Source organism: Pleurodeles waltl, chromosome 1_1, assembly GCF_031143425.1.
Source record: "Pleurodeles waltl isolate 20211129_DDA chromosome 1_1, aPleWal1.hap1.20221129, whole genome shotgun sequence".
Taxonomy (NCBI): Eukaryota; Metazoa; Chordata; class Amphibia; order Caudata; family Salamandridae; genus Pleurodeles; species Pleurodeles waltl.
The window spans coordinates 293,548,937-293,693,115 of NC_090436.1; the positions used below are offsets into that span (position 1 = coordinate 293,548,937).

Genomic DNA, 144,179 nt, shown 5'->3' on the forward strand with positions numbered 1-144,179 from the left:
ACAGGGCACTCCGGGGTACAGCACCTGAACCAATCATATAAGCGCCCCTTCCTAGTATGTGTGGGAAGGGCACGGGCACTTTCCCACTGCAGTACAAAGGCCACACAAAAAGACTCAGCAAAAGAATGGGAGGAAAAAGCAAAACATTTCAGGGAAATCCCCTAAGAAGGGCTATCTCCATGACCCACGCTCCATCACAGTCAATATTGAATTGCATCTAGATCCCAGTCTACCACAACTATTGACTATCATTGACACTTTCTGCTTCTTGACTCTGTCCCTACATGAAACTTTAAAATTCATATCTCCAGTTGCCCGTGTTGAATTTTCTTTTTCATTTTGGCGACATGGCTTTCATTAAGTTTTACGATATTTTTCTAATTCAGTTTGTGGTATTTTTTTTGCATGTCTGGATAAAAGGAACACATTTGTTTTGGTACTGTATAAATACTTTACACATCTCCCTAAGTTAATACTACCTGTTCTGTGCCATAGCTACCAGGGGGTTGCAAACCAGTTAATTTAGTTAATTTGAAGGGGCACCCTGACAAGGGTTGTGATTATTCCTTGAGGTAGGTAGTCACCCACCCCACATAATAATCACATTTCTTGCAGGGTGAACTACCAGAATCCAGAGCTAACGGATCTGAGAAAATGGGCACAACAACCAGAAGAAGCCCATTACAAGGCATTTCATGCCGTAAGCTTGAAGACTTAACAGGCAGCCAGGACCCTAGACCCCCAGAGTAGGACTCATCAGAATGAATATGTAGGAGAAGCTACAGAAGACACTATTGCCGCACAGACCAGGCAAGAACCACAGACCTGGAAGGCCATGATCATCAAAAAAAGGCACCAGCAACACAAACCCTGGAAATAGCATGCCCAACAGGTCCAAACAAGGCACGAGCCTCAGACAAGGGACAAGCCAGAGTTGCACATGCCTTTCGAAAGACTACCAGTACACAATGGGCAGGGATGTTAAAGGAGCAAGAAGACAAGATAAGAAGGTCAAGGCAAAGGGGCCACATCATTCCATTTATAAAGAGGAAAGCAGCAATTGAAAAATGAGGACAACAAGAAATTAGAACTATCCACTGAATGCATTAGCCCCAAGACCCAACCTGCAAAACCAGCGGATATGGGCACAACACACAAGAAGAGGGAGCACCCAACAAATGAAAGATACAAGTGCCCAGCCCAAGTGCCACTCAGGCCCTCAGAAGAGAGGGGTGAGAGACCCCATAACTGAGAACCAGAGAGAGCTCTCTAAGACAAGTTTACAGAATAAGATCACAACTCCCCAAGCATGGCCATGAGGGCACAAAACCTATGAACGGGTGAACGCAAAGCGAGCCCAACTGATCAACTCCCACTGGACACAAATGTCCCACCAACCATGAGGCCAAGTCCTAAAAAGAAGTACTTGGGACAGTCCACCACCAAACCACACCCTAAGTGAGCAAGATGGGGAAACATCCACTAAGAAATAACACTACTGGATGAACCAAAGACAAACTGGGCTGGCTACAGTTCTCCATCTCCTCCACCATCAAGAAAGCTATCACAACCTAGGAAGTGAGGCACGAAGTGGCACTGAAGAACACGTGTCCAGTAACCACAATCTCCAACTTCATACGAGTGCACGAGGAACTCACCCATAGGAGCCCAAGTAGCACAAGGAACCAAAACAAACAAACATTTACGTGAAGTAAATATGCAAACCCCCACACAAGTTGTGTGGGAGGGAGGAGCAAGGGAGACCACACCCAAAACACTAAGACCAAAATACAGGGTAGGGGTGGACCAAAAACCAAGCAAGGTGGCAGAACAATTTCTCCAGCAGTGAATAAAGATACAGCCCCAAGTAGAACCAGCAGAGCAAACCAGAAAGTAAACCATAACTAGCAAACCCAACAGGAAGTGAGTCAAGACCTCAACAGAAAGCCAGTCACTGCATGAAGCCTCACCAAAGCACTCACTTAGCTCCTTAGCCTGGCCCTGCCACAGTAAAAAGCATAAGGAACAGCCCAATGCCAAACACTACTCAGAGGAAAAAACATGAGGACAGAAGAGACAACTTGAAAGGAGTGACCCCATACAGAGAAGAATACCCTACTCACTTTAGTAGCATGTTTACTGCATTTTGGTTCATCTGTCTAAGTACTGGATGAGCTAATTTATAGTGCATATAAGTACTTAATTCATCTTCATCATAGCCTACCAACTAGACATAAAGGCCCTCATTTTGACCCTAGAGGTCTTTTGACCTCCAGGGTTAATGTGGCGGTATCACCGCCAACAGGCTGGCGGGGTATACTGCCACATTATGAGTGTGGCGGGTTGGCCGCAGCCAACCCGCCACATCACCACTCATACCGCCATGGCGGTATGCACTGCCGGGCAAGAGATGTGCATCTCTGACCCGGCGGTCCACACATGACTGCCAGCGGTATAATGAGCCAGCCCAACGCCATGGTTTTTGCTGCGGTACCACCGCCACGAAAACCATGGCAGTAGGGCTACCAGTGACAGGGAATTCCTTCCCTGTCACTGGTAGAAGGCTCCCCCACCCCCAGCACTCTCTAGCCCCCCGCCCCCCTGCCCCATTAGAATGACAGCGTCCCCTCAACCCCAACCCCGCCCCTAGAATGACAACACCCCCTATCACACCCCCGCCCCTAGAATGACAGCACCCCCAACATCACCCCACCCCTACCTGCAGTCATCCACACACCCACACGCACCACGCATACACCCATGCACCACCACATACTCACACACATTCACTCACATACACATTGACATACAGGCACGCACTCACTGTAACATACATACACGCATTCACTCACATGCATACAACCACGCATACACCACAACACTGACATACGCATACACACATGCACACACACATTCATACACACACGCAGACACCACACACTCACACACAACACCGCCTACCCTCCCATCACGCCCTCCCCTGTCGGATGCCCGACTCACCTTGTCTGGCAAGGAGGTCGTCCGGCAGGAAACGGGAAGGGGCGCTGCTACTGCCAGCAGCACCCCACCAGCAGGACGCCGCCAGTCCATCTGAATGGTCAAAATACATCTGGCAGCGTCCTACTGGCGGGGCGGTGCAGGTGGTAGCACCGCCCCGCAGCTCGTCCGCCAGCATGGCTACTGCAGGATTTCCAACCTAAATGTGGCAGAAATCCGGCAGTAACCATATTATGGCGGGTGGAAGACCACCAGCACTGGTGGTCTTTTGGTGCCCATGGCTTTGGAGGTCTCGGTTTGAGACCGCCAAAGTCATAATGAGGGCCAAAGTTGCTTACTAGGGTTAACTGACACATTAATTTTCATACACACAAAGGAAGAACATCTTGGATACCTTCCCTGGCTTGGTCACTCAAGCTCTGAGAGAGTTTTCCAAAGAGGGGTGCCCACCTAATGACCAGACGGTAAAGAAGTAAAAAGCAATTAGGCACTGGGAAAAGGGATGCAGACCAAAACTTCCTGAGGAAAAGAAGAGACTGTGAATAGGTAAATGGAAGAGTCATCACTTGGTGCAGAAGTAGATGAGAAGAGGGCTGTACTAGAGGAAAACACACAGACAACCTATTACAGCTCTTCAGAGGATCGCCACCTTGAAAGGGTCCAGGGATTAGGGTGTCTCAATGACTTTGACAGCCCTACTGGTGGGAGCTTAGTTGCCTGTCAGGTCATCCAAGCCAGACAGATCAAAGGGTAGAGGTGAGACAAAGCTTATACCCAACACCCACCCTGGTCTTCCAGGGTGCGGGTTAGGTACAAGGCTAACTTTTTCCCATAAAAAGCATTTATTACGGAAACAGCATCAAAAAACACTTAGGGCCTCATTTCAACCTCGGCGGTCTTTCTTCAAGACCGCCGCGGTACCGCTGTGCTGAAGACCGTCAGTGCACGTGGTTTTCCACGCAGCGCATCATGACTGCTGGCAGACCTCTGTCCTTTTTTGGACGGAGAGTCACCAGCAGCCATACTGGCGGTTGGCGGGGAAGTGGAGGCTACTCCAACTCCACCGCCCGTCATCAGAACACCGCCCACCGAATCCCAACCCAGGATTCGGTGTGGCGGTGTTATGGTGACGGGGAGCTGGTGGCGGAGCAGCCCCCATGGATCCCGTTCCCTCCCAGAGGATCACCGTACAAGGTAAGGTGATTGTCCGTTAGGAGAGGGGGTGGGGTGGTGTTGTGTGCGTGAATGGGGGTGTGCGTGTGAGTATGTAGAGGGGTGTGTGACTGCGTGTATGCATGCGGGGGGTGTGTTGTGTGTCTGGAAAATGTGTGCGGGTCGGTCTGTTTGCATGTCTGTTTTTATGTGTGCGGGTATGTGTTGTTGTAGTGTATGTGTGCGTGTAGGGGTGTGTGTGTGTTAATGTTAGGGGTGGGGAGGGGGGTCCTGCCACCTTTGGGGTGATAGGGGGTCGGGGTGTGGGAGACCCCTATCAGTGCCAGGGAAGGAATTTCCTGGTACTGATAGTGCCTACCACCATGGATTTTGTGGCGGTACCAAACCACACTAAATCCATGGCGGTATGCAGGGTCCTGATACCGCTGGCGGTCTGGGACGGCCGCCAGGCTGGAGACCAAAGTGTCCAGCCCAGCGTTCGTCACCGCCCTGGCGGTCAGAGTGGAGAGGTGGCGGATGACCATGGCGGTAACCGCCATGGTCATAATTCCATTTTTTTTCCGCCGGCCTGTTGGCTGTATTACCACCACTTCTCCCCCGCCCGCCAGGGTCGTAATGAGGGCCTAAATCATGTGGGCATGAGGGACTTCCAGAGTCACTGTATGAGACATGCATGATTGCTAGTAGTCAAAGCAACAGTGAAACTACTAACAGAATGACAGATGTTCAGAGTGCCAACTGAAATACCAGAATCGGAATCTGGAATGTATGGACTATAGATGATACAGAAAAGCTTGCTAAAGCAACGTCTTAGATGAGGCACTACAACTTACAACCTGGGAGCCAGCAAACGTAGTTTGGCCGGATCTAGCACAATGAAAATCACCACAGGAGAGATGGTACTGTACTTAGAAAGTGATGATGACCAACATCATGAAGGAGTAGCCATAATACTGAGCAAGGGAACAGAGAAATGCCTAATTGAGTGGAAGTCAGTCAAGAGTAGGCTCATGAGTGCTGTGATAAAAGGCAGACACATCAACACCACCATTATCCAGTGCAATGCCTCAACAAATGACTCAGAGAAAACAGTTAAGGACAGATGGAAGTTTAGCTTGAAGTCTTGTTGATCCACGACCTGACGATTATGAGCTAGATTCACAAATGTGAACTTACACTTGTATGCCAGTATTTTTGTGGTATTCACAAACTATGAAAGACTCCACACTCACGGTGGAGACTCCGCAGATAAAAAAATAGCACTGTTCTATCTTTTTATGTGCTCCGACTTCTGAGCCTCCACAGTCATAAGATTACTGTTACTAAAATTGAATTGGTAGTTTGTGAATACCAAAAAATGTAAAACTTAGAAAAAAGTGTATGTTTATCTCTGTGAATCAGGCTCAGGAATGGGAGACTTGAATGCTAAAGTGAGAAATAATAACACAAACCATGGGAAAGGAAGGTTATGGAACAATCAGCAACAGTGGAGAAAGACTGTTGGAATTTTGCACCACCAATGATCTGGTCATAGGAAGGACTCTCTTCCCCCACTACAATATTCACAAACTAACTTGCTGCTCACCTAGCAGCAGAGGCAGAAACCGGATTGACCATCTGATGTCAAGTGGCACCTGGAGATGCTCACTGCAAGATGTCAGAGTGAGGAGAGGAGTAGTGGTCACCATCTAGTGACTGCTCTTCTGAAGCTGAAGCTCAGAAAACAGAATGAAAAATATCAGGACAACAGCACTATGATGTGGCAAAATTACAGGACCCCAAGACAGAGAAGGCATTTGTCTCCCAAATCAAAACGTGGTTCAACTTCTGGCAGACACAGATCAGTCTGAGCCTAATGCAGATGTCGTCAACAAGAAATGAGAACAGGTCTCTTCAGTATATGTGAAGAGCAGTGAAACATGCCTGGGGACCAATACAAGGTATAGGTAGGAATACATATGACAAGACACATGGCAAGCTATTGAAGGCAGAAAAGCAGCAGAAAAGAAACTCATGGAGGCCAAATCTAAGAGGCTGCATGAGACGTACAAGCAACAGTACATAGAAGCAAACAGAGTAGTCAAAAGAATGCCAAGAGCAGACAAGCAGTCATACATGGATAACCTTGCCACTGACATGGATGTGACCACCACCCCAACACAGAATGAGGAAATCACCACTGCCCTCTGATTTCTGAAGCAAGGAAAAGCTTCTGGCCAAGACAACCTGAATGCAGAAAAGTTCAAGGCAGACCCTGAAACATCAGCCAAGATCCTCCAACCACTGTTTATATCGGATTGGAAGGGACAGAAAGTACCAGATGACTGGAACCAAAGAATCATTGTCAAGATTTTAAAGAAAGGAGCATTAACCAACTGTAACAATTAGCTTGGAATCACACTTCTGTCAATCCTGAGTAAAATCCTAGTAAAAATCATTATTCAGTGCATTTCTGATGCTTTGGGCAAACAGTAAAGAAAAGAACAGGCTTGTGTTAGAAACCGGGTTTCTGGTTGACAGAGGTATGCACCCTGACCAAGGAGGAACCACAAGCATAGGCAGGGTAAGTCATAAACACATCCTAAATTAACCTGTGCTCACCTCCTCATAGCTTGGCACACAGCAGTCTGGCTCAACTTAAGAGGCAATGTGTAAAATATTTGTGCAACACTTGAAAACACCACACAAAAGATACCACACCTGGTTAGAAAAATAGAACTTAATTTAATAAATAAAACAAGACCAAAATGACAAATGTCCAATAACTAGTTTTTGAGTTTTTAATTTTTAAAGAATAAACTATGAGCTTAAAAGCAAAAAGCACCAACCAGGGTTATCAGGGCACGCCGGACTGGGACATGGTCAAAAGTTCAGGCTGGCTGGGATGGAGCGCGGGACGGCTACAGGCACCTTGTTTGGCCTGCTGAATCAAAGTACCTTAAATCCTTGTCTCGGAGCATTGCATTGATTCTGAACCATGCTGCCGGGGAGATACATAGAAGTTCCCCATGCAGTAGTGATGACGCCTAGGCGCCAAGGTGCGATGGAATTCAGGTGAGTTGACGTTGAGGCAAGACACTGATTCTGATGAGCATAGTGGCTGTGATGCTGAGTTTGGCATTGTCATTGAACCTGTCACATATAGGGATGCAGGAACCTTCAGTCAAAGAATACACCACAGTGCTGGTTCCAAAAGCAATGCACAGTTTTATCCACGCAGTGGCAGGAAGGCGCTGCTTCCATCCATGCAACGGCGGAGATGCAGTGGTTCTGCTGGAGCAGCACCTGATGATCTACTCCCAAGGGCCCAGGACTGGGGTGGCACCACTTCGCAGGTCAGGCTCACAGCTGGCAGAGTCTAGTTGTAGTGTTGGGTTGATTGGAAGTCTTCCTTGGTTGGAAATCTTTTATGTGCCAGAGACATAAGATCAGGACAAGACCAAAGAGGGTCCCTGATACCTTAAAGTAGCTCAACAAGGGAAATAATGACTAAAGCTGCAAAAGAATACTTAGAGCTACTATCGAATACCACTATACAGATATAGAGCAAAACATCAAAATATAAATAAATTCACATTATTATGTATGTCAACAATTATCTTTTAGCTGTATGTCCCATTCAGGGCTAAATAGATAATGTAATTTTCACTTCAACAAACCATATTTCATGACATCATTAACTTATTTCATCAATATTTTATTATATAATGTAAAAATACAATACAGAAAAAAAAAACATTAAACCAGTCACACCTCAATCATACAAAAGTCATATATACATCAGCATACTTTAATACAATCAAGAAATGTATAATACAATTACATGATATTAATACATATATATATATATATATATATATATACACACACGCACAAAGAGCTATAAAGCCCACCACCTAATGTCACAATGTTAATATAAACAAGTGCAGAAAACTGTAGGAACCCAGAACCTACGCGCGTTTCGGTAATCCTCTCATTGGGAGGCCACCTTCATCAGGGCGGTTCCAAACCATACGATCATATGTAGATACAAAAGCCATAGAGAGGACAAACGTAAAGAACAATACACCAATTTCCTGATATATCCCCACCTCAATAGAAGATATCTTCAGGTATATATAGATAGATTCTTTAAAGGAGAAGAAACAACCTTCAAATGAGGTAGAACCACTTTCCACACAAAGTGTAGACCACGCCACTGATTGCAATATTTGGTTATCTCCAGAGGTGGAGGCTAATTAGAGGATATAACTTCTTTGAGGAGATAGTGCTATTATTTTGTAGTTCATAGCCGTCAAGACGATAAGCACGTCCGCTGGGATGGAGTATGAGTTGTCTTCAAATATATTCCTAGGCATCGTCATTGAGGCTGTCACATATGGGGATGCAGGGACCTTCAGTCGAAGAATACACCACAGTGCTGGTTCCAAAAGCAATGCACAGTTTTATCCACGCAGTGGCAGGAAGGCGCTGGTTCCATCCATGCAACGGCAGAGATGCAGTGGTTCTGCTGGAGGAGCACCTGATGATCTACTCCCAAGGGCCCAGGACTGGGGTGGCACCACTTCGCAGGTCAGGGTCACAGCTGGCAGAGTCTAGTTGTACTGTTGGGTTGGTTGGAAGTCTTCCTTGGTTGGAAGTCTTTTATGCACCCGAGACATAAGATCAGGAGACTAGTCACCTGGCCCTTGGAGTCACTCTGGGTCCTGGGTTGGAGATGTTCAGGTCCAGTCCTTATCACCAAGGTAAGGAGGGCAGCAGGCAGCTGGTCAACATAGTCAGGCAGCAGTTCTTCCAGGGCATCAGTCCAGCAGAGTGGCAGCCCTTTAGCAGAGTAGCAGTTCTTCCTGGCCTGCTATCTTCATGTCTAGAAGTGCACTAAGGTGGTAGGGTCTGAGGTCCAGTTTTTATACCCAGTGGTGTCTTTGATGTTAGGGAGACTTCAAAGAAGTCGTTAAAGTGCACAGAGGTCCTCCCCTCCTGCCTTGGCTTCAGACTTACTACAGGGAAGTATGCAGCCCTTTATGTGGGGTCAGGACACAGCCTATTCAAGTGTGTGAGGCTGTGCTTAGCTCCTCCCTCCTATCCTGTCAGGATGACCCATCAGGGCCCATCAATTCACACCTAAGTCCCAATTGTGTGTGGCTGGGTAGAGGTAGTACACAAAGACCAGCTGTCACCCACCGCAGGCCACCAGAGAGATGGCTATTTCTAACAGCTGGGTTGTGCAAGGGCAGTAAGTATGTTAATTAGATCCTTACTCTATGCAACCTCACAGAACAGAGTTTGGAGTGGCAGAGAGAACTGTACATCAACTTCATTGACGTAAGGAAAGCTTTTGGCAGTATGCACCCTGACAGCCTCTGGTGTATATTGAGAGCCCACAGCATACCACAGCAGATAGTTCTCCTCATCAAGAGCTTCTATGATAATTGCACCTGCATGGTGGGAGATAGTGAGTATAGCTTTGAAGTAAAGACTGGTGTGAGACAGGGACACGTGATGTCAGTGTTGCTCTTCAACCTAGTCAACCACTGGGTGAAGTAACACACAACTGAAGACCTAACCAGAGGCATCAGTTGGACCTAATTCTCTACACTGGAGGACCTTGACTGTATTGGAGATGCTCTCTCACACACACCAGCATATGCAAGAAAAGCTTTCTCACTGCAACAATTAAACATAGCAAGTGCGCCAGAAGATCTACACAAAGAAATCAGAAGTCATGCCAGTCAACATTCCCAACCCTTCACCAATCAAGGTGGATGGAGAGAACCTAGCCATGGCTGAGGAGTTCACCTACTTGGCTGTATTATCGGATATGATGGAGGGGCAGGCAGACACATCAAGAGCAGACTGAACAAGGCCAAGAATGCCTTTCCAGATGCTGAACAATGATTGAAGGTCATCTCAGTACAGCGCCAACACCAAGCTGAGGCTTTACCAGAGCAGCGTTATGTCCACACTCCTGTATGGATCAGAATGCTGGTAAATGACGAAAAGCAACATCCCCAAACTGTTAGCATTCCACACCACTAACCTGAGAACACTCTTGTGCATTTTCTGCCACAAGCCATCTTCAACCAGGAACTGCTCACCTATTGCAAGCAAGAGAGCTTGGACAACATCATTGTAAGAAAAAGATAGAGATGGATGGACACACCATTGGAAGAGAACAAAACTCAGTCACAAGAACAGCTCTCCACTGGACCTGAGAAGGCAAATGGAAAAAAGGCAAGCCCAGGCACACCTCAGGGGAAATTGTGTAAACAGAAAGGAAGACCATGAACCACGGCTAGGGCACCGTAGAGAAACCTTCCCAAGACACAAGTGGAGGTCCTTTGTTGCTTCTCTACATGCCAGTTGACATAACTGGCAGTAAGTAAGTAAATAAGCTACTACAAGACTCCTCACCCACAGACTTAATTTTTTCTTACTTTCTTATTTAAAAACATATTGTATAAATCTAACATTAGTTTACTTTCATTGTGTGTACTCCGTGTGGGTATTCCTATTGAGGGAGGTGTGCTTATTGACCTGTGTGAACTTAAAAAATTAGCCACATTGGTCCACACATTAGATTAACTTTGTAATATGCTACCATCTTTAGATGCAGGTGTACATGAGGTAAGACACAGCAAAAGGTTGTATAAGGTGTTAATTTTTCAAGTGATTACAGAGAATGTATAAAAAAATATTTACAGTGATGGGGTGGGTTGGCACGCATATATGGGGTGATGTGCGGAGATTGGGGAGTGAATGGTGATTGTAGTCTTTATAGGGGTTGGTGGTTGCTATTCACATCCACAGGAGGGCTGTCCATGCCCAAAAAATAGGCCCAAATTGGGTTCAGCATCAGGTTGAACACTAGAAGCAAGAAAGTTGATGGGGGGGTTGAACCCTGTAAGTGATTGTTGACCACCAGTTGTCAGAGGGACCTGACGGGCCCTGTCAACAACGGCCTGTATGAGCTCTTTGACCTCAGCATGGTGCCTTGCATCCTCTTCAGATGACACTTGGAGATAATGCTGGTGCCATTTAATTAAGTCCTAGAACTCTGTGTAGGTTTTCTAAAACCCAGGTCTGTCTCTCCAACATTGAAAGGCCTTGATATTGGGTGGCAATGTTCCCCAGGTTGGTGGAAAGATGCTTCCCCATATTTTACAGAAGGAAAAAAAGTTTACAAAACTCACACTGCACAAAGAACTGTTGCTCAAAGAGCTCATCTTCGCAGGTGGCATCTCTTACCTATGTCAACTCTTTCAACCCCACCAGCAAGTGCAGTCAATGGACACAGCCAACTTGTTTCCCTCTAACTTGAAGGTTGACTCCGAAGAGGACATGGGCTTAGATTGCCTTACCTGGGTTTTCCTCTCCATAAGAAGGAATTCCATCTGGGTGGAAAGGTAGAACAGGGAGGGCAAATGAGTACCTTCGGTGGGTAGAATTGCCCTGGGTAACTGAAATACGTATTTGAAGCCTTTTCACTAGTGCCTGCGGCCTTGCAATCCCAAAGAATGCACAAAAAGGAAAAATGCTGGCCAACAGTGGGGTAGTCTCCGGTGGGTCATCCTGCATGGGCAACAATCTCCTCTTCTGCTGTAGTAGTGAAGGTCAGTGAGATGCAGCTTGCAGGATTAGGGGGTTTTCTCCTGGTATTGCAGATGGAATTACATCATTGTCAGGCTGATTATCCTCAGGGTCTGCAATGTAAGAGAGATGGAAGTTGATATGCTGACATTCAAAATGCAGAAAGCCATACTATCTCAAACAGCAAGACGTGCTGTGTTGTAACTTAAAGGCACAGATTACAATTCAACATAGACTGATAGGACATTATTTGGCATTTATGAATTTATTGTGCTTTTTATGGGCCCAACACATGAGCTACGACTGTCTTTCCTCTATTTTCACAGAAGTTTTCTGTCTGGAAAGGATTTGTGACATCTTCTACTGACCAGCATTGCCCGAAGGCGGCGGTAGACTTGTAACAGTTGATGCCACAAGTGCAGAAAAGTATGAGAACATTTACCGTTATGACAGTGACTGGGGGACATTTATTTTAGCTGTGACAACTTGTGTTGGTGTTGATAAATGTCATTGGATGATAAATCATATTCCTTTCACCTGGACAAACTGATAGGCATTTGGTTGAGGCCAGAAGGGGGCCAATGAGATGCAAATGGATGTAGTAGTATATAGAGTAGGCTCACAGATTTGTGGCAAAGGGACCAGTTATTTGCAGAAAGTCCCTGGTGTGGAGCGATGTGGGTGCAGTACTGTAGACACAAGAAGACATTGTCATTGCAGTTGTGGATAGAGAATGCAGATGCAGAGTTAATTACGTGTGTGTGAGAACATATCAGTATAACAGAGTGATTGAACATCCAAAGAGGCATGCCCTGTGTGACAGCTACTGGGTGAGTGCAGTCGGTGTGAAGTAGACATTCATGTTGTGTAAGTGATGGGTACTGTGACAAAGGCTGAGACTCCATCGCTGCCAAAAGTGGGGACATGGGTGGATTGAGTTGGTAACAGAAGCCATATACGAATTCAGTAGCAAACTCCTAAGGTGTACATTTGCGCAGACATCTAGCATGTTGCTTTTCCCATACCTGTTGGTGAAACATACAGAACATTATATCCTTAGTGTGTCATTGATTCAATTGACTGTTGACATACCAGGATCTGTCATTTGTCTGGTATGAGATGCATGACTACATGACAGTGCAGGTTGCTGAGGGGCTGGCAATACAGAACCTGCAAAGGAGACAATGACATGATAGGGGTGCCCAAACTTGAGGCCTATTAAATGACATGTTTCCTATGAGGCGAGGACATTGTCTAGGCATATGCAGACAAGTTATATTTATAGCACTGTTGAAGTATGGCAATCTAAACTAGCCACTTACCATGTGCACAGCTGCGAAGCATATTTGGCTGAGTGATAACAATGTCAATACTGTTAGAGGCCCCTCCATCGGAGGATGGTACAGGGGAAGGTACTGTGTGAGTGATATTTGGGTTGTGTGCCAATGTGTGAAAGGAAGATGCTTGCTGATTGCGTACAATGTGACTTACGTTTGGCGTAAGGAGCTTTGATTTTACCTGCCCTGTAGTTGGTATTCCCTGGAACAAGGAAGACATATAACAGTCATGGTGTAGAGGGAAGGGGAATATGCTCATCAAGAAAGAAAAGGCAGAGGCAGGATCTGGGTCTGCCTCCGGGACAAGCCTTTGCTACCTCTGTGCTGGCAAACTTGTCTTTGGTCGTCTCTGTTCATCCAGTGGTTGTTTCTTGATCTCCTTTGCAGTGCTTAACTCCCACATCCCAATGAATTCATGCAATTAGTGAAATTATGGCCCACAGTTGCCTTCCCCACTTCACTGAAGTTGCATGGAGGTAGGCCATGCAGTTCTCTGTAGTGATCCACTACAAAATTAATTATAAGTTCTTTCTTCTAAAAAAGTTGCTTTTCCTCTCAAGTGTATGAAATAAACTGCTGTAAGTCCGTAGTTATTTGTAGTTGTGTTTTATTCTTCACACTTCTTGCATCACAGGTCACAATCCTATATGAATGAACATGAACACATGTTTCGTCGCAATGACTTTTTCAAGGCTGCAAATGATATACAACTGATATACGACCAAATGGATGACACTAGGGATTGATAATGTGACTTCCCAAATAATCATCACCAAACACCCTTGGTGAGATGATTGGAGTAGTTCTATGTAGGGTAGGCTTAGACCTCCATCTATGCTACATAGAACGACATTTACATGATAAGTTAAAGCTACTAGTTCAACATTAGGGTCATGTTTGGAGTTGGATGTGGCCCCACTCCCTCGTATAAGGGAGGTGTAGACACATAGTCCTATTAAATCTACTTGTGCAGAAACATCGACCCTTAATTTTCACTTTGTGCATCAGGTACTAAAAATGTGAAGTGCTCAGCAGCAAACCAAGAATTTGAAGTGCTATAGAAAGACATTCACTCCTATATTCATTTTTTACTGTCCTCTGAAATACTGTCAGAATGTAAATGTAAATCGCCTGAAAGCACCCTCTGCTCAGCACACATTTTTGCTTCTAGTATCAACGATCAATATTTTATTAGTGTAGTAGTTTATGCTTTTATTGTATTTAAATAAACCAATTGCAATATATTAAAATAGTGAATAAAAATGAAGATCTCAAACAACAACCATTAAATCATAATACACAATATAGTTTTACGCATATCTTAACACGTCAGTAAATAATTCTAGGACTGTCATAGAAACGTAATTTGTTCATTTTCGCCAATCGTTAATAGTTAAATACACCACCTTATAAATTAATTTAAGAAATTTCATAAATCTACTGATGAAAGAGTCAATTACTTTCGAAGGCTAGAGATAGTCGTATGAGGCTAGCACTGGTTTGATAATAAAAAATAATGTAGATTGCGATTCTCGGTCTCGCCAGTAGGAGGAGCACAATATTACTCTACGTTTTACATTTGTATTTTGCTTTTGCAATTTCTATTTACCCTCAGAGTTGGGCATGTAAGCCTTGTTGGGTTGACAGACTATTAGTATTACTCGTGAGTTCACCCAAGACTTTAGAATGTAGTTCTGTAAATATGGGAATGATTAGTTTATATATGTCCTAAGAACAAAGCTATATACATGTACTATCAGGTCGTGATGCGTATTGCCTAGAGATTCCAGAAGAGATTGCTGCTGTATATTGTTTGGGAACAAAAACACGAAGCAGCTGCTGTGTCTTCGTAAACTGCGCTTTCGCCCTGACTTTCTGTGCCCAATACACCCCACCAAGCAAGGTCGTGGAGACGCTCTGGTGTAGCTCTTCGTGAAACTTTGAGTATTCTTTCTTTTTTTTGTTACTACTTGTCTCGTGCAGTACAATACATTTTAACGAAATAAGTAGTTTCAAGTTTAGAATGTTATTTTAGTATTTCATCATACGTCATAGCCTGCCTTAAAACAACAGATCAGAGTTAACTCAAACTTAACGCTTGTCGTGCTCTTCATAAAAAGTTATGCTGTCAATTACTAAGCATACATAAGGGTAAAGTTTTGGCAAACAATAACATTTTGGGACGTTTATGTATTTAGCGGTTTTTGTAGAGGGCTGCGCATCATCTACATCTCTTCAGAGCATTGTACATTATGGCAGGACAAAAAGATCACATCAGTATTATTTCTGACCAAGAAACGAAATCCATAAAGTAACTCCAGCAGAAGGAAGCGACTGGGGTAGTCTAAGGATAGACGGCAGCTGAGGACGGATGCAGGGGACGGGAGTCTGACACCGGCACGGGCTGCCGAGAGAGATCTGAGACACCGGGGAGGGGCGGCATGAGACAAAGGCAAGAAGTATGGGAGCAGCAACTATGATGTAGCATAAGGTAGGATGAGGCCAAGCTGAGGCGGGTGGGCAGTAGGTAGAGTTGACAGCAATGGTGGGGGAGCATGTGTAGGCTGCCCCCCTACATCCGCGCAGAGAGGGTATCGAATACACGCCACCCTGCAGTTAAAGCAAGGTAGGTAGGAGGAAAGCCAGAAGGAGGAAGCGGTAGAGTCATGTGAGAGAGAGAGAGGCAGCCAGCAGGACGGTAGGAGGGATAGCAGCAGCAGCGCAGGACCGGAGGAGGGTGTGTGCACTGTGCAGAAGAGGCGTGTATCCGCCGCCGGGCAGGAGGCAGGGGGAGGGGAAGCAGAGCAGGAGAAAGGCTCAGGTTTGGTACCCTCTTGCTTTCCGGGAAGCCCAGCTTCCTCCTCCCCCTGCGGGGCGCTGCTGTTGCCCATCTTGGTTTGGGTGACCCATCTCTTCGCGTTTGCCGTAGCACGCCCGAAGCTGAAGGCGAGGGAACCGTCCCTAGCGGAGGCGAAGCGACATCAACCCGCGCACGAGCGCCAGGCTGCCGGGGAAAGTGTGGGACAAGCGGGCTGCAGCGTTTGCATCGCCCCTTCTAGCGCCTGGAATCCAAGCCTGGACTGAGCAGCGCGTTCCCCTTCCGTATATCAGGGGTACCCCCCGGTGCCCCCAACTACCTCGAGCCCTTCCCCGGCGCCCGGGCGCCCCTCCATCCCAGTGCCCGGGCTCTCCTCTCCCGGGCTCTCCTCTCCCGGGCTCTCCCCTCGCCGGACCATGGCGCTCCGGGCCCGCGCCCTCTACGACTTCACGTCGGAGAACCCGGGCGAGATCTCGCTGCGGGAGACGGAGCTGCTGACCCTGTGCAGCGCGCAGGACATCGAGGGCTGGCTGGAGGGGGTCAACAGCCGCGGCGACCGCGGCCTCTTCCCGGCCTCGTACGTGGAGGTGCTGCGGGCGGCCGAGCCCGTCCCGCCGCCGCCCCCGGAGCCGCACTACCCGGCCCGCTACGCCAACCTGCCGGCGGGCGGCTTCTCCCCGGAGCCGCCGCTGCAGCCCTCGTTCCGGGCCCCGCAGGACTCGTCGCTCCCGGGCGCCCTGGCGCTGATGCAGCAGCGGCTCTCGCAGTCCTACCCGCCCGGCCCGCAGCCCGCGGCGCCCGGCTACCAGCCCAGCCAGGGCAGCGACGACGACTGGGACGACGAGTGGGACGACAGCTGCTCCACCGTGACCGACGACGCCGGCACCCCCGGCTACCCGGACTACGAGGGCGGCGGGCCGGCCCGCTACCGCCTGTCCACCCGCTCGGAGCCGTCCTCCCGCTCCGGCCCCCCGCAGGCGGCGGGCAGCGCCAAGGGCTCGGCCACGGTCAGCCGCAACCTCAACCGCTTCTCCACCTTCGTCAAGTCCGGGGGCGAGGCCTTCGTGCTGGGCGAGGCGGCGGGCTTCGTGAAGGACGGGGACAAGCTGTGCGTGGTCCTGGGGGGCCACGGCCCCGAGTGGCAGGAGAACCCCTACCCCTTTTCCTGCTCCATTGACGACCCCACCAAGCAGACCAAGTTCAAGGGCATGAAGAGCTACATCTCCTACAAGCTGGTGCCCACGCACACCGGGCGCCAGGTGCACCGCCGCTACAAGCACTTCGACTGGCTCTACGCCCGCCTGGTCGAGAAGTTCCCGGTGATCTCGGTGCCCCACATCCCCGAGAAGCAGGCCACGGGGCGCTTCGAGGAGGACTTCATCTCCAAGCGCCGGCGTGGGCTCTGCTGGTGGATGGACCACATGACTAGCCACCCGGTGTTGGCCCAGTGCGACGCCTTCCAGCACTTTTTGACCTGCACTGATGAGAAGGCCTGGAAGCAAGGCAAACGCAAGTCGGAGAAGGATGAGATGGTGGGAGCCAACTTCTTCCTAACCATCAGTAACCCACCTGTCGCCCTTGACCTCCCCGATGTTGAGACTAAGATTGATGCCTTTAAGACCTTCACCAAGAGGATGGACGATGGCGTGCTGCAGCTCAACCAGACAGTGGGAGAGTTCGCCCGCAAGCAGGTGACTGGCTTCAAGAAGGAGTACCAGCGGGTAGGCCTCTCCATCAAGGGGCTTAGTCAGGCCTTTGACATGGACAATCAGGACAATTCCGCGGGACTGAACCAGGCCATCTCCTTCACCGGTGAGGCCTACGATGCCATTGGAGAACTTTTCGCCGAACAGCCCCGACAGGACCTCTACCCAATCTTGGATTTATTGGCGCTTTATCAGGGACATCTGGCAAACTTTCCAGACATCATCCATGTCCAGAAAGGTAATGTAGTGTTTTTTTTTTTTAAGCAAATGGGCTTATTAATCTTGTGTTTTATACTGCTTAGAAGTAGCTGGAGATGTTCACTTTTCAACAACCCAAATGTGCATGTCACAAGAATCTAGGATGATGCCCTAACACAACCCATAGGATACGTCTTTCAGCAGATCCAATATACCACTCCGCCATACCTACACTTAGTATTTTGCTTTAAAATTCCGTTAATTCTTTATTAAACATTTTAGTAAGAGGTCAAGCTTGCGTGCAGGTTGCCCATTCCTGCAGGTTTTTAATAACTTGGATAAGAGCGCTACAGGTTGGACTGTGTCCCACCTTTAGCTCTTCAGAACACCCCATAATTATTAAAATGATCTGAGGTGTTGACCCCCAAAGAGTGTACCGGTGTGTCAAGACCAGCCTTGAACCAGCGCAGTACAACCACCTTTGATGCTATCCACTGGAACTCCTTGTACCACCACAAGAAGGGCTAAGCCGTGTGGTTTTAGGTGGATTCACATGTATTGTTTAGGAAAGTGGCGTTTAAATATGTACGAGTAATGCGGTTTTTGTCAGGGTTAGTGCATGTTGCACAAGAAAGCTGCACTGTGAGAGATTCCTAAGAAACCCAGTTAATGCATTCTACTCTAACTTAGACCCCGTTCCTAGTTCTTGTTACTTAAGTTAATTATATATATGTATATTTATATAGACATGCATCAAAAGTAACTATCCTAGCTCTCTTACTATTATTCAGTAGCTCGAGCACTGATAAGCCAATCACTTGTCCCTCCTGCCACAAGTCTGACTCCAGCCTTGCTCTGCCACCCCCTAGCCGCTGTCTTTGACTCTGGCCTTGCACTCTTCCCCTCCTCCCCCCACACGCCTCCAAGCATACCAGCCCTGCTCTGGCTTCCCTCTGCCTCTGATTCTGGCCTTGCTGTGCCTCCCGAGATGCCAGTCTTGCTCTGTCTCCCATCTGCCTCCTGTGATTCAGGCCTTGGTCTGTAACCCGTGATGCCAGCCTTGCTCTCTTCTCTCTGCCCCTTAGGATGCCAGCCTTACTCCACTCCCTCCTGCTATGCCTCTTGCTGCTGTGGTACCAGCCTTGATCTCTTCCCCCTCGACTGCTGTGGCGCTGTGCCGCCTGGGATGCTGACTTTGCTCTGCTTGTCTCCTCACCTGTGGCGCCAGACTTGCTCTGCTCGCACAGTCTAGTGGCCTCTCACAGCAGGCAGGGCTCGTCTCTTTCCAAGGCAGACCAGCAGGTCTTCCAGCGCGAATTATAACCCCGGGTTTGGCCCAGAATATGTGGAGACGAACAATCGGGCAGACTCCTTTCCCAGAGCATAGCTTGGTCAGTAAGACTTTGAGCTTCAGATTTCCTTACAATCAAGCTGGGCTATGTTGCTAAAACACATTTATTTTCTGAGAATCCGTGGGTGGTGGGTTAAGGGGACAGTGTAAACGGGGAGGACGGTGAATTGTTAGGGGCACTTAAACCACATTTAAAAAAAAGTAATCAACATTATTAAGGACTTCAGAACAGAGGCGAGAGAGACTGTGTGTGTGTTTTGTCGGTGTGGGCATCTGATATCACAGGTGAAATCCGGCAAACACGTCATCATACCTGACTGAAAGGAATTGTACTCGGCTATTTACTACAGTTATTTTTTTAGGGGGTGTAGCAGCCCTCTGAAGCTACGCTCCTGTGCATTCCTGGAATGCAGTTATCAGTTGTATTGGTGCACAGGACCTTCCTTGGTCAAGAGGAATTCTTTAACAGCGTGCTGGCCAGGTTGGCCAGAATTTATTTTCAGAGCTGGCCAATTGGCACTGTTCCAGATCTTGGATGCTACTCCGAATAACATTGCATCACTACTGCATGGTCAGCTTATGCCTGAGCTACGGACAGCAGGATCCTTTTTATAGGCTGGGTCCATCTTGCTCAGGTACAGGTATTGATCAATCCATGCAGCAGGCCACATCCATTCAGGCTGTAGATTCAGCAGGATGAAGGAGCAGGGCTGTGAGCTTTCAGTAGCAGCACTTCAGCGATCTTCAGTAAGGGCGTTAAGATCCTTCTCTCATTATTACCTTGACTCCTACCACACTACAAAGTTACTGAATGGAAAATGCTGGGTTGTCTTGCACAAAACTATTCACCATTCCAAGTTGCCACACACAAGTCAAAATCGGTTGCCGTATGCACTTTGTCGAATGTACACACAGGTGTTGCGCTCATCCTGCAATATGTACAAGGCATAAATTTATCCAGGAATATCTTACTTGTATGAAACTGAAAATTCTGATTTATGGAGATTGGTGGAATATTTTACATGGGGGAGCAGGTAGATACCCTCTCATAAAGGACACACAAAAAATAGTCCCCCTTCACAGGAGATCATGCTCTGTGCAGAGGAACATACACTTAAAGAAATTGTTTGTGAAAGGCTCACCTAAGTTGAGCCAACTCAAAGGTAGCAACTCCATCTCAGCAACAGAGTCTCCTTCTTATGATGGTTTGGGTATGTCATGCTGTGTGGACACTTGATCATCGCCAAGTGTTTTTTAAAATCAAATATATTGAGTTTTGTAAGCAATACAATAACATAAATCTTATTAGAGGCATTTGACAGCATTTCACATGAACACCATACACATTTTAAGTGTAGATGCAATAATGTTGATAACTTACATTGACTGTACAACTCCCTGGTATATATCTGGAATACACAAAATTGTAGTTAGTATGCCCCCTTGCTTAGTCCCCAGAAGTTACATGACAGTGAAAGGCATGCATCATTCTTCTTCATCATCTGTTTCTCCCAGCTCCCACAGATTTCAGAATGTTGTTGGGGGTATCCCCTGGCTTCATAGACAGGGAGCTTGAATACTCTACATGGGTCCATACTGCGGCCGCAGCAGGTCACGATAGGGGCATTGTTTTCCTCTAATTGTGTGCTGTATACCCTTTCCCCATTTTTTAACCCCAGTCTCAACAGTGTTTTCTTCTCATCTTTTAAGATGTTTAGTTGGGTGAGATTTGAGTTGAGCTCTATTGGTTTCTTCAGTACCTTCTACAACAGTGGTTCCCAACCTTTTGACTTCTGTGGACCCCTACTTTATCATTACTGGAAGCCGGGGACCCCAAGGAATCATTATTGAAATCCGGGACACCCCCAACCCCGCTATTGAGTCATTACTAGAAGCTGTGGACCTAATCCGTTAATATTATTTACTTTTCAAAGCAGTCTCAGACCACAGGTTGGGAACCACTGCTCTACAATGTCACATAGTCTCTCCCTAAAAGAGTCCGAGGATCATGCAACCCTAGACCGTATGATGCAAGTCTCCTGATTCCTTCTAACATTATAGGCACTTCAGTCCAGGACCACGTCTGAAGTGCCACAGTTGTTTTTTTATTTTTTTTTGGGGGGGGGGGAGGGGGGGTCAGGTATACCCCATGGAGGTATTTAACATTGTAATTGGATGAGACCGAATCTATTTGAGATTGCAGCCTTACGAGGGTGCACATGACCATTCCTCATCTTCCATTGGGTCAACATCTCTCTCTCAAGCCTCTATAAGTCAAGTGAAGGTATCAGGGTACTTAATCACCAGGGTCCTTTTAGATGCGAATAATCTTCCCATGACAGGAAGCCGAGACATTGTCAGCTTAGCCTTCTGAGGGCTGAAGTTGGGTATTTAGTCTGCATCTTTTAAGTAGGGTGTAAGGGTATGCCTCAGTTAGAGGTAGCAGTAGAATTGTGTGTTTATCAGTCTATATTTTACTCTGAGATCTGAAAAGTACTTTAGTGTTCCCATTTTCACAATGACTCCCAGAGCCTATACCCCATGATGGCCCCAATCCTGAATCGGATAGAACAGCGCCCATCCATAAGGGATTCTGTCCGGTTACTTTTCCAGACCAGCCCATCCGTCTGTTTGTAGCAGCCCCCCGACCCCTCCCCCCCCCCCCCCCCCCCACTCCCCCCGGGGCCATGACCACTCTTGCGCATCAGTCTGTAGCACAAAACCCCCCAGCCACCCGGGGCTATCCGCACTCTTGGCTGGGGTGTTCTCCGCGGAAGCTTCTGCCTTTATAGATACAAGATGCTTGTGACGTGTCAGAGCAATGTTGTAGTTGATTTCGCGTTGGCTGAGATGCGGAGTGGACTGGTCTTCTTAACATCGCTTTACTAAGTCGTGTTAAAGCTCTCAGGAGACCGCTTTATGTGCTCCCAGGCCTCCGAAAACACGATGCACGGAATTACCGATCATTTTGTGCACGGTCTTCGTTAAATGTAAAAATCTCATTGTACCTTATTAGCACTTAACCCTGCTTGGTGATTGCAGATTTTGCAGTCCTGAGTTCTGCATCCTGAAAGTCTGCTCGGATTTTTGTGCCCCGGACACTGTATGCTCACTCCACAGAGCCTTCGTGATATTTCATAACAAAGGCGTCAAGTGAACATTCTGTTCGACTCTAATGTGAAACGGCTGCTTCAGTGCAGAGCTTTAAACACGTGAGTTCAGATCTGGGGTTAATTAAACCGAGCTTGTGACTTGCCTCTCTTGCTAAAAGTTTCGTTTATTTTCCCTCGTCAGCAAATGCTTGGTTTCGTTCTTTAGCTGTCATTGAAAAGAGACACCGTTTCACTCGGTGCCGGTCTCTTTTACCGTAGTCAGCACGTCGCACCGAGTGGACACTGCCCGGCTATACAGTGGAGGGCGCGAGGGGAGGTGAGGAATGAAATCGGCTATTTAACCACTTCGCTGCCAGGCCTTTTCCCCCTCCTGTGCCAGGCCTTTTTTTGCCTATTTGGGGCAGTTCGCGCTTAGGCCCTCATAACTTTTTGTCCACATAAGCTAACCAAGCCAAATTTGCGTCCTTTTTTTCCAACATCCTAGGGATTCTAAAGGTACCCAGACTTTGTGGGTTCCCCTGAAGGAGGCCAAGAAATTGGCCAAAATACAGTGAAAATTTCGTTTTTTTCAAAAAAATTGGAAAAAGGGGCTGCAGAAGAAGGCTTGTGGTTTTTCCCCTGAAAATGGCATCAACAAAGGGTTTGTGGTGCTAAACTCAGCAGCTTTCAGGAACAGGCAGACTTGAATCCGAAAACCCAATTTTTCAACACAATTTTGGCATTTTACTGGGGCATACCCCATTTGTGCAATTTTTTGTGCTTTCAGCCTCCTTCCAGTCAGTGACCGGAATGGTCATGAAACCAATGCTGGATCCCAGAAACCTAAACATTTCTGAAAAGTAGACAAAATTCTGAATTCAGCAAGGGGTCATTTGTGTAGATCCTACAAGGGTTTCCTACAGAAAATAACAGCTGAAAAAGAAAAATATTGAAATTGAGGTGAAAAAAACATCAATTTTTCTCTACTTTTTACTCTGTAACTTTTCCCTGCAATGTCAGATTATCGAAAGCAATATACCGTTACGTCTGCTGGACTCCTCTGGTTGCGGGGATATATAGGGTTTGTAGGTTCATCAAGAACCCGAGGAACCCAGAGCCAATAAATGAGCTGCACCCTGCAGTGCGTTTTCATTCTATACCGGGTATACAGTAATTCATTTGCTGAAATATAAGGAGTAAAAAATAGCTATCAAGAAAACCTTTGCATTTCCAAAAAGGGCACAAGATAAGGTGTTGAGGAGCAGTGGTTATTTGCACATCTCTGAATTCCGGGGTGACCATAGTAGCACGTGAATTACATGGAATTTCTCAAATAGATGTCTTTTTTACACACACCCCTATATTTGGAAGGAATAAATGTAGAGAAAGACAAGGGGCAATATAACTTGTTTTGCTATTCTATGTTCCCCCAAGTCTCCCGATAAAAATGATACCTCACTTGTTTGGGTAGGCCTAGCGCCCGCGACAGGATATGCCCCAAAACACAACGTGGACACATCACAGAAAACAGAGCTGTTTTTAGCAAAGTGACTACCTGTAGATTTTGGCCTCTAGCTCAGCCGCCACCTAGGGAAACCTACCAAACCTGTGCATTTCTGAAAACTAGAGACCTAGGGGAATCCAAGGAGGGGTGACTTGTGTGGCTCGGACCAGGTTCTGTTACCCAGAATCCTTTGCAAACCTCAAAATTTGGCTAAAAAAACACATGTTCCTCACATTTCTGTGGCAGAAAGTTCTGGAATCTGAGAGGAGCGACAAATTTCCTTCCACCCAGCATTCCCCCACGTCTCCCGATAAAAATGATACCTCACTTGTGTGGGTAGGCCTAGCGCCCGCGACAGGATATGCCCCAAAACACAACCTGGACACATCACAGAAAACAGAGCTGTTTTTAGCAAAGTGACTACCTGTAGATTTTGGCGTCTAGCTCAGCCGCCACCTAGGGAAACCTACCAAACCTGTGCATTTCTGAAAACTAGAGACCTAGGGGAATCCAAGGAGGGGTGACTTGTGTGGCTCGGACCAGGTTCGGTTACCCAGAATCCTTTGCAAACCTCAAAATTTGGCTAAAAAAACACATGTTCCTCACATTTCTGTGGCAGAAAGTTCTGGAATCTGAGAGGAGCCACAAATTTCCTTCCACCTAGCGTTCCCCCACGTCTCCCAATAAAAATGATACCTCACTTGTGTGGGTAGGCCTAGCGCCCGCGACAGGATATGCCCCAAAACACAACGTGGACATATCACAGAAAACAGAGCTGTTTTTAGCAAAGTGACTACCTGTAGATTTTGGCCTCTAGCTCAGCCGCCACCTAGGGAAACCTACCAAACCTATGCATTTCTGAAAACTAGAGACCTAGGGGAATCCAAGGAGGGGTGACTTGTGTGGCTCGGACCAGGTTCTGTTACCCAGAATCCTTTGCAAACCTCAAAATTTGGCTAAAAAAACACATGTCCCTCACATTTCTGTGGCAGAAAGTTCTGGAATCTGAGAGGAGCTACAAATTTCCTTCCACCCAGCGTTCCCCCAAGTCTCCCGATAAAAATGATACCTCACTTGCGTGGGTAGGCCTAGCGCCGGCGACAGGAAACACCCCAAAGCGCAACGTGGACACATCCTAAATTTTGGAAAAAAACAGAGGTGTTTTTTGCGAAGTGCCTACCTGTAGATTTTGGCCTCTAGCTCAGCCGGCACCTAGGGAAACCTACCAAACCTGTGCATTTCTGAAGACTAGAGACCTAGGGGAATCCAAGGAGGGGTGACTTGCGGGGCTCGGACCAGGTTCTGTTACCCAGAATCCTTTGCAAACCTCAAAATTTGGCTAAAAAAACACATGTTCCTCACATTTCTGTGGCAGAAAGTTCTGGAATCTGAGAGGAGCTACAAATTTCCTTCCACCCAGCGTTCCCCCAAGTCTCCCGATAAAAATGATACCTCACTTGCGTGGGTAGGCCTAGCGCCGGCGACAGGAAACACCCCAAAGCGCAACGTGGACACATCCTAAATTTTGGAAAAAAACAGAGGTGTTTTTTGCGAAGTGCCTACCTGTAGATTTTGGCCTCTAGCTCAGCCGGCACCTAGGGAAACCTACCAAACCTGTGCATTTCTGAAAACTAGAGACCTAGGGGAATCCAAGGAGGGGTGACTTGCGGGGCTCGGACCAGGTTCTGTTACCCAGAATCCTTTGCAAACCTCAAAATTTGGCTAAAAAAACACATGTTCCTCACATTTCTGTGGCAGAAAGTTCTGGAATCTGATAGGAGCCACAAATTTCCTTCCACCCAGCGTTCCCCCAAGTCTCCCGATAAAAATTATACCTCACTTGTGTGGGTGGCCCAGGTGTCTGCAACATAATAAGGCTTAAAACCTGAAGGGATAGAAGGGATAGCACAGCAAGTTTATAAGGGCATATTCTTTTATACATCTTTAGACGGACTCTGCTTTGGGGACCCACATAAGTGAGGTGTCATTTTACTTGGGAGACTGAGGGGAAAACTGGGGAGTAGGAATTTTGTGCTGGAGCGGTGATCCTACTAAGAAAAATCAGGAAAATATGCTTTTTTTATGCAAATTGTGAGGTTTACAGAGGAGTCTGGGTAAGAAAATGTTGGGGGAGCCACACAAGCCACACCTCCCTAGACTCCTTGGGGTGCCTAGTTTTAAAAAGTTTCTGGGTTTTGTAGGTTTCCCTACATGACGGCCGCACCCAGGACCAAAAACATAGGTGGGCCCTCCCCCCCCAAACACAGGTATTTTTGGAATATATCACTTTGATGTGTGCACATACGTCCGTGATGTGCCAAACACTAAAATTGTGAAAAGAAACACACTTAGGTTATGTGAAGAAGACCCCTCACCCACCAACCAAGTTGGTGGCATGCTTCATCATCGGGGTCCCACCTGAGGCACCTAGCGTGTCTCAAGTGTGCTGCGACGCCTGATTACAGCGGAGCAGGTTTTGTCATTTGTACCACACATACTGGTTGGATTTGGCACGAGGGTGAGTGATGGTTCAGTAGATCAAATTTTATTAAGAAGAGATTTCACAAAAGTGAAATGCACTGGTAATAACTGAAAGGCCAAAAAACTGAACCAATGACTCACAGCTCGTGAGCTGTAAAGCCACGACAAGGCACCAACCGCTTTACAGTCGATTCACACACCTTTCATACATGACATGCACTAGACCATTCACGCCGCCAGCCAAGGGCCCATCACATTACAAGACTCGCATCCAAAGACAGCGCCAGTCAAGGGCCCATCACTTTCATACGCCCACATGCCTGATACAGCAATCACACCAGCTGATGAGTGTGTGGACTGGCGTTTGGCCGGCACTGCCAGCCAAGCGCCACACCACCAGCCAAGCGCCACCCCACACACACCGCCAGCCCAGCGCCACCCCACACACACCGCCAGCCCAGCGCCACCCCACCCACGCCGCCAGCCAAGCGCCACCCCACCCACGCCGCCAGCCAAGCGCCACTCTACACATGCCATCCCCTTTTTTTTGTTTTTAAACAACAAAGAAACCACTAATCATAAATTAATACAAAACTACAAACACAAAAGCTCTAACTGAATACATGACTAATGCCAACCGTGAAACCGAACATATATAAATATAAAACACCAGTTTACGGTCACGGAATTTCCCAATAATTCTTCTGTGTGTGGTAGCTCCTGAAACAGCCACCCACACACAGCCCAGGCTTTGAAGGACAATCAGGGCAGTACATCCTAGTCTCCTTCCTGATACCTCTTCGAGCACAGACTCTACATCTCTTAGCAGGAAAGTTTTTTTTGGCCGTGGGAGGAATGTGCTCAGCAAAGTGACGATCTTTCAATCTAGCCACATCCTCCACCACTGCTTCTCTAGGAACTCTTGCCTGTTCCAGCACAACAAGGCTAGCTATGATAGACTCCTGAAATTTCACAAATGTCATCCTTGACTCTGGAGAACTATCCTTAAACACAACAAAAGCATTAAAAGTTGCCAAGTGGAACAAGTGAAGCGCTAATTTCTTATACCACACATAAGACTTACGAGCAGCAGTGTAAGGTTCTAACCTCTGATTTACTCTATCAACACCACCCATGTGCTTATTATAGTCTAAGATGCACACAGGTTTGCGCACTTCGGCAACCTGACCCCAAACAGCCACAGGTGAAGTACTCTCATCATGGATGGTGCTTAGCATGTATACATCCCTCTTGTCTACAAATTTCAGAGCTAGCAGCTCATCATTCCGCAAGGCACTGCACTGTCCCTTCTCAAGTTTTTTACAGACAAGCTCTTTTGGATAGCCTTTCCGATTAGAGCAGATTGTGCCACAAGCAACAGTGTCCACTCTGAACAACTCCTTGAACAACCGAACTCCAGTGTAGAAGTTATCTACATATAAATGGTGACCTTTGTTAAACAGTCGTCTACCAAGTTCCCACACAATTTTCTCACTAACTCCAAAAGTGGGAGGACAACCAGGGGGGTCAATATTGGAATCCCTACCAGTGTAGACCCGGAAATTATAAACATATCCTGTACTACTTTCTGACAGCATATACAATTTAATTCCATACCGTGCCCTCTTGCTAGGAATGTACTGCCTAAAAACCAAACGACCCTTGAACAGGACCAAAGACTCATCTACAGATATTTCTTTCCCTGGAACATAGATCTCTGAAAAACGATCTACCAAATGATCAAGGACAGGTCTAATCTTAAAAAGACGGTCAGAACCAGGATGATCTCGTGGCAAGGCTAAAGCATTATCTACAAAATGCAACATCCGAAGAAGAAGCTCATACCGGTTACGACTCATGATGGCAGGAAATATAGCAGTTGCCATCAAGGGACTAGTAGACCAATATGAAGACAGCGACGGCTTCCTTATCAGCCCCATCAAAAAAGTTAAACCCAAGAACTTTTTCAACTCTTCCAGATTTGTGGGAATCCACCGGCTAGCTCTAGAGTGTGGCCTAAGTCTGGCAGCGTTGTCCCTCAAAAACTGCTCTGCATACAAATTAGTCTGCTCAACAATCTCTTCCAAAAATATATCGTCCATAAACAACTCAAAAAAGTTGACGGGCAAAAAGTTTTCCGTATTAACTCGACACCCTGGAAAACCAGTAAACGCAGGCAACTGTGGCTGCTCCATGTTTGGTGCAACCCATGCGTCAGGTCTTCCAATGGGAAGCCTTTCAGCCGCTGGCTCCTGCACCATTGGCACATCACTGTCCTCCTCTAAAACAGGCCCTTCATCAGCACTGAGAGTGGCTTCATCATCAGATGATTCATCTCTGACAGAAAATTCACTTCCAGAATCCTGCACTTCCTCCTCTGCCTCAGATGCAGAGTCAGTCTCATATTCATGGTCAGAAGATGACTCAAAAAGCACACTAACAACCTGCTGAGCGGTCATCCTACGGCTGGCCATGATCCTTCCTACTAAAATTAACTGGACAAATACACCACCAACAACCAGCACTGTGTAAGATAAGTAACAAAGTATAGGTTTATCACTAAGAATTATAAACTCAAAAACTATACTGCTCACTTGCCTGAAAAAGCTTGACTCACCAGCAACTACTCTGCACAGCCACAGCAATCACCAACGATATCCCACTAAAAAGAGACAAAAAAAAGCAAATTAGACATAAGACAACACAATAATCATTGTGCATAACTCTAAGGACAATTTCACACACAATCCTGCATTCAGTACACCACCTACAAACATGTCATTCATGCATTGCAACAATACTCACTTGGAGTCAATTTATTTACTTACCTAAAACATGCAACTACGCAAACCGCAGGACAACTACTGCCAAAACTGCAACAAGCCACAGCAAAGTCAGCAAAAGCTTTGAACTAAAACAAAAAGGAGAAAAACTGTTATTATCATAAAAGCAAATACTTCGCCAGTTGACAAACACTCCGCCACTAACCATTTTTTCATTTTCCCCCGTGTCTAGTCTTCTCTGCTTGGGGGAAGATGGGCCTAAAAAAAAATAGGCCAATCTACCCCCAAGGGGAGGGGGCAGAAATCGCCCAGATTACATTGCACCCTTTGGGGGGGGGCGACCCTTGCCCAAGGGGCCACACCCCCACACAAAGCACACACACACACATAGTATCCCTGGCGCTATGGGGATTCTGCCCCCCTTGGGGACAGAAAGGCCTAAAAAATAGGCATATCTGCCCCCTAGGGGGGCAGAACTGCCCAAAAATACATGTGGGCCCCTGGGGGCGACCCTTGCCCAAGGGGCCGCCCCCCAACACAAAAAATAAAAACCAACAATAAAATCCCTGGTGTCTAGTGGCTTTCTGCCCCCCTTGGGGGCAGATCGGCGTAAAAATAGGGCCAATCTGCCCCCAAGGGGGGCAGAAACGACGATAAATACATTGCGCCCCCGGGGGAGCGACCCTTGCCCAAGGGGCCACCCCCCAACACAAAGCACACATACAAACATATCTTTCTGGCGCTATTGGGATTCTGCCCCCCTTGGGGGCAGAAAGGCCTAAAAAAAATAGGCCTCTCTGCCCCCAAGGGGGGCAGAACTGCCCAAAAATACATGTGGGCCCATGGGGGCGACCCTTGCCCAAGGGGCCACCCCCCAACACAAAAAATAAAAATCAACCATAAAATCCCTGGTGTCTAGTGGCTTTCTGCCCCCCTTGGGGGCAGATCGGCCTAAAAATAGGGCCAATCTGCCCCCAAGGGGGGCAGAAACGACAATAAATACATTGCGCCCCTGGGGGGAGCGACCCTTGCCCAAGGGGCCACCCCCCAACACAAAGCACACATACATACATACTATTTCTGGCGCTATTGGGATTCTGCCCCCCTTGGGGGCAGAAAGGCCTAAAAAAAAATAGGCCTCTCTGCCCCCAAGGGGGGCAGAACTGCCCAAAAATACATGAGGCCCCCTGGGGGCGACCCTTGCCCAAGGGGCCGCCCCCCAACACAAAAAATACACATCAACAATAAAATCCCTGGTGTCTAGTGGCTTTCTGCCCCCCTTGGGGGCAGATCGGCCTAAAAATAGGGCCAATCTGCCCCCAGGGGGGGCAGAAACGACGTAAAATACATTTGCCCCCAAAGGGGAGCGACCCTTGCCCAAGGGGCCGCCCCCCAACACAAAAAATACAAATCAACAATAAAATCCCTGGTGTCTAGTGGCTTTCTGCCCCCCTTGGGGGCAGATCGGCCTAAAAATAGGGCCAATCTGCCCCCAGGGGGGGCAGAAACGACGTAAAATACATGTGCCCCCAAAGGGGAGCGACCCTTGCCCAAGGGGCCGCCCCCCAACACAAAAAATACAAAGCAACAATAAAATCCCTGGTGTCTAGTGGCTTTCTGCCCCCCTTGGGGGCAGATCGGCCTAAAAATAGGGCCAATCTGCCCCCAGGGGGGGCAGAAACGACGTAAAATACATGTGCCCCCAAAGGGGAGCGACCCTTGCCCAAGGGGTCGCTCCCCTACACTAATAAGCACACACACATACTGAAATCCCTGGTGTCTAGTGGGCATTCCTGCTGCCCGATCGCATCGCGATCGGGCAGCAGGAATGCTCAAAGAGACATCGAGGGAAAGGAAAACCCTTTCCTTTCCCTCGATGCCTCTCTGAGAGCACCCCCACCCCACACGAAGGTGAAAAACTCACCTTCTCCCTTAGACGCGCTGGAAGCAAATGGCTTCCAGCGCGTCTTTCCCCCTTTCCCTGAAATCAGCGCGCGATCGCGCGCTGACGTCATGGGGGGGGGGGGCGTGAAAGGGGAAGGGATTCCGATTTCAGCCCTGGCCTGGGGGTGTTGGGGGGCGGCCCTCGGGGGAAGCGCTAGCGCTTCCCCCGACTGCCAGTCCCAGGACGTAATGGTTACGTCCATGGCGCCACACGGGCGCTGCCATGGACGTAACCATTACGTCCGTGGCGGGGAAGGGGTTAAAAGGGTGTGTTTTGTTTTTTTCCCCCAGGAAGACCAGTATTAACCACCAAGTTCTCCTTTCGGTGTAGTGTTTTTTTTTTTTTTTTTGCACAGCAGTACCAGAGAAGTGCACCGTTCTTGGATGTGTGACATTTCGGAAATCCTTTGGTACGATATAGAAGAACTGAGTGTTTTGTATTATCCCCAAATCGGATTCTCCCCTAAATCTTGTTCATCACTAGTTGTACCCCACTCACAAAGATATGTTAGCTTCTACGCGAACTCCCTGTAGCAGTGGTTCTTAACCCTTTGACTTCTGCAGGCCACACTTCATCATTAATGGAACCCTCGGACCCCCACTGAATCATTACTGGAATCCAGGGGGACCCCCCTTCCCACCGAGTCATTACTGGAACCTGGGGATTCTGACCTAAGAATGTTCCATGATTTGAACCACAAGCTAGTACATCAAAAATACAGAAACAAGCAATCATCAAACAAATAACCCATTAACTATTTTATATAATTCATAAATAAATAATTTTAATCGGAAGGTTGGAGCTTGTCTAAATTCAGTTGAGGCCACTCATGCTTATACTATCATCTGTTTGAGAATACTAACTTAATTCTTTAGCCACCAGTTAACAATGGAGAAAGTTAGACTTTGTGATGCCAAATTGCAGTTCTTACCAATTTGCAGTTAGGAAATAAACATTCTTAATGTACTGAAGTGTATATTTAAAAATAGAGATTCCTACTTGGTTGCAAATTGACCATCTCACGAATATTAATGAGGTAGGTCGCTATTTGTGACTCACTACGAATCACTGCCATCACAGCAGACCACCATGTCTGTGATTGCTTTTATATAAAACAATCTTTTCCTTTAAAATGCAGCCCATTTTCCTCAAAGGAAAACAAGATGTTTCTTAAAGAAAGAAAATGAAACGTTTAAGTTTCGTTTTTTAAGAGTTAGCAATGGTCTGTGAGATCACCGCCTGCTCTTAAAAAATATATATATTTAATATATATATATATACCGTATTTATCGGCGTATAACACGCACCGGCGTATAACACGAACCTCATTTTAAGAGGACATTTCAGAAAAAAAAACCTTAACATTATATCGGCGTATAACACGCACACATCATTTGCCCCCTATTTTCAGGGAGAAAAAGTGCGTGTTATACGCCGATAAATACGGTATATATATATATATATATATATATATATATATATATATAACATTTGTGAATGGGTTACCACCTCTTTCAAAATGTTGGTAAAAATTTTAATGTTTTGTGACTGGAGTTGAGCTTCAAAACATTAATATCACCGCAGACCTTCATTTGGAAGGGATGCCCTAAACACACCCCTTCCAAATATCGATTAGCAAAGCCAAATTGCGATTTGGTAACAAATTACTTGGCTTTTGTTCATTCCAAAATGCTTTTGTGAATCAGCAGTTGTGACCTCCCAAAAAGTTTTGTACATATGGCTCATGGATCGAAAAGTGTGCTTGTTCACTAGAATTAGAGCCACAACAGGCTATATCCAACTGCATAGGTTCCTTTTAGAAAGCTGTTTGCCTCAAAGGCAGGAGCTGCTTGATTAGTGGTCTACCCTTCACAAGAGTACTACTCTTCTAACACATCAGAAACTCAGTGTGGTTTGTACTGTTTGCCCAGCCTGACTGTGGTGCTATGCACAATTTCTGCTTTTGCGAAAAAACAAAACAAAAAAAACAACCTAAAAATAAAAAGAAGATAATGTTGAAATGTACAGGCATGCATGGTGGCATGTGGAATTTGCACAAAATTCAGATCAGGCTCAATGTACAAGTGGCTGTTGCTTTTTATCAGGGTGGGACTGTGAGTACAGCAGCTGTGCGACCCCACCCTTTGATACTTGAAGGGACACACGTGCTGATATCAGAAGGACTATCTGCCTCCAGACGTGTTTGCAGGCCTTGCATGTCAGAACATATGTTACAGAGCGTTGGGCCTCCGATAGATATATCTTTCTTTTCCAACCCTAGTTTAATGGTGGCAAAGGAAAAAGTTGCAGGCATCCCTGTGTCACACAGCAGTCGAAGGCTGGACTTGCTCTCAGCTTCGTGGGGCATTATTATGCACCTTTTCAGATTGATAGAAAAATGACCCGGATGGAAAGGGGATTTGCATTTGTGAGTGCACTCCGATCAATTTGGAATGGGGTCACATCAGTTCTGGCCAACTATTGACCTGCCTTCTTCAGCCCTAATTTGCTAATTGTAAAAATAAAAAAAGGTGCTCTTTGTGAGCTCTGCAAACCTGCAAGTGCCCTTTAAAAAACATCTTATGCATTTTGGGCCCATTCATTAAAGTTGTGTGTGCAGGCATCACAAAGCATTAAATGCTTTGTAAATCACCCCAGCTGTTAGCTATATTTGAGGAAAGTGAAAGAAAGTCACAAGCATGAGTACGACACACAACTGTCACTAGTGTGTCATTGTAACACTCATAATGTCAGGAGAATTTATGGGCGGACCTACATCTTTGTCTAGGTGTGTATGGCTCTAGTAGGGTCTTATACGGCAGGACTGAGTGTGGTTTGACATTCCTAATGCATAGTCTGAATGTGCTCTGGCTTTCCTGTCTCTGCATCCAGGGCGGTTAGTGTTCACATTTTATGGAAGGAATCTTGGTTTGATTTCATGAGGTACTTGATGAGTTATGCACATTGCCTTAAAGGTGATCCAAAATGAAATAAAAAGCTAGAGGACTTACGACTGATTCCAATGCTTTAGATGTAGGAGTATGCTGTCAGTTGCATTTTGAACTCATTGCAGTTTGCCTAGGAAGACTTTTCAGTGTTCCTAGGTAGATCACCATCACATAATGTGGATTATAGAGTACAAGGGTGGTTGTAGATTGTTCTCTCCGGGATAAACCCAAGTTTCTGATGTTACTTATAGAATTCATTACAGAAGTTTTTGGGGGTTACAAGTTTAGGTTTGCATCTAAAAGTATTCCTAGTGTTTTTTTTTTTTTTTTTTACTGTGCCAGCTTTGAAGGGTGCTGCTTCTAGATTGCATGCTAGGATGGAATCTCTAGTAAAGACTGGCAGGTACCATATCTGAGGATTGCTGATTGTCTGGATGGGGTTTAAGGTGATTGGCTGCCATCCAGTATTTGACATGAATTAGCAGCGTGCAAGTCTTGAAGATATCTATCATTTAGGTCCTGGAACCTGATTATGATCTGCATGTACCCTGGCTAATTAAAATTGGTGAGGTCGTACATTGTCAGTCTAGTTAGAGGACTACGGTAGATATAAAAAAGGATGGGGTAGATAGTTGAGTCCCGAGGAACACTAGTACGAAGGTATCAAAGGACAGACTTGAGATGGGCAGGGAGCTCGTGGTTACCACCTTACTATTAAGGGTGGACAGCCAATCAAATGTTCTGCCCTAAATGCCCTCTCTTATTTCTTTTGCATTGGTATTGGACAATGTTGAATGGAACAAAGTGGTCTAGCAGAATCTTTGAAGCTACCCTGCTATCAGCCTGTGTTCTGAGCTCGTCTTTAGTTGTAATTAGAAGAGATTCTCTCTGTAAGGGTGGAAGCCAGTCTGCATTTCACAAAGGGTGTTCCTTCCTTCACTGAATTCCAGGGCTTGAATTGGCCATTGATATTGGTCAGTAATTGGCCATTTCTATCACTTTAGCCATTTGATATTGGTCAGTAATTAGTAGGCTTTTTAAAAGTCCAGACCTGGGTTCTTAAGAGGCGGTTTAATGCAAGCTCATTTAAATGAGTTTTGCTTGATACTCTTCATGAATGAAAGAAGCGCTGGTGAAAATCGCGGGGATGGTGAGGTTCTAGAGAGGTTGTGAATTAATATTGTATACTATGATCAGTTCTTTAAACTGTTGTACCAGGGTGGAGGGCAGAACTTCTAGGGCGGTCACTTCAGCTGCCGGAGATTGCAGAGTTGGTTACAAATGATGGTTGTTAGGTGTCTTTGAACTCAGTAAATTGTTCTCTTCCTTGGCCTTTAGCAGGAAGCAAGAGGCCAGGGATTTACAAAATATTCACAAATGGGCCTGTTGCTCTTTGCATGCTGCTAGGTTATTGAGTCCTGAAAACCTCTAGACCTCCTGTGCAAAATGAATGGAGGGGAGGATTGAAAGTAATACTGGCTGTCATAAAGATTGCTCTGTAGTCGTGTATGTTTCAAGGCCGCACTTTATCCCATGTGCTCAAGTACTGTGTTAATGGCTGACAAATGATAGGTCCTTGGTGAACCGCTCGACTGACCAAGTGAATGTAAGGTTTTTGGCAGTTTTTCCATGTTATGTGTCAAAGTCTTGATAACGAATCCTTACATTTCGGAATGCCTCAGGCTAGGCAGCTGTACGTGTCAGGTGACTGACTTGAGCTGGTCAGGATTGTTTCTAGCATGACCGGAGTTAAATCCTTCAAAACACAATATTGTGTTCGTGGGGGTTGGGAGGGAAGAGGTTTTTGGGTTTGCAGCATTTTGGTACTGTGATGTTGAAACACATGACCAACTGGTCACTCTGTGTCGGGTAAAGGTTTGAAAGTAATTACGTGGCAGATATTGTCAATCAAGAACTGTGCCTAGTATGTGTCCTGCGAATTGTTTCCCTTGGGATGATCGTGGTCCATAGTATAGCCCGTGTGGTGTTGCTAGCTCTGCTTTTTCGAGTGCGTGTACCGACCCTTACGATGACCGGGTTAGGATGACGCAGACAGGCGACAGTTGCAGAAGGTCCTCGGAGCGGGGTTAATGATGCATTAGGAAGCAGACTGCGACCTTGGAGGATGGGCCGTGTTTGGCAGGGAGACGGGGATTCACAGTGCGATGCCCAAGCCATTTACAGACACAAGGTACCTTTACATTTAAGATAACCCTCTTCTTAGGATGCTGATTTTATATCCTAGTGATATTGTCTCGAGTGGGATTTGGTCTCTGACATTGGTTAAGCAAGTTTCACACTGAAAATGTGAAGTGAAGCAATTGTATTATTATTAATGTTATCTGTTTATTTGGTCTCGAGGCTTCTGCTTCATAAATCTAAAAAAGTAGTACTTGAAAGATTGTTCTAATAGAAGCCATTAATTACATGATTATTTGTTCTTTGAAAATTGTAGGTGAGGGGGTGTTCGTCATAAATATTTTAGTTGGAAAACCGTTTGGGATTCTTGTAAACACTCGCCCACATCATGGGCAATGGATCGACCATTGGAGAAATGGAGGCTGTAGAAATAGACTTTAGAAACAGCTAAATGGAAATCTTAGTACATGTTCAGAAATATATTAAAACATTCCTCCTCACATTTTTTCTTTACTTTTTCGATACATAAAATTGATAGGTCAATGAGTATAGGGTACTGACAGCTGCATGACAAAAACGTGTTTTTTTGCTAAACACCCATTCTAAAATGGGGGAAACTGTGAAATGTGGTCATTTGATTACAATGAAGATCTGGGGTGTGGTACAGACTTAAAACGTTCCCACAGTCTAACACTAAACAGTGGCGCTATGATACGATTTGACCCATATTCAAGTATTGTTTCTACCCTTTCTTGCAAAGGTCACTGAGCTGTGCAGACTTTCAGCTCACAACAGTGAGACAGAGATGAACTTCAGTTAGGTTTCCAGGCAGCAGCCTCTTCTGAAACCTCCCTGGCATTGGTAGAGTTAGTGTCAGACCTTTGGCATCAAAAAATAAACTCCTACTCAAGGTAATTGGGGACATGTCTATACACTGACTGGGGTGCATTGATTCAGCACAGGGAGTGACTTGAATGAGCTTAATTGAGTATTTTTGGCTCCTTGTAGTGAATTATTATCTTGGAAAGTCCTTCATAAATTCCTCTATGTAACCATTACCAGTAACCGGCTATTATGTGGACCTAAAGCAGTGGACTGATGACCCACCACAGACTCAACTATTTGTTTTACTACTCTGTGTTGGGTTTGAGAAGCGATTTACATCAAACGTCTTTTTGTTTGTGATGTCTCTATTGGTATCCTTTGGGAGGAGCTGTATTAGGCCAATTGAAGATTATTATTATTATTATTATTATTTTTTTTTTTAAGGGATCTCCCAGAGCCAGTAGCAGGGGTCCCCATTTTGAAGCACCGTGAAGGATTCAGGTGTAATTCACACAGATTTTAGTGCAGTCTGAATCTACCTCGAGTTCATTTGTCTATTGAGGTAAACTGTGTGCCCCTGGATGATATCAGCATGTAGCTGGTAATTAAGGTTGTCATAACCAGTGGTGGTTGGTATCTGGGCTGATCAGTCTGTTGGTGGATTAAGAGCAGCTTGATTGATGATAGTTTTACTTGGTAATCAATCTGAATAATCAAGGAGGACAACAGCTCGTCCTGGCATGACCCAGTGATAACGAGCACTATGTTTTAGTAGATGGAAAAATATTATGTTAATAATAGTCATCAGTACAAAGGACATACTTTGTCCACAAAGGTGATCTGCTCCTTCATTGAATTAAGGATGGTGTTTTCATTTGTGCGGTGAGTGCCCCTGGATTGGTTCCTTCCCTTCAGGGAAGGATTAGAGACGGAATGCGGCTCCAGACAGCTACTACTGGGAATCGAGTTGGCACTAAGCAAGAATTGGAAATCTATCTGCTCACGATGTTCTGTTGTGCCTTGATGTGTCTGCCCCAAACAGCCCAAATCAAAGGGCAAGATGCACGAAATTGCGTGACTCCTAGTGGAGAATTTTAGCGATCTGCTATTAGGAAATGACAAACTGTGATGTACAGCAGTGTATTTGACACGGTTCAAGATTCATAGTGGGTCGCAAATAGATCTGCCTCATCTATATTTATAAGTTGTAATTTGCGACCCATTGTGCATGGCTACAATCACAGGGATGGTGGCCCTGCTGGGGTCAGCAGACCACCATCGTAATTCAGCCTGTTTTCATGAAATGAAATGCATTGCAAAAAGGAACATGAAAAGTTTTATTTTCATTTTTTGAAAAGTAGGCAGTGGCCCATGAGACCACTGCCTGCTCAAAAATAAAAAAAATAACATTTTCATTCGCAAAGGGGAAAGGGTCCCATGGGGACTCCTTCCCGTCTGCGAATGGCTAATTACCAACTTGAAGTTGGTGGTAACTGGTGGTAACTGCAAATATTTTGCGACTGCGTTCCTGATCGCAGAACATTCCTACATACCAGTGGGACTCACTATACACCCTTGGCATGCCCCTTAATTTCTACCAATTTTACGATTCGGTAATAGATTACTGTATCAGAATAAAGGGTTTTATACATCATAAAATGTATTTTTTCTGGTCGCAAACGGACCCGATATGCGAACAGAAAAAATTTGTACTTCAGGCATAAAATCTCTGGAATCGGAACCATTTATTTCATACAATGTTGAGATCAGCTTTTGGAAACGGCAGTTGGATTCCGGTACTGTTGGTAGCTGACATCCTCACCGACCGCTCACCAGTGGGTTGGAATAAAAAGGTAACATTCATGATTAAGAAGAGTCTTCACTTAACATGTTCACCACTGCTTAAAAACGTCAGAAATAATTAAAATGAAACTATAGCTAAATTTGACCCATCGTATGTTCATTTGACGGCCTAAAATATAGACTGCTGCCAAAGGCATTCCACTTATGACAATTGTGGTTATGTTTCTCAGAATTGTTAGCTTGTGACCAGGTTACCAATGGACTCCTAACGGTATTTCAAGCTATTATGTGACTATGTGAGAGGAGTTACTCTGTTTCCTTAGCAGGTTGCTTCAGAAAGTATGTGGTTTCCAGTAACAGTACAAGAGTGATTTGTGCTGTTGCACATTTTCAAGGATTGCTTTTCTGGCGCACACTGGTTTGAGTGCCTTTGAAATGATTTGTACTTGGTTTACATTTCTGGAAGAGAAAGTTGTTAGACACACCTGGTACAATTGTCAAATGGGTTAGTGGGAAGTATCGGCCTTCTACCAGCACCCATCTCAAATTCTTGTTTCCTTTGTGTCGTCTAACAAGTGAAAATTCTTCCTCTATGGACCTTCTATGCAACGCCCCCCTGTGACGCCCGCTTGTTTTCTTTATTTCGCGGAACTTAATTCTGTGACCACCGTAGGTTCAGAGTTCCTTCCATTGACATCCTGCTGCTGAAGTCCCATAGTGTTGCATAAGGACACATGAGTGCCCACAGATTTCTGAGCACCACGCCCTGCGCGCAGCCGCTTCCTGTATGTGGGATCTGGCTTTTTTTATTTACCAGTGCGTACATATAATTATCACACTAATGAGGAGAGTGTTGGATGTGACTCGCTGTAGTCCAAATAAAAACAAGCATTTGCAATTCAACGGTATTTGCATTTGCTCGAGTTAGTTATTAGCGTTGTAAACTCCTAACCGGACTTTTCCTGCCACATAAACTGAAAGAAAAAAAACAAGCGCAATCGCGATATGTAAAACCCAGCGCAATCGCGCTGCGTGGAAAATAAAAAGATAAAGTAGTGCAGAAACCAGGCTTAAAACATGGAGCCTCATATGTTTTCAGTAGTTGGCCAGTGCCCTCCAGGGGGGCTAAACACCAGAAAAGGCATGACGGATGCATGCCTTTCACTAATGAAAACAAGCGGATTTTAAAAGGCAAGCCCACGAACCAATGAAAGTGACATGAGTGACATAGGCGTGGTTAAAAGCCCAAAGAGAGATTACAACACGGATGGAGCGCTTGTGCGCTCAACCCTAAAAAAGGTGTCACCTCAACAGTTTTCACCTTTAAAATCAGAAAGGGAGGGGTGTCACAATTGTTGCATATATTTAAGTGAATAAATGGGTGCATGTTGGTGAGGTGGAAGGTGCATTGGCGGTATTTTCATGTGAGGAACAAGCAACGTATTGAAGCCATAAGATTGTAGACAAGCCCCGTGCTTGAGGCGACTGTGGTGAGTAAATCCATTTGGAGGGGAAAGGGCTGGGTGTTGCATTTTATTCACATTATTTGTTGGTGTAGATTTTGTAGCATGTTTACTGTGTGCTTTTGAACAATTTCGTATTATCAGCGTATATAAATGCACACACATTGTGAAGGGATCATCCCTCTGCAAACCTTTTAAAATAAGCAGACTCGTGGCAGATGAGGTTGAACTTGGACAAGTGCATCTAGATGAGCCTTGGCCACACTAATGCTTAGTCTGAAAACAAAATAGTCTGTTGATGTTAGAACCGTGAGCCAAGAAAAAGTTCAGTTGGAGCACAAAATAGCAAGCTGAATATGGATTGTTAACGAGGTTCTTCAAGCCTTTTCTTTTTTTAAACCCGATCTTAGAAGTCTTCAATTGTAATTTTAAGTGATTATCTTCTTTCAGTCTTTGTACACGGCATGCATAGTAAAAGGAAACCTTTCTGAAAATATTTGTATCCATACATAGCCGTCGGAAAGAATATGGTTAAAATTCAGACTTGAATCTTTAGTTTATAGGAAAGACGTAGCAATGGAAAGTCATTTAACATCAGACAGTGTGTTTGGTGGATACATACTGTTCCAACAGATTCCTCAACTTATGAATATCCTCCCAGGCGTCAGACTTGTCTGGAAATATTTTTTCCTAGCCATAGTTCCTCCGTGCGGCCAGATGGCGCCATGTGACTTCAACTACAACTCCACCAATTGGACATGAAGACATCGGAGTATATTAGGCACCAATCTGCATGCTGGCATCAGTTACCAATGCTTTTCTGTACCCTTTTGCTGTGCACGGAGTGACACCGAGAGAGCATCATTGACAGTGACAAATACAGCATATAACATGTTTGCATTCTTTGGGATCTTATTATTAACAAAAACTCATCAGGAGAAGAGGGAGGACATTGAGCAGAAAGATACTGTATGCATTGAGAATTTCGCTAAATGTCAGTAACTTATTCTGAGGAATGCATCTACCTTGAGATTTTTCACTTTCTAAATGAGTCCCAAAATCATAAATCAAAACGGTGGGATTGAATGGCGCTGAGTACCCAAGGAAGACATACAACAATGCCCTGCAGAGAAACTCTCTCTGTGTCCCAGAGCTGTGAGGCAGTAATATGTGGCAAGAGTATGCAGGGATTACCACATGACTGGTGGCAGATATTAGCCACCAGAACTGCTCCAGTAGGTGTTGGGGAAGGTAGAATCGCTTTTGGCTAATGCGTAGCAAGATCCTGTGCCTCTTACCTCCAGAGGCAGCACCTCTGCTGCCCCTTTGCCTAGCTGGAGAAGAACTTTTGCTTACAAAGTTCAGGCATTAGCCACAAAGCATGCCTTGGTGGAAGGAGGTCCATCCTGAGGGAGGGATTGGAAGAGTAGCTGGGTGACCCAGCAACCCATTGAGATTATTTTGTAATTGGTGCAAAAGAGTCACCTGCTCCATCCCCTCATCAGAAGTCAGTGATCTAAGCGGGGAGACTCTGAGAGGTTTTGACGCAGCAGAGGAGGTGGAGCCTGAATCTACTGGTGCTAGTGATGGCATCCCCTTGATCTTTCTCTGCCCTAAAAGGAGCGATGCATTTGTTGGAACATCTAGATTGGCTGACATGGTTGCATCTGTCAGAATTGCACTATAAAGGATTAACCTCAGTTTCTTGTGCTGTTTATGGGATAATCTCCTTAACTCTCGCTAAACCCAGTGAGTGAAATGAGCTCTGCTGTTCTTCAAGCATTCCAGAGAGGAGTCCACCTTCTCTCAGAACAGCTGCTCGCTATCAAGAGGCATGTCTTTGAAAGTTGCCTAGGCATCCCCTGAGAAGTCTGAGGATCTCATTCAAGCATGGTAGTGCAGTGTGGCAGACATGTTTATGGATTATGGTACTGTATTTCTAGCACTCAGGCTGCACTTCAGAATCTGGAGACATCCTAGTTGTTGATGACAAAATCGGTAAATGGCTGCTCGAGGTGAAGACTTTAAGGTCCCTAGAGTCTAGTTTTTTTTTATTTATTTTTTATAAACCTTCTATCTGGATTTACCATGGGAAAAGCATTTGGGTTCAGTTAAATGGAACAGCATGACAGCTACCAGACTTTCTAATGGACGCTGAGAGGGCAGAAATTGTGGGCTACTCGTCGAAGGTCTGTGATATGTAGTTGTTTGTCTGTGGACCTTTTGGTTTCAAAAATAGTTTTTCCCATGCAGTCATGATAGTTTCTCAAAGCAGCGCTTTGAGGGGAAACAAGGACACAGCCACTGACAACGAAGGGTTGCAAATCTCCATCAAAATCTTTAACTTTGCCTCGTCAGATGTACTGTCAATTCTAAAGCTTCTGCCACTTTTCGTACCATAGTGGTGAATGGAGAGACTTCCACTGAAGGAGGGCCAGAGAATAAGGGGTGTCCCTTTCTGTAGAAGTGTTCCTGGCACTGCATTTTGCAAGTCAAGATACAAGCCAATATCAATGTTATAGTGGGGAAACATCAAAGTCATCATCTTCCGTGCAGCCACAGTCCTTTTCTGGTATGGTCAGCTCTTTGGAATTGGAATCAAACTATTCCTCTGTCTAGGTGAATGTCTGAGCCCTAGGAACGTGTCTACCAAAGGTTTGTCAGTTAAAAAAAAATAACTTTCACCTTCGCCACCTGGATCGCCTTGGATGACTTTAAGCGCCCAAAGGGAAGCATGGGAGTCTGCTTCAAGGATGACTCTGTGGGTCTCCTAAGGAGAACAACAAAACTGGAGACTGGCACTGACAGACTTGAACTTCTTCTTATGTGTCAGAGTTGGAGTCTCTTTAGGGACAGCGTTAGCAGGTGTCTGGGTCAGAGCCCCTGGAGTCTCCAAGCTCATAGGATTGTACTTACTATCAGGAAATAGATAAAGATGTAATCCTGAACAACTCCAGTATTGCCAGCCAGAAGGCCTCGACTTATGCAGGATCTGCCACAGGAGCTGGGCGTTCCAGGGTCATCCTCCTCAACAGTGGGATCCTATCTGTTCTGTTTTTTAGGTGCACTAATGTGCAGATGTCCCATGCCGCAGTGTTGTGTTCAGAGTCAAAACTCTGCATGCAGATGTTGTGGGCTTGACAAGGACATTTTCTTGTGACATTTATGAGTGTTTAAACCATGAGAATTTCGGGGAGGATAGCTGACGAGTTGCTGCAAAATGCAGAGTCATTTTTTGGGGGAAGCATCAAGAGCACTATGGACACGCGTCAGTGAGACTTAGAAAACGGGAACTGATACAAATGTGACGGTTGACACCTCATATATTCTGATACTGTCATGTCGAGTTTGGGGAGTTGTCTGATGCCACCTTGTTGCACTAGAGATTGCTGGGCAAAAGTTCCTGGAAGCATAATTCATAAGGTGAGGAATCTGCGGGAAGATATAAATGTCATAAATTCTGCAAAAGACTGGCAAGATTGCCCTGACACCGAACACATTGATTTTCAATGATATTCGACATATAACGCTATGGTAGCGTCCTTTGGCTAGGTGAGCACTATAGAAATACCATATGCATGCATTTGCCCTCTTTTTCCAAGCCAACAGTAGATTGTTGGGAAAGGCAGATTGCTAGAATGATTACCTGGAGTGCTTCAATGGCCATATAGTGTTATGGAGTCACAATATTGATGACCGTTTTCTGGTTGTGAATGGGACAGCTCAAGTGTCCGGCAGTTTCATTCATTGCAGAATTCAGCTGTAAACCCGCTTCAACCAATAACTTTACTAACAAGCTTCAATGTGGCAAATGTGGAAGGAAGTGAGCTGTTTTAGAGGACAGCACATGGAGGAACTATTTCAATGGTGAGAATATTCAAATGCAGCGATCTAGCCCATTAAACACAGCCAGCCTTGAGGAAAGCGACCAATTGTTACTGAACAGGGTCACGCCTGGTACTAAACATTATCCTGCCAAAGTAAGCGTTGTGGTAACACATAATCCGCAAAATTTGTAGTATACGTTGGCATCTCTTGTTTGGGACAAGGGTGTGAAGCAAATGATAGCTTGTAAGGCATCAATTATAACCAATCCATTCCCGCCACTAGAGTCTGAATAACATCTAGTTTGCTTCCAAAAAGGAAAGTGGAGGTGGTGGCTACCTAGTGAACTGCTGGTTTCTATAAACATGTCAATTGTTATTTGTATCACCTGCGATTAAATAGTTACAGACAGATTTAGGATGGGGGATGAAGGGACTTTCATAATAAGAGAAGTGTAACTGTGTATCAGATATATCCTTTTCTGTTTGAACTCTATATTAAAAAAAAATACCATTCATAAATTGGTGATTTTGTCCCATTTCTACATAATTTGAGATTAGTATAGCAATCAGAAATGTTATGTGATTGAGATGAAAATAACTGAGTTGATCAAAGTCTATTGGACGCTGTGATGCTCATCCTTTTTTAATAAACAGTTTGGGGCTCTTCCACATTAGATCGAGTTGTAGGTGAGGTCCCAATTCACAAAATTGTTTCAGTGAGTAGGACTGATTTACTACTGACTTCGCCATTAAGCCACATTTAATTGAGTTAAAGGTTTTTGTGAGTCTTGTCCAAATTTTTTCATTAGCCAGATAACAGCGAAAATCAATAACATATCTCTGCAGGGGGCATTAACGTATAAAATTACTTTTATTGTTGTGAGTACATAGGACAGTTGCATCCTATAGAATGGTGTAGCTGTTATTATAAAATTGTGATGCTTCTGTTTCATTGGGTGTTTTATTTCATTTATGACAAAGTCTTCAGTGTCTGATTAAACACACATTGGGCATTCATTTGTCTGTCCGGTGTGCATTTGTGGTTTTATTATAGCCTTAGAACCCGCCGTAGTGGGCTCTACCGGCTATTAAAGGCCCGCTCCCGCGTTAAATGCCCGAGCCGAAAGCGAGGGCATTTAACAAGGGAAAGGGCCTTTAATAGCCGGTAGAGCCCGCTACGGCGGGTCCTAAGGCTATTAGAACATTCTGCCACTCAGGGCAGAATGTTCTATTAAATAAAACAAATTGCTCACGGAGCCCGAGGGCCGTGAGGCTTTGTTCACAGCTATTGCTGTGAACAAAGTGAACATTGGAATGTTGGCGCTGCGGGCTTTTACCGGCCAGTAAAAGCCTGCAGCACTCCATTGTTTTCAATGGAGCTGCCAACGTTCGAATGTTCTAATATTTGTTAGTTTCAAGTAGATTTTTTTTTTTTGTTGACTTACTTTTTAGGGTCGAGCGTGCAAGTGCTCTGGCTTGTTGTAATCTCTCTGTGGGGTTTTACCACACCCACTTTTGCTATTCTTTCTTTGTTGTGCTTGTCTTAAATGCTTAATTTATATTGGTGCATTTTGTGAAATGTCCCTCCTTTGTGTGCTGAGTTTCGTCCCAGGCGGTTTCACTAAGTGAACATTTTTGTTGGCCATCACACTACATCACGCTTCCTTCTGTTGCATCCTGTGATGGCCCCTCCACCGGTGTCTGTTTGCCTTTCATCCCAGCTGCGATCCTTTCTAGACATTCACACAGGGAGCCAATAACTCTCCCTCTCATGGCGGCCGTGGCACTTTTGATTGACTTGCTTATGTCAACTGTTTTACTTTTCATTTTCAGTTTATGTTGCAAGAAAAGTCCAGTTAGGAATTTACAACGCTTATAGCTCTAACTCGAGCAAACGTGAGACCCACTGCGTTGCAAATGCTTGTTATGGTTAGGATCGGTCGCCCTTTCATGGTGCTGTAATTTAGTGCTCCTATTTTAGGTGAATTTGCGGACTTGAACTTTTGTTTTATGAATGCCTTGACGCTGGATTTGAAATAGTTGAACTACCTGCTCCACGTTACTGTGACTTGTCTATGTTGATTGAATATTTTTTATCCCCATATAGCTTTAATACACATAGTCCCAAGACAATGAGACCCTTTCACAGTGCCAGTACCTTGGTTTTACCATGGCACCCACACTGCAGAAAGTACACCTCAGTAACAACCTTGCCTCTATGGACCACACTGCTCTGTAGAGACGTTACCATTGTGCAAATAGCTCAATTCTCTGTGTCTAACCAACCCTTTAAATGAGAACAGGGACCTAAAACGTTGCACAATACTGTTCTTCCATCATGAGACGTAAATTCTCAGATGTGCAGCACTTGTGGAGAGTAAAGACTTGGGCAAACTATTTTAAATACATTATTTTTTTTTATACGTGCCATGAATATACAACTGTGTGTATGTACACATATGGTGTATATGTGTGTGTATATTTATTTATTTATATATAAAATATCAGTGGAGGTTGCCACTGTGTAGTTACAGTTAACACTGGGTTTCCATAGGAAATACTTTTTTGGGCACCACCTGATTCTTCACAAAACTTTCCTAAAAAAAAAAAAAACTAGGCCAAATCGGCTCCTTCCTGGAAATTTTCGGGTGTTCTGCCAAGTAGGGGCTAAGAAGAAAGGAGGGGAAATCCCTAAACAAGTTTCCCCCAGGAAAATTGAACAGCCATACAAAGAAAAAAAAGGCTGCAACAAATTAAATTAAATGTGTCGGAAAGCTAGACCTTGGTGATTGCTTTTTGTGCTCTGGTGTAAATCTGTTAAGTAGTTTTTGAATAATTATGGTTCAAAATGTATGTGTGTGTAATAAATATATATGGAGATCAAATGATTAGATTTGATTAGCTGCCTCACACCAAGAAAGGAGATTGGCAGCCATTTTAGGCCTTGGGGACTCCGTCCCCCATGTGCTGAATTTGTTTGTTTTTTTAAACGTATAGGAGGGCAGGGTAGAGATATTCTGACCCCTAGGCCTAGTGTAAAATCACCGATGACATCAGAAATAGCATTATTGATGACAACACTGTGCATAACAGGAGTTATATCTGCCTTAGTTCATTTTGATGTCTTCTTTAAAAATTAAAATATACGTTTTTACCAACATTTTCATTCAGTATCACTTTAAACTTTGTATTTTTTCAGTGAATTTCGGAGGTTTGTTTAAAGTTACTTAAGATGATATTTCCATACCAAACTGTAACATCACTTTAACATTTGTTTTTTTTAATTAAATTGTTTTTTTATAGTACCAAATATGTATGAGTCAGATTGAAGCATTTTGAGTTTTTGCCTCAAAAAATCAATGCTTTCTAGTAAAAGGTAGTTGTCAAATTTGTTCATTTCAGTGTCTGTATTTTTTTTTTTTTTTTTTTGTCACCTTCTAGAAAAGTCAACAGCTGTGTGGGGGCGGGGACAAGGATGGCTGGGTAAATGATGCCAGGGCAGGACTCGGTCTGGCTCCCTTCTACAGATGCCTCTGCCAAGTGGCCTACAGTAATCTCGATCAGTGGGTTGAGTGCCTGCAAGATAAAATTAGTACTCTCCAGTTGGGCAAGAGCACCTACTAAATCAGTAGTGTGTGCTATCTAAATGATCAGAATAGATATTTTTCTTAAACTATAATTTAAATATATTTCTTTGGCTTGCATGTATGGCACTAGAATTAAAAAAAAAAAAGGCAACTTTGTATTCCTGGGGACATGGGTAATCAATAGTCTAAATGAACAATAGTTCTCTTGTAGGAAGCCATGAGCCTGAGCTCCAGTGGCATAAACAATCAACATGAACACACAATACAATAGCACCAGAATTTACTAATACTTGGGGGAAAAAAAGTCAGATCAAAGAGCATACAGTTCAGTAAATATATAATGGGCGTTCCAGTGAAAGGCGCAGTGAATATGACATTTGTGAAAAACTTGTAGATGTGATTGTAAAAAGAACAAGAGCAAAAGCCTGTAGATGTAACTGCAAAATTACTCGAAGTATAGACTCATATTAAAAGTTCAGTTTGGGCGAATATCAGTCTACATGTCACTGGTGTTACCGTTTCGACCCCTATTGCTTATCTCTGAGGGGTCTTCAGTACTGGTTGGAAGCACCAGATCAGTTATTAGAAAATATGTAGATCAAATAGCCACTTGGTCCACAAGCCACAAATGTGTATCCTCCTATGTTGAACGATGCAGGGTACATGGAAGTAAATCGATGTGGCCCAAAACAAACCCCCGTGAACTAGTGGGCGTTGGATTTCAATCCTCTCTGCCAACCGAATCAGAGTGAGACTGTGTACAGAGGCCTGACTATGCATACAACTCAGCATCCCCAAAAGTGCATAATTCCAGGGGCCCTGCCCTAAACATACATAAATCCTTGCAAACCATTGCTAGAGGCCCCCCTTTTCCACATTTGCGGCAATCTTTGTATGTTACAAAGCATTCTTTACGATTTGTATCATGTGTTGTGCTGGCACATCTGTAGCACCCTTCCAATTGACATTTTATGTGACTCGGGTAGCAGAATCGGTTATCTGTACAGTGTATTTATCTTTACTGTCTCTTCCTCTGCCCCATTTGTTACTTCCTCCTCTCAACTCTGTTTCCTTACTGTCAACTTCTATCTATGTCTTTTATGAACTTGTGATTCTTCCACCGTCTTCAATTTAATCGCTATATGTTATATAACAAATAGTGCCACAATTTCACTAATTTCGATGCAGAAATGTTGCTCAAAATAAAACCAAATTCAATCTTATTCTTTTGAAATATTCCTTTTTTGCCTTTGTTTAAAATAGTTTATCTCGCAATGTAATTCCAAACCACAACATTGAATGCTATTTGGATGTTTCACTCGTGATGAGAACTCTTAAAACCGAGTGCATTTTCTTTAGTTTCCAATCAATCACCGATGCATTTCTGGGTGTTTCCCAGATAGCACGCCAAAACGGACAGTGCAGTAGAAGCAAATTGATGTAAACACAGACTTAATTCTAGATTTGCACATTAGGAACAGTACATAAACATTTATGGTTCTTCCACGATCTTCGCTATTTTTATTGCTTCCTGAAAATCGGTTTCCCTCCCGCACGAAGTTCCTCTTGGATCTTTTTTACTGGCACATTGTACAATTAGGTGATCTGCATTCCTTTGCTCTGTCATGACTCCAAAGTTGCATTTAAGAGAAAGTTCTCTCCGTAACTGTTAGCTGATACGAAGATGGCTTGACTGATTGTAGAGCTGGACTTTCCATGACTGCAGACAACTATTAGAGAGGGAAACAAATGGTATGATGGATGAACAAAAGAGAAGTTTAGAGATGCTTATAAAGTGCAGTGTACTGTATTTCTATATTCACAATGCTGTTCAAAGGTCAACAATGTTGCCTCTTTAGTTACTGGAACTGTAGTCATGGAGACCGGTTTAGTTTACTGAAAGTCAAGTGCTTGTGAACAGCATCACAATTGTCACGTGGGAATCACTAAGCCAGAGCTGGCAACTACTAAGGTCTACAAGCCCTGCAATCAAAATTTTGTAGTATTTGAAATCAATTCAATTAGTATGCACACGCATCTAATTCAAAATGGTGTTCTTGTACTGATGCTAGTATTGGACACATGATCGATTAGTACATATAAATCCTTTTTATATTTGATTCATATATCAGTGTACAGATAATCGAAAGATCAAGTGTGAAAAGGTGAAACGATAGTGCAGACGACGCAGTGCTCACATAAAACAAAGGGTCTTAATGACACACAATAATGACACACTGTACATTCACCAATGGTTCTATCACTAGAGACAAGTCCTATGGGAGGCCAAGCGCAATAGGCTAAACCCTCACGCGTAAGTAAAACCACAACCATAAGGGTGAATATTGTCAATGTTTTGACCCCATATAACTCAAGGGGTCTACCCAGGACGCCGTTGTCCACCTAACACACCTACAAAATCAAACCGATGCAAATTAAATGCTGTGCTGGCACAACACAAACATATGTTTAACTGGAGTCTTCTAGTCACTCCACTGTGTGGTGCAAAGGTTGCCATCATGTGCAAATTCAGTACACTGTGTCTCATGCTTATCACCCTGTACGCATGCCAATCACAGCCAAAAGTGCTGCATGCCAATGTTATTCTTTTTTTTTAAAAGCAGGTGAGGTCCTAAACAACATGTACCCTTCATCAGGTAAGAATGGTTTTATAGCCAAACATACATAGTACCATAATAAAAGCATCTCCATAGTTTTAGTTGCTCAGCGTGCCAAACATGCACCCACTGTATAATCCATGCGATAAAATCAACCCTTACATGTCTGTTGGGTCATCCAATGCTCCAAGTAACTCACAAATCCACCATTTATCCTGAATTCACTGTAAAAGATCACAGGGATAAGTTCAGTCAAGTATCCTTCGCATGTGGTGTCACAACTGGCTAAAAATATCCTATGGTAGTACTCATACAAATGTTGTAACGGTAATCAATAGCTTCTAAATATCAAGAAATTGCATCACCCAAAAAGTTTAGAGAAAATAGAACCATAGCCTTAATGAGTATCGGCATGAAGAACAAGCGCACATGGGACAACAAAGGTCCCTACTACATTGGCGGTCAATACATTCAACCTGGGGTGATGTAGGGATCCACCTTGATTCTCCCACTTCGTGCTTCTCACTCACAGCATCTGAAAGACGCGGCAGACATGCACGGCTATTTGTCTGTTGGATGCCTAACAACTAGAGTCTGCACTAGCAGTCACCATCTTAGGTGGGGAGAGGGATAAAGGAGGGTGCGCCAAGTACTCACATCTGTATAAAATTAGTGGGTGAAACTCATAGTTGAACAAGGTCATCATTCGAGTAGGTGTACAAGGACTAACAACCCCCTATTCTACCCTTGATGTCTTAAACACTATACCTGACAGTGTGAAATGTTATCAAAAATGGCTCCAAAGCCACATGGAAATGCAGCACTTACCTTAGCCCTATACTGGCCCAACCTAGCCTGAATGATGTAGATCATGCAGTAGGGAACTGTTAGGATACGCTCACTGAATGCCACTACCACAAGGGGAGATGAAGCATCCAACAAGATTCAGTTACAGTAACTGAATTCACAGATTTCTTGTAACTTCCCACTAAGTGAAGTATATTAAGTATAGTTCAAGATATGGGTCGCGTGTCCCTCGACATGGGACCACCATTACAGAAAACAACATATTCCATCACATTAGAAGACACAATCTCTCGTAGTGCACTTCATAGTAGGAATAGTAGTATCAACAGGTTACATAATATTATTCAAAATCCTATAATAGCCTTCTCATGTCACTTACATCGTTTTGTCATTGTTTGTGCAATTCAGTCGGTTTATTGATTTCCACTTGTTGTCAAGTAAGTTCGCCATATCTTCACCCCTCATTGCTATTTTTTCATAACTTCCCTGACTTGCCAATAGATGTGATCTGTGGTGTGTCATTCTTTTTTCAAGTGTTTGACCAATAGAGCGCCTTCGACATTGCATCTTACGTGGCTCTTATGTTGTGCGATGCGTTGTCTTTGAAGTCTGGCTGACGTATACAAGCATGCAAGGGCATTGTAATATATAAATCACATTATGAATCTTACAGTTAGAAAATGATGTACATCCTATTCTTAGTTCTCCATTCTTTGGTATCTCCCGTCAACTCACATAATGCACAGTCACCATACCTTTTAGTGTCCTACCACCGCGGAGATCCCCACAGGGCACCAGTGTTCATTATCTTGGTAGGTTCCCTAGAGGTTATGACTAAATAGTCTCTAATATTTTTATTTCTCTTAAATTTAAACAATGGTGACTACGTGCATGTGTCCCTCAACATTGGCCAATGTCCTTGGATGATTTACTTGACCTCATTGCTGACAGGGCAGAAAGTGCTTACCATCACTGTTCTTTTCTCACCTCCATTTTCCACTCTGGGTTCCAATATCTCCTCACATAGGCAAAACCATGCTCTTTTGATAGTCCTCGAAATTATTCTCCTGGGGTAACTTTTGTCTAATAGTTTTTGTTTCAACAGTTGTTTCAGCTGCCTCATGGAAGTAATCAGCGTTGTATGTGCAGCTCCTGAGAATACGCAGGAGCTGTCCCTAGGGTAAGTTGTTCCTTAGGGCCCTAGGGTGATGACTGTTGTACCGTAAGAGGGAATTCGTGTCTGTGGGCTTTTTATAGAGGGTAGTGTACAGTTTACCATCCTTATGTTACACTAGCAGGTCTAAATAATTTATCTCCTGTTTGATGTGGTACATAGTATAATGTAAGTTTTGGCTTTAATTATTAAGCCACGTGAAGAATTTCATCAGTTTTGTCTCTTTTCCTTGCCAAATGAAAAACACATCATCAGTGTATTGTTGCCAGTTCTTTATTTGAGCTCTATATGGGTTGGAATTATCATAGATTGTTCTCTCCCCAAACTCACTATCAAACAAATTCACTACATCTGGAGCACAGCAGGCCTCCATGGCTACCTCTTTTCACTGTAAGTATAAGTCTTTCTTAAATAGGAAACAATTCTTCTTTAGGGCCATTTCTGCTAACGTTGTCACCAAATAACATCTAACCTCATCCGTTCCTGTCCGTCTCAAACACCTGTCAATCACCCCTGTCGCCTTATCTTGGGGAATATTAGTGTACAGTAATTCAGCATCTATGGCCACAAGCCAGCCATTGGTATCCTCGAACTTTAGACCATCTACCAGATTGATGAACTGCATATTGTCCCTGATGTAAGACCTTGTCTTAGGAACTTCTAATGTGATGTATTGGTCCACAAATATGCACAAAGGTTCCAGAACAGAACCACACCCTGATACCGTGGGACAAACAAGAGGCTTGTCTACATCTTTGTGAATCTTGGGAAGAGTGTAAAATGATGGGTGTCCTAGGTTGTGGTTGATTCAAGTAAGCATATTCTCTGTCAGTAAGTGTGCCTTCTTCTAGGGCAGTAGAGATAATGCACTTAATCTCCTCCTGGATCTTTTTTAATGGATCTAATCTAACTTTCTCATAATGACATTGATCCTTTAACTGTCTCAAAATCTCATTTTCATAGTTCTGCGTGTCCTGCATAACAGTTGCCCCACCTTTATCTGCTGGTGTGATAGTAATCTCAGTGTTTTTGGCTAAAAGGACAAAGGCACCTTTCTCTTCCTTACAAATGCCATACGAAATAAGCCTCTTCTTGTTCTTTAGGTCTTTCACTTGTTTTAAAACCAAGTTCTCAAATGCAATAATCTATACATATCGGGGTGGAAGGGGGATCAAATTGTGAGGGTAGCTGTAAGCCTCTATCATCGTTACACTCCATCTCTGGTCTATTCCTAAAGAAATGCTTCAGCTTAATCATCCTGAAAAACCTATACAGTTCACACCGTAATCTGAAAAAGTTGGGTCAGTCAGAACAAATTCCAAGCCTTTATTGATGGAGCGTGTGGAGCATGAAATGTTAACAATAGAGGATTTAAAAATCTTGGGTGGGGTGGTTTACCAGCTGTAGAACTGGTTCCTCGTTTCTCTCTCCTGGTGGGGTGTTTTACCAGCTGTAGAACTGGTTCCTCGTTTCTCTCTCCTGGTTGATAGTTTGGGTCACGCCAACCTCTGCCATCACCCCCACCCCTCCTCCTGCCTCTTCCCCTCTGTATCCACGGACCTTAAAAACATCTGGGTGAAGTAGCTTCTATGTGTGAGAGATTTCTTGTGCTCTCTCCTGTACTTGGGCTGGGAGATTTCCTCGTCTTAACTGATAAATGAGTCAAAGAAGGTAACTTTTTGTAATCTGGATTTTGACCTGAGGGGCTGTAAAAGTCAGGTCTCAAATAGTGATACACCCGTTCAATATTGAGCCTCGACTTGTCCCTCTGGATCTGTTTATTTTTCTATCAAGCTGAAATGAATGAAAGACCTCAATAGTTTCTGTGGGCATGGTTGTGAGCGCTCCTGTTAAGAACACTACCTTGGGTTCTAAAAAGAGACCAACTCATTGCGGTCCGGGCAACAGTGTCTCACTCCTGGAGTCACTTTGAACATGTACTTGATGTAGCTTGTGTTTCTGTCTCTTGCACTATATTGTATGGCATGAGGAACTCCTTTGTAATACTCAAGTGAATTCCTGGGTATATCCTGTCCTCTACCATGCACTCTGGTGTGTGTCCCTTTTTTGCCATGTGGTGGCTGCTCATGCAAAATTGAAGAGCAAAATGACTGTAACAGTTTTGAAGCAGAAGTTCTAAAAGTTTAAAGGAAAGTTCTGATGAGTTAAGATAGCGCTGAAGGTGATCTCAACACATGTGGCATAGTGATGGAGTTTGAGATGCTTTCCATCTCCATGGGATCTGCTCCCCTTTAGAGATATTGACTTCAAGCATACTTGTCATTGCAAAGTGATGAATGCCGACATAGTGACTTTTCAATTTGTTTACTGGTGTTGGATTAGAAGAGCCTTCGCAGTGTAGGGGAGATTTCAATGCCTGCACAGGAGCAACTGTTCCCAGGCTGATATAGTGAACTCAATGCTAACATACCAAATGCTAATATACCAAAACAGATGACATGTCCAGCACAGTAGACAAAGTGGCCTTGCTCAAGCTTTTGATAGAAAATAGAATGAATTAGTAAATCACAGGCATTACAGGTTCTTGGTCTGAAGGCTGGCCAGCTGTTTAATAAGGCCATCTCTAGCCGCGTATGGTGAGCCTCCTCTCAGTAACACGCAGCCCTCTCTCTGGGTAAAGTCACCATAGGCTGGATATAGAAGTTGGTTTACATTCAAGTACAGATCTTTCCAGTACCTGATCAGATACAGAATGTTTGGAATAGGCCAGAAATTAACCAAATTGTTGAGTACAGAGTAGTGTGTGTTTTTTTTTTTTTTTTTTTATCCTGGTAGAAGCTGCATGTTTCAACTGTAACAGAACTATGCACTTAGCAAGCAGTTATAGACATCAAGAAAACAGAACTAACAAATTACCGACAAAGGACATAAAAAACTGTAGGTCCTGATGGGGTCAGTGAAGTCAAAATCTGAACTGATTGGAAGACAGACAGCAGATGAGGTGGCGTAGCACCAACACAGACGACAAAATACCCTACAATGATAGTTTGATTTGTATTCCTCAAGGCAGGACATCATCAGGGGTGACAATACAGTACACTGATGATGTTAGGTTTATGTAAGCTGTGCAGGTGCTCTTCTGTTGCTAAGGTTTACTAAATAAGACTGGAAGAAAGGAAACGAGCTACATTAGACGTGTTTCTTGCAGAACTGGGCATGATTGCAGGCAGTAATCTCTTAGCACAAGGCATGAAAACAAAGAAAAAAATCAACGAGTTCTAAATGATTGGAACAGATGGATGGGTGAGATGTGCTGAAGAAAAAGGGTAAAATCGCAGACCACATAGGGTGTCTGTGGTAACAACTGTGGTGAAATAGACATTCTGGTCAGACATGCCCATCTCTTTTTCTGTTTCACTTTAAAAATAGCTGAAAAGTTAAAGCACTTCTTGCAACATATCCATTAATGGCGTGTAAACAGTGAGAATTTGGCTTACTGGTTGAGGGAGATGATCTCCTCCTCAAGCAGCAACCACAATCTTTGTCAGGGTGAGGTACAAGCAAACCCCCAAACTAACCTGTGCTCAACCCTCTGGTAGCTTGGCACAGATCAGTCAGGCTTAACTTAGAAGCAATGAGTAAAGTATTTATGCAGCACTTCAAACAGTAATATAGTGAAACACAACACAATATAAATCCAACACCAAGTTAGACGAATACAGCAAAATTTAGTAGATCAAGACCAAATTGCAAAAACCCAATCAGTAGAACTGGAGATATGCAAGCGCCACTCGTGGCTATCTTGTCGTGCAAGACCTGGAGAAAGTCATAAGTTCAGGCCAACCATGATGGAGCGTCAGTTGGAATAGAGGGACCAGGTTAGTGCTGCTGAAAAGTAACCTTTTTCAATCCAGCACAAATGGGGAGCCAAGAGGAGCAGACAAGCGTTGCAGACGGTCATCGCTGTAGCACGAAGATCCTGTTGTCATCATGAGCAGGCAGACCGGGGTTTCGCTGTGGTGCTCCCCGCGAGTTGTCGATGCTGTTGCACAGAGAGTCTTTTTGACCGAACTTCACATTGATAGGCTTATTTGGAAGAGCCCAAAACTTCAATCCATCCTCTCTGGAGCCACACAAAAGGTCCAGGGCATGAGGACAGGGCTTGATCCTGCTGGATCTGGATGCTGGTTCAGATGGTGAGAGAGCCTGTTGTGTCCCTGTGGCTCTGAACAGGAGTCCAGCAAACTAGCCCTTGGAGTCCCTCCAGGTGTCCTGAGTTCAGATGTGGGTTCAATCCTTCTCACTCAGGCAGGAGGGCAGAAATCCAGCAAGGCAGTAGTCGAGCAGGGCATCAATTCAGTAGAGTGGTAGTCCTTCCTGACAGATTCTCCACAGGTCCAGAAGTGTATTGAACAGCCAGCGTCTGAGGTCCAATATTTATACCAGGTGATTCTTTTGAGGTGGGATAAACTTCTAGAGTTTTCCCTTTGAAGTGCATAGGTTTCGTGTCCCCACTGCTCTTGGCTGGCTAACTGCAGGGGATATGCAGCCCTTTATTTGAAGGCAGAACACAGGCTGTTCTAGTTGAAGTAGGGCTGATCCCACCTCCGCCAACCCATCCTGCCAATGATGGCCCACCCAGGACACCTAAGCCCTCTATTGCCTGTGACTGCCTAGAAGGAATACACAAAGCCCAACTGCCAACTACACCCTCATGTGGTGCAGTGACAGGTTGCAGAAACTAAAAGGCTGAGGCAGGAAAATGCCAACTTTTTAAAAGTGGCATTTTCAGAATTGTAATTTAAGATCAGATGTTACCATATGAGAGGATATTTCATTACATTTCCTTTGGCACCAAACACGATCTGGTACCTGTTCCCATTTGGAAGTTACAGCGTACTAAATGTAATAAGGTAACTCCAATATTATCCTATGGCATAGGCAGGCCCTACAGTAGTGAAAAATGAATTCAAGAGTTTTTTTTTCACTACCAGGACATGTAAAACTAAAAAGTACATGTTCAACGTTTTAATTAGACTGAACGCTATCCTCTGGGTGGTCCAGGGCCTACCCTAGGGGTAACATGTATTTAAAAGGAAGGTTTGGGCCTGGCAAAAGGTTTATTTTGCCAGGTCGAAATGGCAGTTTAAAACTGCACATGCAGGCTGCAGTGACAGACCGGAGACACGTTTATAGGACTAATTAAGTGAGTGGCACGATCAGTGCTGCAAGCCCACTAGTAGCATTTATTTACAGGGCCTAGGCACAGGTAGTAGCACTTTACTAGGTACCTATAAGTAGATTAAATATGCCAATTGGGTATATGCCCATTTTACCATGTTTTAAAGAAAAAAGAACAAGTGAATTAGCACTGGTTAGCCGTCATAAAATGAGCAGTGCTAAGGCCAGCAAAAACTAAGTAAGCGAAACAGCAGAGTTGGCGACAAAAAGTTAGGGGAAAACGACACCAAGGATGCTAGATCTAATAGACAGTCTAGGAGTATATGTAACAAGGACAACCTTGTATGCCCCCGTGGCCCAGGGTAAACGTGCATTGTTAGAACAGTTGGCCTGTGGGCCTCAATCAGAAGTGGTAGCCTCATATGTGCCTTTTAGGAATCCAAAATCTAATTCACATTAATTGTGTATCTGAGACTTTCGGTTTTGAATGAGTCTCACGAGGCAACAGTTCTAACAATGTTTATACATGGCTCCTGAGCCTCCATTAAAATGGAATTAACATTCGTTTATTCTCCATTGTTTCAATTGTGACAGGGATCTGTTAGACCCTTACAGTACAATCCATTTTGATCTCTACACAAGTTTGTTTTAGCTACTTTGCAGGTGGTTAACAAGCTGAAATCCACTCAGTTACGTTTTCCTTTTTAGATATAGTATATTTAATTTCTAATTTTTTGGAGATTATAAGCCTATGATAAAGTATTTGTATTAACAGGCATGTTTCTTTAGTATCTCTTTGCTAGATTTTGAAAATGCTTCAGCTCACTTCTAGCGAGCGGGTAGAGGTACATGTGACGTGGCTCGCTTTCCCATGAAATGAAGACTTGCAGTGTAAGGAAACCGGATACTGCTCAAAATATGAGCTGAGTCAGGTAGGTAAAGAAGTATGTGAAGGGAGCGACAGTCCTGCTGTTCTGCGGCCTTCAGTAGTTCACGAGTGCAACTTCGATTAGTCTAGTGGCCGCCCCCTTAGCTGTTTCAAGAATCTTTGACATTCTTAGCGAATGAGTGAATGGCTAGTTTGCCAGCCCCTTTCATGATCAGTACGGCGGCGTTTGCTGTATAGAGGGTCTTCCTAGCGCTCAGACGGTGGATACATCTCCCTACCATTACCTTGCCCCAGAAGCAGCCATCGGGGGTGTAGTAGATCCCGGTGCGCTCTGAGAGCAGGATTCAGTGTTGCAGGGCAAGTGTGCCCTCGGACGTCCCAAGTATAGCCTTGGGAAGCCCTTCTTAGCTGCTTCGGCCGGAGTGTTCTCTCCTTCGGTTACAGGTTGCGCTGTTTTACCAGAACATGTGCGCTACATTCAAATGATATTTTTCTCTTTTTGTGAGAGATTCCTGCTGCAGTGTGTGTTTGCCTTGTCCTTTTCTCTGATGAATGGAAAGTATGCCAAGAGGCTGGTATTCTCCTTCCCTCATACCCAGGCCTTTGAGAGACTGTTTTCCGACGAAGGCGAGATGTACTCCACATTCCATTCAGGCCGGTGCATTGGAATACTTTCTCACGCTATTTATACACATCCTGGCGCCCCAGGCACGCTGCCATCTCGGTGCTGCTATGCTTGGACATTAGATTGACCGAACGTGGCGTGATGTCATATGGAAACGTAGTTCAGGTGGTTTCTTGTAATATTAAACAGAATGTTGTTCTGTAAAGGCAATTGTAGATGAATATATCAAGTGATAAAAGGCAATACAAATTTAAGCAAACTATTTTGATTCTGAATGTTAAGCATTACAAAAAATGCACAACAAAATCCTTATATGGGCACAGACGTGCCACATTATAGATGTTTAAAATGGTCCGTAAATTGGTTGCTTTGTAAGACTTTTATTTTGTACTCAACGATATTAGTTTAAAAGTTGTGTGTGTTGGGTATTTCATGACATTTACGAAAATTTCATATTTTTTTAAAAGAATGAAATGTGATGTCTGTGCTAGGTACAAACCTGCAAAAATAGACTTCTAATATTTGCGCCTAAGATAAGTGTGAATAAAAGGGGAATTAATGTAATATTACTTTTAGCCTATTGTCTTTAGCATTAGCTTAGGTACCCACAAACAGAAATAGTTCCGTCACTCTGTATGAACACATCATGCTCCAAAACGGCTTAACTGTCCGCGCTCCCCAGTATTGACTTTGCCTACGGTTGTATGCACGAGGCTTCCAAAAGCTGTGTACACTGGGCTACATATCACCATGAAGTCTCAGGTTGCTCCATCTGTGCACTCCATGTTTCTTTTCGGTTCTCTGCAGTGCTGGGTGAGTTAGAAATTGGCTCGTGAGATCGCTCTGTGCTCTTAATGCTCAACAAGTGTGCTAATGGTAGCCAGTCATACGTTTGCATTTATTTAAGCCTCCGCCCATGGCCATCTTTCATACAAGCATTTTAGATTACCCAATTTAGAGATGCACGATATTGGGAACTCCGGGGACTGTTTCTTGCTCCTACCTGGATCCTTTAGATATTTGGCTTTCCTCAGTAAACTAAGTTTTCTCTGCTTTCGGTGGTGACACTCGTAAATATACTCCACCATAGTGGTACTACCTATCTATGCTGTCACATTTTTAAGATTGAGTCATCCCATCTGACTCACCCATGCAGCCAGGTATTACGATTCAGAGATTGGCACAGCTAAGCCTCCTTAATCTATAGACAGGCAGAGCTTCTCCAGAGCCACCTCACTTCTCCTCGCACTCCAAATTAGTTCTGATAGTATTGCTTTAAGATACTTAAATTAATGGTTATCCTTGCAGATGCTAGTGCCGTGCCAAAATTACCTGCTACTATATCCTCGTCCTACCTATAAATATTTACACAAGGGTACTTCGTTTCCTGTTCCAATGTGAGGTCCTGCCTATCATCTGCCCCCTCCGCTCGGCTATCCGTATGGAAAAATGCATGTTTTATATATATTCGTGAGAGATGATACCACCTTGAAGTCTTACAACTTAGCCAATATCCTTGGCAGCATCACCTTCTCGCCCCCCACATATAGAAGTATGTCATTTGCATATAGTGAGATTGTGTGTTTATGGCCTTCAATCTCCAGACATAAGCTGTCTGTTGTTGCTCCTATGTTGTGCAAACTACTCCAAAGTGATGGTGATAAGGGGCAGCCCTGCCTGCTGCCCCAACCTACCTGCCACTCCTCTGAGATTACTGAGCTGTTCTTCAACCTGACTGTGGGCTGGGGACATTTTGGTTTGATCTAGTAACACATTTTTACCTCCAATCCCATCGCTTTCGACACTTGGAAGAATAATTCCAACCCAAGGTGTCAAACATTTTATACTTATAAATGGAAATAAAGGCTGCCTCGCCATGCATGTCTGCCTTTCTTCCAAACACATGAAAGAGCCTACTTAGGTTGGAGATGGTGCTTTTACCTGGGGTGAATCCGTTTCTATCCAGGTGGGCCAGAAAAGGAAGGACCTTTTGACCTCTAATTGCAATCACTTTGCCTAATGTCTTACAATCTGTATTTACATTGACAGCAGTCGATATGACTGACAGGACAATGGGTCTCAACCCTCCTTGGGTAAACCCTCCTGGATAACACCGCTTTGATTGCCTTGTGCACTGTGGCTAGTAGAATTCCCTGTTCTCTAGCTGCAAAGCACAACGCCAATAAATGACCTGCCAGCCGAGGCTGGTATGTTTTATCCGATTAAGCTTGGAGTCTATCGCCCCCTTGTGTTTTTTCGGCTGCCAATTGTTTCACTGCTGTGTTGATTACTTCTGTCTTTATTGGGACTTCTAAGTCTGCGGGTTGGTCAGGTGCCATACATCTTACATGTGCCTCATTTAAGGAAGCTTCTTAGGCTGAACAGTTAATGTCAAATTCCATATAATTACTTATAGTAATACACAAGAAACTGGTTTATGGCTGGCTGTGCTTGCAGCAGGTGTCTATGGTTGTTTTTCATAATAGTCAGAAGAAATCTTTGCACTTCAGACCTACTTAATTGGCTAAGCATTTGCCAGGCTTGTTGCCCTCCAGGTGGTGGTGTGCAAAACATACAACAGGACTCGCCACCCAGAGTCCGACTCCACTGCCTGTCTTTCTAACAAACACAGTTAGTCTTTCCGTTTCATAAGTTGGTCTTTCAGAACTGCCTGGACCCCAGCAGTAGTTTTAATGTAAACTCCCCTGATAAATACTTTAAAGTCCTCCCATCCCATCAGGATGCTGCCTTTGGAGCCTTGGTTTGTCTTATAGTAGTGACCTATTTCTTCTGCACTTGGTTTCCTAAACACTGAATTCTCAAGCCTCTGTGGCTTAAGCCACCAGCTCAGTATCCTCGTTGACACCCTTCCCCAATATAGCAAGCACAGCAGAGGATTGCGATCAAACAATGTGCGTGCTAAGCACTCTGTTTTGTGTATCCGTCTCTTGAGGGTCAGGGATGTGGGGAACAAATCTATTTAGGTATGCAAATGGTGACTGTCAGAATAGTAAGAAAATTCATACTGTACAGAATTCAACACCCTCCAGACATCCGTGAGACCCCCAATTAGCAATCCATCTGGACAAAGTCTCTATTTTCCCAGACAATACACGTGGCAGAGGGAAGGGCCCAACCTGTCCACCTGGGTATCCATTACACAATTAAAGTAATGGTGTTTGTAGTTTGTTGGATAATGATTTAAGCCTGTGCAGCGTGCTAGACTGCCCTCCATTGGGGATACAGATTGGCAATATTTTAAGTTCTCTCGCCTCTAGGTACCCCGTCATCCAGACCTAGTGACCATCTGTTTGAATATGTTGCTACGTTACCCTGTTGGGCACTCTTAAGCGAACCTATAGCAATACCGTCCTGGCAAATGCTGCGTACCATGTGAAGTAGAGTTGGCACCTCCATTTATGCTGTAGATACGTATCTTGTGGTAGAATGAAGTGGATCCTTCTTCTCTTAAAATGAGTGGATTTGACATTTCCAAGCCCTTTGAATTCCACATAAAGCAGCTGTACTGTACTGATCTGTCTTTCTCTGGGTATTCTAGCCTTCCTGCCTGAAGTGTAAGAGCTTTATCTGCCTCCTCATGCAGCCATGGTGGACAGTGCATTCTGTATGTATTTGCATCTCCTGTCCTCAGGATAAGGCAAATTATGCTCCCTTCTCTTGGTGTGCTTCCTCCATTCTCCATCTCCCTTAAGCTCTAGCACCAAATTTCTGCAATGTAAAACTACCCTTTTGGCCCCAAAAACAGACATAGAACTGCCTCTCATCTAAGTAACCAAGTGTATTATATTTGGGGGGAGGGGTCTTCATGGTAGATGGTTTAGTGCCACTCCAGAGCTTTCTCTCGCTCAACATCAGTGCCTAGGCACCAGGGAAGTCTGTGACTTCAGTATGCATTATGTTATGAACGAGCATTGGGGCCCCTTCCTTCGTTAATGGCCTTCAGTGAAGTATGCAAGGTGTACACCCCATCCACCTCCCTAGGAGAAAATAACAGATTAGTTTATCTCTATCCTATGTCCTCTTATGCTGTACTGCACAGTTTGGTATGTTACTTGAGGTAACTGTCTGATGCCTTTATTGTGGTTGATGACAACTCATCTTCTGCATCATTGTTGCAGCCTGTCGATTCTGTAGTGGGATAGCTGTTGATCTTGAAATGTTGCACCCATTAGGAGTGCTCTCTTCTATTTACTTCTATTTTGCACACTTTGCGCTCACACTTCCTGCATATGAGTTCCCAGTTGACCATGGATTCTCGTCTAGGAAGTGTGTCCTGTTGGTAGGCCTAGTTCTGTGCTGCCTCCGACTCCGTGAAGAAATACCTCTTGTGGTCACTCATGACTTTCAGTTGGCTTAGGAACAATATTGCGTAAATCAGACCTGTCAAGTGACGCCTCTCTGTACTCCCTATTAAGAACTTCTTTGATGTTGTACTGCTAGGGTATAGTCCGGAAATATTAACTTATTTCGATTATCAGATGTAAACTGCTGTTGTGTCCTGGGTTCCCTCTGCTTTCTTCTCTATATATGAATTGTAGTAACTTGGCTACCACTGGTTTCGGACATGCTCACAGGGCTATCTGGTGAGCTGGGACCCTATTAGCTCAATGAAGAAAAAGCATAATATTTGTGGTGCAACCAGGCCCAAGAGCTACCCTTGCAGATATTTGCATATTTTCTGTCCTTCAGTGCCTTCTGACAGGCATACTATTCCAATATTACTTTGCCTGGCCCTTTCTCCCTGTCTTCTGTCATCCGTCCCAAGAACCTTATTTGTTTTGTGATGTCTTGTTACTGTAGACTCATTTCAGAAGTTTGTAGCTGGAGTTCAGAAAACGACTGCTCTGCCTGTGTTATTCTGTCAGCCATCTTCTGTTTTGGCATCTCTTAGGAGTACCCAGTATACAGCTACTGCATTATTCTTGGTTTCAAATGTTTGTCTGCTGGATCCAATCACCTCTGAAATGGCACCTACTTTGCCCTGCATAGTATCTGCACCATTATTGAGGGGCTCCTCCAGACATTTGCTCTTGTTGCTGCGATGGGGATCCAGTTCTTCTCACCACTTACAGTTCCGCAGTTGTCTTGACTGATCTCAGCCGTCCCATCTTTAAGTGCAGCAACTCACCCGTCAAGTGACTAAATGCATCTTATCTACTGGACTTTCATAATAACTTGCCCTGGTGATGCTGGCACATTTGTTTAATAGTGTCTGTATTGGTCTTGGTTGTGGTACTCTAATTTAATGGGACAGTCCAAAGAACAGGTGATTCATAGATTGGTAGTCCTCTTTGAGAAAACCTTATTGGCCAAAAGTTTACACAGCTGTAGTCCAAGTGCATTTTGCATACTTGTGCATGTATGTAGTATCTGTCCTTTTAGTCTGAACAGACACGTTTAGCTCTCTTGATAGACTGGCTGTGCATCACTAGCATGATATAGTTTGCAGTAATGCACAAACCCTGCAGAGACAGGCCTCTCTCTGCCTTGTATTTATGGAATGGTCCGTGAGCCCTGTAAATGCTGGCTTCTGTGTTATGTTGTCTTTGAATGGAGTGGTCATAGACTGCTGTTTGCCTTTTCTTTTCTTTTGTTTCAGCTTTGGTTCCCGATTAGCACACAGTGGTGCCCATCATTCCAGCACAGTGGTCAGGAGCATGCTTTCCTCTGTACGGAGGGTATTTTTCACAGAAACCAGCGTCCCTCTTTCTATAATCTCCAACTAAAAGCCTCTGATGAAAGTTTCATTTGGGTTAGTTTTGGAAACAAGTGGCTCGTGGTGGTGACCTCAGCCTGGGAGCAGTATTTACTAGATACTTTTGAATTGATCCTTTTCTCTTGAATACAGCAAACATACATTTCCGTAAATTTCTCGCTGGTAGTTGGAAAAGCTACGCAAGAAGATTGTTCGCTGCTCAGACGCTTTGTAAATTCCTTTCTTCTTTATCTCTGCTTCTTAAATCGTGTAATTAGTTTGTGTCTGAGGTGAGAAAACAGATAATCTGTTTCTGCAATCACAAAACATTCTTATGATGTCATCCACTTCAGTTGTTGTACCTTTCTTTCCAAGTACATGACATGGGAGTTCTGTACAGCACTGTTAAGGGCTGTGCCAGTACTTGTTGTTCAGTTATTACTGCGAGGAAATGATCACCCCACTCCTGCTTTGAGTTCAAAATGTCGTTTATTGTTTTTAATTTTTTTTGCAACTGGCAGAGTACCTAGCCCTTTGACTGAGCTGCACAATCCACCCTGTCAACACACGGTTCTAGCTGGCCAGCCTTCTCTAAGTAACTCCCACCACCAATATCCCACCCCAAGCACTTCTCAGATTCACACAACCTTTGAAATGCCAGGAGTCCTTGTGATTCTTATATTGGGGCACCCATTAACCACCTTCTGGTCTTCTCTCCAAGGCGTTTTCATAGACCGTGGTGGCAAATATAGTGAATACCCCCATCCAGGTATCAATGTTAGTGGGCACCACAGGCATCTTAGTCAACTCCCTTTTTTCCTGCCTTAGAATATTTTCAAAATTTCTGGTCGCTAACCATCTGCCCAGTAAACCTTACCAGCCACAGTGCCTCTGTGGGAAACTGGCATGCTATTGCATCAACCCCCCCCTAATTTTTTCCTAGTTTCTGGATGCATCTTAGACTGGAGTGCAATGGGATCCTACTAACCAGGTCCTCAGTGCCAGTGTTCTTTCCCTAAAATTGCAAAGGTATTGCTACAATTAGCAACACCTTTAGCTGCCACTATATGTTCCTAATAAATGGTACCTAGGTACTCAGTGCATTGGGTACTAAGGGCAGGGCCCTGAGGGCAGCTCTCTGGGTCCCAAAACAAAGCCCTTCCTGGGTGGAGGTGTCACTGCTCCCTAAGGACTGTTTACTGCCCTGCTGACTCGACCCCCAGGCCTGCTGCTAGCAGTAGATGGCAGCCCCCATTGCAAAACCCCACTTTTGGCAGGAGCAATGGCGGAAAACACACAAAGGACAGGAGTGGCCACCACCAGCTTGCACCACCCCAAGGTGTTGCATGCGAGGTGACCCTTTAATTTCCCTCCTTCTTGCATGGTAGACTATTTTCCTATCGGGGATAGGGAAGTGCCCAGAGGAAGTGGTCACATAGTGGGTGTAGCCACCCTAAGGTAGACGACCCATTGGTCACTACCAGGTACTCCCCTAAATGCCCACTAAATACAATATTTAGTGGGCATCCCTATACCAGAGATTCAGATTCCAAGGATACGAGTAAACCAGCAACAAAGAAGACCCAAGGCTCTAGAACTGAAGTCCTGCTGCATCAAGAAAAAGGCGCCAGAACCTACCCGCTGCCCCCAGTACTTGACAATCACTGCTGAGGGGTTGCTCAGACTTTTGGACTGATTCTCTTTAAAAGAAAAAGAAAAGAAAAAAAAAAAAAAAAAAAATCTCCCTTCAGAGTGAAGGCATCACTCTTTTTCATCAAACACTGAAAATCCAGTGATTGGCTGCTGACCAAGGAAGCGGACGCCCAGCTGGACCAAATTTCACCCGGCGGACCGGGGCTGATGATCCTTACAAGTGTGCCAAATTTGGTGGCACTGTGACCTTCAGTGATTGAACTGTGCAAGTCTGAGATCTGGCATTAGATTGTTCCTGTTCCATTTCCTGATGCTGAAGTGATTGGGAAAAAAAGGTGAACATTCCAATAATGGATCAAAGGCTGATGTGTGCTGACCCCCTTCTTCATGATGTATGCTGCGGTGGGTGAAAGCGCACACTGTGAGTGACACAATAAAAGATCGATGGCTGAATTGGCCGGATGGAGGGGAGGTTGATCTCTCCTCAGGGGGTATTCCTCCCCTCCCCCCTGCCAAAGTCTCAAGAGTTCAAGGTTCATATGCAGTGGCAATCAGATTGTAGTTCTCAGTTGTCCCAAAAGTCTTTAGAACACCAACATCAGATTCTGATCGAGAAAACACGGTTTGAAAACCAACTATGAGCACAAAATCCAGGAAGACGCAGCTATTACAAGAACTACAACTTTTCTCTAATCTCTTTCCACTCACTGGATTGATCCAAATATTATTGCTGGCTTTAGATAAGTTTGATTAATCAGAGCTGATCAAGATCCCAAATTTAACAGAAAAACTTGTTACCTTATTTGGTAAGACTTGTGGCTTTTTTGCCAGCTCAAGAAAGCGATATGCGAGAGATGAATTGCAAGCTATCAACCTTTTACAGGTACTGTGGTAACTGTGGAGAAGATCGGAAATACTAGGTCAGAATTCAGGAATTATGTTGCTGTGAGGAGAAGCCTGTCGCTGTGAAGGTATGGATGCCACTGTGAAGAGGACTGCCACAGGGAAGGCTACTGAAGACTGGAGACAGATAAGCGTTGCTTTCAAGTTAAACAAGACTAAGAAGTATTTAGTCTGAAATGCCAGCTTTTATAGCCAGCCCGAACCAGATGTAAGGAAACACATGGGGGAAAACAGAGGAACTTGTTAGTCATTATTGTAATTGTATATGTTTTTCAACTGTCTTTGTTTCTATTAGGAGGATCAATTAAGGAACCAGAAATTGTCGACATGTGCTTCCTGGATTACCCAAGTGAGGCCCATGTGTTCAGAAGTTATCTTGACAACAGTCACTGGTCTAGATCTGCTTTAAACATTGCCATGATGTAAATAACTGAGTTGCCAAGTTACACAAGGTTTCAAAGGCATAACATGATTCAAACTGGTACTGTGATGAAAATAACGTCTCTCTCACTCAGAAGGGGGGTATAAGGAATGACTAAGGTATGACCAGCCCTGCTCACTACTGGGATCATGATAGGTGGCGTAGAGTGCGGTGCCATAGAGTGGGGGAAGCACACAGTAGTTCCTTGGCAGGGAGTGCAGTGTTGAAGGGTGTTAGAGCAGTGGCGTAGAGAGCAGTGGTGTAGAAAACAGGGATGCAGAGTAGAGTGCTGTTGCATAGAGTACAATGGCTAAGAGTAGAGTGGTGTAGAGTGCAGTGGCATAGAGTGGAATGGCACTCGGAGTAGCGTGGTGTAGAGCACAGTGGAGTAGATTATTTCAGAGTAGAGTGAAATGGTGTAAAGTGGAGGGTTGCAGGGTAGAGTGCAATTGCGTAGTGTGGCATAAAGTGTAATGCGTAGAGTAAAGTGGTGTAGAGTGCAGTGGAGTAGATTAGAATGGTATACAGTGGATTGCCGTAGAGTGCCGGGGCACAGAGTTGAATATTACAGACTAAAGTGCACTGGCATAGAGTGGACTGGCATAGAGTGCAGTGTTTGCAGAGTGGCGTAGAGTGGAATTGTGCAGAGTTGATTGGTGTGGCCTAGACTGGAGAGGTGCTGAGGGTATTGGCAAAGAGTACAGTGGCATTGAATAGAGTGATACAGGGTAGAGTAGAAAAGTGTAGTGTGAAGTTGCATAGAGGGGAATGGTGTAGAGTGCAGTGGAGTGATGCAAGGTGGAGTGGTAAAGACTAGAGTGCAGTGGTGAGGAGAGGTGCTGAGTGTGGTATTTATGGTGCGGTAGCACACTGCATTGCAGACAACACATTTTCAATTGAAATGGTCATTACGTTTGCACAGACATACAGTTTTTACTAATAAAACTATACAGTGCACAGATGAAAATTTGTGGAAATTCCATCACCTAGTGTAATTATTTGTTTTGATTATATTAAAGTATTTGTTTCCGACCCACCTCAGAAATAACATAAAATGTGCTGCATTTGTGTTCCTAATTGTGATATATCCTGAAATACTTACACAGCTCATTTGAATGTCATTGTGTGCTAGAAAAACTCTTTCCTACCAGCAAGATTGTCACTTATATCCTGTCACTTTGAAGTCAGAGAAAGAAAAGTAAACCAGCATCCCTGGAAGACGGATGCTGACATTTGACCTCAGTCTTTGAATGCACAGCAAATGTTACAAGATTAGAACACGATTTACATGCCTGTTACAGAAAGGGAACGCTCTGCAGGATACTCTAAATAAGGTTTGGGCAAGTGAAGATACAAACTCAAGCTTGGCAGCCTAAAACTCATAAAGCCAGCAAATGGAAAGCAAGTAAATGTGAATTACAAAGCCAGTGGCAAGCAACGGGCCAAAAGCATTCCTAGGTCAGCTATTTGAATGAATGTCCCAAACTATTCCTAGTAAACCAGAAAGCTGGGCTTTCTGGTAGGCTGCAACATAAAAAGAAAGTTAATAAACGTACAGCAAAAACAAATGGAAATCGAGAGTGCCATGCTATTTCATTGTTTTTTTGCTTATTTTTGCCACTACAATAGGAGACCAATAATATGTGAATCAGACATGGTCCTACCAGAAACCAGTCCTGCCCCAGTTGCTAGGTCACATCTCTTTTCAATTGCACCACAAGTAGCCTCTGGTTCCCTTTTGATGTCTGAGTGAATATATTTATTTGAAGGGTGTGCACTTAGATATGCATTGCAAGCTGGCTTGACTACAGGGACTCAAGCTGCACTTCACTGATGAGGCCCAGGAAGGTTGACATCTGTTGGTTGATGATTGTGTTTGTGAGAAAGTGCTTCAGTATGTGGGACCGAGCATAACTCGCTAATCCTTGCCAGCTTGAGTCCTATAAAAGCCTAAAATTGTTTTGGGTTTTTATGTAATAATGTTGCAGTGGCTGGTCAGAGGAAAAAAAGTGCTGTGAACATAGCTAGATAACAACAGTTGTATTCATCATTTTTTTTTAAATTTGTGTTGTTTTCTACAGCTTGTACTGGGCCTCCAGTACGTTTGAGCATTGTACAGAAGAGATACTTGCAACGTAACAAAGTATATTCCTTTGAAGGAAGGAGAAGGTGCACTACGTGTTTGGGTTCTCCATCTATCGCAAACCCGACTGGGAAACATTAGAGCGTTTAAAAGGGGACTCCTTCTCGTCTAAAATGTTAGGGCCTTTTTTAGAGAATTTCTGAGAAATTCGGAGTGCATAGACTAGAAGGGTTGCTTTCTGGTCTTTTCTTTCCTGCAGTTCTTTGCTGTAGTTCTTGGCTGTGAGTCTAGTTCTGTCTAGGCTCCTGGTGTGGCGGTTATCCACCCAACAACATAATGATGCATTTTGCAGTCAGGCATGAAATAAAGGAAAGTATCCAACAGAAGAAATACTTCGGGAAATTGAGATCCTTCAATTTTTGAGTTATTTAAAATGTTGAACGGGATAATTTGCTAGCTATACAGAGGCAAGTGGAAAATCGTATACATACATAAGTGTCAAGCAATCAAAGTCTGTGATACACAGTGTGTCAGATAACCGGTGCTAATCAAAAGCGAGCCCCCACGTGATATGAATCCAGGCCAGTAAAGAATATTATAGGATTATGGACAGTGATTGACATTAGGCACCATATACCTACACTATGTAGCGTGATCATGTCAGGGTAGGATGTTGGCTTCTTAAAACTACCTTCTGAAAGCTCACATTTAAAAATTTTGACAATAGGTGCTTTTCTGGAGAAGAGTGGTACAAAGTTTTACAACTTCAGATCCTCTCCACAGTAAGCCGGTTTGATAAACTGGTGTGTCATATGTTTAGAGATTTCTGGTTCTAAATCTTTTGCTTATAGAAGCGTGGTTACTCCCTAATGTCTTAAGTTTATGCACCTGTTATTTCGCCTCTTGACATGGTCATTCTTGAATATGATGGAAGCAAATTTGTATGAGCCAGCATCTGTTTTACCGCAGGAGCCATAAAAAGATAATTGACCTCTGGGGTTATTGGTCCTCGCTGCAGGTGCCTGCCACAAGACATGCAGCTGCATGGATTGCTCTTTTCAGAGATGCTAATCTAGATATAGGAAGACTAACCAGTGGGGTATTGCTGTAATACATTTTGGTAAGAATCACAGTTCACACAGCTTGTTTTCGTTCTTGTTTTGGGATTAAAATTTGTAATTATCTTGCGATCCTGGGTTAAAGATTAGCACTTTTGTGCTGGCCGAGGTGCACTTGTTTTCTATGATCAATTCTATTCATTCCTTTGTGGGTTTTTTAATTTGTTTTTTTTAATAAACATAAAACTAGAATCTTATTGGACTAAAGGGGTGGTTTCTTAAATGGGTAAGTGTTAGAGCGATCATTAAGAACTCTGTCTGTCTCAGATGAATGTAGCCTAAATTTGAATTAAGACGTCCTCCTGCAACTTTACCTTAAGGTAGAGCTGAATCTCATTAGCATAGTGGTGGGAGGGAACGCCGAAGTGTTGTAGGAAGCCGTTCAAGTACTCCATGATTCTATTAAATAGAAAGGGGGTACGATTGGTATTGTGGCGACTGATGGCCTGTGTGTATTTCCTCTTTTGTTGTAGGATAAGGTGAGAATTACTGTGGCACAAAGCTTTGTTTACGGTACCACGGAGTATGTTACGATCTGATGGGTCTAGGGAGGAGATAAAGTACCCACATCGCCCCCTTTGGTGGGGAGGGAGGGGTAATAAGAGACTCTTCTCCAGGCATTAGCGTATTTGAGGTCCATATAGCTGGGGCTCATGGATGTGGCAGATCTGATCCATGTCATGGCATTCTAGTACATCTATCGGGTTGTTGGCTTTTAGAAGGGCGAGTGCTTTATCAATATTTAAATTGTGATAGCACGCAAATGGATGACACCGAGTTGATGATTGCTGGCAGTCTCCTTTGCGGTTGGAATTTACTCCGAGGCTGCAAGTGAAAGATGGATTACAGTGTCCCCGAAAGGGTGATGTAATGTTTTTGGACAAATTAATTATGTTAGGTCGTAGTTGGCCATCGAGACACGTGCTTGGCAGAGCGTTGCACTTCTATCTTGTTCATACTTCGTTATTTTTAACTGCCAGCTGGACGGTAACTGTGGTGCCGGAGGGCTGGGCCGACTGCACAGCCACTGAAGTCCATTCTGTCTGCAGCGCGAAGCGGGCGTCATGGGCCCACGTCTGGGAGGCGACGGAACACATTGTCGGTTTTGCCTGATAAAGCTTCATAGTTTGTAACCTTCCCCGCGCGTAGCTTCATCGAGGGCTAATAAGTTGCTGCGTCATTGAGTTCTGTCCTCTTGGGAAATGTAAATGTTGGTTTTGCTAAGCGACTGATAGTTTCTAATACACGATTAGTTGATAAACTTGTTTAAAAAAAAAAAAAAAAAAGTCCCGTTGGCGAGTATTGAAGCAGGTAGAACAAGACTTGTTGCTACCTTGCCGCCTGACACCACAGCACTGCTCCTGGACTCTGAACGCAGGTCCCTTCCACATTCCAAACCACTCCTGCATTTCTAAAGTGGGTTGGCACGTGCCTCAGGTTCGAATTTCACCGACGTGGCGATTAGCCCAGCTTCTGGCGCTTTATACCCAAACCACGTTTAATTGCCTCATGCGAGTACGGCCACCTGTGTATTTTACAACTTCCAATCTCTGGATGACTAAAAGCGCGGGGACAGTGACCTCTGATTACCATATACAAATAGGCATGCTCTCGACGGCACCTCTATCCTAAAAAATGTGTCATCTTTAATATTTATTATAGCAAGCAATGTAATACTGGCAACAAAATATACCGTTCGTCCGACTCTGACAGTTAAGCTACATTTGGTAGAGAACTCGGTCTGATAATACCTTGAGAGGTGTATTTATTGCCTAAACTCTGAAATATTATTCGTGTTTTTGAGGACTCGCGATTTATCCTAATAGTAGACTGTGCTTTTTATTACTACATCAGTGCTGCTTCTGTGACATTGTCTAAAGCTATTTTTTGAAGTATGGATTCCTACATTACCACTCTAACACCCTCCATAGCGCCACCCTTTCCGGGTTATGCAGTCCGCAAAGGAACATGGAGCCAAAATTACCAGAAAGCTCAGTTTATGCCCAGGTAATCAACCTCCGAATTACTTCAGTATTAGTCGATATACACTCTGCTACCCAGCGCCCCAGTCCGAGTGCTTCTGACTGCCTGTACAATGCTTATCACCCCCCCCCCCCCCCCCTCCCAGTTGCATGTCCTGTCTCTGGACATGGGGAACATGGCTGGACCAAAACGTTTTGTGCTGGTTGCTGAGCAGGAACTCTAACCCAAGACAAGGGTGAGGTCAGAACATTAGCTGTGGCAGTACATGCTTTGTAATTCTGTTCCGTGTTCTGGGTCCTCCGCTGCCTCCACTGTAGGTAGCCGCAGTATCTCCAAAACATTACTTAAGGGATCAAAATAATTTTTCTAGGTTGATCTAAAACAGACATGTAACCTGCATGATCTGGAATGTTACATTCTGAACTGGTAAGTTGTGTGTGTTCCAGATAGGTTATTTGGAGACAGTACAGCTTTTGAATTAGGACATAGCTGGTTTACTATTATGAAAAATAAAATAAAAAATAAGGGTAGAGGTTCGTATTCTTTATGTCAAGGGGCTTCAGCCAACATTCCTGTTGTTTCAAGAAATACACCTAATCTACTGAGTTCAATTTGTTCCTTGCTGTGCAGACATGGTCACACCATGGTATAATATTCGAGTCATATGCATGGGTCTCAAGGGGTGGCCATTTTGCTAAGGAAAACCATCCTGATTGTAGACCATCCGGTGTCCACAGAAACCCTGTACTGTTCTGTCCTTCTCTTGGGGCTCCTCAATGCAGATGAGACTCATTGATGTGTGGAGACTACACCAACATGACAACAGACAATACACATACTAATCCCATCCACATGGAACGTCCTTACATATCTACTATATTTTCAGCCATGACCCTGATGGTTGGTAGACCGACCGGAGGAGAGAGGTCCACCTTGATTAAGTGTGTGCTGGTTACTAGAAGACTCATTTAAGAATCCTCTTCACAACATTATACCGGAGTGTTTTGACCACAACATTGGTACAGTCTCCTCCCCTGCTCCACTATGGGAGGCCTGCAAGATGGTCATTGGTGGGGAGGAGGGGGTGTAAGCTTTAGCAAATATCCATGGTGATACCAGGGATCGTGAAGAGGAGTTATTGCTGCTTACAACTAATGCTTTTGGATTTGGTACAAATGGGTTGGTTTCACTCCCAGGTAATAGTGTACAAAATGGGAGGCAAGGCTGGGAAGCTGCTCTTTTGGCTTGTAAACTCACAGTGGTTTGTGATTATTTCTGGACTTCATATCCTTAGCGGAGAGGTAAATCAAGCAGTGCTACCCATAGATACTGATTTTCCTTCATACTATGTTCTTCTATATGCCCATGCGCACCTCCCTTCCCTTTTCTGAAAAGGATCACCTGGTAGTACATGATCTCATGATGAAAATCCCCTCACCGGAGGAGAGAGCCAAACTAGATCTCCTGATTACTGTAGAGGAGGTGCTGCAGGCCATTACCTCAATTCCCATAGCAAGTTCCGGGGCCCCAGTGGCTTTCCTTCAGACTACGATGAGTGGTTGATGCCAAGGTGGCGCCTCATCTGTTGGCAATAAGGATGAGTTTCCATCTTATTCAATTCAAATATTTTCACAAATTCTGTTACCCTCCACTTGGGCTTTGTCAAATGAGGGAAGCTGCCATCCCGAACTGTCTTAGATGTGTTTCCTCACCTGGCACCTTTTTCCACACCATCTGGGAATGTCCTGTGATCAGTCAATACTGGAAGGCAGTTAAAGGATTTTCGAGTGATGTGGTGAGTAGACACTTGGACCTTAATCACAAGGGAGTCCTGCTGGGTGCTGTGGACAACTTGGGTGTGTGGGTAGGGAGACGTCATCCCAGACGTTCTAGCGGCCATGATTTATCTAATGGCAAAATAAGGCATAGCTTGTCACTGGCGGGATGCCCCACTCCCTACCCCCTTATCCCTAGTCTCTGAATTGACCAATGGAATGAACTACTGTGGCACTGTGGGTGAATTGGTCTACAAGGCCTGTAGAGTGCTAAATAAATAATGCAAAATATGGTCTCTCTGGAGTTGAACCAGTTCAGTACTACGTAATTTCTTCTATAATGTATATTAAGTAGCTTGTGTGACAAAGGCTACTATGTGATGACAGCACTGGTTGTGACTGTATGTCCTGTTTAAATGGGAAAAAAAACAATAAAAAGAGTTTAATAGAAAATAATGGGGTTATTTGGGAAAGGGCACGTCTGTCAACTCAACATGCCTGCTCCGATTAGATCCAAAACAGTCCTGAGAGATTATTTACTCAACCCCTTCTTGCTGTGACAGAAGGAGCACACAGGCCCAAGAGAAGTACTTACAAAGTTCACATGATACCAACAATTTCGAAGTAAAGAACACAATACAATTCCTAAACCAATTAAAAAAAAAATAGATAAAACTGAAACTAGCAAAAAGACTCCACAGACATCAAAAATAGGTGAATGCTCACCAGGGATGCAGATTTTTACATTTTTGAAGCAACAAATGCCAGGAAAGAAGTAAAGCACTGTGGGGAAAAAAAGTCTACAGTGCACCGGGAACCCTGGTGCAATTTCAGACAGACTGTGATGGAGCAGAGCTTGCTTATACAAAGAGGGGTTGTGCTGGTCTAAGGTTTTACCTTCAGAGTTAAACTCCAACTGCTGGGAAAGATTCTGATGGTAGCCCTGCCACCCCTAGCTCCTCAGGGCAATATTCTGGGCACCAGGTATCTCTCCAGCCAGATCTCCCACACAAGCTAGTCATCTTTAATCAGCTGGGCCCTTTTGGAGTCAGAAGTCCTTCTTTCTTTGGTGTCCCTGAAGCAGGTGAACAGAAGGCCAACTTCTTGACCCCTATTGCAGTTAAAATCCCTGGTTGCCAGCAGAATTCAGGCCTCCTTGAGTCATTTTGTGAGTCCAGAAAGGGCCAGCAGACTGGATTTTCCTACAGTAGGAACAGCTTCAGAAGGGATTCCCCCTTGGTCCAGGAATGTTCGGAGTAGCTGGTGGTGGAGGTGCCAGCTTTATCCTGTGCGCTAGTCAGTGATTGTTAGAATTAGGCGGTAGATTTTATTTCTCCAATGTTCTCAGGCTCTCACCTTCTTTTGTAGCGTTTAATCTGTGCCTTATTGTAGAATTACCCAGGAGACCCTTTTTAGGGTTGAGCGCGCAAAGCGCTCTGTCGCTGATGTAATCTCTCTGTGGGTTTTTAATCACGCCCATCAGTTTGGTTGGTTCGTGGGCTTGCCTTTTAAAATTCGCTTGATTTCGTTAGTGAAAGGCATGCATACGTCATGCCTTTTCCGGTGTTTGGCCCTCCTTGAGCGCACCGGCCAACTACTGAAAACTTACGAGGCTCCATGTTTTCGGTATGGTTTCTAGACCACTTTTTCTCTTTATTACCTACACAGCGCAATCTCGCTGGGCAGTAATCGAGCGCTTTGCATGACATCGACCCTGTTACATGGATATTTTAACTTTTGCCGTTTACAAGGATAATTGCACTTTTGCTGATTTTGTGTGTCTACTTTGTGCTCATGGTGGCTGTCTGATTGCTTATGTGAAACTGTTTTTTTTTCTTTTCATTTTCAGTTTATGTGGCAAGAAAAGTTTGGCTAAGAGTTTACAATGCTAATAGCTGTAACTCAAGGGAACGCGAGACCCATTGCATTGTAATTGCTTGTTCAAGATGGAAGGAGTCATCAGCCGCCAGACAGGGCTGGCTTCGCCTTCTTGACCATTCCCACCCAGGGGTGTGGAATTTATTAAAATATCTACTTGTCCACGGGACAGGTTGCTTCTCAAATCTACTTGTCCTGTAAAAAGATCTACTTGTCCCTTCGGTGCCATGTAGTGTGGCGCCAAATTATGGCAGCAATCTCATTATGTAAGAGCTCTGATAATAGCCTCTCTGATTATGCCAGGGCTACTACCATAGTAGGGCTTGAATACTTGCAGTTTCAATCCCTACTGTAGCAATTTCCTTATTTTTCCACCTTTCTGCAGATCTGCATACTGGGGCTGGAGGAAGCAGTAAGCAATAGTTCCAGGGCTGGAATGCCTTTGAGTCTGCAAACCTACTAACCTGCATGTTTTAAAGATTTTCACCAGCTTCTCTCTAATATTTTCCCATAATAAGAAAGGTTGGACATTTACTCCTGACAATGGCAGAATTAGAACTTCTTCCAGGGTTGGGAAGAAAGTGGCTGGAGGGAAAATGAACTTGCAAATGCTCAATAGATTTTCACATGAGCAAATCTACACATGAGTATTTACCCATGCTAAAATACAGTTCACAAATATTTTATAGGGGTACGACATATACCATGGGTGCACTTTTGTGACTTTATTTAAGAATTTGGGGCCACATGTAGGTAGGTTCAGATTTGCGACCCGCAAATTGCGGGTCGCAGATCCGAATGTAGGATGGTGTCCCTGACACCATCTGTGATTCGCAAGGGCTTCGCAAATGCACACCTCATGAATAATCATGAGGTGGGTCGCAATTTGCGACCCCCTTGCGAATGGTGGCCTCATAGGGATGGGGGCCTGCTGGAGACAGCAGACCACCATGTCTGTGACTGCTTTTCAATAAAGCATTTTATTTTTATTTTTTGTAATGCAGACCGTTTTCCTTAAAGGAAAATGAGATGCATTACAAAAACGAAAAATGAAACGTTTTCGTTTAATTTTTTCAGAGCAGGCAGTGGTCCACAGGACCACTGCCTGCTCTAAAAAAATGTTTACAGTGACATTCACAATGGGGAAGGGGTCCCTTTTGTGAAAGTGTTAGCACCCATTTGAAATGGGTGCAAACTGCGATTGGTTTGCGCCCGCGTTTGCAAAACAATCCTACATTGCACTGTGAGTCGCAATTAGGAAGGGAACACCCCTTCCTAATTGCGAGTCACAAACCTGTTTTGCGATTCGGTAACCAGGTCACCGAATCGCAAAACTGGGTTTGTGCATCGCAATGTGCTTTTTGCACGTTGCAAACAGCGAAAGTCACTGTTTGCGACATGCAAAAAGCTACCTACATGTGGGTCTTGGTCCCTAATTAGGTCTGGTGTTAACAAAGACATTTTGTTTTTATTAAACTTCTATTTCTCTCTCTTTCGGCTGGCTTTACTGTGAGTGATCGCATTCTTCTCTTCCACAAGGAGCATATTGGCACACAAAGTAGTTTTGTTCAGTGTCAGGAACTACAGTGGCAATCAGTGACGTAACGAAACTGGAGGGTGACCCTTTGCAAAGAACATGGAGGAGCCACCTCTCCAGACTCACTCAGGGCAGGTGCTGTGCTGAAGGGGCCCCCTGGAGGGCGGCTGCGGGGCCTTTGTTATGCCACTGGTGGCAACGTGTGCTTTTAGAGTTCAAAAACGTTTTGGGTTTTTTTTGGCCAGCGTTTGTTACAATGTTGAGGGCCTGGTAGCTCCCACAACAATAAAGTGTTACAAAAGCCATGTCAAAACAAGACACACATTGATGAAACTAAAAGACTTATAAAAATATGGCAGATCAGTTGGCTTTGTCAGTGTTTGTTTATTTTCATGCTTCCCATAATCATGTTGAAAATGGTTACACTGATTTTCCATTAGAAATATTTTTGGGAAATACTAACATGCATCAAAACATTTTACTAAATGACACTTCATTTGCATCTAATCAGAGAGCATTCTGGGAGCATTATACTTGGCCTCATAGCCTAAACTTTTCAAACATGTGTATACACGTTTTATTTTTTTTTTGTACTGGAACCAACGTCATTAGTGAAGTTTGACCTTAAAACATTTATTTACAGCACTCACCCTAATAATGAAGGTTTTCAAATAATAAACCATAAATACAAGTTCGAACAGCATTATCTTTTGGAAACACATTACCTCAACTGCAGAGAGTTCCACTCTCTGTAAACAGGCAGCCAAAGGGTTTGTGCTGCAGAGGGTTGGGCCTACTTGTCCCAAGGACAAAGTAAACATAAAAACTTGTTGCCCTTGACCCCAAACAAGATGTCCCGGGCGTCGGGCGATAGGAATTCCACATCCCTGCCCCCTAGAAAGGGTCAAGACTGTTTTTTTCTACTAGTGTGGCTAAAGCCTAAGTGTCTGGGAGGGCCCTTGGGATGAATAGAAGTCCTTATTAACATCTTAAAATCAAAACAAGTAGTGTTAAAAGTGGCCTTTTCCGCCAACTGTTCTGTTCACTCACAGGTAACTAATCCCTGCTAAGTGGTCTACATTTAGCATCCTTTGAACTAACCTCGGCCCAGAGGCATGCCATTGTTCTCTGAGATAGAGGTGTTAACTCCTCCAGCCAAACATATGTTTTCTGTCTCTGAAAGTGTGCTAGGTGACAGGACTGGTTTTATGCCAGTTCTAGCTCAGGTAGCCTAATGTACATTTTTAGAAACTTACCTTTCAGCTTGAGTATTCACCATTAAGTCAGATTTTAAAACCTTAGCAGGAAATAACTCCTAAGCATTTTTCCGGCCCTTTCCTAAGCAGAGATGAGAAATAGAGATTTTAATCCCATCTAGGCCTATGAGAGAAACGTCTCGCCAGGCAAACTCTGAGACCACACTAATGCCAATATGTAGTAGGCCCTATTTGTATTTTGTAGCAGACTGCTCTGTTGACTTACAAAGCACACTTTTGACTTCTGAATATGTAAACAAAAATACTGCTGCTACATGGCAAGGCAGTTTTCCCTGTAGACTTCAAAGCATTAAAACTGCAGCCCAACCAGACCAGAGTGGTGCTCCTGGCAGATATTAATGTTAGCCACATAAGTGGGTTCTGTAAGTATACACTGCAGCCCACATAACAGTACTGTAATGAACAGTTCATGTTTTAAAGGGGGAACTGTTACCTTACCAGTACTAAACAGTAGTAAAGTGCCTGAGTACCATAGTGAGCAAAAAGTGGGTTCAGAAAAAGGTGAAAAATCTGGGGCGACCATGCAGAAAAATTTGAATTTACTACTTCAGAGCTCCACAGCAATTCCAGTTAATTGGCTTTAAAAGAGTTGGAGGGAATGTCATCGATTTGGCTCATTTGAGGGATGGATTGTGGGGGCATGCATTCGGTGAGCTGCCTTTTGTTCATGTACACCTTCTTTTTTTTTTTTTTTTCTTCTAGAATATTTGTATCCTATTTCTGACCTATCCTGAAGGAGCTCACACCAGACATAAATGAGTCAGCTATGATCAAAGCCTCTATCCCATGGAGATCGTGTTCTGCACACTCCAAAAGGAAATATTTTTATCCAGCCAATCGTTGTTAAATGTCCAACCCATATTTTTACATGCAGTATTGGGAGAATATAGTTTTCCTGCAACTGGATTGCAGGATTGAGAAGCCTGTATTTGTAAATGCCACTTAGTCTGGCTTCAAAAGTAGACCCCATTCCTGCTTGTCAATGATTTCCTCATATCATGGACTGAGGGTATTTCAGACTTGCTGTGTTTTAAGGTGCAAACACGTTTCACAGTGTCTGCTCTGCTCAGTGATTGACAACCGCTGTAATGCAAGGTTGGAGGCCCAGCATGCAGCCATGAATTCCCATAAGTCTCAAATGAGTCCATGTCTTCACCAGTCCCCAGAGAAGTAAGAATCATTGAGTTTTTGTTTGATGCCTAAGCTCGCCCCTGGAGACATGAGCTGAAAGAGACTGTTTAAAGTGCTATCAAAATGCTGAGCACTAGGACCTCTTCCATTCCAAGGGAGCCGCATCGCGAAGTGTGAATGCGCTTTCTTAAGTAGACCAGTATGTAAAGACCTGTTTGAAACCACAGGCTGCGTTACTAAGATTGTGTTCCCATCAGCCTCAAAATCTATTTAGTATTTTCACCCAAATAAACTTCTGAAACAGCAAATTACAGATGTACATCTTAAATGAAATGCTATGACAGTCTTCACGCTGCTAGAAAGATAGGTTACTTTCCATAATCGTGGAAAAGGGAAGTAAGAGACCGTTTCCACCTCCTTTCTCACAGGCAAGGACTGTAGAAGCTACCGGGGTGCAACGCTTCCCGGTTATGGCATTTTATAGATGTGCCTTGAGCACTGTTGCCCATCGTACATTTTATTTAAATGTCTTTTTTTTTTTTCTGGGAGAGGAAGACTAGTGATTTGTTGAACTTCCTACCTGTATGAGACTCATTAAATGCTTAAGATATGCTTGTTATTTTAATGTTGCTTTCGCACAACTTTTTTAATTCACTTTTAAACTAATATTCTGCGTACACCATAAACTAAAATCAAGTTAAGGAGAAATTACCCCCTTGAGGAGCCTTAGTTATCTCGTACTTTCACATGTTTAATATTCCTATTGACAGAGCTAACTTTAATAACAGAGAACAACTCACTACTGTGTCCGGCATGGAAGCAAACACATTTATGCAACACATCTGCAATATTACTTGTTTAAGTTTAATATTTGTTATACTTATATTGTGTTGGTAACTGAAATGTACATTTGCGTTAACTTTTATTCAAATGAAGACCCTGTGGTTAATAAAACAGCTTCCCACTAATTCTGGTTTAGGGCAGCATGCCTGAAGTTTTGACTGGTGCATTCGTGATATAAACAGTTTTGTTGCTGCTGTCAGCTCCGTTAATCGCTAGCTTGGTCAGTAAGAAAGCGGGTGCTTGTTTGCACAACAGTCGGTGCTGTTTGCACAATAGTGCTGTTTTCACAGAATCGGGGGCTGAACGTGCTTCACTTCTTGAGAGATGTTCCGTAAGAGATGTAGGACCAGTTAGTTCATGCTCAATTGATAGCCACAATCCTTACCTACTGAGTAGGAGTCTGAGACCCACAACCACACCACGCCTTTTGTTCTTTTATTCTCTCCTCTCAACACTGTTGTGTAGTAGAATTATTCTTGCGTTCTCTTTGGCTGTTTGCAGTATCGAGTGTGTATGTACGGCCCACTTCAGTGCTGCCGTTCACTTAATCACATCATGTCCCATCCCCCTTCAGCGTGTTTCACTTTGCCGGGTGTGTTGCGTTTGGTGTGCAGGAGCTCCGAGTGGCTTAGATGTACCCCCTCCTAAAATACATTCAGGTGGATTCATGGGGCACTCTTACGTCACATTTTCTGCTCATCGTCCATTCGATTTTCACGTATGAGTTATGCTTGATTACGACAGCAGTACGCATCTTATACAGACACTACACCCGCGGTCCGCTAGGTCAGACAGGACTCTGTTATAGATTTGCACACTGCACCATGAATAAATAAATGAATAAAACTGCTCCTGATCTCTCTGCGGACCGGCCAAAAGAAGACTTAGGCCAGGCCTGCTGTCTGCTACCACCTTCCATGTACATGCATGATGGTTAGCTCCTCCCCTTACTAAGGGCTCTCCTGATACACGTCCACCAAGCAATAGGTCACCCAAGCTCGGGTGCCTAGGGTATGCGATCTCCACCTAAGGAGCTTCAGTTCTTTGGTGGGAGGCTATTCATCCTTGGGTACACCGGCTCATTGCCCCTTTCCTCTCAGAAATGACAGGATAAAATAGAGCCTTTATTATTCTGCAGTTGTATTTGGTATAAAATGTAGGAAGGCTCAATTGTTTCAAAATTTTAGACTGTAATTAGATCAAGGGCAGGCTATCATGTTCAACCTTCCCTTCATTAACAGAATCTGGGTGAAGTGGCCAGTATTAATTGGAGTACCAAATTGGCGAAGTCGGCGGCTTATGCAAATTTCTACCGGTCGTGTTCAGTGAAGAAACTAAGGTAGTTTGATTACCCGGTATGAATAAATTGATCATTATTTTCAGAGGTAGTAATGGGGTAGTTAAAAAGCTGTTGAGCCACAAAAGACCAAACATATCCCCATCATCTACGCTGTTATGAAAGTGGTTCGACCAGGAACCCATTTTTACATTGTTAGTTACACTGTGGAATAGACTCCCTTTTTAGGTACTAGTTACAAGTCGGCCTGAGAATTTTGACCCCTATGTAAACCCCCGTTTATGCAGGGGGCTGAATTATCAGTAGTGCAAAGTTTATCAGGTGCAATAGTCTTCACGTCCAAACTTTTTCTGCAGTTCACATCAACAAGTGAACCTTGCTGAAATTCATCGGGGGAAATTGTGAGAAAATACAATAACATGCAGCATTTAGTGCAGGAAGCACCAAAATCCACATCCTGTGTCCCACTTTGAAGGGCTCAACTAATGGGTGGTAATGATTGCACCTGTTAAATTCTGGACCTTACGATGTTGAATTGAACAGGTACTATCATTATTGCATCTGTGGCTGGTGCGTTCGTAATTGAGGTCTAAAAGGTAGTTGCAGCATCCATCAAATTTCAGATGCAGGTTTAGTGATTGAGAGACATGGCACTGGAAATGTTTATTTTTTAGGCGTTTCCTTCCCTACCAGACGGCACAGGCTGTCTGGTTACCAAAAATAAACTATTGTCCATCTACAGTGGACTGAGAGCCTGCCCGTTATTTAAACTTGGTTTGACTTTATTGTCATTCTGGTTTGCTTCCTTTTGATTAGTTAGCTTGTGTGGGATTTCTTTCCTCTTGTGTTTGCCCCTCCCCTGGAGCACAGACTCATTACTTGTGTTCTTCCACTACTTACATTTCAGGCATTTCTTTTGTCCCGTTGGTAACGTACTGCAAGAGAGTGCATGTGTTTCCAGTTACATCCCTTGTTGATTTCTCCCTCACCCCCCATCTGCTGTACTCCATGTTGTTCTCCCACCTGTGTTTTTTCCCTGCCCCCTTTGTTTTGTTGTCACCCTCGTGTATTTCTCCTTACATCGCTTTCTCGCCATGTGCTTCTCCCTAGAGTACTGGTTCCCATGCCTGGTTGTTGCCTCCCACTTTCCCCGTTGCTTCCCCTGGCAGTTGTTACCCCTATGGCCCTCCCGCTCCCTCTCTGCTTACCCACCCACCCGCCCTCCCGCTCCCTCTCTGCTTACCCACCCACCCGCCCTCCCGCTCCCTCTCTGCTTACCCACCCACCCGCCCTCCCGCTCCCTCTCTGCTTAAATCCTGCTCTCCCACTTCGGGTTGCTTTGCCCCTCCCGCCCTCCCACTTCGGGTTGCTTTGCCCCTCCCGCCCTCCCACTTCGGGTTGCTTTGCCCCTCCCGCCCTCCCACTTCGGGTTGCTTTGCCCCTCCCGCCCTCCCACTTCGGGTTGCTTTGCCCCTCCCGCCCTCCCACTTCGGGTTGCTTTGCCCCTCCCGCCCTTCCACTTTGGGTTGCTTTGCCCCTCCCGGCATCCCACTTTGGGTTGTTTTCCCCTTCACGCCCTCCAGCTTCCGGTTGCCTACACCACTTAATGTTGCTTGCCCCCTCCCTGTTTCTTCCCCTCCTGCCCTCTCACTTCCGCCCTCCCACTTCTGCCCTCCTTCCCCAGCTGTCCTCCTTTCAGTCTCTCCTTCTCCACCTGCCAACCCACTCCAGCCCTCCTTCCCCACCCACCTAGTCCTGTCCTCCTTCCCCACCCACTCCCGCTATCTTTCCCTTCCTGTCTGCCCACCCACTCCCACCCTCCTTCCTCTGAATCCAGCCCTCCTTTTCCTCTGGCCACCCACCCCACTGTCTATCCCCTAACTGCCCTCCTACACCCACCAGCCTCGCCCTCTTTCCACACCCGATCCTTCAACTCCCGCCCCGTCCACTCCCACCAACCATGCCCTCCGTCCACTGTTGCCCTACTTCCACTTCTGCACTCTTTCGATCACCCACCCACTCCCACCTTCCTTTACTTCCCTTTCACCTTCCTTTACTTCCCTTTCCCTCCCACCTTCCTTTACTTCCCTTTCCCTCCCTTTCCCCGTTGCTGTCCCCTTCTGCCCTCCCTTTCCCCGTTGATGTCCCCTCCCGCCCTCCCTCCCCCCGTTGCTGTCCCCTCTCGCCCTCCCTCCCTTTCCCCGTTGCTGTCCCCTCCCGCCCTCCCTCCCTTTCCCCGTTGCTGTCCCCTCCCGCCCTCCCTCCCTTTCCCCGTTGCTGTCCCCCCTCCCTTTCCCTGTTGCTGTCCCCTCCCGCCCTCCCTTTCCCCGTTGCTGTCCCCTCCCGCCCTCCCTCCCCCCGTTGCTGTCCCCCCTCCCTTTCCCTGTTGCTGTCCCCTCCTGCCCTCCCTTTCCCCGTTGCTGTCCCCTCCCGCCTGCCCTCCCTTTCCCCGTTGCTGTCCCCTCCCGCCCGCCCTCCCTTTCCCCGTTCCTGTCCCCTCCCGCCCACCCTCCCTTTCCCCGTTGCTGTCCCCTCCCGCCCACCCTTCCTTTCCCCGTTGCTGTCCCCTCCCGCCCACCCTCCCTTTCCCCGTTGCTGTCCCCTCCCGCCCACCCTCCCTTTCCCCGTTGCTGTCCCCTCCCTCCCTCCCTTTCCCCATTGCTGTCCCCTCCCTCCCGCCCTCCCTTTCCCCGTTGCTGTCCCCGCCCGCCCTCCCTTTCCCCGTTGCTGTCCCCTCCCACTCCCCTGTTTCTGTCCCCTCCCGCCCTCCTACTCCCCATTTCTTCCCCTCCCACTATCTCTTCCCTCCCACTCCCCGTTTGTCCACTCCCCGTTTCTCTCCCCTCCCACTCCCCGTTTCTCTCCCCTCCTGCCCTCCCACTCACCGTTTCTCTCCCCTCCCGTTTCTGTCCATTCCGTTTCTCTCCCCTCCCGTTTCTGTCCATTCCGATTCTCTCCCCTCCCACTCCCCGTTTCTCTCCCCTCCTGCCCTCCCACTCCCCGTTTCTCTCCCCTCCTGCCCTCCCACTCCCCGTTTCTCTCCCCTCCCGCCCTCCCACTCCCCGTTTCTCTCACCTCCCACCCTCCCACGCCCCGTGTCTCTCCCCTCCCACGCCCCGTGTCTCTCCCCTCCAGCCCTCCCACGCCCCGTGTCTCTCCCCTCCCGCCCTCCCACGCCCCGTGTCTCTCCCCTCCCGCCCTCCCACGCCCCGTGTCTCTCCCCTCCCGCCCTCCCACGCCCCGTGTCTCTCCCCTCCCACCCTCCCACGCCCCGTGTCTCTCCCCTCCCACCCTCCCACGCCCCGTGTCTCTCCCCTCCCACCCTCCCACGCCCCGTGTCTCTCCCCTCCCACGCCCCGTGTCTCTCCCCTCCCACGCCCCGTGTCTCTCCCCTCCCACCCTCCCACGCCCCGTGTCTCTCCCCTCCCACCCTCCCACGCCCCGTGTCTCTCCCCTCCCACGCCCCGTGTCTCTCCCCTCCCACGCCCCGTGTCTCTCCCCTCCCACGCCCCGTGTCTCTCCCCTCCCACGCCCTGTGTCTCTCCCCTCCCACGCCCCGTGTCTTTCCCCTCCCACGCCCCGTGTCTTTCCCCTCCCACGCCCCGTGTCTTTCCCCTCCCACGCCCCGTGTCTTTCCCCTCCCACGCCCCGTGTCTTTCCCCTCCCACGCCCCGTGTCTTTCCCCTCCCACGCCCCGTGTCTTTCCCCTCCCACGCCCCGTGTCTCTCCCCTCCTGCCCTCCCACGCCCCGTGTCTCTCCCCTCCTGCCCTCCCACGCCCCGTGTCTCTCCCCTCCCGCCCTCCCACGCCCCGTGTCTCTCCCCTCCCACGCCCCGTGTCTCTCCCCTCCCGCGCCCCGTGTCTCTCCCCTCCCGCGCCCCGTGTCTCTCCCCTCCCGCGCCCCGTGTCTCTCCCCTCCCGCGCCCCGTGTCTCTCCCCTCCCACGCCCCGTGTCTCTCCCCTCCCACCCTCCCACGCCCCGTGTCTCTCCCCTCCCACGCCCCGTGTCTCTCCCCTCCCACCCTCCCACGCCCCGTGTCTCTCCCCTCCCACGCCCCGTGTCTCTCCCCTCCCACGCCCCGTGTCTCTCCCCTCCCACGCCCGTGTCTCTCCCCTCCCACGCCCCGTGTCTCTCCCCTCCCACGCCCCGTGTCTCTCCTCTCCCGCGCCCCGTGTCTCTCCTCTCCCGCGCCCCGTGTCTCTCCTCTCCCGCGCCCCGTGTCTCTCCTCTCCCGCGCCCCGTGTCTTTCCCCTCCCGCGCCCCGTGTCTTTCCCCTCCCGCGCCCCGTGTCTCTCCCCTCCCGCGCCCCGTGTCTCTCCCCTCCCGCGCCCCGTGTCTCTCCCCTCCCGCGCCCCGTGTCTCTCCCCTCCCGCGCCCCGTGTCTCTCCCCTCCCGCGCCCCGTGTCTCTCCCCTCCCGCGCCCCGTGTCTCTCCCCTCCCGCGCCCCGTCTCTCTCCCCTCCCGCGCCCCGTGTCTCTCCCCTCCCGCGCCCCGTGTCTCTCCCCTCCCGCGCCCCGTGTCTCTCCCCTCCCGCGCCCCGTGTCTCTCCCCTCCCGCGCCCCGTGTCTCTCCCCTCCCGCGCCCCGTGTCTCTCCCCTCCCGCGCCCCGTGTCTCTCCCCTCCCGCCCTCCCGCGCCCGTGTCTCTCCCCTCCCGCCCTCCCGCGCCCGTCTCTCCCCTCCCACCCTCCCACGCCCGTGTCTCTCCCCTCCCATGCCTCTCCCCTCCCACGTCCCGTGTCTCTCCCCTCCCACCCTCCCCCACCCTCCCCTGCCCCGTGCCTGCCCCCTCCCCGTGTCTGTCCCCTCCCTCCTCTCCCAGTGTCTGTCCCTTCCCTCCCTCCTCTCCCCGTGTCTGTCCCCTCCCTCCCCTCCTCGTGTCTGTCCCCTCCCCGTGTGTGTCCCCTCCCTCCCCTCCCTCCTCTCCCTCCCTGTGTCTGTCCCCTCGTCCCCTCCCTCCCTTTCCCTGTTGCTGTCCCCTCCCTCCCTTTCCCTGTTGCTGTCCCCTCCCGCCCTCCCTCCCTTTCCCTGTTGCTGTCCCCTCCCGCCCTCCCTCCCTTTCCCTGTTGCTGTCCCCTCCCGCCCTCCCTCCCTTTCCCTGTTGCTGTCCCCTCCCGCCCTCCCTCCCTTTCCCTGTTGCTGTCCCCTCCCGCCCTCCCTCCCTTTCCCTGTTGCTGTCCCCTCCCGCCCTCCCTCCCTTTCCCTGTTGCTGTCCGCTCCCGCCCGCCCGCCCTCCCTTTCCCTGTTGCTGTCCCCTCCCGCCCTCCCTCCCTTTCCCTGTTGCTGTCCCCTCCCGCCCTCCCTCCCTTTCCCTGTTGCTGTCCCCTCCCGCCCTCCCTCCCTTTCCCTGTTGCTGTCCCCTCCCACCCGCCCTCCCTTTCCCCGTTGCTGTCCCCTCCCGCCTGCCCTCCCTTTCCCCGTTGCTGTCCCCTCCCGCCTGCCCTCCCTTTCCCCGTTGCTGTCCCCTCCCGCCCGCCCTCCCTTTCCCCGTTGCTGTCCCCTCCCGCCCGCCCTCCCTTTCCCCGTTGCTGTCCCCTCCCGCCCGCCCTCCCTCTCCCCGTTGCTGTCCCCTCCCGCCCGCCCGCCCTCTCCCCGTTGCTGTCCCCTCCCGCCCGCACTCTCCCCGTTGCTGTCCCCTCCCGCCCGCCCTCTCCCCGTTGCTGTCCCCTCCCGCCCGCCCTCTCCCCGTTGCTGTCCCCTCCCGCCCGCCCTCCCTTTCCCCGTTGCTGTCCCCTCCCTCCCGCCCTCCCTTTCCCCGTTGCTGTCCCCGCCCTCCCTTTCCCCGTTGCTGTCCCCTCCCTCCCGCCCTCCCTTTCCCCGTTGCTGTCCCCTCCCTCCTTCCCCTCGACGTGTCTGTCCCCTACCCTCCCACGCCCCGTGTCTGTCCCCTCCCGCCCTCCCGTGTCTGTCTCCTCCTGCCCTCTTTCCCGTGTCTGTCTCCTCTCCCACGCCCCGTGCCTGCCTCCCCTCCCACGCCCCGTGCCTGCCTGTCTCCCCTCCCACGCCCTGTGCCTGCCTGTTTCCCCTCCCACGCCCCGTGCCTGCCTGTCTCCCCTCCCACGCCCCGTGCCTGCCTGTCTCCCCTCCCACTCCCCGTGCCTGCCTGTCTCCCCTCCCACGCCCCGTGCCTGCCTGTCTCCCCTCCCACGCCCCGTGCCTGCCTGTCTCCCCTCCCACGCCCCGTGCCTGCCTGTCTCCCCTCCCACGCCCCGTGCCTGCCTGTCTCCCCTCCCACGCCCCGTGCCTGCCTGTCTCCCCTCCCACGCCCCGTGCCTGCCTGTCTCCCCTCCCACGCCCCGTGCCTGCCTGTCTCCCCTCCCACGCCCCGTGCCTGCCTGTCTCCCCTCCCACGCCCCGTGCCTGCCTGTCTCCCCTCCCACGCCCCGTGCCTGCCTGTCTCCCCTCCTACGCCCCGTGCCTGCCTGTTTCCCCTCTCACGCTTCGTGCCCGACTCCCCTTCCATGCCCCGTGCCTGTCTCCCCTCCCACGCCCCATTGCTGTCACTCTGCCCACTCACCCCCGTTACTGTCACCGCTCCCACATTCCCACTCTTGTCAATCTCTCATTACTATCAGCCCTTCCGCTCTCCCACTCCTCTGTGCTGGCACCTCTCCCATCAACCCTCCTGTCTTCCCTCTCCCCATTGCTTTCAACACTCCCTCCCACTCCCCGTTGTTCTCAACCCTACTGACTTCCACTCCCCTTTGCTGTCAACCCTCCCACTCCCTGCTACTGTCAACCTTCCCACCCTCCCACTTCCCGTTGCTGTCAGCTCTCCCACTTGCTGTGAACCCTCCTGCTCTCCCACTCCCTGGTGCTGTCAACTCTCCTGCCCTCCCACCCCCCGTTGCTCTCAGCCGTCCCGCTTACCCTTGCTGTCAGCTGTTCCGCTTCTCTTCTGTCAGTCCTGCAACCAATGACCAAGCAGTGTTTGCTGTGCAGGAAAAAGCCCATCCCACCTGGGGTTCAGTACATGTTATTACTTCACCTGAACTTGCGTCTTGCATACTCCTAAAGAGAATTCCATTCAGCCAGCTGTTTTTCCTAAAAAGTTACCCGAAGTATAATACATTCATGCCCTGTTGTTCTAATGACATTGGGTACACGCGCTTACTATGGATGCATTAGTTTACAGTTTTATGTACCGTTATTTCCATTTACCGTTTTCTTTCTCCTTTTATTTGGGTATTTTTCATTTTTTTACATTTTGAAATCTGCTTCTGCTTGTCACAAACACTACCAGTCTGACACCTCACAGATGTGAGGTTGCAGTATGTTAAGGCGTGGCTTACACTGTTTTCCCTCGGATGCTCTGTTTATTCACTCTCCTGAACCACTCATCCATATTTGAGTGCACAGCACAGGATTTTTTTTTCTTGTCATTTTCAGAGATAGTGCGTGTGTTCGATGTATCCTTTCATGTATTCTTCACATATCACAGAGCACCACTTCCTCTGCACTTACAGTTATTGTTTATAGGACAATCATTGATCAAAATAGAACAAATTGAGATTATGCATACCGCTATAATGTAATATGTGCGGTTATCAAGAGTTCGCCCCAGGTCGCCTCATGCCATCATCCCTGGTAGGTATGTGATGTCATATAATTAGTTCTAAGGAATAAATCACTGCTATTGGACAGGCACTGGTAGCTTCATGGTTATGCTGGTGATCTTAATAAAAGAGCAAGATCTGAATTATTTTGAAGGTGTGTCGCTCACTTCACTTTACCCACTAGACTGGTTACCCATGCACCGTTTTTTGACTTTACTGTACTCTTATAATGTTTCGAATATGACTGCTCATACACAGCGATAGCACGTTTGCACCCTGAAGTTGTAATTGTGTGATGCATTGCACTGATTCGTAGGGAACCATTATGTCCTCTAGGTATTGGCTTTAAAGGTTAGTCCTGTTTCCTTCTCCTTCATTGGGGGTGGGGTCTCTTTTTTTTGCTCCTATCAGAACAGTGGGAAGAGTTTGGTTTAAAGCTGGTGGTATAGTCTCAGAAAACAAACACATCGTCTTTTATTGAGGTGGGCACATCTCAGTTGTATGCGATGACATGGAATGAAGAGGTGATACTACTTCTTACATCTCTGGTTATGTAAGCATTGTCCATGGTCATTAAAACGAAAGACACCTCAGCCAACAGCTTTCTTTACATTTCTCCCCTGTTGACTTGTTTACAGAGATTTTCCTTCATACGTTGTAGTCGGGTCAGTGCACTATTTTCTCTTAGACTCCCTTTCTCAGTTAACTAAATTATAATCACACCCTTAAACACTCCTTCCACTGTACCAAAGCAAAACCTAGAAAGATGGCCTTGATATTTTCTCTGGAAAAGTTTAGTTTGTCTACATAGGGGGCATTTTTATTGTTCAGATGTGCAGGCAAGTATGTGAGGCAAAAAGAAATTAAGTGCGACTCCCAAGAACTTGATCAAGCGTATATACACAAAACAAGACTGAATTGTATTTATATAGCGCTTACTACCCCGGATGAGGCGTCAAAGCGCTTTTCGGCAATTAGCATGTTACTCCAGAACCCAAAAGGATTAGTGGCGGATTTGTATAGGGAAATATGAGTGCGGCATTAGTTTAGGAAGGTACGAGTTAATTTGAGGAGAAGATATGTGAGTCTGTTAGTTGATTTGAATAGAATAATGGAGGAATACAAGAGAGAAGAATCCAGAAGTGTTAATTGGGAGATTATAGTCATAAGATGAGGTTTGGGATGAGTGAAGGAAAGGTGGAGGATGTAAGAGTCTGTAGAAAGGGATTAGGGAGATCATAGTAGTTAATTGGGGGTTGGGATGAGTCAAAGGAGAGATAAATGAGGGAGAATTTAGTAGGATTGTTCGGGAGATCATAGTCGTAAACTGAGGTTTGGGGTGAGCCAGGAGGGGTAGAGGAGAGAAGGGTTATTTTGGAGATCATAGTAGTAGAATGGGTTTGGGATGAGTTAGAGTGGAGATAGAGGATAGATTGATAGAGGCGTAGGGTGATGGTCAGACAGAGTAAAGGTTTCGAGAATAATTGTTTTCTCTTTTACAGTAGGATTAGAGTAGTAAACATATTGATACATGATTACATAATCAAGGGAATAAATCTGTAAGGAATATAATATATTGAGATTTAAAGTTGTATCGTATAAACGCAGGCTTTCAATACTTATAGTATTTGAAGTTTATTTGTGTAATTTTATAATGGTATTTTCTTTCCTCAATATTGCAATAGTGAAATGCTTTAGATAGTTAAGACAATATTTATCTATTGCGATAAAAGGAAAAAACACTTATAAGATCAAGCAACTTATTTAGAAACTATGCAATGACCTATGAACATGTGAAGTGTATAATTATGTATTTATATATATATATATATATATATATATATATATATATATACACATACAAATGCATACGTACATTTAATTGAAGTAAAATATGCATTTGTTAAACAGGCCTAAAGAGTATGTATATATGTTTTAAAATAGTTATTATACATATTTGTACAAAGAAATACACATCTAGATATACACAATCAAATTCTAACATATTTAGGTATGGGACTACACAGTCCATTGCTTTTTGAGTATGGTGGTTATGTAGGAAAAAGCAAACTCTTTAGTAGTCTTCTGAAGGTAAGATAGTTAACCGTGGATCTTATATTTGGGGGTAATGAATTCCATAGTTTGGCCCTCTTCCTGTTATCCTAAGGAGCCCAGTGCTTGTTTTTATATCGCAGATGCTTGCTGTTTGTAGTTTACATGAGAAGGCTTCTTCCTGCCCTTACAGGATTTTCTCCCAGGCAGTTTTCACTTGTATTATTGGTAGGGAATAACAATTCACAGTGAAAAGGAGACTTACTTGTTGCTTTTGCTCTGACTAGGACACCAGCGTGGAATAGATCTGGTCAAAAGGAGAAAGGTTCCTGAATTCCACAGAAGGTTGAGAAAACTAAAAACAATCTTGAAGCTAGCTCCCTGCACGCATCCCTACTAAGTGTACTAGATTCAGTGTTCTTCTCTACTTTTTATGAGATACCCTGATCCAACTTCCCTGTTACCAGGTTCATGCTCCTCATACATACATACATACTACGTAAACAATATGAAGAGTTCCCATGAGTTCATACACACATATGACAGATTAATGTGTTTACAAGAACTGCTGTGATGACCTATGTGATGCTGGCTTCTGGTGCATTTTCAGATGCTAGAGACTATTTTGTTTGTTTCAGTACCGGGTCCCAGCTCTGTGTACTGCTTGCAGTAACGCAATGCCCTAAGAATATGTGCTGGCGCGTTGAAGCTTTGTGTAATCAGTCACTTGAAATAGTTCTAATGAGGGAGCACAGCCTCTCCCAAGGCAGCAGTTCTACAAAGGACACGCGTAGTTCACACCTTAAGCACTTGTCCGTACATACCTAGGAGCAGTGCTTAATTTGTGCTTGTTGTTTCCGGTGCTGAGCACCAGCACTTATTTTTCAGGGCCGGTGCTTATTCTTCTGCTCCAAGCATTTGCTGAGAGCAAAAGACACCTATGGGAAAGACGGAGGAAGAGAAAAACGAAAAAGCGTCACAAAGGGAGAAAGCAGAAAGCTGCTAGAGTGCGCTGAAGGGGCAGTGAGTGGCTTTAAATAGATTGAAGAGGCCCGAGATGGCTTCAGGATTATGCTGACTCAGTATTCCGTGCTCGCACATTTAAATGCAGCAGCCGCGTGTTTCAGAGGAGGGCTTTGAGCACTGGCACGTTTTAATTTACAAATTAAGCACTGCCTAGGAGACGGGTCTACTTCGGACCTTTGTGTTTTACAGCGCTGTGCATCACTGTACTGCCATTTCTCACTGCTCTCTCTGTGTTTTCACTCCCAATGCAGGAGCTCTTACCAAAGTGAAGGAGAGCAAGAAACACGTAGAAGAAGGCAAGATGGAACCGTCCAAGGCGGAGGGCATCCACGACCGCTGTAATATTATTTCTTTTGCCACTTTAGCAGAAATTCAGCATTTCCACAAAATCCGAGTGAGGGACTTTCGATCCCAGATGCAGCATTTCTTACAGCAGCAGATTGCCTTTTTCCAAAAAGTGACACAAAAGTTGGATGAAGCGCTTCATAAGTACGATAGTGTTTAGACCCTACGCTCCCAGCATCCTCTTGAACCAGAGGGTACAACTCGCTCGAGCGGCTACATTCGAACTATTGCCAACAGTTGGCTGTTTTACAAGGACGAGCAGTTCTGCTCCGATCTATTCCACAGTCCTACCTGACCCCCGATGCGGGGAAAGCTTTTAACGTTACCATAGAGTACCACAGATTGTAACTAAGTTATACTATGTATGCCTACACTACCATTGTAACTGGGATTTTTAATAATGAGTATACAAGTTGCCTTAATTCTTTTGAAAGTATGCTTTTTAGTGCATACTTAAAAAGTAGATGGTGAGATAAAAGCCTGCTTCAGATGCCTTTTTACTCCGGTATTTGGATTATCCAAACTTCCTCTGTTTACAGGGTCCTACGTGAGCAGCTATTCAACTTGGTGCCTTTGAACTTGTTTTCCATTTTCTAGCAAGCCGCTCTCTTATAGTACATGAAATACCTGCACAGACTGATCACGAGCCTTCCTGCTGGTTCTACAAAGCACACATCTTGTTGGCTGGAAAAGAGGGATCCTGCAGGCAGTAGATTCAAAATGCAAAGGAGGACGATATGGAGGAAGGTAAACCACGCTTGATAACTGTAATGATGAAAAGAACAGTGTGTAATGGACACTCGCAGAGGATGTCATCTGACAAAGCCTACCTTACACGGGGGGTAGATATTTAAGAGGATGAATCTAATAAAAATGGTCTTTCAGTTATCAATGAATTCTCAGTTACTGAAGGGGTATCTCCATCGGTGGGTTTGATTAACTGGTAATTTAAAGATGAATTTGTTAAAAAGTGGACGTACCACTGTGACTTACTAATTCACACAACATTCTTTTCAGGAATGGCCCAAACAGCTGGTGATTCGTGTTTAAGAAGCCCACACGTGAACTAATTAAAAAGGCAGACGATTGTCTGCCTCTTCTTCAGTTACATATTTGTCAATAGAAGGATTTAAGGAATGTCACTGTGAAAGTACATGCGACCAAATAAAACGTGATTTGAACAAGTAAGCGAATAAACCCACTTCCACACATTACTACAATGCGAGGATCGAATTCCATGTTATTACATTAGTGTAGAAGAACTCGACCCGAGCCACTGCTTTACAGATTCCATGTTTCACTCACAGGCAGCTTGTCCCAGACTCACAAGACCCATTTAACGAGATGTAATCACTTTAATGATTTAGCTCCTGGTACACTGGCTAAGTACCTTCGTTCACAATGTCCACACATGAGAAGGCTTGCATGAACCACAGATGCGGTCATTGGCTTGCTGAGGGAGCAGAAAGGCCTCACGATCCAATTGAGGCGTCCATTTTCGGGGGACATGTCTGTCTATATAACATGAGGCTGTTATAATTAGGCTCATTATAATGAAAAGTGTTTTGCAAGGTTAAGTAGGTTAGGCCTATACCATTTAGTGTAAATTTAAAATACAGCTAAAGTGGTTTTAAGTCTGCCTAGAATCCTCATTAGTTGTTAACCAGAACGCGTGCAGAGCTGCAGTTAGAATACAGTGGATTGTGTTGACATGAGCAGTTACTGATTGTGCTGTTTTTGCATTAGTTGAGGGCCTCTGAAAGTAGTCCTTCTATGATACCCAACGGAGCTTTCCTGACACCTGCTGCCCCTAGAGTGGCGGCAACATGCGGCTACAACAGGATCCACATCTACCTACGTCAGTCTTTGTGTTTTTTTTTTTTGTTTTTTTGTGTGCTCATTGTGCCACAACAAATAAAACAACAACGTGAAAATGCACGAGCTGATCAGAAAGTGATACGATATCCTACCCAGTTTCATTTATTACACATACTTTATCAATAAAGATGTTTATGTAAAGTCCCTGAAAATACAGTTGACTCAAAACATGCTGGTTGAACAAGTATACCAATAAGCCAACTTTAACAGATTACTTCAATGGAAAGATCGAGTTCCATATTATTGCCACACTGCACTATAATTCTTACGACGTCCTGCTTCACAGATTCCATGGTTCGATCACAAATGATCCCGTACTCCGAAGGCTATTTAATGAGATTTAATCACACTTCACTGATTTTGCCCCTTGTTTTCTGGTCGCATACATTTCCTTATAAGGCTGTCATGTTAGTTATTTTTTTGTTCATTGTGCCTCTACAGAAGGCTTGCTGCAACACTACCAGCCTAGCCAAAATGACTTAGCAGTGTCCTCTTGGAATAGGGAGGCAAGCAACACCAGAACAGTTGGGGCCTCTCTATTGAGGTACAGCTAAGCCCTATCAGCAGACACAGAACCCATGCCTGCGGATACCTTTATTGCACTCAGGGCACCTCACTAAGAAAAGCAACAAACATTTATAAAGCCAGAATGCCTGGTTTTGATGTGCTATCAGGTGAAAGCAAAGGTATGCACACATTTGCAGACTGTCTCCGTGCATTCTGTCTCTGCAGTTTGTAACTAGCAAACCTTGCAGTGCCCTGCAGCAGGTCACACAGTGACCTGGCACTGACGGGCTAGGAATATTTATGCAGGTTTGTGTTTTGGTTTGTGGATTAAAACTCTGACTTCAGATATTTGATGAGTCTGTAAAAGTATTTATTGCAAACTTAAGAGTGTGCGAGATACAGAGCACTGACAAAGGGATCCCCTGAAACCTGCAACGGAGACAAGCTCCCCCAGGTAAAGCAGCACGCACTGTAATAGATCTCTTGCAAAAGGACTGAATGATCCGATTCAGCCACTTTTTTGCCAATATTTTTTTTTAATTCTCTTTCCAACGGCTGACATGCTTTCTGATCTTGAACGAACATTAATTACATTGGAAGACCAGGTGTGTGGGAATGTGAGTGCAATAAGCCGAACAAAAAAACAAGTACGATTCTCAGCTTGGGCTGCCTGTCTTTTCACAATACATGTAAGTATCCCTCAAACACCTTGCACGTGCCATTTCTCATATGACTAGGTTGCTTTTAATGTAATACCAATCCTTTATTTCAGAGTGCAACATGTCCGAGTTCGAAAATGTATTTTTTTCTTAATATGGCAACCACAATTTGAGCAGGCATTGTCAACAAAATGTTATTTCCTGTATTAAATTGTACACGGTAAATTCGAGTGTGTTAACCGAAGATGTTATATTCTTGCCAAAATCTTGTAGAGGGAACCAAGTGTTCAGCCAAAACCTTCCCAGAGAAGGGCAATCGCTGAAAATTCACCTTCCACATCCTATTCGTCCCATTTCTAGGAGATTTACTTTATTTGCAGCAGCAGTAAATTGAAGTCGAAATACAATGAGGAATTTTATATCTGGCTAACAAGAAACACGTATCTTTGCCCATCTCTATTACAAAACTCCCCCCTTTCGTGTTTAATTTTTTTGTCAACTCTTGAAAAAACGTAGGTCTCACCAACGAAGTGTAAGTATATATTTTGTTAGTGCCCTCGCTAACAATTTAATTGATCAGTCAAACAATACCTTAATATTCTAAGTATTATCTATGATGTCTCTGAGTGCCACCGAAGGTCTAATCTTCAAAGGTCTACAACTAACTAATATAAACATTTGCAAAAAACATTAGAAAGAACTGTATGTGTATACTATGTACTACTCATGTAGCCACCGAAAGGACTCCGTGAGCTGAACAGTTGCCTCTATAGCATGCACTGATCTGCAGGTCACAAATCAATGTCCTGGCAAAGCAGACTTCCCCCTTCAGGGGACTGTAACTTCGGTACCAATAAATCTGGTATTAAGAACTTCTCTTATTACAGCACTTCCAAGTGCCAGATGTGTGGCATGAAGCACTATAAAAGCAACCATTTAGTATGTTCTGCATCAATTTGTGTTGTAATGTCAGTTACAAAATTAAACTAACAATTGTAACTCACGCTCTCCTTGCCAATATTGACGTAAAAAAATCGAAACTAATTGCAAATACCTCCTTCCTCCAAAATGAACAGCGAAAACTATATATATATATATATATATATATATATATATATATATATATGGGTAGTTCCCAAATTTAGGAGAAGAGCAACTCCAATAAGGAGCACTCTACAACACCGCTCAGCTAAACCCCTCTGAAGAGCTCTAATGAGAGCGAAACACATGTCAGGGGTTTCTTTACTCATTCCAGGTTGGCTTAGATGGTATTTGACCAGCCCAAAGCTATAATACTGTGCCTGGAGTGGTAAATGGCTTTTGTCATTTTACAGCTCGAGGAGGATGACACTGTGTCAGTCCTATCCTTAAAGATTTTGCTGTACAAATGGCAAAATACTTTGTCCCTATCTAGCTCGGCGTGGATGGCACTGTGCTGATCTTATGCTTAAAAACTTTGCTAGATAAACAGACATTTGAGGTGAGCAAATATAGATTGTCGCTGGTGGTGTAGAGTGCTCCTTATTGGATCTGCTCTCAACCTAAATTTGGGAAGTACCCAGAGTTCTCGTTTGTGTTTTGCTTAATTTATGCGTCTCTCTAACCCAAAAAGGGTCTTGTTTTGAGATATAAATATATATCATCTCCATGCTATCTGAAACTGTCTATGAATTTGTCCTGATCTTATCCTTTAAGCATGAACTTACCTTAAGCGTTTGGAGGGCGTGACATTCTTTCAGATACCTATAACTTGGAGAGATATTTTTCCAACTTACATGTGCCAAATATCCAGTAGAAAACTATCTGCCTTTATAAAAAATAGCACTGTCAGTGCTTCCATCATGGTCTTCTACCTCGTGTTTCTGTTGCTAAATCTAGAGAACATAACAAAACATCAAGACTGGAAAGCTGGAATAGCCTGAAACGCATAGGAATATTTGGGAATTGCGATGATGTTAAGCTTGAGACTTCAGTTTGACATATCAGCAATTTTGCCGTGCGACAAATCCGTTGCAAAGCCTCACTGTGTTCCCATTTAACTTGGGAAATATCCTTAGTGTTCTCAAGAAAATAAATATCGTAATGTCTTATCAGATACCGAGAAAGAGACTTATGTCCCATTACATGGGAAAATTAAAATGTCTAAACACATTTCTCACCATTGCCCTTAGACTTTGAAGTTCCAGGCTGACGTGTAATCTGACAATTCCAGGCCCAGCAGTCTTCCTTTCAAGGTCATTACGTTTGTAAATGTTTCAGTAGAACTCCGAAAATGTTCCCATTTTTAAAAAAATACTTTAATAAACTTTGCAAACACACAGGTCAGTGTTGTGGTACTTATTATGCAACTACTGATGAAGCAAGGTACATGCAGGAGGGTTGGCGGTACATAGTGAACACGGCGAGGGTGTGAGTCCAGCTGTGCAGTGGGTAAGGCAGAAAACAGATAAGCAGCAGTAGGAACTGTGACACCTTGTTCAGGAAACTAAGAAACGGAAACATGTAACAGGGGAGGTATAGTGGCTTGTGGGGGCGCAACGTTAGCAGTGATAGGGAGGGGGTCCTGTAAGGCGATGGGACTAGTGAGTAGCGTGCACTAATTAAGGTCGGGACAAAGCAGGACGTGACGTCATACAATCAGGCGCACATATGGGTGCACTGATTCACAAATCGATGAGGTAATGGAGGTGTGCAGAGGACGGGGGGGGGGGGCCGGCAGGCGGGCGGGGGGAGGGAGGAGAGGCAGTGAGGTACCCCCTACCGGCCAACACAGGTGATGGTAGAGATCTATCTGTAGCTGGGTACCTATGTTCAGGACGGGTGTGTGTCATCTTGGAGGTCTTGGAAGGCCGCGCGCGTCCCTGTGCAATGGAATGCTTTTGCAGACCCTCGCCTCCTCCCGCAGCAGTGCAGCCACGATCTGAGGTGGCAGTCGACTTCCAGTGTTTAGTCACTAGGCGCTTTGTTAATATGAAGGCTAATGTGTAAGAAACAGGCTCGGAGTCTATTTCTGGGGTCGGTGGAAGATCGTCACCTGTGAGGGTGCCATAGGGGTGGCGCCTGTGTGATTTTGTCCTGTGCTAGACCAAGAAGGGGAATGGCCGGTGCAGAAGGAGCGGTCAGAGCTGTAAGCATATGTGCCACAGTGAATAGACGATATCGGGGTGGCCAAGCTTTACCTTGGGGTGATAATAGGACCTGTATTGTTTCAAGGCATAGCAGAGTAGTCGGTATGGTTATGGCTGCTAAGTGGAGCTTGTAGAACCAGCAGCAAATCCATTGCAGCTGGGATGCTAAATAATAATGTTCGAAGTTCTGAACTCCCAGGCCCTACTGGGCAGTGGGACGCAACAGTTTTGCTAGTGCTATCTCAACGCCTTTGCCCAAGATTAGTTTATCCATGAATGCTTGCAGAGTGCCGAAGAATACGTGGGGAAGGGGTAGAGACAGGTTCGCAAAATAATAGAAGAGCTGAGGTAACGGGACCATTTTCGAGAGCCCAACTCTACCAATAACTGAAAGAGCAAGATTCCTCCAAAAGGCTACCTGGCGTTTGAGTGATGACTGCTCTAGTAATGTTACCGTATAGTATGTTCTGATCCGAACCTTATCCACCAAATAACGAAACATGCTATCCACTACAGACTCAGATTGATGCAGTGAGAGTAGGAAAACACGATTTGTACCAATTAACTTTTAGCCTGGATGCTTAAAGGAAGGCACCGAGGGAGTGGGCTATGTAGACATGATCAGTGCAGACATCCCAAAGATGAAGCAGCATGTTGTCTGCATAGAGAGAAACAGCATGAAGCCCATCAGCCAGGGGGGGATGCCCCAGTCCGCACCTCTGTAGAGAGGTCAGATGGCTAATGGCCCTATTGCTAAGGCAACAATGAGGGGGGAACCCTGTCTGGTGCCACGTTCATTGGCCAGATGGTCAGAAATAAGACGTCCTGTACAGGCCCTTGTAGAGGGGCTGGTTTAAGGGGGCTGAATCCAATGCTGCAGGCGTTCCCCTCTACCCACCAAGCCAAATCTACAGAGCAGCAGTCAGTGGAATCAAAGATCGTTATGAGGCTGTTCGAGAGTAGAGGTAGGGTGCAAACTCTAAGATCTGGTAGAGTATGCAGAAGTTTAAGGCAGTGCTCCTGCCCAGCACAAACCATTCTGGTTTGGATTAATTAGTTGTGTGAGGAAGGGAAAAGCCGATCCACAAGGATCTTGCTGTTGAGTTTATAATCTGTGTTAAGTAGTTAAGTATGGCGAGCGGCTGGTAAGAGGAGAGATTGGTAGGATCCTTACCAGTCTTGGGGATGGACACAAGCATTACCTCATGCAACAAGGAGGGGGGAGTGATTTGTATAATTCGTCCAGCTTCGGGATCAGGAACTCCGACTGTGCCTGATAAAACTCGAAGGACAAACCGTACCAAACCTGGGTTCATGTCAGTCGACATTGCAAGCAGGGCCCTATGTATGTTCTCCTACATGATTGGAGCATTGAGTTCCATCTGTTGCTCTCAAGTGATGCAGGACAAGGCAGTGTCATTTAGTAGAAATTCAATATCCCTGTAGTGGCAGAGCCCTACCATGGGATATAACACTTCTGGTAATGAGCAACAAAGCAAAACATGACGGGGGCAGTGCAATTAGAAGTAATTGAGGTTTATCCTGCTGAAAGTGACTTTTGCGGCACTTGCCATGTAATTCAACCTGTCTAGCAGCTCAGCAAGGTGCACATGGGTGGCACCGAGGGTGCAAGTGTCCCTGACCGCCATGGCCACAAGACGTAGGAAGGAACCCTCAACAAATTGCAGATCAATATTATTGGTTCTTTGTATGCCTAATGCCCTACTGATACAGTGAACCTGTATAGTGACCTGATATCACCACCTTGAAAACCTCCCGTTCCATGATGTTGGAGGAGGCTGAAGGTGTTAAGAGCAAAAGTAATACTCCATGGCTTTGCATAGCAGGGAACAGACAGGAGTTTCCTCAAAGACAGAAGGTGACATGCATCCTGTCTGTACAGGAGGGGGAAAACCACTGTGGTCAAGGCCAATCAGGAAAGGGGTTGTGATCCAAGGCCTTACGATACAGATAGCATATGTGTGAATGCAATGCAGAGTGATGCAGAGCAAAGGATTCAATTAAGATGGACATAGAGGACTTGTGGGGTAGAATAGGAGTTAGTCCAAACCTGTGGGTTGCGCTGGTGCCAAACATCACAAAGATCCCAGTATTGCCAATTAGCAAAGCACTTGGCAGCATGTGTCCCTGGGGACTGTGGGGGGGGGGAGGGACTTATCAAGGGAGACATCTGAACCACAATTATATCCTTCCCCTGCCCTGCCCCCCCAAAACAAATCACCCAGGGGACATTGGCCCAGTGCGTCAGGCGTGTAGAGTGTGTGGCAAGGAACACAGACGGTTAGGTGTTATGGGTGTAGATACTTCCCAGGACAACCATAGTTCCATCCAAGCTCCTGCACACCAGCACATACCGACCTGGAGGAAAGCGTCCAGATGGAACGGAGTGCCCTCTCATACCCAATTCGGGGACTCCGGGAGAAGGCCGAGTAGCCAGTGGTGAACACCTGTCCCCTTCAGCACTGCTGCAGTCTCTGCTCCTCAGGATGTGTAAAGTATGGCTCTTGAAGCATTGTAATAAAAGGTTTTCTACAGTTAAGACTGTGTAACACTTCGCAACAGAGCGCATTCCCCAACATCAACATGAGTATATTGACCTCAATCGGAGGCTCCCCTTCACTCTGGCAACGGTTAAATGGCTAGGATGCATTAGTGCATGCAAATGCAAGAGAGGGGTGCGCCTAAGGAAAATAGCACTGTCCTACACCTCCCAGTCACAGCAAGCAGCAACAAAGTGAAGCCGCCAATCACCTCCCCAGCCATATGCGAAAATGAACAGTTTTGTAAACAAGGACAGGAAACAAACGGTTCCCTGTCCAAAAAAATTACAGTCAGGAACCAACAATGCTGGAAGAGGCCAAACCATAGATATTGTCGAGGGTGGTAGCCTAGATCCCTATAGCAATAGAAGCCACACGAGTTGTCCTCAATGCAGTGGGCGTGCAAGGGAATATGGCAGTTAGGCAGGCCCTGCGGCAAAGGTCAGAAAACGTTATCCACTGTCTGTGGAGTGACTTGGGTGGCTCATCCTCCACTAAGGGCGACAGACTGGGTGGGGCATAGTCAACCTTGTTGGAAGAGACCTCTGGGGCCTCCCTCAAAGTGGTATGATGACAGTGAAAGGGGTAGATGGTGTCCAGTGCTGAACAGCGATCCTCCGTTGCCTGATGATCCATGGGGAGGCTCACATCGCAGGGATGGTGAGCAGTGCGACTGCGAGGGTGTTGCTGGCATTAATGTGGCGGAAGCCGCTTACTGTCCTTAGCAACCACCCCTGCAGTCAAGGGCACCCAAAGTTCAGCCCAGTCCAGTGCCTGCATAGAGCTCTCAAAGAAGTGAGTGGTGTGGAACAATAATAAATACTGTTATCCCAACTTGTGGAATTTGTGTTTCAGATGGAGGAAAGACAAATGCTGGCCCTGGACTGCTGTCATGTAGTCAGGGTACAACAGGATACAGTGGTTGTTCACTCCTGTTGAAGGATTTTGTCGAATGTCTTTGAAGTGGAGGTCCTTAGCAAGGCACCAGGTCAGGCTGATGTTGGCGTACCAGCACCCTTCAAGCTCTCTTGATAGAGAAGAAGGGAGTGCATGTGTGTGAAGACATGAATCGTTTGATCCCAGTCTCGAAGTAAATGATGGGATCCTTCCTCTCCATGCCTTCTGTGAGGCCCACAGTCTAGATGATGTTGTGGGCATGGCCGTTAGTATCCTTCTCACTAACTTCTAGGATCCTCACCCTGTCCAGGAGGTCTGTGAGGGTAGATTGTACATTGGTCACAGGAGGTTTCAGGTCCGAGAGTGTCGACTCCATTGTTCATCCCAAAGAAGAGTGAGTTTAGCAAACTGCTTCTATTTTGGCTTCCGATGAGCAGCGGGTCACCGTTATAGTGGCAAGGATGGAGTCCAGCTTCTCTGCGTTGCCCCTTGGTCCTAACATGGAGGGAGATGGCAACGGGGTTCTACAGTCGAGGTGCCACCGGACAGAAGGGCCATGTGGGTTGGAGCCCCAGCATTTGACTTGCCCACTTTGAAGTCTAGAATGTGGTGGTCTGCGTAGGCCCCTCGCGGTGCGCAATCAGGCAGTGCCTCCAATGCTCTGGCCCATTTGCGGTTGCCCAGACCTCACCTCAGAAGAGAGGGGGGTGGCTGTCTGAAGGTACCTGCAGCACGAGCAGCTCACCACAACAGGAGCAGCTCGCCATGGGTGCAAGTACACCGCCTTGCTGCAGAATGGGAAGTTTAAATTGCCTGCTTTGGCAGCGGCCCAGGAGAAGAGGGGGGTAAACAGCCAGTGGCCACAGGGGCAGATCCACAACCAATCAAGATTATTAAGATCCTCTGTAATAATTTGCAAACCAGGTTGTGAACTTGTATCAAAAACATATAAAAGGTCATTATATATACTTCACGTACGGTAATATCTCGGCTCCCTAGTGGCATCTTGAATACCTCATACGTAAAGAGATCTGAATTGCTCAAGATGGACAAAACAACATTGGTTCTCCCGTGGACGGATAATCAAACACAGGTTTCCCTTTTTCTAACAGTAAATGATCAACTATTATCTTGCTCAGCAGTCTTTCCATAATATTCCATAGTCTTAAGTATTATTGAAACAGGTCGAGACATAGGGGGTGGTGGGGTGCGGAGCATTCAGGTTTCTTCCAGTTCATTCCTAAGGCCATTTATGCCGTCCCCAACTTTGTGAGATCAATTCTCTCTCATCCTATGAAAGTGCCCTGAGTCTGGACTTCACCAAGCCCAATAATATTATTGTGGGGGGTGTCTAGCAGAGGATTGGCCACTTTCCTCTTAATCAGACTCAACACCTGGTTCTGGCAAAAAGCCAAATTTGGGACATCTCCCCCTTATGTGTAGCAAACCTCCCCTCTGGTTGCATCCCTTACAACAGAGAAGGGTAGACAAGTAAAATATCTGGTGCTGCTTCGATGAGATGTTATACCAATTGTTCATTAGATTCTAATGAACTTTTCTATTTTTGTAACAGGTAGAACTTCTCATTGGATCTCGGCAGAGTCTCCACTAGTTAACTAGGACTTCTTCTTGCAGCATCTTGTGTTATTTATTCTTTGTAGCAATAACGCATACTTTCTTGATAGGAGATTTTTGTGCCATCTGTTCGAACATCTCAAAGGGAGGCTTATCTCTCTAAACAATTGCACACACTAAAGAGTTTAGTACACAATACCTAATTTGCATATAATGCAACCTCTCCATCTCTCCAGTCGGAAAGTCTGCCTTGCATTTCTTGAACAATTCTACTTCAGTTCCCAGAAATATGTCAGCAATCCGTATACAACCCTTTCCCACCTCATTGAAAAATCAAATGGGCAGGGCACAAAGTTGGTGGAAAGCTATTAATAAAATGATTGGCATAAAGGGAGAGAGGAATATTGAATGCCGGCATTTGAGCGTTATTTTATTCCATATCATGCAAACAGAATTCTGGGGAGTACTAAGGTAGGCATTGCCCTATCTGCTATGCCTGTCTTGCCATACTAAGACCCACATCGAGCCCATCAATGGGTTTTATACTGCATGCTCTCAGTGTATCTCTACCGAAGCTCAGCACTATTATCCAAACTACTTTCAGAGGGCCATGGGGCAATTGGGCTTTACTGGGCCCTATTGCGAGGTGGGGGAGTGACTGGTTGGTAGGGAGGCCTTTTACACCTGATGTTCCAGGGACTGACTTACTATGAATTCTGAATAACTGCACTAAGTATCCCTTCTGCACTTGAACCTCTGTTTATGCGTGGTCTGAGCAGTCCAAAGCTCCCCCTTGGGTGGGTGGGAGGGGGGGGGGGGAGGGTGGTGATAAAGGGGAGTGAACACAGGCTCACAACTCAAAATATGCACACGAGCAGTAAATCATTGTCCCGCCAAATCTTTTATTTCTATTGCCTTCCATACAAAGGAAAAATACGACATCCACAAACAATTACACATTCCACCTTGAGGTTGGGGCTCTTGGGTTTCTTTGGAGATTCCCTTTCCCATTCCCTCCTTATGTTAATGATAGTGGCTATTCCCTATTCACCATTCTAACATCCAGGGTATGCTCCACTAGTAGTCTGAGGTTCAAGAGTCCACTTTGACTCTAATGTAAAGTCAAACCTGTTCCATCCCTACTGCTCTAACTAGTAGCAAGTTCCCCGGGGGGCAACAAGCTAGAAATCAGTCTTACCTGCACCAGCAGGCATGTAGCATCTTGAGTTTCTGACTGCGCCATATCTGGGGTCACTTGAAGCAGCTGCAGCTGAGTTCAGGGGAGTCTGGTGCAAGCGGCTGTGGTGGCTGCACTCAGTAGGTGCAGAGTCCCTCACTGGGCGTTGCACTACCAGAGCAACCAGAAGTTCTCTGCTGCCCCTCCTCAGTCTTTGTAGTTTTATGTCAAGGGTCCACTTCTTTTGAAGTGTAGACTCCTCTGCTCTCTATTCCTCTTGAAAAGCAGTCTGTCACAGCAGGAGCGACTCCAAAGCTGATAGTCTCACAACACAGGCTATGGTAATGACTAAAGTTCACAGCTCGGTGTTAGCCACATTGACATGCATGAAAAGGTTAGCCCACATCCCCAAAGTCGACTCTTTATGATTGTATTGTATTGTCTTATCAGTCCCATCTCCTTCCTTAGCGGTTTCCAGGTCCATTCCATGTGACTTCTCACTGAATCAAAGAGCACCCTTTGAAGTGTACAGGGGAAGCCCACCTCTCCCCTCTTCAGTGTGTGTGTTCCACCCAGCTTACAGGAATGTAGCAATACACAAATCTGTGTGGGGTATCTCTCTATCTCCTCTCCATGTTTCCCCATGCATGCCAGGGTCTCCAAAAATGGACCACAGGGCCCTCATTTAGTTTACTATCCACAGGCTCACATACACTGAGTGCTTGTATTCAACCTCCACACACTGCACATCACTGTATCCTTCATGTACTATACCACACACACTACGTATAGTTAATATGCTTGCACTTCACAGCACTACGCCCTTCATGTATTGTACCACTCATAGGCACACTTATTTCTAGCACATTAATTTACCATACACTCACTGCTCAGTACTGCATTATCTCTGTACAGTACCCTGCCCAGGCACACACAGACCCAGCGCAGAGACACAACTCCTGTGCTGCACAGCACTAGACAACAAACCAGTGTAGGTTGAGGATGAGTTAAGCACACACCAGAGGAACTTTAAAACCGAGTGAATCTGTAGGCCTTACCACAGTTACACAGGCTCAATAGGACCTGTTCACTCCTACTGATCACTACATGGTATGCTGTCACCACAGCGCTCATGCTTCTTACCTCCTGGTGAAGGCAGTAATCTTCCACCACTATGAAGTTGGCTTTTTGGGAGCCCAGGCAGTATCTTCCACCACTATGAAGGTGGCTCTTTGGGAGCCCATCCCAGTCCAAGAGCACTGCAATCTAGTACATAGCAGACAGCCCACTATAGGTATGTAGACACACTGTGGCAATTTTACCCTGTTTTAAATGGTTCTTGTTAACCCATCCCAGACTTTTCTTTTCTTTTCATAACTCATTATGGAAAGAGATTTAATATTACTATTATTTGCAGTAATTTAATACTTGATAGTAATAATCATTTCACTTTCTTCCATATTTTGATTTAATCAGTGTTTGGTTACAGAATAGTTTTTTTTTTATCCCTGGTGAGAGATACCATTGAACTTATGCTTATACATTTCAGTGGTCCTTGGTTTACCCTTTTGTTCTCCCTTTTTCCAAGAATACTCTTAGACAGTACGAATTGCGCTTTACGTTTGGATGTTGTTTTCACTAATGCATGGCATGTCCTTTACATATTGTTTTTTACTTGACTTCACCAATCATTACAGTAGGGTGATTGTATACTCACCACTCGGAACTGTGGTTGATTATTTGGACTAACATCACTTCCTTTCACTGTTCGGTGATATACAGGTGTTACGGCCTAACAAGTTTGGACACTGAAATTATGCTTTGCATGCACATGGTATCACTAAAATCTTGCATAACCCCACCTTCAAGCACCATGAACAACAAGAGGTGCATGATTATTTTGCCTTAATTCCAAAAACACCATCTTTTAGGGAGTTGCTTACCTCATCATTTGCAAGTGAAGAACACAAGTTGAACTCTAACATTTGGTGTCGTGGAACCTTAGCAACAATTATGATTCCCTGTTATCGTCCTTCAATCTCAGTTGAACTTTCTTTTGCATATCAATTCTTGCAGCCTTGAGAAAGTCTTGATGAAAAAACATGTGCCAGCTGTTTTGTTTTATTCCTCGTGCCTCGGCAAGAATAAATCCCAACTAATCACAAGACACGTTCAGAACGTTTATTGATATACTCTAGTACGAAATGCACTTTGTAGGCTATTTTGGTGTGCCTTGGTAATTCAGAATAAACCTAACTGGGATAGCTTTGGAGGTCCGATCTCTAAAACCATTGGTAAGGTCCATCAGCATTGCCATGACTCAGTCCTGCTCTGTGATCCACCACAAAGTGCAACCCTTCTAAAGAAATGGCCCATCTCATCACATTCAGATTTTCTCTCTTCACAGCCATCAAGTGGCTTATGATCCATTTGCACCACAAACTTAGTGCCAAGCAATAAGAGTGGAACTTATGAAATGCACACACTTTGGCAAAGCACTCTTTCTAAATAGCCACCCAGTTTTGCTCTTCTGTTCACTGGGTACTAATCTTTTACTAATGAAGGTTACTGTTTGCTCTCTACCTTTGTCATCCATTTGAGCTAACACTGCTCCAACTCCTTCACCAGAGGCATCTGTCTGCCTAATAGAAGGCTGACTGTGGTCAGGTAATTTCAGTACAGGTGCACAGCATAATACCTTCTTCAGTTCCTCAACTGCTTTCTGACACTCTGCAGTCCATATCACTTTCCTGGGCTGCTTCTTAGAGATCAGAGAAGTCAATGGCGTAACTGTACTTTCAAGGTTCTCTACAAAATTCTTGTAATAACCGGTGGGACCTAAAAAGGCACTCACCTCAGTCTGGGTAGTAGGCATTTCCCACTCCATCACATCCAACAGGCAAATCTTCCCGTTCCATACCTCATGCTCAAGGTAGACTACAGAGGTCTGCCCCCACATGACACTTGGTTGCCTTGATGGTCAGTTTCACCTCTGTATCCAGGCCAACACCTATCCTAGGGAACTTGGGTGGGCCTCCCATGAGTTTTTTAACACTGCATTGTCAGCAGTTCATGGCAGGAAATTGTTTTACACTGCAGTATCAGTAATTCATGGCAGGCCCACCTGTGACACCTAGGACAAGTCTTACACACAACTCTTCCAGCCCTCCAAGAACATGATTTACCAGGCCCTGAAAACTGTCATTCATCAACTCAAAGGGCATTACCTTAAAGTGATACAGCCCTCTGGCTTTGTAGATGCAGTCTTCTCCTTGGCATTTGGTGCCATAGCAATTTACCAATATCTACTGATCAGATCCAAGGTGCTTAGCTGATCCACAAGCTGATTCACTCTTGAAATTTGATGGGCATCGATCTTGGTTACCTAATTGAGGGGTTGGTTGTCCACACAGGATGCAAGTCAGTAAGCCCTAGCTTTGGTACTAGAACCACAGGATTAGACCAAGGATTAAGAGATCTCTAAACAACCCCCAGGTCCAACATTTTGTCAACTTCCACCTTAATGCATCCCCTGAACCCGGCCTGGGATTCTGTACATCCTGTACTTCACTGGTAGACAGTTACCCGTGTCTTTCATGCACACAGACAGGTGTCAACCCTGGAGTCAGTGCGCAGATGTTGGTAAACTGTCCCAACACCTTTCTACATGCTCTCTGCTGCGCAGGCGTTAACTCCAGGGTTAACAGAATTCCTTCCAGAGTGCCATTCTTCATGTCACCAAACAGCAAGTCAAGAAGAGGACTATTATTTTCCTCTACTTCCTCTTCCATAACCATGACATTCACCGTGTAATCTCTCCAGAGGTAAGGCTTAAGCTGGTTCACATGGAACACCATCTTGGGTTCCTTGTGGAACCTGTGCCCACCAACAAGTTTACCTCAGAAAACCTTCTGAACTACCTTGTATGACTCACACCATTTGGCCTCAAAAGGCATGGGACAAATAGGGTTTAGCATCAATACCTTGTGATCTTTCTGATACCCAGTTAGCAAAGCTTTCTGGTCTTACCATTCCTTCATCTGCTCTAGCTGGCCTGACATTTTTGTTTGCTTTGCCTGACTCATGTATTGCATCATCAACTACCTGAGGCCAAACACATTGTCCACCACATCCTTCTGTGGAGTCTCTGAGGTTCCGTCCCATCCTTCTCTAACTAACTGGTAAGTGGACCTTACACTGGGTGTCCATACAAAAGCGCAACTCCCTTCTGCTGAATGTCTCGGTAGGCAAACAAGAGGCATGGCAGGAGAAGATACCACATCTTCTTGAGGTTCTCTGGCACAGTTCCTATCATGCTTTTCTGTGTCATGTTAAACTGTTCCACCAAACCATTGGTTGGTATGTGGTGTGCTGTGGAGAACTGGTATGTCACACCAACTTGCTCCCACATCTCTCACATGTAAGAGGGGATAAAATTGGTACCCCGATAAGAAATTACTCTGCTTGCAAATGCAACCTTCAATAAGATCTCCAGTACAGCTCTTGCTACCAGTCATCCTCGTCAGAGGTACTTCTGGTTATCTGGTGGAGAGATCCACCACAACCGAGAAAACAATACTTATTGCCTGAGCATGAGGAGGGGGCATTTAAATGGACCAACTCTGTCTATTCTCTCCGCTCATATGGAATATCTCAGCTAGTAAAGGTACTGATGGTGCCTTTGTCCTCCCTCCTGTCTTAATTTTCAAATGGCTTGCGGGATAGTTTCTACAGAACCTCTCTGTGTCTCTGTGCATCCCTGGCCAGTAAAACAGAGGGTTGCTGTGGCCGAATGGAACCACCAGCCTCTTGCAAGTTCCTAGCTCAGAATTTGCCAGCTCACTATAAAGTAGGCCAGGGGTTGCTCTGTCACAATGGTGACTTGTATCCCATCCCCCGAAGTATAAACCCCATAGGAAGCAATGGGATTTATATTTCAGCGGGCGGGATATTCGTCACCGTTGTGACCGAGTAACCCATTTGCCAAAATGTAAATCAAGCCCATAGTGTTTCCCGACCACTCCTTTGCTGGCCTGTTCCGGTGCTTCTTTCCAAAGCCCCATAAGCATAGGGCACTCCTCCTGTGCCTTGCGGAAATCTTCCTGGGTAGGCCCACCAGCATCTAGAAAAATCCTGCAGCTCTGAAAGCGACCCAGCCTCCATCAACTGGTCTGCTTCAGGAGCCTCATACTACCTCCATCTGATGCAGAAGCGATGACCTCCACTGCCATTGCCTTCCTGGAGTCTGCCCTTTTCTGCAAACTACCTTGTCCTGGTCCCTCCCTATCCAAAATCATCCCAGTCCATCTCTGAGACTGATGTTCAGCCTGTGCTCTGGTCAACCCAGCTGACGTTGTCCAAGCCATAAAGTCTTCTAGAACCTGGTGTATGTAAACTGTGCTGCATCCCATTCAGCGTCAAATTGCAGCTAGTTCTGCTATAATACAACCATTGACCATTGTGAGGATTTTGCTGTACTATATGATACAGCAGTGAGGCCTTGTAGTGCAGCACACACACAAATACCAACTTGGGTACAGTCAGGTACATTTACTTAACCTTAAATTCAACCCTGGGTAGGTATTGCAGCGCGCAACAAGGCTATGTAAAGGAACAATATGTAAATGTGTAAAACATTTAACAGCATCAAACAACAGAATACAAAAGTCACACGACACAAAGAAAACAAGATACCACTTTATAAAAATAGATTCTATTTGTATGAATTTTAAGAGATCTTAATCATCAAAATCCATCAGAGGGTTCCAGAGATACTGAGTTCAGAAGCAATAAATAACTTTTATCTCAACCGCAAAAAAGCATTTGCCAACAAAAAGTTTGAAAAGTGTGTAAAAGTTAGTTCGTCAACTCTGGCCGAGTTGGATGACCAAGTCCAGGAGGATAGAGGTCTAGGGGGCAAGAAAGGATACTTTGGACAGTTAGCTGGCCACAAGACCTTTTTTAAGGCAAGATCCAAACTTTACAGGACGACCAGCATAAACATCAATGGAGTGGTCCTGATGCTGAGGAATACAGGCAAAAAGATGCTCAAAGGATGCTCCTGTTGTGGTGTGGTCAATGGAGGTGCCTTTTTGGGTGTTCCTCGGTCCATGGGTGAAGTGTGGCGAACTTGGCCACAGAGTTCAGGGGTCCCTCGAAGTCCTCTACTTTGCAGTAGCAGACCAGCTGATGCTGGGCTATGGTCAGTCTGCTCTGCTGTTGGTGGGGGCTAGTGTCCCTTGGGTATGATTAATCCAGTCTTGGATAGCAATCCTGGCTTCAGCAGACATGTGTGCAGAGTTTAGCTATCTTGGAATTGCCCTCTGGGTGTCTGGCAACTGGTAGTGACAAAATATCTGAGGTGGCTTCCAACTTTTTCAACTTGGGCAACTTAAGCTCTTGGGTTCCTGGAGCTGGTTCCAGGAGATCAGCCGACTGATTTTTGAAGTCATTGCTGTTCTTGAATATTGGGAATCAACTTTTCCCTGAGCCAAAAGCTGAAGGCACTGTCCAAACTTTGCTAAACCAAAGTGCAGCATGTGTAATCTTATGAGCGTGCAGCCTCTCTTTGTGTGGGCCCAAGGGCAGCTGGGCAGTCGTTCTTCGGTCCTCTCTCTGATTTTAGAGTGATCTGAGGGTCAGGGTGCCAGGGGTCCATATTTATCCCAGGAAAGTGCCCTGAGGGGACCATGTGGTCACTAGCCAATGGGCTACTGGGTTCTCTGCCTCCTAGTGATGACGCTCCTGTGATGTTTGGCATCTGGCTATCCCAGAATGTAACATTCTTGCCCCTTTCAAGATGGCACGACCCTTCCTCAGTTGTCAGGAGCTTGAGAGCCCACCCTAGAGGTGTTGCTACCTGAGGGCTACACGCCCATGGTAAAACCGTTTTGGGGCTAGTTTCCGCTCTCTGGTCCTGTCTTCATGCTATCTAGAGGAACAAAAGGCACCCTGCTCAGGGGTGTTGGGCCGAGTGGCCCTTCAATGGCGACTTCCCCTTTGAAGCTTGCCTCTGGGCTAACACCCCAAGTGACCATCCTGGCAAAGAAGCTGCTGCACTGCCTTTGTTCTTTAGCATGGGAGTCAGTCTCATATCTCAACAGGCAGTCAGAAAGCTGTCTGTGTGCCTTTGTGAGGCCACTGGATGAGCAGAGCACAGAGGAGCAATTTTCTAAAATGTGCCTACTTTAATAGTGACATTAATTTCGACCAGGCCAACATGTCACATTTAATGCCACGATTAATTTGAAACCTTACATGACCTAGTTTGGTAGTCCCAGTCAAAAGTTAGCCGGGTTGAGATGCCACCCGATAATTCTGTTTTAGCCAGTGTGACTACCTACTTTACCTACAACAAAAAACAACTTGAAAGTGTTGCTTCTAGGGTGGCTTTGTCATTGGATTAAATGTCAAAGTCGATCTGGCAGCAAAACACTGCCCTTCCAGTCTTCAGTGGCAGATTGGGAGCCATTTTGTACCTTGTTGCGCGAAGGGTCGCAAAACACTGCTGCAGCCCTAAGTGGACACTCTGTCTTACATTCCCTGGATACCGTTATTACCATATACTAGGGTCTTATAAGTAAATCAGGCCATGTCAATTGGGTGTGTCCACTCCGGTATGTAATTTGTATGGAGTTAAAACACTGACACTGATGTCTAGGTAGCAGGTCTCACTGCATTCTCAGAGTCTAAAAACCAGCAGCATGAGTCCAAAAATGTGAGGGTGAACATGCAAGAAGAGGCATTTCCTTAGAATTATCATTGGCACTTTGAGCTTCTTGGCACTATTCCTACTTAAAACCTTTAACATTCATATGCCTTATTGGGCATTTGACAATTTTAGTGTCATTTTATTCATTAAAATTTATTCTATTTTTGTAATTCAGTTTGGGATTTTTGATGTTTAGCATTTTGACTTTATTACTGTTTTGGTACTGCATAAATAATGTACACATTGCTCTAAGTTAAGCCTACCTGCTCTGTGCTACAGCTACCAGGCAGTTGAGCTCAAGGTAATTGATCATTTTAAGGGTTCGCCCTGACGACGGTTGTGATTATTCCTTGAGTTGTCTAGTCATACACTCTAACAACCAGTAGGCAGGGGGCCAAACGGGGCACTATCTATGGGGTAATGAGGGGAAGACCTTTATGTAAACTGGCCCAGAGGATACAGTACTAGTGTTGCAGTACTAGTGTCACAGTACTGAGTCAAACACGTGGTATCCCTTGCCTGTCTAGTAAAGGACATTTCCCACAAGGATGCCGAGTCGTTAGTTATTGAAGAAAAAGGAATTGTTTTCTCTTTGTAAGACCCTCGCCCAATCCAGCAGGGGCATGCTTCATCATCGGGTCTCATCCTGGTCCCTAAAAAACAAGAGGGGCTTGACCATATTCTAGGGAGCACTTTGATATTTCTGTGACTTGGGCACCTAGATTAAATTAAACTACCGCTGTCAGACCTAGGTTTCCCTTTATTTATGGTATGAGTGGGTATGGATTACAAATATCTTGAAGTGGGGGTGAGGATGTTATTGTCCTATGACCCTCACATAATTGTCAACATGTTTCAGCCCCTATTCCTAGGCCTATCAGGTCCAGGGCTTTGATGAGGATGTTAAGTTATTGTTCGCCTCTGTATCGTAATCATTCATTCATATTTTAAAAGGCATACAAAGCTAATTTTGCATGCAAGATGAGTATTTTACTCACTTTATTATAGGATTTCCATTCCTGGAAAAGAAAGGCAATTCATCAGCAGTATTAGCAGTCACTCTAACCTGAATGTGGCCTTCCCCTAGGGAAAACAACTGGAGCATATCATCATCTGCTTACTTGAGCGCGCATTTGATGGTATGGGTGACCACCAACCATAGGAGTGCCAAGCCGTGAATGTTTATATTGAAGTGGTATCAACTTTTTCTGAGCCATCTAACCTTAACATACACCACTGAATTTATTCATTTTTTTGTGCTCATTGTTATTGTGATTTAATCGCAAACCGTGCATTATTTGTAATTGGAAAAAAACAGAATACCTCTGCCTATTGATTGTAGGAGTAGATGTACAGCGCACAGCTGTAGGGCGTCTATTGCCACTTTACACAATATCCCGGATAGTGTCAGAGCTTCGTACCACTAGCAGGTCTTCAGTTCTCTGCACTGTGCTGCACTACATAAAGATCGCAGTGCAAACATGTACAGGTACTCGCAGCTCCTTAGCATACAGATGGCTAGTTCTCATAGCTCTTTGTGCTTTGTCAGCCCTAAGCATTGTAAATAAAAAGCTTTCTGATAACTGGTCATTTGATTAACACACTTGTTGGAGTTACAGTTGTATGAATGTGATCTTAGAATTGGAGTGTGCATATCAATAGTAGTGTATCTTATTCCAGGATGGCTTACTTCTTGGAATGTGCATGCCACCCCCTATGTTATCAGAACTACTGTATGTTATACCTTGTTCTGGGATGGCTCGCTTCTTGGAATGTGGACACCACCCGTTTATTTTGTAGTACTACTGCATGCTAAACCTCATTCTAAGATGACTCACTTCTTGGAATGTCTATGTCACCCCTTTATTTTCAGTACTACTGCATGTTATACCTCATTCTAGGATGGCCAACCTCTTGGAATGTGTGTCTCACCCCCTTTATTATCAGTGCTACTGCATTGTTATACCTCGTTCTAAGATGGCTCACTTCTTGGAATGTGCTTATCTTTTCCTTTGTTACCAGTACTAATGCGTGCTATACCGCATTCTGAGGTGGCAGGCTTTTTAGACTGTGGCAATGTCAATCCTTTAATTTACTTCTAATGCATGTTATACCTCCTACTGAGATGGCACATGTCTTGGAATGTGCATATCACCCCTTTAATTTCAGTACTACTGCATGTTATACCTCGTCTGGGATGATTACTTCTTGCAATGTGCATTATCAGTGCTACCGCATATTACACCATGCTTTGGGATGGCTCGCTTCTTGGAATGCACGTCGCCCCTTAATTTTCAGTACTACCACATATACTTCATTCTGGGATAGCTCACGCTTTGAAATGTGTATGTCACCCCTTTTATTATCAACACTACTATATGTTGTACCTCATTCTGGGTTGGCTCACTTTTTGAACTGTGCATGTCAGTCCTTTATTTCAGTGCCATCACGGTATACCTCATTCTGAGATGGCTCACCTTTTGGACTGTGCATGTCAGCCCTTTATTTTTGTGCTACCACATGTTATACCTCATTATGAGATGGTTTACTTTTTAAAATGTCGATACCAACCATCCATTTCAGTGCTACTGCATGTTATCTGCTATTCTGAGATATCGTGCATGTGCTCCTTAAGTTAAAAGCTTTTCTGTGATGTCTCAATCCCACAGCCAGCAGTGTCAGAGACACAGCTTCATATGAAAGACATCATGTTTGAAAGCTTACTTTCAGAATCGTCCTACAGTGGAGTATCACACATAAGTATACAAAAGTCAGCATCACAGTCACAGTATCAGGATTACTAATGGTATTAGGTGGTGGTGCTGTTCCATCACAGTGAGTCACAGCCCTTTATTGCTAAGTATGAAGTTGTCTGTGCCCTACAAGGTCACAAGCCTCATTTTACAGCTCACCATGTGCCAAGGAGAACCTCCCCAAGTGCAGCAGCATCGTGTTACATGGATCCATCTGTTTGTGCGCACAGACACATGATATGGCCATACTTGCAGCCAACCACATGCCAAAAAATATACACATACACCCTGACCATTATTCTATTCTACTTAGTAAAAGACATACTGACCATCACTCACCTTTACCCAAATACCCACCAATTCACAGACATCGTCTTTTCGCATGCATTCTCTATCCACAGACATCCACTCATCCATCCATAGAAATTCAGCATTCATCCAAACATAAATTCATGGGCCATCAAGCCTCCCACTTAGCCATCTTCCCACCAGCTCTCCCCAACGTCCGATCACACACTCTGCCATCCACTCACACATTGATACAGACATTCACCTCCCACTTTATCAATTAATATATAACTGTCTACTCACTCAGACGTCAATAGACTATCAGTCCACACATCCATTCTGAAGCATACACATCAAATAGGTAAAGGTGTTTTCACTGTTGAGGCAGATTGTGCTGTACCAGTTATATTTAGGTAGCTTGTTTCGCTGATGTAGTGCTAGAACTTTACTATCAGGCAGGAATGTTTGTACTGCTGTTACTATGCAGTACCCGTGCTCTGAGGGAGGGAATCTTGGACTGCTGATGTTCGACTACACCCGTTATTTGAGGAATGCTTTCTCCGCTGATGGTGCACTGTACCTTTTATGTGAGGTGGGGAAACTTGTAACTGCCCTTCTAGTGTCTCAGAAGCATTAGGCACATGCTATGGTGTACCAGCCTGTTGGTGCCGAAGGGGTGTAACTGGATATGGGTTCTAAGCAGGTGACCTTGAATGTGAGCATCCAGTGTGTACCCCCATCTTATTTGAAGATCTGAAGGACTGGACTTATGCCACGTCTCTCATCCTAAACTACTGGACATCTGTCCATGTTTTTGTGTTCTGGGAGGGCCATGAGATAATATTTTAATACCAGCTTTGGTAAAATCTCAGCATTAGTTTTTAATATAGCAGTTTCGTTTATTAACATTAAAATCATCAGCGATAAAATGCTTTTGGCACGTTTTCATTTTGTGGTTTCTGCTTTGTTTATATTTCATTTTTTAGTCCTGACTTAGCAGGAAAATACTGACCAGGTCATTCTATGATGACTGATTCAGTCCTCACAAAACCTTAGGGGGTTACTGTTACTGGCCCAGATCACATGTAATGTTGAATTTCAGATATGTATGGTAAGTGCAGTAGTTCAGTTGGTTATTGAATTTGTTACAAAGGTCCTTGTATGACCTGAGTCACCATGTTAGTAAAATAGTGTACTGATTTATGCATCCACTGCAAACAGTTGCGTCTCATAGTGAAGGCATAAACTGGATCCTGCCGGCGTTCCCTCAGTCTTTAATTTTCTTAAGACATAAAAAAATTGGTATGGGAGAGTAGTTATAAACACCATCAAGTGCTGACAAAATCAACTTGTGTTCTACAACATAAAAGGTAAGTATTATTTCAATTACACACATACGTTATTCTCATGTGCCACATGATCGTGTTCCTTGCATGGCCTGCTGTGCTGTCTGAATGGTTCCCTCTCTTTAGCCTCATCTGTGTAGGGTGTGGGAAAAGAAGGGAACATCTGATTTCATTGCTGTGCCATAGAGGGCAGGTCTGTGCTGGGTTATGGGGTAGCCCAAATCATTTCTGACATTATCTCGTTTGAGTGGGGCAATGGGTTTTTTCTCCCACCATGGATCATATCAAAGCACTTTTACTGAGTACTAATATTTGCCCCCCAGTACCATCCTTCCTTTTGCCTCTAAGAGGCCCTTATCATCTGCTGTGCAGGCAGTGGTTGTGTTTCGTACAGATTTTTACTCAGTGCCACCAATCTTCTTCCTACCTCATCTACCCTTCTCATATTGTCCCTTCAAGTTAAGCTTTTATAAGCAGTATACTGTGGTGTCCGCTTCATCGCCAGCAGGTGAAAATACCACATTTTAGTGACCATTGTGCGCATAAATCAACTAAGAGCTCAATAGCAAATTCAGACTAAACTATATTTACACATCACTCTACAACATCAGTACGCATAACTTCAGTAAGCGTGAGACACAACTCCTATTGTCATCATGCACATAAAACTTCTCAAAATCTTACATTTGTCTGTTGTTGCTTCCTGAATGGTTTCAGGTTACACTGACAAAATCTATCCAATCACCATTCTTCAAAGCCATCACGAAGATGTTACTTTAAACAGACTTCACCCAGCAACACATAGAATGGCATTGAAACCACATTATTAGCACTTAAACTGAGCAGTGGACAACTATACATGCTTGTAGGATGGAACAAACTGCTATTTCTTCCAGCACACAAGTTTATGCCATAGTCTTCTTATCTTTGAACATGTGCTATCATTGCTATATTTTCAATTAAGACGGTGAATAAAAAGGAGACCCAGGTTTAAGATCACCACAGTGTACAATAGAGTTATGGTCCAGGTAGTTCAAAACCTTCTTCTAGTGGAGTTTTGTGTGCCTTATGTCATCCACTTTATTAGCTATTCTGCAGAAGTTTCCCTATGTTATAGTTTTCACACAGACTGCACTCTCTGAGTCCTGCTGAGGCTAGGCCTGGGCTACTACTGGGCCATCTCATGCTGCCATCACAAAACCTGGTCTGCTCATGTTAGCTCAGCTCTGTGCTGGTGTAAGGCCTGCTCTCCATGCCCTCCCTCTTCTACATTGCTGTGTGGAGGAACAGGACTGGAGTAGACAAAGTAGTCCAAACTATCTCACTCTTGTCCTGTGCTGACTAGCCTTCATTTTCTAAATAACTAAAAAAAAATGTCTCAAACCCTATCCATTACCCCAACAAGCACCACAGTCTGTCTGACCTATCTATTTTAGTTGGGTACACCTTGTTGCTTGTTGGGGAATCTGAGACTGACACCTCCCTAACATTATTGACTAAGCTATGCCCCTAAGGATGACTGGGAAAAGGCAAGGAAAATATCTTTGAATTATGAAAGGCTCCAAACTCACCAGAAGCCAGGCAGGAACTTTTGTTTGAAAAATGTAATAACATCATGATATATATATATATATATATATATATATCCAAACCTGCATTACCCCCAAGTCCACTTCAAGAAAATGGTCATTGCCTTTACACCAGGCCCTTTGATTGTTCTTTTGTTCCCACTTGGACCTGCATGCATCTACATATCAACCACCAGCTCATCACACCAAAAATACCTTACAAATGAAAAATAACTTGATGCAGACAAAGGACTCCTGGATGACAGAAAGAGGAAGCTTGCATTGTACTACAGCTAGTAGAACTCACAGAGTTTAGCTCTGAAGAATTTCACATAGTTCCCAAAGTACTCCATGAGATTACGCAGAATTCCATGTATGGGGGAGGGAGGGTGTAATAGACATATTGCGCTGTTCATGCTGTGATTTAGTGCCGGGCGCTTGTTCCGTGCTGAAAAATCACGCACCAAGCAGCACACCAGAGGGCTCATCTTCTCTACTGTTGTAATACTGTTCCTATGAATGAAGTAGGACTGCATATTAGGTCAACATGCATTCCAGAATTTAGGGATTTAGTCCATCCATTTCCATCAGGAAATATTGACACAGTTCCTAGCTAGAGTGCTCCATATGAACCCCTAACCTTACTAGGGTACCGAATGGTATCAGCAACCTTGAACATGACCACTCCTATTACCAAGTGTAGCAATGTGACATTATTATGTGGTATGACTGGAGACTCTTGCCATGTAATACTAACACATTACCCAGTAGTGGACCTCGGGTTCACACTAGTAAACCTCCTGGTAGTGTGGCAAAGAGCAGTCAGGCTACTTAGAGGAACATGTGTAAAGCATTTCACAATACCAACATGCACAATAAGTAAATGACAAGACTCAAAAGAAATCTGACACATAATTTAGAAAAATAAAGCAGATTTGTATATAAATGTAGACACCAAAATGAACGTATTAAGTTACACCCAACCGGAGTTATGAATTTAAGAAGCTTAGGAAAATAGGGTATTTTCATTGTTTAAATGGATCCCATTGAAGTCCATGTCGAAAATGTGCACTCAGGAAGTTGTAGAGTGAGCTCCGAGGAACCCACTTGGACTTAAGGTTCTGCGGGGCCCTAGATCAAGAGTTAACAGTCCGTTTCTTATTGCCTTGCCCAGGGAGTCTAAATGCAGAGGTGATTTGGCTGTCCTTGGTGCTGGCGGATCTGCAGCTGCTGGTGTGTTTGCACCACTTAGCAAACGGGCACTTGGGGGTGGACACACCTTCTACCCTTTGGTTGTAGAGGTCTTTGGAGGCCAGGACCAGGAATCAACAGTTGGAACTTTGCCAGAATGTCCAGTGGCTCCAGGTGCAGAGGTGGCTTCTGTCAATCACGGGAGCTGGTAGCGCCAAAGCTGCTTTGCTGTTCCTCTCGAGGTCACTCTCTTCAGGATGCAGATCCACACGAGAGGGGTTGTTGCCGACGTTGGTCTTTATGCTGGGGTCTACTTTGGAGTCTGTGATGTCTGAGTGGTAGTCAGTTTCCAGATTGGTGGCAAACAAGTCTTGGTAGCTGCAAAGGTGGTCCGCTGGTACTTCAAAGGCTGGAGTTTGTCCGGCAGAGAGTAGAGGCTTGAAGCTTGGCAGAGGCCTTACTTCAACTCATTGGATGCTAGACACAAAGTTTCTTGAATGTCACTCACACAGAGCCTGTTAGGTCACAGTTTTTTTTTTTTTTTTTTTTTTACCTCAGCACAGTGTTTACTCTTTCAGTTTATAGGGAATTGTTGCCACCAGTCAGGGGAGTCGTTCTTGGCTTCTCTGTATCCACTAGAGTCTCTCTTGCTGAGACCAATGAGCTTTCACCTCGGGCACACATCAGTCACTCAGTTCAGGTGGTAGTCTCCATAGGTTACTTCTGTGTCCTCTCTTTGCACTGCGGCTGGAGTCTAGGTCCTGTTTTCAGTGACAACGCCTTTTTTTTGTGCCTCTTCTTTACAAGTGAGAACTAACTTTCTGGAGCCAGGGGAGCCCCTTAACAGCTGGTTTTAGGGGGCGTTAAGGATGAGGGGGACAGGGTCCAATGGGTTGCTGGTCCCTGCGGCTAGATTACCCCTCGAGTGACCACTTCCTGTGGGAATGGGTCACTTTCCTACCCAGAATCCCCTAAACCTAAGGGTTGTCAAGATAGCAGAACCCCTACTTGGCCGTACTGGCCCCCTAGTCCATCCTAAAAGTGTGACTAGCATTTTGGGGATGTACGCCTCCTGCATAGCTAATTTTCCCGCATGTTGGGCTGGACACGGCGGAAAGGGCTTTGTTCTCCACTGAGGGAACAAGTAATTACACTTCAAGGGCGGGTGAAGCCTTTGAGACTCACTGCCTTCATTACCTTTTCACTCTATCCAGCCTGGGAGGGAGGAGGTGTGACCTGGCTGCCCAGGACCCTTGTCTCCATCCTGTGAAAGTGCTAACACAACCAGCAGGAGGGCAGACTTGTGTCTGTGATGGCCGCGGCTCGAGAGAGCCCACCAAAACAGGAGAGAGCTTGGTAACTTGATGGGCACCCTCGAAGGGTGGCACCTGGGCACCTGCTAGTTAATCCTAAGCATGGGCATCATGCTCAGGGTTAAAAAGCAATATGTTTGATACCAAACACGGGGAGAATCGGCTGGGCCATCACGGAGTTGGACATCTGGGAACTGTCCAGATGCCAGTCCATTTTATCCTATTGACCGCCGGTTACTGTGGGTAGCATTACGTTTTAAATGCTATCACAGGGTCATATATGCCATGCATATAGGTCCTCACTCATAGTACAGGGCACCCTGCCTCCTGGGCAATAGGAGGCCTGCCTTAGGGATGACTGACCTGTAGTTTAGGCAGTAAAGGGACTCTGCCTGCACCCGGTGTGGGCAGAGTCTCACTCGAGCAGCAGGCTGCTCATGCAGGCTGATGTGGCAGCTCTGCAGTCTCAGTTTTACTTGGGCCACCCGGCGTGGTACAATCAGTGCTGCAGCCCTGGTGACCTCTTTACCACCCTTTCCCCAGGTACCACTGGTACCAATTACTAGGGGCTTACAGAGGTGGTAAAGTCGTTCCCAATTGCTCTGTGCAATCTGACAAACAGTTTAAGGGAAAGAGCATAAGTACTGAGGTCTGTTTAGAAGGCCTCAGTCACTAACAGGTCATAACAACAGCATCAAGCAGCAAAAAGTTGGAGGTGACTATCCAAAAAGGTCACTTTGCAACACCAAGGAATTCACGGACACAGATCTACCCTTTCATTGTTACTCTGCATGTCCAAAGTAAACACAAGAAAGATATGAAAATGGATTTTCAAACATTTATTAAAAAATTCTGTTCTTTCATCGAAAGCATGAGCTGCGATTATTAGGCAGATGAAACTAAGCATTGTAACCAGCATTACAAGAATGGTGATGTTACTTTGTTGTTGCACTCCTATCTGCTAGTACTTACGCTATCGAGAGCATAGCAGGAGACCTGGACTGTTCTTATACATCTGTGGGAGTGAGCAGACTTTTTTTGGTACCCCTAAGTAGCTAAATGCAAATGAGTCTCTGCTTTCAGAGATCATTGGGCCAGTCACAGCTCCCCACCTGCTCCACAGCCCTCCTGCCTGCCACCGACACCTCCTCCCGCATTCCTAAGCCTGATCATGACAGTCCCATCCCCAGTTCTGAGTCTGATTGTGACAGCTCTACCCCCGTTCCTGAGCCTGATTGCGACAGCTCAGCCCGCATTCCTGAGCCTAAATGCGTCTGCTGGTGCCACTGTCAAAGCCTCCTTTGTGCCACTGCCGCTCCCGCCTTCCTGCCTCCCACCCCGGTCCTCCCACCTCCCAGGACATATAATGGAGGATGCAGCACGGTCTCAGTGAGAAGTGCCTTCCTGACCCAATGGGCCAGTCACCGTTGCCCAGCAGCACCTCGTTCCTACTGCCTGCCACTGACAGCTCCACCCACATTCCTGAGCATGATTGTGACAGCTCCTCCTGCATTCCTGAGCCTGATTGCGACAGCTACACCTACATTCCTGAGCCTGATTGTGACACCTCCGTCCCCGCATTCCTGAACCTGATTGTGTCAGCTCTGCACTCATTCCTGAGACTGATTGCATCTGCTGATGTCTCCTTCACACCACTGCTGCTCCTCCCCTTCTGCCTTCCTGCCTCCCCCTCAGCTCTCCCACATTCCAGGACAAATAATGGAGGCCGCAGTACAGTCTTGGTGAGAAGTGCCTGACCCACTGGGCCAGTCACAGCTCCCCAGCCCCTCCACGGTCTTCCTGCCTGCCACTGACAGCTCCACCCAAATTCCTGAGCCTGATTGCGACAGCTCCGCTTGCCTTCCCGAACCTGATTGTGAAAGCTGTGCCCGCATTCCTGAGCCTAATTGATCCAGCTCCACCTGCATTCTTGAGCTGCATTCCTGAGCCTGATTGATACAGCTCCACCCACATTCCTGAGCCAGATTGCGACAGCTCCACCCACATTCCTGAGCCTCATTGCATCTGCTGACGCCCCTGCTGATGCCTCCATCATGTCACTGCCGCCTTTCCACCTCCCACCCTGGCTGCTTCCAACCCCAGCCCCTCCTACCTCCCAGGACATATAATGGAGGCCGCACTTAGGTCTCAGTGAGAAGTGCCTGACCCATTGGGCCAGTCACAGCTCCCAGCCTCTCCATGGCTCTCCTGCCTGCGGCTGACAGATCCGCCCACATTCCTGAGCCTGATTGCGACAGCTCCACCCGCATTCCTCAGCCTGATTGCGACAACTCCACCTGGATTCCTGAGCCTGATTGCGACAGCTCTGCCCCCACATTTCTGAACCTGATTGCAACAGCTCCGCCTGCATTCCTGTGCCTGATTGCGTCTGCTGATGTCCCTGCCGATGCCTCCTCCGCACCACTGCTTCTCCTCTCGCCTTCCTGCCTCCTACCCGGCCCTCCCACTTCCCAGGACATATAATGGAGGCCGCACTTAGGTCTCAGTGAGAAGTGCCTGACCCATTTGGCCAGTCACAGCTACCCAACCGCTCCACGGCCCTCCTTCCTGCCGCTAACAGTTCTGCCCGCATTCCTTAGCCTGATTGTGACAGCTAGTTCAGCCCACATTCCTGAGCCCAATTGGTAAAGCTCTGCCAGCATTCCTCAGTCTGATTGCGACAGCTCCGCCTTCTGTGATGCCTTTGCCAACCTCATCACCCTCTTTGCCTTTTCCTTCCACTACATCATACTCCGCGATCTCAGTTTCCACCTTAATGACCTCAACAACACCAACTCCACTTCCCTGATAGAGAACCTCAACAGCGTTGGCCTCGCCCAACTGGTCACCAAACCCACACACAAAGCTGGACACACACTGGACACCATCTTACCTTCTAGCAATAGAATCAGTTTAAACCACGTGACTGAACTCACCTGGATCGACCACGTCATTGTCCACTTTAACATCTCCAATTCCTAGCTCACCACCTCTAAGCACCTCAGTACCCCCCACCGAAGCTGGGGCAAGGTAACCAAGACCCTATGGGCACTGCACAACCTGAGCCCACAGCAGACCTCGACCTCCAACAGGTTGTCCAAAATTTCACCACCTGGATCACCAAATCTGCCAACAGAGTTGCCCCGCTGAAACCAGCTAAAACTAACACCACCTCCAAGCCAGCGAGATGGTACACTTCGGAGCTCAGAAACTCCAAACGGAACTGTCATCAACTCGAGAAACAATGGCACGTGACCAAGGACCCCTATAGCTGAGCCGCCTGCAAGTCAGCCCTCAGCAACTACCACCGCCACATCAAAGCAGCACAAAAAGCAGCAATCACTGCCTGCATCCACACCGCAGCCAACCACACAAAATAACTCTTCAGAATCATTGAGGAATTCTCTAACCCTATAGCCTCAGAGACCACCATCCTCCCATCACAGGAACTCTGCAATACCCTCTCAGACTACTTCCACATCAAAATCACCACCATATATAACAATTTTGGCCCCCACCTCAAGCCTAGACAACATCTCTCATGCGGCAGCCATACGATAACCTCCTGGTCTCTGATTACCACACAGACCACCGCAGCCATCATGTCATCCATCCACTCCGGGAAACCCCCTGACCTCTGCCCCCACCGGCTTTTCAATCTTGGAGCCAGCATTATTAGCATGGAACTAACCCACGTCCTCAACATATCCATCTCACTGCAGCCTTCCTGGATGAATGGAAACACGCTGAGGTCAGAAACCCTCTGCCTACCCCAGTGACCTCACAAACTTCAGACTGATCTCCCTTCCCAAGTGCATGAGAAAGCCATCCACCAAAACCGACTACCTCAAACAAAACCACCTTCTCAAAACCTCCCAATCAGGATACTGGGTCAACAACAGCCTGGAGACTGAATTGATTGCCAGCACAGACGACATCAGGACCCTCCTCGACCGAGAAGAGTCAGCAGCTCTGATTCTTCTGGACCTCTCCACAGCTTTCGATACAGTCTCCTACAACACTCTCCTCAAGAGACTCCACAACATAGGCATTCAACAAAACACCCTTAAGTGGGTCGCCTCTTTCCTCTCAGGCCACATGCAGAGCATCCACCTTCCTCCATTCACTTCTACAATCAGGAACATCACCTGCGGCGTACCCCAAGTATCCTCCCTTATCCCAACCCTCTTCAACATCTACATGACTCCCCTTGCAGGCATCATCAGATCCTACGGACTCAATATAGTCTCCTATGCCAACAACACTCAACTAATCCTCTCACTCACCGAAGTCCCCCACAGCGTCAAAGCCAACTTCTTCAACACAATGACCAATGTAGCAACATTGCTGAAAAACAGCTGCCTCAAATGAAACACCGACAAAACGGAAGTCCTGATCTTTGGGAAGATCATCTCCATATGGGACCACAGCTGGTGGCAGCAGAATTCGTACCAACGCCCTCTCCATCAGACCACGCATAAAACCTTGGCATCATCCTCGACTGTGGACTATCCATGAATCAACAAGTAAACTCAGTTGCCTCCTCCTACTTCTACATCCTCCGTGTACTCTGCCAAATATTCAAATGGAGCCCTACTGACACCAAAAGCCCTGGTCACCAGCCTCCTCGACTATGGCAATGCTCTCTATGCCGAGTGTCCTCCATGCTACTTAAAAGACTCCAGACTCTACAGAACACCGCAGTCAGGCTCATCCTCAGCCTCTCCAAGCACTCGAGCATCACCCCACCAGGAACCTCCACTGGCTCCTCATAAAGAAGAGATGCCAGCTCAAAATCCTCATGCTCGCATACAAGGCTCTCCACAATGTAAGGTCGTCCTACATCAACCATCGACTGAGCTTCTATGTCCCAGCAAGACAACTATGCTTCTCCTTGCTAAACCTTGCACACACACCCTGCATCCATTGCAGCTGCAGCGGAGGCTGATTCTTACCTTGCACAGCAGCCAAGTCCTGGAACAGCCTGTCCCTCCACCTCCTAACAGCTCCCTCCCTGGTGGACTTTAGTAGTAGACTCAAGATGTGGCTTTTTAACGTATACATGGCATCCTCAGGGCCCAGATACCCTTAGGGGCGATAGTGCTGTGTGTTGCAAATTTTATAATTGATTGATTCAGGCGCTATGCTTTGGCAGAAAAAAACAAAGGAAATGTCCAACTTTCTTTCATATTTTATACAGACAATTTAGTTCATTAAATTGTACTGTGGGAATTTTGAATCACAAAGTGTGCATATGATTGTTTAAATGTCTATAATTTAAAAATGTACAATATAAATGATCTGATTTCATTACAGGAAAAAGTGGATTATTCATGGGAGATTCACAGGGCTCAGTCATGCTGTGGTACTCTAATTGCAAGAACATCTCTCTCACAGGCCTTTTACTTCATGTTTAATTGGGTATTGTGATTGCATTTCCGGTCTAGAGAATATACGTATGATATGATATACATAGTCGGATATAATGCTGGGGCTTGTGAAAGAGCCCATTGTGAGGCATAGCTTGTTTAACAACTTCAGGGACAAGAACAGAAAAGAAAAGTATTATTACATCTTCTTCTTGTGGAGCTTTTGTAACAAACTCTGGCAGCCAGTCTTCCTCAGCCAAGAGAATGTCGTAAATGTTGGTTCCATTTTCTCAGAATATTCATTTAATAGTACATGGTATGTCACCCTCTATTTGTATGTTCAAATCATTAAGTCTATCAGGAGGGCTAACCCGCTTATCCAGTGTTAAACCACAGACTCTTGAAGATTCTGGTGAACTATCCTGACCTCTGTTGTGCTATCTAGCAGTGTCAATGCCCACGTCTAGTTCTGAAGCAGCGTTCTCAATATGTGTGACATATTTGGTGAAAATAACTGCTACCTTCTTCTTTTTAAACTGTGGATTTTGTTGTGGAAGTTTCTCTTCCTTTTTTATGTTGATGTCAGATGAGTGTTGTGAGTCCATTTTTGGTTTCACATGCTCTTTATGCCTGTGTTCCGTTCGTCTCCCCCTCTCTCAGAGCATTTGTCTGGTGAGTCCTGAAATGAATGAGAAGGACGTGTATCAGTGTACTGTTTAAGTGTATCACAGTTATGTAAAATATAACGTTTTTCAGAGGACTCTGGTTGCAGAGACCCACCCCCTGTTTTTTTAACAGTTCCTTATGGTTTGTCCCAGCATTTTTGTTTTAGAAGACTCAGGTACCTATTTGGTATCATCTGATTCAGATCTGCCTTTAAATTGTGTTTTATTAGGCCTGGCTCCCAAATTATCGTGACCTATAGATGCATAGGTTTCAGCAATATTTTGTGGTAATTCGCGCTCTGGGTCAACAATGGGAACCTGCGTGAGGCTCTGGCATACTACCAATGTTGACGCCTCCCTTGTGATATTGCTTAAAATAATTGAGGGTACTATAGCAACATTGGCAATTAATTTAATCCCCAAATCCAGGGCAGAGACAGCCCCGTATTAATTTTGAATCTGCTTTAGCACTTCAGGCAATACAGAAATGGATTGTGTACTGTGTGTTATGGTATATATGGCAGCAAAGACTTGTGCCACCAAGGGCACAAGTTTCTGTAGGGGAAACCATGCCAAGTAGTAGGCACATTGTAAGAATTCTGTTTGTCTTGGGGTCCTGTATGGGGAAACTGGATTCCCCATACACCCATTCCATTTAAGCTGGATTGAATACTGTGCAATCCAACACCAAATTTCCTCCCACTTGGTGGGAACCTTACCCATAATTGCTATGATAGTAACAAGAATAATTGCAGACACAGCTAACTGTGGCTGCACAGCTTGAACATCCCTTGCTGGGGCAGTTATTATTGTACGCATAACAAAATGTGTTAAATGTCTATATAGACCTGTGTACAGAATATGGAGGTTTTCAGCATTTAATAGTGCTAAATTTAGGTATGGTGTGTAGTCAGCTAGGACTGGCCAGGTCTGCCCCATCATTGCTGAGCAGACCTAGTGTCATGTTTCTTACTGGAAGGGCACCTTAGAACCAATTCTGATGTTCCTGAAATGTTAATGGTATTCCTATATATTAATCAGGCTTATATTCACCTGGTAATGCAGCTGGAAGGTACGTGTGAAATGTCTGTGAAGTGGCATCAACTGCAGGAAAATGAACCCAGGAATACAATACTTCACATTTTGTAAGCGTTGTGTGCCTCAACTACGAAAGTAACATCTGAACCCCTGTGGGGAGCTCATGTGCCAGTAAATGTGCTGTAACAGCATGTCTACAATTAACAGGAAAATAAATTTATTATTTTAATTAATAGAATTCAAAGAAAATAAAATACTCTAATGGGATAATCCTTTTAAATGTTGAAGCTTGAACACCTTCAGTCAAAGATAGGGGTTTTCTATTAAGCTGAAGACGATTAATCCCTAACACTACCGATGTCCCTATATAAAGGTAAAAAGGGGACCTTAGGTACACAAAAGAAGTGCTCAGGGGGCTCATTAAATAAGTACCTGACCTAGACTGTTGGTGGTACCATGTTATACAAACTAAGTAGGCCTGTTTATTAGGTCAACATGAACTTCAGGGTATAGGGATGTAGTCCATTCATACAATCAGGAAATGTTGACACAATTCCTTACTAGCTCATAGTGCTCCACCTGAACCCCTACCCTTACCAGGGTACCAGATAGTATCAACAACCTCAAATATGAACATATGAAATATGAAAATGGCTTTTCCAACATTTAATGAAACAATAGTATTCTTGTATAGAAAGCATGAGCTGTGATTTTTAGGCAGATGAAACCAAGCATTGTACCCAGCATTCCAAGAATGGTGTAAAACATAAACAGTCCAACTATGGTAATGTTGCTATGTTATTATAGTCCTCTCTGCTACTACCTCCACTATCAAGAGAATAGCAGAAGTACCCTCTCCCATATTCATTGGGATAGCCTAACATCCCGTACCTGGGTATGATGTGCTAAGGAATCATTCTGATGTAGAGCAGGCTATCATCCTTTTTTAGGATGGATGTAAGAGTCAGCAGGGCTGCACCTTAGTCACAGTACACTGCATTCCAGGATAATTCCAGTAGAAGTGCTCATGTGCTGAATGTTGCACAGATGCTCTTCATATATTAAAAGCACTGTTCATATTGCACTGTGTAAAAGGTGCAGAGCTGATGCACTGGTTTAACTGGAGCTTCAGAGCTCTCTCTAACAGACAGTCATGACACAAGGGCGTCACATTCTTTTCGAAACAGACACAATTAGGAAAAGATGTCAAGTTAAAATGTGCAATCTAAAATGGAGACGTTGGCCCTAATGTACTTCACCACAGTTGATTTTGCTGCCAGTTGAGTATATTTTCTATTTGAGCTGCAGCTTTGTGACCATGAACGGTTACGACCTCTCACTATTGCTGGCATTGGAGAAATCTGCCTTCCTAGCAACTGAAAATCAGACTAAGGGATACCAAATGTTGCTCACCAACTTACCATTAGCGAGCTAAACTCTGTCATGCGGCCATTGGTAGAATTTGGCCAGAACTCTACATTACAAGTGTAACACAAAGTGTTAAAAACTCCACCAACTCCTCCGGCAGAGCGGAATACATCGCCCACCCTTACGACAAGTATAGTGGCTACTACTTGCTATGGTCATTCTTTTGTGCATATAAATTCCTCATTAGCAAGTTAATGTTCCCCAGATTGAATTTGCATTAGAAATTCACTTGAAAATCACAAAAATGTAAGATTGTTGAATAACAGATCTCAAGACTGAACAAAAAATTTGTGTATGAATGTGTTTTTGTGAGCCACAAGGAAGATGCTTTAAAGAAAGCACATGCACCAGTTATCTGATTTCCCAGTATTTGCCAACATACACTCATGAGAGAAAATTTAAGGAAAGCAAGAAACACTGCATCCTATCTAAAGTCCAATAATGGAGATCTTGCTTGCATTATAAACGCTAGACACATCCCCAATTTAAAGCCAAATCCTTTAAACAAATTGCGGCTATCATCACTTATTATACATCCAACATATCTAGCTCAGCTAATAATGCGCCTCACGTGTGTCAGCTGCAGTGACAAAGGAAGTGGGGGTCTGTAGCGAGTCAGTGCTCGCCTTCTCTTCTACAGTTATTACGGTTTCTACCACTTGATACTGGTTAAAAAGCTCTTCCTCTCTCTTGATAAACCTCAAAAGCATCAGGCTACAATTATAATGCTCGGATGCTGATTAGAACAAGCGAAAGGGAGTTATTTGCAATTATTAGAGTAATTGATCAGGTAATGTAGGTCAGTAGTGCAATGCCCCCCTACTTCTGATATCCTCATACCAGATATATACCTACTAAGGGACATATTTACAAGGTATTGCTGCATCAGCTCCGATGTGCCAGTTTCCTTGTGCTGCCCTGTGCCCCCCTAACGACACCATGGTAGTGCTGTATTTACAATACAGTGTACCAATGTGCTCGTTAGCACAACTACACCAACATTTTTGTCGCAGTTGTGGTGCTTTGCTGGACTAGCGCCAAAAAGTTTGGGACTAGTTCAGCAAAGCTCAGGGAGGCCCATAGGATATAGCATTAGCGTCACTTCAACACCTGCCCTGGGCAGGCTTTAAAAAATGATGCTAGAATGACACAGTGAAATCTTGTAGATTTCAACTGCGCCATTTTTTGGGCCTCCCTGCAGGGGAACGCCTCCCTTGCATAAAGTGGCACGATGGTACCATTGCTCCACTTTGTAAATAAAGCGCAGGGTGAGGGCCTGTTTAGCGTCGCAGTAGTGTACAAAAAATTACACTACGGCCATGCTAAGGGGTGCAAGGGGCATGTAAATATACCCCTATGTTTTTACCATTGGCAACTCATGTCCCAAGGCCCTTGACGGAAAGCATTAAAAAAGTGATGCTTCTAACATGGGGCACCACTGTATACATGTCTAGGCTATGAAATGTTTAGTGGTTAGTGCCATCTGATTAATAGTTTTGGGATATAGGCCTTTATACCTGTATCCTTTACCTCATGACAAGAACTCCTCACTTCCCCCAGAGCATAAGATAAGGATGATGTCTGCAGCATAAGTGTAAGGCACATAAGAGTAGAGACCTTGCCTGGGGGCACTCCAGTATATTTGTAGCCATCAGTAAGAGGGTTGTCAGGCTTGAGGCAACTGTCTTCACTGTTCCTCTAGAAGCCCCAGTGGTACTCACACCTGTCCCTCCTTGCACAGGCCGTCGTAGTACGTTTGCGTTGAGTCTGGTTTAGATGCACAAACTAAGAAACAGTTGGATCCTTTGTGCTCACTTCTCTGAATCAGACTAGTTAATGCCATTCAATCTAAAGAGCTTGGGTTTCCAGCACCAACTGCAGTGTTTCCAACTCACTGTTGAAGGTTCATGCTCATTTCCCTGTCAACGTGCTGGATTCTGAGTTGGAAGCTGAAATTAGTGACCAGGTGCAAGCGTCTGACACAGCCTACATCCCTGAACAGGGAGAGGGAAAGAGGTCAAATTGGGCAAGGAAAAGCTTCTTAGGGATGGTGGGGTGGGATTAGGGAGGAAGGATGGGAGTGGAGGTTGAGGGAGTGGTTGTTGGAGGACTATGTCTGCTGGACTTGTATGCAGGTGCATGGCCAGTGTGCTGATGTGAGGTGGATGGCTGTTGTGTGTCTGAGTGCCTGCATTTGTGTCCCTGGGGGGGGGGGGTGGCAGACAGGGTGGGAGAGGACACAGAGGACATGTGGATGAAAGTTGTGGAGGTGTCTGCTAGTGAGGTGTGTGTGCTGCTTGGTGTGGTGATGGTGGAGCTGGCTGTTGAAGCAGTGCATGCAGGTGTGTGGATGTGGATGTGACTGTGAGGGAGGAAGAGGAGCGGGAGACAGTGGATGTTGTTGCGTGTGCAACTGTCTGGTGTTTGTGTGAGTGCTTGTCGCCTGAAGTGTGCTGCCTGTGTTTGACTCTGCTACTTGTTTTGTGTGCGTACTTGTCGGTATGCGTGCATGGGATGGGTTGGGGTTGAGGAGACTGGGACTGGGAAGTGGTGGCTGGAGGGGGGACGGTAGGAACAGGGACAATGGCTGCCATCAGAGGGAAGGCCAGAGCCTGGAACGATATCTGTTGGGCCACCAGTCCACTATGGATGCCCTCCAGGAATGCATTGCATTGCAGCATCTGGGATGCCAGCCCATGGGTGGCATTCACTATGGTTGACTGCCCTCTCAGGAGGTCAATAACCTCCTCACTCAGGGCAGCAGGGCTCACTGGGGAAGGGCCTGAGGTGCCTGGGGCAAAGGAGATGCCCACACTCCTGGGTGAGCGGGCAGGGGCAACTCGGTGAGGGGCTACTGAGAGGGCAGTGCTGGTACGGGGTGGCAGCTGTACCTGAAGCTGGGGTGGTCCCAGAGGTGCCTGCCACCACCAGGGAGCTCCCATGAGAGGAGGAATCAGAGTCAGTGTTATCATCTCCTGTCTCCACCGTGGTGCTCCCCTCGCCCTCTGCCCCACTGGTCCCCTCGGCGTCGGTGGACTCTGCCTCCTGGGTCCTGTGGGATGCAGCTCCCTCAGTCGTCGGTGCTCCTGCTCCTCTGCCAGATGGTGGAAATGTACACACAGACAGGATGACAGAAGAAAAAAGAGGTGGGGGGAGAGGAAGGGAACTCTGGGTCAATTACAGGACCAACATCACAGTTGGCATACACATTACCATCACACACAGGGTTCAGGATTGAGCACCATGCATCGCACTGGCAATTAAGTGGTTAGGTGCCACAGCAAGCCCTCCTGAGACCCACTGAGCCCTGTTTGACATGGAATACAACCTAGCTAGGTTTCCTGAATTTGCTGCACACCCATTACCCTTGAGCTGGGTCACGCTGCAATGTCTGACCTGGCATTAAGGGGCACCCACTGACTCACAACCACCACCCGGATCCCATGCCACCTACCAATGATTGTAGTTACGCCACTGTACTCACCCCCTTGTGGCTGCTGTGATGCCCTCAAGCGCCCATCCAGCTCTGGGTAGGACACCAGCAGTATGCGGGCCAGCAGGGGGGTCAAGTTCCGATGGGCACCCCTTCCTCGTTGAGAGGCCATCCCCAGCTGGGCCTCCGCGGTCTTCAGTGCCCAGCGTCTCTGGTCCTCCCACCTTTTCCGACAGTAGGTGCTCCGCCTGCTGTAGACACTCAGGGTCTGCATGTCCTTGGCGATGGCACACCACAATCCCTTCTTCTGATGGGCTCTGACCTGCAGAGGTAATACAGATGGAAGGACACCATTACACATACAATCCAGCCTGTCACACATATGGCCCACAAATCCCATTTCCATCTCCATTGGTACACACATCACCCGGCGATCACCATGTACACTGCCAACAGACATACCGCTCCCCCAAATGACACTATGCTTGCACACACATCTCCATGCAACCTTGCTACATGCATTGTGCCCAAGGTGTACTCACCTGTTGGTCTGGAGGCCCATACAGCAGTCCATACTGGGGTAGGACCCCTTCCACCAAATGCTCCAACTCCTCTGAAGTGAAGGCAGGGGCCCTTTCCCTGGTCACACGGGCCACGGCAGGATCCAGACACAGGTCACAGCAGCACACGCAGTGTAGGTGTTGTCCTGTGGAAAGTCAAGAATCAAGTGAGGATTTAGATAGAAAATGGCGGTCACGTCCGTGGCAGTGTACACCATCACCGCTGCCGCTGATCCTCATTGGCCTCTGTACTCCTTAGAGCCCTATATTAGCCAATTAGGAATTGCACGGCGGTGCGAGACTGCCTTCCCTACGATGCCCAACGTCGGCGGAGTTACCTCACTTCCACCTGTCCCTACATACAGGACAGGCGGTCACCATTTAGTGGTGGTGGACAACATTCAGGTAATTCATAACTGCTGATTACACGTACATTGCCATTCCCACTGTCCCATCACATTAATGCTCTATGTACACTGAGGTGGTGGTTCCATTGTTCAAATTGTGACCGCCTACTCATTCTTGTGTCCTTTAGATACCTACCACTGTGGATGAATAGGAGGAGGAGACAAGACCCCTGGTGGACTTGGCTTCACTGGAGGACAGGCACATAATACTGACCTAGTGACTGGACAGGGCCACAAGCACAGAGCTGTGTGCCTAGTTGGAGCCTGATCTGATATCAGCTATCCATCATTCCACTGGGATCCCCCCTCTTGTGCAGGTCCTATCAGTGCTCCATTTCGTGGCAACCGTTTTTTTCCAAGTTACAGTGGGCTTGGCAGCAGGAATGTCACAGCCAATGTTCTCAATCGTGCTGGAAAGTGTTCTGCCTTGGTCAAACACCTGTACAGCCACATCACTTTCCCCCAGGTGGAAGATTTGGCCACTGTGAAGGTAGGATTCTATGCAATGGGACATATACCAAATATTGTTGAGGCGATTGACGGAACACATATTGCGTTTGTTCCCCCACCACTGCCGCCAGAATGAACAGGTGTTCAGGAATCAGAAGAGTTTCCACTTACTCAATGTTAAATGGTTTGCCAAGCGGACCAGTACATCTCCCACTTCACTGCCAAGTACCCTGGGTCAGTGCAGGACTCCTTTGTTCTGAGGAATAGTAGCATCCCAAATGTGATGGCACAAACTACAGAGGCACAGAGTGTGGCTAATAGGTGAGCCTGAGTGCCTACCCAATGTATGTAAGTGTATGCCTTCTGGTGTTAACCCCATACCATTGTGTAAGGCTAATGTTTGTCCCTCAATACTTGCAGGTGACTCAGGGTACCCAAACCTATTGTGGCTCCTGACCCCTGTGAGGAATGCAAGGACCGGGGCTGAGAATCGTTACAATAATGCACATGGGGGAACCAGGAGAGTTATCGAAAGGACCTTAGGCCTCCTGAAGGCTAGGTTCAGATGCCTGAATCTGACAGGTGGATCCTATATGCTGTATGTCGCACAACCTGGCCCTCAGATGTCATGTGCCTTATCTGCAGGAGGAGGAGATGGGAAATGCCCCTTTGGCAGCAGTGGACCCTGAGGACAGTGAGGATGAAGAGGCAGAGGATGAGGATGTGGACAACAGAACATCTGTTATACGTCAATACTTGCAATGACACATAGGTGAGACAGTGTAACTGACCATTCCTCTGAATATTGTTTTATCTGGTTGTCTGTAGCAGGATGGCATTCACTTCCTTTGTATCTCTACTTACTGTTACCAATGGCTTCTAATTTTGCAGAGGTTGGTGATATTACAACAGTGTACTGATGTGATGACTACAGACAGCTACAGCTAATTAATTGTATGCTATCACAGTGTTCAAATCATGTGCACATGATGTGACTGTTTCCATAAATGCACATTTACATCACATTAAAGACTATCAGTGAAGTTGTGTTCAAGGATGTTTATTTTAGTGCAAATAATTGATGGGAAAGTGCAATGGAATGGGGTGGTGGTAGAGGAAAGTCCAGGGTATAGTTCGATTCTGTTTGTAGCACAGGTCCAGTGTCCAGTGGCCATAGGAAGGGAAGCAAAGGCAGTTCAAAGTGGACAAGTTGACAGGGTGGGACACAAGGGGGACATTCAGGAGGGTCTTATTTCATGGCCGTGGTCTTGGTCTTGGCAAGTGTCTCTGGCTTCTGTCTGGGTCGCAGGGAAGGTTTGTGGGGTGGTTCACCTTCTGAAAGGGGGAGGTGTGCTGGTGGCCTGTGAGTCCTGTGGCAGGACCTCCTGCCCACTAGCTGCAGCGGAAGTGGAGGGCTGATCAGTAGGCTGGCTAGTGGTAGGGGTCCGCTGGTGTGCTGTCCATTTCCACATGACGTTGGCCATGTCTGCCAGCACCCTTGCTTTGGAGATCATGGTGGTGTTGAGGGCCTGCAAATCCTCCCTGATCTCCTGATGGTGTTCATTCTGCAGCTGCTTGTTCTCCTGCATGTTGAGAAGGATCTGGCCCATCTTGTCCTGGAATTGTTGGTAAGCCCACAGGACATTGGTGAGTGCCTCCTGGAGAGTCGGTTCCCTGGGCCTGTCCTCCCCCTGCGCACAGCTGTCTTCCCAGTGTCCCTGTACCACTGTGCCTCTGTCCACTGAACGGTGTGCCCACTGCCACTGACTCCAGGAGATGTGGGGACGTTGGGTGGGTGCTGTGGTGTTGGATACTGATGGGGGAGGCTCTGTGGTGGACTGTGAGTGGGTTTGGGTGTCCGACTGACCAGTGGTACCTGATGGGCCAGGTTGTTCATCCAGATCCTGAAGTCCAGAGTTACTGTCATCACTGGGGGGATCATCTGTTGGGGGACTGGTTAGACGTGGCACCTCCTCTTCACTGAGATTGGCTGGTGCACCTGTGGGGATTTAAGTGATGTATTATGACTCATGTCTGTGACAAAGTTTACATCCCTGGCTTCCCCTATGTCGTTGCTATTGCCCTGTCACCTTTGTTTGTGTATGGTGATGTATTTTGGGATTGTTAGTTCTCCATGCTGTGCATGCTTTTGTGATGGGTGTCCATGCAGGGCTGGGAGGGCTGTACATGCATTGGTATAGCATGCAGGGCCACGCATTGTGGTTAGTCATATGTGTAGGTGCAGTGTGTGGGATGGAGTGGAGTGATGGGAGTGAGGGTGAGGGGGGTGATGGCATGCAGGTATGGGGGGTGATAAGTAATAAATATTGACTCACCAGTGTCCAGTCCTCCGGCAACTCCAATGAGTCCCTCAGGATGCAGTATTGGCAAGACTTGCTCCTCCCATGCTGTGAGCTGTAGGGGAGTAAGTGAGGGTCCACCGCTAGTCCTCTGTATGGCGAGCTGGTGCCTTGCTGCCACAGAACGTACCTTCCCCCGTAGGACATTCCACCTCTTCATAATGTCCTTTGTTCTCGGATGCTGTCCCACGGCTTACACCCTGTCCACGATTCTCTGCCATAGCTCCATCTTCCTGGCAATGGATATTTGCTGGACCTGTACTCCAAACAGCTGTGGCTCTACCTTGACTCTTTCCTCCACCATGACCCGCAACTCCTCATCAGTGAAACAGCAGTGCCTTAGTGGGGAAATGGGTGTTGTATGGTGTGTGTTGGTGAGAGGGTCTTGAGTAATGTGGTGGGGTGTGGGGTGCCTGACGGATGTGTGGGTGTTTGTGGTGACTGTGTGTAGTTGTCTTTGTGGTCTTGATTTCAGTCTGTGGCAATAATTGGTGTTTGTAAAGGTTTGTGGGTAATGTGGGGGTGTGTTTTATGGTGCTGTGGGTGGGTGTGGGTGGTGTGTGTCAGTGTCAGGTGTGTGATTTCAGTTTTGGCCAATATAGTGTTGTTTTGTATTTGGGTGTCTATTCTGAGCACGCCGGTGTGTATGCCAATAGTTTACCGCCGTTGAATGTCCGCGGTGGTGATTGGTGGGTCATAATGTGGTGGGCGTTTTTTTGTTGGTATAACGGTATTGGTGTTGGTACCGCCACATTATCACTGACCTTTGGGCTGGCAGATTTGTGTATGTAGCAGTATTCTGTCGGATTGGTGTGTGTATGTGTCATAATATAGCGAACACAAATCCGCCACTGCGGTGGTATGTTGGCGGCCATCACCGCTACAGTAAGCAGGATTTACCTCCATTGTCATAATGAGGACCTATGTCTGGAAAGAAGGATTGTAGTGTATGACTTATGGTTCAGGAAGTTGAGCTGCACTCAGCAATGAAATACAGGGCGCTAGCCAAGCTGCTGTCTTCTTGACTGGACACCACAAACCAGATTTGATTACAACTGCTGCAGTACAGAGGTGCTCTAAGAACACCGTCACCCCTGTTTCCACTTTCTCCCAGACTGTGATGGCAGATGAATTGACTACTTGGGGCACATAGCCTATTTAATGCGATTGCATCCATTAAGTCTGCAAAAACTTAGGCTATCTTTGGTTGCTACAGTATCAGATGTAGTACAGCATCTTTGCCCGAAGGACAGAATAGAGAAGGCCAAGACCATAGTCGAAGAGGGTGCAAGCAGGTGTGCAGCCACCGTAGATGTAGTTATGGATGTCTTTAACTATGATTTACTCAAGCTGGCTGGAGCAGCAGAAAATAGAAGACAAGGTTGGCTCAGGTCTAGCTTTTTCCACCAAAGAGCTCATGCGAAGATTCTGGCAATACCATTTGATGGACAGATCCTCTTTGGAAACCAAGTGGATGGCACACTCAATGTATTAAGTCAAACACAGAAACAATTCACTAATTCAGTGTTCTGCAATACCGACCTTTGCATTTCAAGGATCAAAGCACTCATGCCATGACCAATATGGCTGGCAAAGTCAACAGTGTTACTATTACCAGCAGTCAGATTACAACCAATGTTGCATGAGCAGACTGATGGGTCTTTCAAATAGTGTAATCAGGTTACAACATAGAGCGTTGCAGAAACCTATTCTGCACCCTCCCAGGGAGGAACACCACCTCCGCTTGCAGGAGCCTCAGTGGAAGATCCACTTTCTGCTACTTAAGGGTGTAATTGAAAAGTTGCCCAAGACCTGCATAAACCTGAAATTCTGTTCAAGGTTCTTCCTGGCCCAAAAGAAAACATGGTAGTGGAGATAATTCTTGCACCTCTGAAAAGTAGTCACATTTTTGGTGTTGTCACTCTATGAGTGGTCCTACTATTGCTGCAGGTAGAGGAGTTTCTCCCCTCTCTGAATCTACAGGAAGCCTATTTCCACATCCACATCCTTTTGCACCCCATTTACAGACAACATTGAAGAGTCTAATATATGGCATTATTATCAAAGTACTCCCTTGTGCCTTGAAATATGCCCCCTGATATATGCAGTGTCTGGCCCCAGTGGCGGCAAAGTCACCAGATATTTCATTTCTGGACAATTGGCTACTGAAAGAAGCAGGTCAAGCATCCACAAGCATATATATTGACTTGTTTCATTGGCTTGGCCTGACACTCGATCTTAAACATTCATGCATGGATTTGATAATTTGTCTTCAATTTCTTGGGTTAACACTGAAAACCCAAATAGGCACTGTATTACCCTCAGCAGAAGGCATTACAAAGCAACTTATTTTGACCATGACAATTTCTCCTCAACAAAGGATTCCAGACAGGACTTTCAATCCTCTGCTGGATGTTATGTTATCCTGCATTGTCCTGAATCCATTCTGCAGATTTCTGGTGAGGCCGGTTCCGCAAGAACTATATCAGCAATGGCAGCAATTGTCAGTTGATAGGACAACATTATGGAAGTCTCTCAATAGCTACAGCAGGCCTTGCTACGGCAGAGGTTTCTGGAAAACTTCAATAAAGAACTGTCCTTTCAGTTAACTTCAAACAACATCAGCTTAAGAGTTAACAGCTTAACAGTTAACTTCAAACAACATCAGCTTAAGACATGCTCTTCGTGGCCATGGATGCCTCGATGGATAGCTGGGGTACTCATATCCACGAACTGTCAAAATGAAGGCTGTGATCGGAGGAGGACAAATCACTCTTCGTCAATGTCCTGGATTTAAAAGCATTCTTCTGGTTTTCTTGCCACTGCTGGTACTCAAAGTTGTACCTTTCAGAGGAGGTGGAGATCTGCCTGGCAATCAGAAGCACCCATATCTACGAAAGCACTCAAAGCCACTTTGTGTGGCTTTTCATGGCCTCATAGATATGGCATAAGGCAACACAGTGCAAGTCACTGTGTTGCCTTACACTGCATCAGGGAGGTGTACCATGGGCATTGCGGTGGCTGTTCCATGCAACACCCATGAGTTTTGACGCACTGCCAGATTTACAGGAATCTGTAAACCTGAGAATACATCAAAACTGTACACCCCCACAGGGCAGGCACAACGAGGAGAAATATTTCCTTGTTGTTTCCACTTTCTATGTGCTACATTCTGCAGCACACATAGAAAGAGAAAATGCCTTTGAATTGTTATTCTGCAGTAAGGTGTACCTTCCTGCACAAAAGCAGTCCTGCCAACAACGCACACACCCTTGCACCATTGTGCAAGGGTGTCGCTGTTGGCTTAAGGCAGCTATTTCTGTTCCAGCGGAGGGGGAAAGACAGAAAAACACCCTATCTTGAAAATACAGTGCATTTTGCCAATTTGTTGAAAATATACCCCATGCTGCCTAGATACAAGGCCCTGCATCATGATCTAACGTCACTGAACCTGACTGCCTATTACCTCACCTATTCGGACATCTAGACATATCTCCCGACAGCAGTGCTATAAAAGCGTGTGCGCTGGCTACAAAAATGGCATTCAGTGCCAAATAGAATCACTTTTGTGTAAGGTATCGTTCTAAAGGTTAAGTTCTACAGGTTCAACTACCAGCAGTGCAATCACACCAGTTGCTGCCAAACCTGCTTCAGCTTGCTAGATATGGTTGAAAATATCTACCCAGCCCTACCTTCCTACACAGTTATTAAATAGTTCATGAAGGCACTTTTCATAGACCTTCCCCACAGTTCAGCAGCCGCCGATACTGTGGGAATTGATCAATGTCCTTAGTAAGCTGGTGATATCACTCTTCAAACCTATTCATAGAAAGGATTTCAAGCATCTCTCTTGGAAAAAGTCACTCCTGGCTCTAAATACTGAATGAATGGTAGGAGAGCTGTAATCCTTCACAACCAGAGAATCAGTCTTGCTCTCTACAAAAGACAACATAACCCTCTGCACCAATCCCAAGTTTATGTTTAAGGCTCCTTCATAATTTTCACCTAAATGAAGCTGTCATTCTATAGTCCTTTTTCCAAGCCCATCAAGATTAGAAGGCAAGGCACTGCGCTCACTGGATTACCCCATGCCCCTCAAGATTTACATAAACATAACTAAGGACACAGGTAGAGGACGCACCCTGTTGAAACTGGACATTGCTCGCTGGCTCACAACCTGCTTATTGTTCTGCCACAAGAAAGGCAAGCACCCTTTAGGAGATAAGGTAACTGGGTACGCCACCATAAATATCTTGGGGACAGCTGCACTCAAAGCCAGAGTACATATACCTTAAATATGCTGAGCAGAAACATGGAAAAGTAGGCATATGTTTGCAAAGCACTACTGCCTCAGTCTGAAAACAGCTGCTGATGCCTCGGTGAGTCAAACAGTACTGCGTAACCTGTCTTATTAAAGGCGAGCCTGCTACCCACTTAATAACTGCATAAAATGCTTGTGATTCTGATCCAAGCATGTTCATCTATGAAAGATCTAATGCTCAGCAGGAAATTAGCTTCTTACCTGTAACTTCAATTTCCCAGAGTTGGTGTCTTCCATCAATTCACAAGTGAACCTCCTTCATTCCCAGTCGAAGGCTCATTAAAAATTCTTCACTGTTTTGCTGTGAAATCTGAGCTATGGTGGGTGCAGAGGCAGTAGAGTGCTCAGTGCTTCCACCTCACTACCTGGACTTTTTCCCCAAATTAGGATGTGGTATTAAACAAACAATGTTGTAAGGACTATGAACATTTTAACACCAACACTAGATAACTAGTACATAACCAATTCCTTTTGAGTCATTAAATGTAATTCAAGGAGATTTTTTTAAGCTATAGTGTGTGTCATCAGCATACTGATGGACCTTGATGCTGTTTTTAGTAAGTAGGAGTTCAGGGGGCACAATGTAGGGATGACTTGGTAAGAATGGATACATTGGTTAGTCCACAGGTGACAGAGAGTTATGTAATCTTGAGTTCATCATGTGTATGATTTGGTAATGGTTAAAGAGATAAGAGATGAAGCTTTGCCAGACAATGCCAGAGTACTCCATGCTTTATTTCAGAGCACGGATCAACACTTGCTAGTCAAGTGTATTGAAAGGTGCGGACGCATTGAGCAAGATCCAGCACATGTACCTTTTATTATTGGTGAGGAAGAAGTTCTCCACTATATGAATTAACTCTGTCTCTGTAGTGCAACATGATCTAAACCCAGATTGCTAATCTAGTAGAATATTTTTTCTTGTTACCATGATCCTGTAAATAAATCAAGGCTGTTTTCTCAATGATGTTTCTCAATGAAGTATCCAATGAACGGTGGTATTTAATCGTTAGCAAGACTGTGTGGGTCCAGGGTATTTATTCCAGAAGGGGGAGGATCTGTCCAGATTTGAGGTTGACTACAAGTGTTCCCGTCGCTGAGGGCGAAGTTTACACTGTTAAGGGTGGGAGTGACAGCATCTTCATGGATGGATTTCATAATGGGTGATAACAAAATGTTGCCTTCCTAACAGGTTGCCTTCAGGGGGGTTGATCCTCTGGGTGTGAGATTTAAAATTGTCCATTCACAGTGGGGCTGGTGAGGGGTCAATGTCAAATGTCTTTTTAGTGTTGTTGATGTAGGATCTGCTTTTGTTTATCTAGCGACTAATAATGTTGCACATGTTGCAGATTTATTGCGGGATTTGTTGTTTTGGACGTGAGTTGATGTATTGCATGATAGCCTTGACGATCGCTCTGCTTCTAATAGTACATTTAATGATGTTAATCATTTAATGATGTTAGGACAGTGCATTCACATGGGGGACTCAGAGGTGGAGTGGGGGGAGCTTGTGACATCGGAGGAGAGCCAGATATGCCCCAGAACTGACTGGCGTGCTGCAGGGTTCTTGAAGGCTTGTCTGGGCTCCGATTCAGGAGACGGGCCCACCATAAACAGCCATGTGGCGATGGCCCAGCAGTGAGGGGACACCACACCTGGCCTGCTCTTGCGCGTGCTCTAGGGCCTGCCACCCCAAAGGTATGGGGGGACTGCATCAGAGTAGTGGCATAGGACCAGTGTGCGCCCCTGGACAGAGTATCCTCAGTTAGGGGGTCTGTAGTACATCGGGGGCCCTGCTGCCTTTACCTCCTGGTTAGGGCTTTGGGAGGTCAGTTTCCTGCCCGAGGATGAGGATAAGGGATTTGAGCCCTGTGGCGCATCCAATGTTTTACCTAGCCTGGGACACTACTGTGTGAGCCCCGATCAAACGTGCACAGTGTCGAATGGTTACCTCCTCAAGGAGAACATGTATAGGCCAACCCCCAGAAGGTGGCTTCTAAGGGGCTTGTTGTCTTGCAGGAACTTTGGGCTCCTCGTGCTGCACTGCAATGGGGAGTTTTTCACATTCTTTGGTGACTGCGGTAGGCCCACACACCTCTCCGCCCATCGGTTTTCAATCCGTGCCATTGCCCATCACAGGTGATCTGCATCATGGGGCAAACTAGAAATCCCCCTCCAACG

At 45.7% G+C, this 144,179-nt stretch overlaps 1 protein-coding gene across 1 annotated transcript; it reads left to right on the forward strand.

The window, feature by feature from the left end:
* Positions 1–15,527: 15,527 nt before the first annotated feature.
* SNX18 (sorting nexin 18) lies at positions 15,528–94,303 on the forward strand. The gene is made up of 2 exons (XM_069221937.1): positions 15,528–17,859; positions 93,322–94,303. Exons 1-2 carry the CDS (start codon positions 16,332–16,334, stop codon positions 93,573–93,575), a joined length of 1,782 nt encoding a protein of 593 aa, XP_069078038.1. The 5' UTR covers positions 15,528–16,331; the 3' UTR covers positions 93,576–94,303.
* Positions 94,304–144,179: the final 49,876 nt, after the last annotated feature.

Excerpts from the sequence above, each read along its gene's own strand:
- SNX18 (XM_069221937.1), top strand. The coding sequence starts at position 16,332 with ATGGCGCTCCGGGCCCGCGCCCTCTACGACTTCACGTCGGAGAACCCG. Across the intron at positions 17,860-93,321 it reads CATCATCCATGTCCAGAAAG|GAGCTCTTACCAAAGTGAAG; the intron begins GTAATGTAGTGT and ends CTCCCAATGCAG.